Consider the following 140,127-nt stretch of genomic DNA (forward strand, 5'->3'; position numbering starts at 1 on the left):
AGTGGAAATGAAGTGAAAAATTGAATTGAAGTTTGATGAATTGCTTCCACTTCAATTCATGTTTGGGTGTTAGTATAGACGAGTTCAAGTGGCTGGAAAACAGATTCCAGTATTAGTGCCCCTAAATGAAAAATATGATATAAAAAAGAGAATAAGTAATATTTTATAATATACTTAAATAGAACATATACCTAAATATATAATTAACAAAAATAAACGTGGTTACTACACTTATAAGTGATTTAACGTGTAGTATTAGAATATATTAATATCCTAATTAATGAAAAATTATATTACATTACTTAATGATTATAATTTATTATAAATTAAAACAATAATTATGGTTTAATTAATTATAACAAATTGGATAATTAAACCAATTAATGATTACAGTTTATTATAAATTAATATACTAATTACGTGTAACTAAAATAAATTATTTAAAATAAATAAAAAAAGTTAAAAATAACATAAGTGAATATAATAAATAAATAAATTATTTTATAATAACATAAGATATAGTTTAACATTAAAACTCATTATTTTAATAAAAATAAATAAATACATAATAAATAATTAAATATATTAATTTATCAATAACATAATATACATTTTAAATATTATTATTTAATAATATATTAACAAAAAATAAGAACTAATTTAATTAATTGGATAATTAAACCGACGATGTTTAATTTTGCCTAACTTAGGAAAAATTAAATATCGTCTTCATCTTCCTCTGCGGCCATCTTGGCAACGGCGATGGCAGCGGGCAACAGCGATGGCGGTGGGCAACTGCGACGGAGGCGACGCTCCGACGGTGCGCCGAGAGGGAGAAAATAGGGAGGTCGAGAGAGAAGAGATGCCAGGAGGCCGAGGGGCTCTGGCCTCCCGTGCTCTGCGACGGAGGTCGAGAGAGGGAGGAAGGAAGGCCGACGGAAAGAGAGGGAGGCCGAGGGGCTCTGCGATAGAGCCTCCCGTGCTCTGCGACGGAGGTGGGGACAGAGGGAGGACGGCCGACGGGGGTGGGGGCAGAGGGAGGAAAAAAAATCGCGGAGGGGGGAAGAGAGGGAGGCCGAGGCTCTGCGTCTGGAGAGGCTGACGAGAGGGGGGAGGGGAAGAATCAACGCGCATCGCGCGTGGAAAGCTTATGATTTGCAAAATAGGTAGGAAACAGCTTTCCCCCATTTTTGCCTGAGCGAATGAAATGGTGTTATCTCACATTAATTCAAGTCATTCTAAATTAATACCATAAATAGGATGAACTAAGTAATGCGGGGATAATTCATTACATTTCATTGTTGACTAACCCCCCTAATGGATGATTCTTCTTCGTGCCCTTTTGATGCACAATCTTCAATGGACCAGCTTCAATCTGTTCTTGAAACTACTCTAGTTTGAAGTGGATCACGCAACAGGGGAGTGAATGCCACAGGATGACGAGGATCTCATTATTTTCATTCTCACCAGAATCTCAGTCAAATCAGACATGACTCGGATGGAATTCTGGAGCTCAAACCACCTCAGGTTTCGTCAAAGAATCCCGTAGGGATCGAATTTCTTTTTCTTTTTTACTTTTGATGAGTAGATGAAACCAACGAACACAACATGGGCTATCATGAATGTAAGAAAAAAAAGGGCACATTTTGTGGGCTTTATAATTAAACTTCATTGTAGGCCATATTTTAAGCAGATAAGACAACTCACAAAGAGTATGGGGTCTCATCATTTTTGTGGGCTAGAATTACCCTTTTAAGACCCATACTCTGTGGATCACTAAATTTAACTCCTGGTTTAAACACTATTGAACCTTGAGTTCATCTCAGTTAGGCTTAGGCATACCTGATTTTTAATTAAATTAAATGATTTTTTTATCTTGTGTATTTATTATTTGTACGAATTTTGTTTTTTTATCAAAATTTAATGTTATAATGAAGATAATGGTATTTTTGTAAACATATTAAATTAAATGATATTTTATTAATAATATAATTTTTAAAATAAAAATTAGGTGCAAACAAGGTTTGAATATATTTGTACTCTCTTAGGGACTCCTCCCCCTTTCAAACTAAGAATTCCTCTCCCATCATCATAAAAAAGGAACAAACGATACTAAGAGACTGAACTGAACCACGTTTTTGCATCGATAAAGTGTGTTATTTATAAACTATTTACAACAATCCTAAATCGAATGGATAATTACAACAGAAGGATAAATACAACAAAAAATGTATCTCTTAAACCGAAGTTAAGATAAGATAAGATCAGATAATCTCTTTACGCAACAAGCCCTCTCCGATGCTTTGACCAGGGTGACTAGTTTAAGGTAGACAGGGGCCTCCTCGTTCAACAATTGTAATAAGTTTGGACCCATTCTCAAAGAAATTTTTGTTGCCAAAAGGTATGGAGTCCCATAAGACTGCTTCTAATTCTTACTTCACAAAGATGAGTTTATTTTTAAAGTGAGATCAAGTTCTAAAGATGAGGGGAGCTTACATTGTTCTCATCTACAAGCTTCTTCCCACATTTCACTTTAGGCCATTCATATTGAAGACAGGATTTCAGACTTGTACCTTTGATTTGTTGAGAGTTTGCTGTCTTTGATAAGGACCCAAACCGTGTTAAAGTCTTCTTCTCTAGACTTCTTAAGAATCACAACCATATTTTAATCTAAACAAACAACTCTATAACTTAATGCTTTCCACTTGAAAAGCTGCCCTTTATTGTAATAGAACTCTAGTGTTGACTTTGGGAACACTAATAGGTCACCATGAAACGTATAGGCCTTTTAAGCTCCTTGTCACTTGCTATTAAGAACCTTAAACCTAAACCCTAAAAAACCCAAATCGTCAAAACCGACCCTAACCCGATCACTATCCATTTAACCCCATCCCTGTAAACCTGACTTTAATCCGACTCATCCCAGCCCCATCTACGTGGGTTAGAATCAGGTTAGGTTTAGGTCAAATTTGGCAAAACCCGTATTTGATCCAAAATCAAGCGGGTTTTTTTCCACTCCGTCTCCAACCGGTGAAGTGAAATTAGAAACCCAAACTTGGGTTTTCTGGGTCGAATTGGGTCAGGTTTCCTTTTAAACCAGACCCGATACCTACCCTATAGGTGCATCTAAAGTGTTGAACAAGTTTGTTTGTGTCACTTAAGATCAATAATAATTGAACCAAGTCAAATTGGTGAGGATAGAATTAGCTACATATTTAATGAATCACTAATTTCTGAGTGCATTATAGGTTAGCTAACTTAAGAAGAAGGATAGTGAAAATGAAATAAGAGTTGGTGAGGAAAAACAATGTCCCACATTCTTATCAAATTGACTACAATCTTTCTCTATAATTTTTCAAATTTACTCAGATAAATTTTTTTTTTTAAATATATATATATATTAAATTGGCTATTATTAATGAGCATAATTGTACAAAATTTGTATGATATTAGCTATATTTAGGAGAAGGAAAAGAAAGCAATTACATATGATATGGGGCTAGTAAAAGTGACATGGCGTCCCACTCCTTCCCATCTCCTCTATTAAAAGTGACATGGAAATTAAAACGTAAAAAATCGAGTAAATAATAAATGTGCACATGCGCAATTTGAGCGATAATCACCGCGGGTCCGGTCCACACGCTTCGCACGTGTTGACGTCACCTGGTTGTTGCTGCCAATTACACTTCTACCGGATACGAGGGAAATGTAATATAATATAAGGTTTTATAAATAAAAACTGTCCCCCACTCCCCTTTGCTCCACTTCATATCCGTTTGCAGAAGCGGAAACCTTCTTTTCGCCTCTTTCGACAGCGAAACCATGTTGGGGGAAGCAGTGCCGGCGATCTGGGCGTCAGTGTACAGCTGGTTCACACCCACCGTCCTCCTCACTATTGTCATTGGCACCATTGTACTCTCCTCGTCGCTCGGCGGCGGCGGCTCGTCTTCTTCTTCCGCGTCGCATAATAGCACCGGTAATACCCTGGTTCGCACCAGTTCTGTTCTAGATCGCTTCAAATCCTTCAATTTTTACAGGCAGAGGACAGAGGACGTCCACGCTTACGGTTCAGTACTCCAGCCGGAATTCCTCGACCATCAGATCGTCCAACAGAGCCATGAATCATCTTTTCATGGAGAAAATGGTGGGAATGCGCTTGTTCGGACCAGCTCCATCCTTGATCGCTTCAAATCTTTCAATCTGTACCGGCAGAGAACCGAAGACGTCCATACGTACAGCGCGGTCCTCCGGCCGGAATTCCAGACCCATCAAGCTGTCCTGCAAACCCACGAGCTCGCCGTAGAAGAAACTGTCGTGGAGAGCGAAGGAAAGGAAGAAGAAGAAGAGGTAGTAATGAAAGACGCTGAGCATCACCATTACAGCCGGAGTGCTTCAGACACGGCGCCGACTGCCGGAGAGATGCCAACCAAGTTACCTGAGAAGATGAAGAAGTCGGCGAGCACCAAATCGGCGTTCGCCCATTTCAAGGAGGAAGAAGTCACAGGAGTTCGCCGACCAGCGACTACCCGACCGGGAAAAGTCGGCGTTAAAGAAGACGAAGAGGTGGACGCGAAAGCCGATGATTTCATCAACAGGTTCAAGCAGCAGCTCAAGCTACAGCGGCTGGATTCCATTATGAGGTACAAGGACATGCTCAACAGAGAAAAGTAATTCAAACCCCAGGCGCTCGATTGCGAAAAAGCTTCGCCTTTTGCTCCATGACATTAAACTACTCTTTAGAGACGAATTGCGGGTGTACTTTATCAGATTAAAATCGCGTCTTTTAGGGTTTACTGGGGGAAGAAACGAAGAATCTTGAAGAGCTTTCTCTTTTCTAAAGTTTTTTTTTTTTCTTTTTTTTCTAGCTGCTTCAACAGATCCGAGATCTCTAATTCTCTACTTCTTTCACTTCTGTTTCCAAATGGGTCTTATTTTGTTCCTCTGCAATTCTATAAATGCATCGTCTTGGGGCCTTTTGATAAACAGCATCTGGAAACCCGGAAATATTTCATTTTCGGCGAGGAGGGCGTAAGTGAACGCCGTCAGTGTGCAGTGTCTCCACTGAAGCCGACCACGCCGCATTGCTGGCACATGTGCGGGACATCCTGGCCGCCCTACGGCCAGGGCACCTAACTAGCCGCTGATTTAATTTGATCGCACGTGTGGAATTAATTTGTTTGTATAGGCTAGCTGGGGACACGATCATGATTTCGTGAATCCATGATGCATGGAATATGCGGATCCAATTATGAAAATTCTAAAAAAGAATATAAAATGGCCCCAGCAGAATGCTGTCCAATGACATCGCCTGATACCAAATGGTGGGCCTCCCACGTGATTTCCAATACTTCCGATTTAAAGTGCTCTGTCCCGACACGTGCTTTTGATCCGTAGCCTTGAGGATACGGAGGGAAATAAAAGCGTTGTAGGGTTTCTTTTGGTGTTTACAAAGACTTGTCGCTTTGATTTGATTTTGATTAAACACTCAACGGAGGGAAATAAAAGCGTTGTAGGGTTTCTTTTGGTGTTTACAAAGACTTGTCTCTTTGATTTGATTTTGATTAAACACTCAACGGAGGGAAATAAAAGCGTTGTAGGGTTTCTTTTGGTGTTTACAAAGACTTGTCGCTTTGATTTGATTTTGATTAAACACTCAAAAAAAGAGTACGTCGAGGTATGGAAAAAGCCTGGTACTTCCATACATATTTAAGTATGCGTCTGCCGGGAGTCGAACCCGGGTCTATTGCTTGGAAGGCAATTATCCTAACCGTTGGACTACAAACGCTCTGTTGCATTTTCCTTTTCCTATGATTTGTTTTATCACGACCAAAACATACTAAGAACTTGATTTTATCATCCTTTTATTTTCGTATAATAGCACAAATGATTCATTTGTATTGAGGTTATGATACCACTAATATGTGATATAAGAAGCCGCCTTATAAAGGGTATTTATTGAACCAGAGGAGAAACTAAACCACTTATTTAAATTTATAAATGACAAAAACGACAAAAAGAAGCCCGAATAACGCCTTAGAGGCTACGGTTGATTTTGTTGTGGCAGTGGCGCTATCATAGGGCCTATTTTTATCCACTCATCGATGATCTGACTTTCCTCGTTGAATCCCAATATTTTGGGCCCACGTTAATCTAACGGTTACGGTCTTGTAGCCTTGTGAGGAGCGAAAGATCAGAAAGGATCGAAGCGCCACCTCAGGAAATGCCTTGTGAGCCAGCGCGAAAGACGGTTGCGTTGCCACGTGGGCTTGGGCCACTTTCACACGTTTCGCAGCTTATCTGGATCACGTGTGCCTTGCGTGGATTGCACTTACATGTGCGAAAACTGATTTAGTTTGTCTAATCTCTATTGCAAATTGAGTAAGCATAGTTCCATTCATAAAGGAGAAGAATATTAATAGCTACAGGGAGAAATCCTTACGGTCAGACCACATGTGCAGATATCCGTTATGTGATGTATAAATCTGTATATCATTGATAATACATGGGATTTCACAAGTGTAGTAAACCTATTTTTATTTTTATTTAAATCACAAGAATAATCGATATTTAATTGAAGCTGACTATTATACTATTTATTTTTATTTTTTTAAAATATTTAAAACATAATTTTAAATTATAAGATAGAATTACGGGATGGTGAGGGATTTTACTGTCTGGCTCGGTTGATGTCGGGTCCGGCTGGACTTACGGTTTGGTTCGGTTGTCTACTTTATTAGCTGTCACTCTCCTCTTAGGGTTAGGATTCGTCACCTTAAGGGTGCGTACACTGAAGAATCAGTTATGGAAAACAAAAATAAGTCTGGGGTAAAATAGGTATTTTAAAACTATAGATACACCAACTAGCCCTTCCGCTATACTCTCCATCTAGGTCCTTCAACTCCACGGTGTAGATCCGAGGAGTTGGGAAAAAACCCTAGCTCACTCTTACTCTCTCTGTGATCTTCCCTCTCTTCGCAGCTCTCCTAGATCGAAGCTACCTTCAATTTCAGGTGATTCACAGTCTCTGGCCTGTGTTTCTCTTTGTGTATTTTCTCTTATTGCTTCGGTTTTTATGGTGCTTTCTTAATCCGGCCGCCGATGGGCTTTTATTCTCTTTTTATCTCATGTATTTCACTGAACCGTTGCATCGCGTTGATATTTTCCGCCAGGTTTCGTCTTGTTGAAAGTGATACTTATCCGTCGGTTTTTAGGACCGTACTGTTTCGAGATTGAAGATCTAATTGTTGTAATGATTTTGATTCTTGTTTGTTCATGGATTGGGATGTTCTGTGGCTGAATTTTTATGTGTAGTTATGAGTTGCCGTGGTTTTCTGATATCGATATCTGTAAGCTATTGCCGTCTCTTGCTTGGAGCTGCTGTTAGGGTTGCCTGCTTATTTGCATAGCTTGCTGTCTGGAGGGATAGTTAGTTATTCTGGAATTTTGAATATCTTCGCTGGCTAGTTTCATTATAAGTGGCGATTTATGGTTCTTTATTATTTTTATTTTTTATTCAAAGCATGTTCTAATATTTCTTCTACTTGCTTCTTTAGCATGCTTGCGAGTTTTCCTTTCGTTATTTTTCGTGGCGGTTCAATCGGTAGGTGTTAGTATGATTTGTTCGTCCGCATTTCTTTCGTTTCATTGCGAGGACAGTTGGTTTGCTACTATTTTCTTCATTTTCTCTTTAATGAGAAGAGTAATGCTAGATTTCTGTTTCTTGTATCAATAGTCGTCTGTCAATAGCACGTGTATTATAGTAAAATTCAGAGATTCCTGGACTTTTTTGCTGCATTGCATTGTAAAAAAAAAATCACTGTTGCTTATTGTTTTGGTGTATTGCCTGACAAAACTGATAACTTGATTTTCGCTCTTGTGTTATCATTTAGTAAAATTTGCTGCTTCTTCTTCTTCTTCTTCTTTTGAATTAGTGTCTGTTGTTTTGATAATCATTCAATCTAATGATTTGTAGTGTCAAAATTTTATACACAATCGATTTTGTCTTGTTCTTCTTGGTCATTTGATTTAACTTTCTGTCTACATTTAAATAAAAAAAACAAGGGAAGGCTGTATGTTGCTAGTATGGGTTTTGTTTTGACCATGGCATCTGTCTAGCTTAAATAGTACTTATTGATCATTTGATTTGTATACTTTTACAAAAAAAAAATTAACTGGAATCCTATATTTAGTATGGATTTTGTTTTGACTATGGCATTAGTGTAAGTTTAAATATTACTTAGTGTTAGTGTACTGAATCTCTGGAAGGGATTGATATCTCTCTTTTACCATTACAGCATGGCAGGCGTGACTCCAGAAGGATCTCAGTTTGATGCACGTCAATATGATGCTAAAATGAGTGAATTGTAAGATTCCCTGCCCCTGGATTTTTTTTGTTTCAATTTGATTCTGTCTTTCTTTTGGCCCAAAGCATACAAATTTGTCTATGTTTTTCATTTTAACAATGTAAAGAAAAATTGTTGATATTTTATTGTACTGGTTTTATATCTTCATAGTGTTGTTAGTGCTGATGTTTATCATGGTGATGGGTTGTGTAGGCTTACATCTGATGGACAAGATTTCTTCACCTCGTATGATGAGGTCTATGACAGTTTTGATTCCATGGGATTGCAGGAAAATCTTCTTAGAGGAATCTATGCATACGGTTGGTGGACGGTGTACATTCTATGATTATTCTTTTTTGTTTTTTTAAGCAGCAAAAATGTGAATGTGGACCTTGTGATGCTTTTAAAGGTTTTGAGAAGCCCTCTGCTATCCAGCAAAGAGGAATTGTGCCCTTCTGCAAGGGACTTGATGTGATTCAGCAGGCGCAGTCTGGTACAGGGAAAACAGCAACTTTTTGCTCTGGAATTCTTCAGCAGCTCGACTATAGCCTGGTTGAGTGTCAAGCATTGGTTCTTGCACCCACTCGAGAACTTGCACAACAAATTGAGAAAGTCATGCGGGCACTTGGTGACTATCTTGGTGTGAAGGTTCATGCTTGTGTTGGTGGGACCAGTGTCCGTGAAGACCAACGCATTCTCTCAAGTGGAGTTCACGTTGTTGTTGGCACCCCAGGTCGTGTTTTTGATATGTTGCGAAGGCAATCCCTTCGTCCCGACTACATCAAAATGTTTGTGCTGGATGAGGCTGATGAAATGCTCTCAAGGGGTTTTAAGGACCAGGTACATTACATATGCATTTCATAATATCAGCTGTAACTGAACATTGTGTTAGTAACTTGTCTGTGTGGTTCATGAAGTTGATAAAGAAGCCTGTTGAAGCAGAGAATCGTGCATTTTTTGCTGATTAATGCCTGTACATTTATGCTGCATATTTTAATTGCTGACTGTTTACTTACAGAGTTTTTTTACTATATTTCACACGTATCATTTCTTGTTTCTATTAGAAGACTTGCCTTATTCCTATATAATTCATAAAAATATCATGCTCTTTGTTTTGCTACGTTGTGTAGTCTTCTAAGCAGTAAAAAATTTCTGTCTTACTAGTGATTGTATTGTTTCTCTATACTCATATTAGTCTGTCCTCTCACGTGTGACTAGTAAGTTGACTTGTCTTACTATTCCTCAGGTAACTGATTTGCCATTATAAATGTATGTGATGTTGTTTATTTATTTATTCACGGATAACACTCTTTATCAATTATAAGGTGACATCTTTTATCTTGTATACTATTCTGATCTCCATCTAAAACTCTTGCTTTGCAGATTTATGATATTTTCCAGCTTCTCCATTCTAAAGTTCAGGTAGGAGTCTTCTCTGCTACCATGCCACCTGAGGCTCTTGAGATCACCCGGAAGTTCATGAACAAGCCTGTCAGAATTTTGGTGAAGCGAGACGAGCTCACACTTGAGGGTATCAAGCAATTTTATGTAAATGTTGAGAAGGAGGAGTGGAAGTTGGAAACTCTTTGTGACCTTTATGAGACTCTAGCCATTACCCAGAGTGTCATATTCGTGAATACCCGGCGTAAGGTTGATTGGCTCACCGACAAGATGCGCAGCAGGGACCATACGGTCTCAGCCACTCATGGTGATATGGACCAGAACACTAGGGACATCATCATGCGTGAATTCCGATCTGGATCCTCACGTGTTCTGATCACTACAGATCTTCTTGCCCGAGGTATTGATGTGCAGCAGGTCTCCCTTGTGATTAATTATGATCTGCCTACCCAACCAGAGAATTATCTTCACCGTATTGGGCGTAGTGGTCGTTTTGGAAGGAAGGGTGTTGCAATCAACTTTGTGACCCGTGACGACGAGAGGATGCTTTTTGATATCCAGAGGTTCTACAATGTTGTGATTGAGGAGCTGCCGTCAAATGTTGCTGATCTTCTCTAAAGAGGGATTTTTCGTAATTTTTATCCTTGTTTATTGAGGTAAGATGTTTTTAATTGGGTTATATTACTACTATTGTGTCTGTTTTTAGGGGTTTGGGATTTTTATTTGTGGATGTCAAAACTTATATATGACTTAAATGAGTGCGTGTATGGGGTCCAGCACATTTTCAAGATGATGTTCCATTGGTGCTATTCAGATGGAGCATGCATGGGGTCTTGTTGTTGCAAATTTTGTAGCAGCTAGGGTTTTTTTTTTTTTTTTTTTTTTTTTTTTGTATCTTAGTGTTATTGCTTTCTTATAACTTGTTTGGATCCTATTTTTCTGTTTAGTTTGGTTTCTTCTTTTCGTAAATGGCGAGGGGTCATGTAGAAAGAGAAACATGAATTTGGTATTTATGAAGTTGACCGGGAACTCAATTAACAAACGTGCACGTTGGTTCATCTTCTGAATCTTGATCTTTTCAGCGTGGCATGGTTTTCCAATTTATTTTGGTGGAAGCATCTTTTTCATTTTGACTTTGTTTTATTTTTAAACTTAGTCATGCGTAGTCTTGATTTCTGCAGGCCAGTTGCGGTTGAGACAGGTGTAGAAATAATCCATTTAGATTCAGTACCCTTTGTATGTTTTTACGTCGTTTTATTTATCTAATGGATCTCCCTGTTGAGCGCAATGGGCTCAAGTAGGGTGTTCCTCGGCGTATTTACTTCTTATCTCTAGTCATGGATTTCTATCGTCCTCTTGTTCTTCTCTTGGGTTAGTACAAAGATTGTTCCTTCTTCGAAAAGTGCTTTTTGGTTTCTCAAAATTTTCCGTATACCCCGTAAATAACCTCTTGGTTTGAGAAAGGATTATATACTATACTCTTAGGGGGGGAAGCTGCGAAGCCATCCATTCTTAATCTGGTATCTGGGTGGGGAAAGTGTCAGAAGAGCCTGAAACATATTGAAACAGAAATATCTTTTGGATCAGCACTATTCTGATGAATAGTCCAAACAAGGCGTGGGGAGAGGGGAAGTTGGTCCTTTCATGGGTTGGGTTGGGTTGTCTATAGTCTGTTTTGGGTATCTTCTCGTTCGAAAAGCAGGCGCGCTTTTGTGTTGTGTATATTTCGCTTTTAACTGTCTCAATTTGTCTTTTTTTTATTATTATTACTATTATTACTGATTGTTGGGAGCTAAATAGGTTAGTAGTAAAAAAATAGATATAATCAAAATTGTAGGATGTAATAACTCATTTATAATAATAATAATAAATTTACTCACACAGTTTCCTATAAGCCAATATGTGAGCTTTCCAAAAAAATCACTTAATTGCTATTGGGGATTGTAGCTGTAGAGAAAAAATCCATAATATCTTTTAAAAGAGTAGTGATTAGCTATTAGTAATCTCTGTGGTTCTATCTGCATGATGAACGTGGTGATACATGTATTGAGGGAACCGTTTACTCTTAAGATGCGAGTTGCTTTTGTAAAATAAAACAGTAAAAATAAGTCTAAATTTTTTATTTGTTCTTCAAATTGAATTGAATGGCTTAAAATTAGGTTTCTTCCTATTCCATCATCTGTTTTTATCGCTTTTCAGTGATAAATAGAATATAACAACATTGTCATAAACATAATGAAATCAATAGTATGCTTATGAATAATATAACTTTTTTAAAATAAAAATAAAAATTAAGTACAGCCAATGTAATAGGACTTAAATTTAGCTTTCTTTTCTTCTTTGGAAAATAGTTTATAATATGTTGAGATAAGTTGACGTATTTTAGTAATGGATGTTTTATCCTCTTCACCCTGTTGAAAATGAGGATTTAGTTTGTCGTTAAGTACCATTGAAAAGGTATCAGGCTAGATGAACATCTGCATGTTAAGAGAATTTTAGTTTGAATTTAATACCTTCAAAAACGTAAGCGAGAGTATACTAACTCAACAACACCAACAAGTTATATATAAAAATGCATGCAAAAAACCATTCTCATCAAGGAAGAAAAGGGCCAAAGTTTCATATAAAAACCAAGAAGAATTGATAGAATGAAGATAAATCAGATAACATATCAGGTCATGATCGTCAAAGTTCAAAATTGGGAAGATAACTGTAGTATGAGTGTTTTGATAGCATTCTATTCCTCTATACAATGGGCATTCAGACTGCACATGACACCTACTCACCTCTAGAAAAAAAGTATTAAAAATGGGAAAACTAATTGGCATCTAACGTGATCAAGGTGATCCATTTCGTAGGCTTGCCTACAATTTCTTGCTCAAAATCAAGCAACATCTTGGAAGTCATGTAGCGAGCATAGATGAACTCATTCTCTGCAGCTGTTATGGAGTACAGGAAGCTTGAAACATTAGACCGATATTGGCTAGTAGAGGGAGCTATAAAAAGAAAAAAATCCAGAATGTAGCTTTACCTTGTCCACGAGCAGGTCAACTTGTTCTCTGTACATCTCTTTCATGTCAACAATATCAGCTCGGAGTTCTTCCAACTGCAGAAGGAATAATTGATTATTGTTTAGCTGGTTTGTGTTCGGTTTGCAGGTTTCCTAGGAAGCTAATAAAGTGTTAGTCGACTAAAGTTTTGTCCACATGGCAAGCACGAAGAGACTTTAATCATCATCCTTGTTGTTGCCATCAATTACTCATACTATGTAGATAAGACACCTACTAAGAACTCCACTAAAAAACTACTGCAACAGTGATGCTTCAAGGTGCAAGATGATGGACGCAATGGAGAAGCAACATTTGCAAAAGATTATGGCAAACATGAAAATGTTAAGATGGATTTGCAACAACACTAGGAAAGACAAAATGGAACGTGTTAGAGAATGCATACGTTGGAAATGAAAGAGAAGTAACTAAGATTAAAGTTGTTTGAGATAAGTTTCACCATTTTGATGTAGACCTAAGTTTGCACTGACGGAAGGGTTTTATCTTGATAAACTCACAAAAGGTGGAGTGGCGGCCAAATTTGATATTTGTGGAAGAAGCAAAAAAAAAAACCTTGAGGAAGACAACAAATGGTCTTTGACATATGAGAGACACAATAGAGGAAGAGAACTACCAACTTGAACATACATTGTAAACAGCTTTGATGCTGGTGCCGATGACTTAATATAATGTTTGTTTCAAATTTGTAAATCCTTCATGTTACCTCTTCATCACGTTCACCCATAAGTTCTAGTGCTGCAGTGTGTCGTCTTCTCAACGCTTCCAGCTCTGCTTGTATGCTAGGCAGTACTCCAGCCTCAGCCCTCAATTTTTCGCACTGAAAAACAGATTTTAGATGCTCATTTAAGCAGCAAGACAGACCATGGACACTATTCTCAAAAAACCAAGGAAACAGTAGCGGAAGAAACAGACCTCTGCTGTGATCTTAACAAGCTCCTCTGCAAGTGAATCACGAATAGATTCCAAAGACATCTGAAGTGCAGATTGATTCATGCCATTGATTAGAACAAAAAGTGCCTGAAGCTCCAGTTGTCATGGTCACACATTCAACATCAAGTTCACATTGTTTTAGCATTTTAAAACCCCTCACGAGAGGTCGCACTTGATTGAGGCATCTCAGTTTGGCTCAACCAAGTCCGTTTTAGTTTTTAACTGTAGATGCCACGACCTATCGGATATAGAGGCTTATATGCCAGACTACAATCCAGATATCCACTTATATTTCTTAGGAATGTAGCAGTATCTAAGACAATACCACCTTTATGATAAAAAATGGTTAAGAATTTATTAGTCCCCCATACTAGCTACGAATATCGCAACAAATTCTACCTCTCCATTAAGGTTTATCTTCACTTCTATTTCCCAGTGTTTTATAGTAAAATCACGACAGCATCCAAAAAATCTTAAAAAAAGGAACAAACATATAACTTAAGGGTCACTAGGGAATTTGCTTCAACTAGCAAGCCAGATTTTTTGCTTCCTTAAACCTTTCCAATACTAAATATATCAATACATCCAGAGGCATTCAAGATCTTAGGAACAAACAGATTAGTAGCAGGGTGTAAATGACAAAATAGAGAAGATCAGGGAGGCATCCATGGAAAGACAATCTTTGACTACAAGCAAGTCAAAGCTTCTGCTAACCTCGACTTTCTTTGCAAGTCATACATGGAGACATAGGAGATGATCTGAAACTTGGTCTGCTGGCCCAGCCGGCAAAGTAGGCACTTAAAGGTAAATTTTTATGCTGGGAACAAACATAACATTATCTTAAGTTAGCTAGACATAGATCCTTCATGTATCACATAGAATCTCTCCTTTCATGCGCTGCATGATAAGCCACCAACAGATGATCATCTAGCCATTTCTCATTCCCTCTGCTTAGGGGAAGAGACATAGGATCTCTCTTCTATCATGTACAGCATGATAAGACTCAACAAATGATCACCTAGAAATTTCTCATTCACTCTAAATCAAGGGATGAGACATTTGGATATCTTCTTTCACAGCAGCTTCGCTACTTCAACTTATACCATCGTTTGATAGGGTTTTGAAATGCATTGATGTATCCCAGGAATTCAGAGGACCCAAGTAACTTTCTTCCATAGTTCCACATTCTCCACACGGGGGAAAAAAAAAACACTCTCAACTGGCCACTGGTTCAAAAGCATCTAAAGGATTTTCAGAAGAACAAGTTTTGCAGGCAAAAATATCAAGACTGTTAAGTTGTGGAGCCTAGTTAACACCTTATGTTGAGTTGGTCGGGGATTGACCTTCGCAGTAAGGTCATCGTGAGGGTTGGAAGGGGGGCAGCCCCCTCTCAGGGGAGCGAAGGCGGAGCCCCCATCCGATCCATGATATATTGACTGTGTTTCATTAAGGGCAATTTGGGAATTTCACTCTTGTAATGCGTTTGCCCTAGTTTTCTCTTTAAATTGGGGGGCGCCGCTATTAGGATTTGATGATCTTAATCCGAGGAGCATCTCGAGTAGCCCGAGAGGTTAGAGAGAAACACTTGTAAGTGTGCGATTTCTCTTGTAAACTATTTCATCTTCATAGTGGATTACTGCAGCGGCGAAAGACAGGATGTAGTCTCCTCACTTTGAGGCGAACCTGTATAAATCTTGTTGTGTTTTTCCGTGCTTGTTTTTCCCTTATTCCTCGTTTATTATTATTGCTCTCGTTAGTTTGAATTAGGGCATTTAATTCCTAACAAAGACATATGCATGATAGAATTGATAAATACTAACATGAACACAGAATTTGTGGGTCAGGGCTAAATGATTAATTTTAACACCAATAAGGTTCCCAAAAATTGCCTCCTGGTCATTTGGTGCAAGAAAGCTCAATTCTGACAAAAGCTCCCACAGGCACCCTACCTTTCAAAAGAAAAGACCATCATACATCCTACCCAGTTCTAGCATTATATATCCACTTACAGAACAATAATTTAACAGAATGAATATGCAACTGTGCACAAGAGACTGTAATCTAATGAATTCTATAACACCAAGCATGTGACTAATAAATCATTTCTGTGTCATTTTTTTTGTCTGTCTCAGTTTCCTCATGTACCCAACATATATCTCTGGCTCCTGTATCTGAGTGCCCAAATAATACTGATGGTTGAAACCTTAACAAGAAAGCATGCCAAATCCATTCTTAACCGGTCTTGGCTTAGAAAATTGTAACAAACAAAGTTCCTACTGCTAATGGATAGAGAAACACATGATTACTTTCCATCCAATACAACCTTAGATGACGCAGAATTATTACCATGCAAATGGAAAAGAAGAGAAACAAGGCAGAGGAAATGACCCATACCAAGCGAGACGTGTATGATGCAAGTTCACCGTCCTTTTGGCGGAGAGTTGACTCAAATGCATTAGGAGTCATGCTTTTCAGAAAATAAGGAGTCATAGTTGTCTCCCCAGAAAGTCTCCTTTCAGAGAAAACACCATCAGATGAATCTAGGGATGCTTGAAGGAAATAGCTTTCCTCCATGCTGCTGATACTTCCAGCACTATAAAGCTTCCTGATGGATGCATTTCCTGTCATCACATAACATAAAAATCAAAATAATAAACTGAGAGTACTAGATAGATTGCTCAGCAGGAACCAAGTAAACAATATCAGGGTTTACCATTTTCAGTGTATGGGATTTGTTTAGTTGTTGGAGCTGCAGTTTCACGATGAACTGCCCTTTCCAACTCTAGCCTGGCAGCCCTTTCCTGTTCTAACTCCTGTGCATTGACAAGCAATTATAGGCTTTCTTTTGTCATGCACAGAGCAAGGTAAAGTAAGCCACTCTCTCATTCCACATGCTTAGATGAAACTCTACCTGTGCTAGTAGTTCTCTGTGTGTCACTTCCTGTCGTAACTCATGCTTGTGTTTACTCCTGAATTCCTTCAACTCATCTTCTAGCTGTTTGGCTCGAACTTCATGGGTTGCAGCTGCTTCCTGCGTGGCAAGATATTCTTGTCTATTTTCAGATGCTCTTTGCCTTTCCTTCTCAAGAGACCTACTCAATTGAGCCTGTTCTGCTCTAAGACATGAGACCTGAGACATTCTTTTGTTAGTTGTCTTTCCCTTAACGTCACATAGCGCCCAAAATAAGAGCCAATAATAAATAGGGGAACCTGGGCTTCTAGAACAGCATTTCGAGACAAAGTTTGAGACAGGCGCTCATTCATGGATCTCTCTCTTTCTTCAGCAGCCGCAGCTTTGGCCTCTGCCTCCTGTTAGTTGAATATGAAAAGGTTTGAATAGGCAACTACATTTAAAAAAAAAAATAAACCATGGAAAAAAAGAGAAATGAAGCAAAATCATTAAGAACCTGTAACCGTGAATTTAGTGCTCTCTCCACACCAGCCCAGGCTTCTGCTCTTCTAGCAGTAGTTTCCTGACATTTCAGAAAGAAATCATAAGTTACAAAATATTCCCAGAGAAGATCTATAGAGGACTTGAAGTCAGTCATTCCAGAATGTTGCTTTAGAGAAGAATTTGATGAGAGGGAAAACCTGCATCGCTTCAATTTGCCTTAGAAGGGGCCTGGTTGACTCAGGAACTTGACCAATCAACTCCTCACATCGTAGTTCACTTGCCTGATAATGAGCAATATCAACATCAATGAAAATGAAACAACAAAAAAAAGGTAGCAGTGAATGACAGGTGCATGCTCAGTAGTTTTACGTACTTGATAGCGCTTTTGAAGATCATCAACATCTCTCCGAAGCATATCTTCTCTAAAGACTGCCTATAACACTAAAAAGATAAGAAAAACACAAACAAATGCAGTTTACAAAACCTAAGAGAGGTCAAAATGAGTACCTGCTGCTCTGTCCTAGTCAGAGTTTGCCTGAGCTCTTCAAGTGCTTGAACAAGTGTTGCCTCACGTTCCCCAGTCTCTCTTAATCGACCTTCAAGTTCAATTCTGGCTTCATTATTAGCACGTGCCTCTGCAAGAGCTTCTGCCTCCTTAGCTGCATTTATAGCATTGGTATAGAATTCTTTTTGAGTAGCAAGCTCTGCTTGAGTTTTCTCTATGGTTTCTTGAAGCAGCTTTTCTGTTGCTGCCTTGTCTCTTTTTATGCTCTCTACTTTGGTTTCTTCCACCTGGAAGATAATAACAATATTAAGCAAATGAGGAAAGTTCTAATTATGTAAGAGAAGAATAGGAGAAAAAAGAGACACATGAAGAGACGTCAATGGCCATCTTCCAACAAACGTTTCTCCGAATAAAGGAATAAACAGAAAAATGCAACATAAAAATCACTTTTGCAATGTAACTGGTGGACAGGAGAATGGTCCCAAAAGAAGTTTATCAAGAAAAAGACATCACCTATAACTGGTAGTGGAAAACTTTATATTTTTCATTTTGAATGGCAAAAACTTTTTAATAGAAGGAGAATGCTACAAACCATAAAAAAAACTTCATATTGCAGAAAGAGAAAATTATATCACCCAGAATAAGAAATTGACAGTGAGTGCCATCCCTAGCTAGCAAGTCGAGTAGCGAGTTAGCCAAGCAAGGAGTGGGAATCCAATCACTAACAACAGATCAGCTAATTTTGCAAATTCTTCCAAAAGATGCTCAATAACGGCCAAGAAGAAGGCCTATTTCCTGCAAACTCAAAAACTGTGAACTTCATGAAGACAAGAGTCGGTGACCATAAAAAAGTCAAGGGGACACTAAAGATTTGGATTTTTATGGTTCCATCTAGTCAGGCACCAGGAGTTCAATCTACAGCATTCCCAAGTATAGGCCAGGTTTTATCATGACTGGTATGTCACAAATACAAGCAAATTATCTAACGCAGGACTATAAGATGTACCATAAAAGAAAAGTAAAGAGATTCCCCAACTGCGGTTCAGGAATGTATGCTGATCATTTCGGAAGTACCTGAATCTTGGAATTTAATCTCTGCTTTTCCTCCTCAAACTCCCTGATCTAGCAAGTAAAGAAATAAATCAGAGAAGTTTAAAGAGCATCCGGATCATGATCTAATCGATAAAGAGTTAATAACATACTTGAGCCCTTAATTTCCTAATTTGTGATTCCTGAGCAGCTTGCTTTTTAGAAAGCTCTTCACCTGACAAAAGATAGCAGTCTAAGGAGTCCAAACACCACAATACAAGTGAAAAAGAGAAAATCGGAAGTTATGGTCTATACTCTTAAATGTGCAGCAGGCAAACACAATGTAGCATACACATTTGCCAGCCAGTTATTGTTGAAGAACACTAATTACCTATATCTCAAGATATCTGGATAATGTATAGATAAAACCTATATGTTCATAGCTTAACATACCTTAACATATGACTAGATAAATCCCATATCTTTACATATGTATAAATATATTTTAATATATCTGGATAATGTGGATGAATAGTAGTCCAACCTTGTAATATATAGTAACAAGTATCAGATATACTACATGGTCAAGAGAGTAAGATAGGCTAAGATGCAAAAACCCACAAATCCATGTTTAAAAATTAGAAGTTCTCTTTTAATATCAACAATTACTGATGACAATTTCATAATCCAATGACCATGAGTCAAAAACATCTCAATCATTAGTGAAACACTAAGATCTTATCCATGAATCAATCTGAAGTAAAATCAAGGCATGTTGAGACACTTCCATGAACAGAAAAAAAATAAAAAAATGATGCCAACATCATATTAAACAAGGCAACAGAAAGTACAAGAAATTTTCTTCACAGCCCTCTACCTTCAGCCATTACTTGACTGATTATCTCATCTTTTTCCTTCAAAAGAGCAGTTGCATCACTTTTTTTGCTCTGTTCTCTCCGCAATGCATCCCGTTCCTTTGTGAGAGCATACGCCTGAAACCAAAAGTTTCAACATGCAGAAATCAAGGTTCACTCCCACAAGAAAACATTAAAAAACCATCTCAATACAATTGAAAACTTGGGTGACTTTTTAAAAAGAAAATATGCTATTAACCATCGGAGTAACAACAAGAGACAAGATTTTTGGCTGTGGACCCGCCATTGGTTGTACAGACCTGCAATATTCATTTTACATGAGTTTCATTTAGTTTGCAGAATTGGGGAAGTCTGAAGGGAAATGAGATGTCAATATTGAGTCTAAGCAAAGAGGATTGAGCAACCCGGTAAGTTCCACACTCACCAGAAAAAAAAGGCAGAGCTTCTGTTTCAAAAATAGACAACATTTTTTCAAAGTGTTAAAGAGTAATCCCAATGGATTGGTGAATACAAAGATCTTAGGTTTATTAGTTGGGAAATAGGTTTTTTAACTTGGCTAGTCATTTTGGGATGGGCCTTAGACCCAACTTCATATGTTATTAGAGCAGGTGACCTCCACCTAAATTATCCACATATAGAACCATAAAGAAAACCTACACGTGAGGAAGAGTGTTAAAGAGTAGTCTTACATGGATTGGTGAATACAAAGATCTTGGGTTTATCAGTTGAGAATTAGGCTTCCTAACTTGGCTAGTCATTTTGGGATGGGCCTTGGACCGGACTTCACACAATGAAAAGTAACAATGTTTTTTGTTTGTATTTTCAGTTAAAGATTAGAAAGGATCATTCATAATTTGAGACATACAAATCAAAAAATTCTTCAGCCATAAATAGATCTAAAAATCTATATGAGTGTGGCTGTAGTAGGATCCCAAAATGCATTGACGTACAAAGCCACTTTTAAATGTGCATTTACCTTCCTCTCAAGAGATGCTACTCTTTGATGGTATTCCTCCCGCAGTGCATCAGAATCGGATTCTCCAGATTTTCTCTGCAATATGATAATCATCCGAAGTCGGATGTATACACACAAATCTCTATGGTGAAAAATATCAAACTTCACACAACATATGAAAAGTTTAAGATGTACCATGAGCATATCAATATTCACATGCATCCAAGGTCAACTTTATTATATTTGAGGAACATTTTCAATTAAATTGATGTGAGACAAAAAAAAAAAAAAAAGGTTGAATTGAGACCAAAAAAAAGTTGAAGCGAGAAAAAAGAAAAAGTTGAGACATTAAAAAAGAATGAAGCTGACTTGAGAGAAAACGAATTAAATTGAAGTGAGACAAAAGTACAAGAAAGGACTTTCCATGAGTTAACTATTCAACCATCTAATTGTTGGTGCATCAGCTAGGATAAAGATGTAGTAAAAGATAACACTTTGGTGTTCTTTGTATAAAGTAGACTTTACCACATATGGCTGTAAAAACTTTAAAAGCAACATGGCTATACAATCTTTGATTGACAATTTTATTATGAAAACTTACTTACGTGCAACAAAACACTAGGAGTTGCTCACTTGTTCTATGGCTATTGCTCAATTCCGATCTTTGGCACTTTAATCAATCTTTGACTAGATTTTCCAATTGCAGATGGATGCTCCATCACTTCGGATATATCTCAAATCATTTGGCTCCCTTGTGAGAAGTGGGATCCAGTAACACCTTGTTTTGGAGACTCCACTCTTCTCACACCCATATAGCTTTGGGCTTATCTTGTGATTGTTCATTGTTATGACTGTATTTTTTGCATTTCCTTTGTTGGTTGTACTTTTTTGCCCTCTGGCCACCATCTTCTCTCTTTGCAGAGTAAAGTTATCACCGATTGTCAAAGAAGTTAGAGAGAGAGAGACTTAAGCCCTAAATTAACCAATTTTTTTAATTCCCCCCCCCCATTGAAGGGGATTTGTATGTAATCATTAATTGATTTCAGGGAAGAGGATTCCTCCTAGGTGCTTCATGTATATTTAATATAGAGATATTTATAGATTCATGACCATCTCCTAGACTCACATATATTGAAGTGCTAATCACTTCACTTATTATTTCGCTTCGCGTGGAGTTTTTAATCAATACCTTGTTATAGGAAACTCCCTTTCTTTTTGGGAAAACAAGGAGAATACTATTAATCTTTTTTTTTTAAATGAGAATACTATTAATATTAAGAGAGAGCATATAAAAAAGCATAAAAATAAGGAAAAACCAAAATTATATCTAGAAGGAGAAGAGAAGGAAAAAATCAAGACACTAGATCCAAGGTTTAAGAGACTCCAACAACAAGAAAATCTAATGAAACAACTGACCCCGGGGGGCAATGATGCTTGATTAAAATTTACCCGATTAACCGTTCTCCATTGGTTTAGCTTTTGATCCCATGCTTGGGCTTTAGCTCCTTAAGCTATTCGTACTTTATATTGTACCCTATGTTGCAATACTAATGTTCAGTTGATTAATAACGCTATCATTTCAAAAAACAAAAATAGAACGAATTCTGCCAATATGTATTTTGTAAACAATTACCCATTGCTCGAAGAATATAACCTAGCTTTAGAGTAAAACGAGTATTTTCCAACTGAAAGAGAATTTAAAAACCACATTTTCCAAAACCTTTGCTCAATCCACAATTGCCCCTCTTCAAAGAGTTTCCAAACTGAGCAAGCTTCTCAAATCCCAAATCCAAATATAATTTTTTTTGTCTTCCATTGCTATCTCGAGCATATATCTTTAGAGTTTTCATGTGTTTCCATTTTCATATATCTTAATTTTTTTATGTAAGAACTTTCACCTGTTTTGGGCAGAACGGGTAAAGAAACAGATGAAAGGTAAATAGAACAGGTAACAGTATGCCTCTTACCTGTTCCATCCATTACCTATTGCTATCCCTAACCAGACCACACTATCAAATTTGCACTCTGCATACATAACCCATGAAAACTAGGATGAGATGAATAAATCACAAATCTCATCATAATAACTAAGTAAACTTCATGAAGAAGCTTCTCAAGATTTAAACCAGCTAATCACCACAAAAGTGTCTTCCTCCGTGACCAAATGAATGGGGAAATGAACACCATAAATTGTGGTCCATGCAGAAGAGCACAGAGATCCACCTCAGTGGAATCCCATATCTCTAGAGACACAAAATACACTTGAATCACATAACTCCCTTTCAATAGATTAGCCTCCTTTTTTTCTCTTTTATTCTAAGTTGTTGCACTTTCTTTATGTCATTTCCTATTGTATACCCCATTCTCCTTTGGGAGTTTCCTGTACTATCTTATTCTTAGCCCTCATCATCTTCAAGATATGATAAATGGATAATGACCATTTCACTATTTTGGGGCATTTGGGCAGCCTTACATTGCACCATAAAAGGTTTTTTAAGTTATGGGCAAACCAGAACAAGATCACCACCAACTCACGTCTTCTAAAAATGATGAATTAGTTGCAATACATATCTACTGTAAGTAACCCATAAGTAGCAAGCAGACAATGAAGAGCTCATGAATCATCAAACAGAAACTCCACAGCTAAAAATACAATCCATGAGGCATATTGTAAAGCGCAAGCCCATGGGCAAAGAGGTACCAACCTAAATGGTAACCAAACAACAAAACATTGACTATAAGATAAAGAATGACATGCCAAAAAGAGGATAAAATATTTGCAATCAGTTTCATCGATACTATGTTCCTCTGTTAGTTATCACCCTAACAAAAGAAAAGCAGTGAAAAGATATATACCAACCTTCAACTCCTCAATCTTAGATTTTAAGTGCTCATTTTCATTCATCAGCTGTGCAATTTCATCTGCTTTTGACTGCCAAAGAGAAGTTCTAATAAATAAATACAGACAATAGATGATAAATAAATGTCATATTGCTAAAATGTCTTATAATACAAATGGTTTTGCTCATACGTGCCACAAGGAATAGAATATATGAAACTGTTCTGGTTGCCAAGGTTGTCTTGGAAAGCTTTGAATAAATGAAATCATAAACTAAAGTAACCGGGTCTAAGACAAAATACCTGAGCTTGTCTGGCAGCTCCTTGTAATGCAGCTTCCATCATTTTCATTTCCAACTGCAACCTCTCTAATTCAGCTTCTGTATCCACCATATTATGAACACTGTTCCCACTGCTTAAACCCTGCTCTACTTTAACTGTTTCGATATCAATCACCTCGGCATTCCCTTTTATAGGTTCCTTCTGTAATTCATTCTCGATAGCTATAGGTTCAGATGCCATAACTTGAGTCTGCTCTGAGGAAGTGACATCTGATTGACTACCACTCAAAAGTTTAGCAGCATTTTCCTCTACAATAGGAGTTGCATTTGCATCAGAAAATCGTTGTTCAATATTGGCTTCTCTGTTATCTACTGTGTCAACATGCTCAAGAAAACCTTCCTCAGCAAGCTGTTCTACATCAACTTTCAGTTGATCCTGATTTCCATCCATTTCCCCAATAGAGTGTGATTCACTGTGCATAAGAACGCTAGTGTCAGCTTGCTCTGACTTGTTTAAGTCTCTAGGCACTGACTCTCTAAGTTGAGCTTCTTCAATGAATCCCGGATCAGTGCCATCTTTCTCTTGCACTAAGGAATCAGAGTCTCGCTTTTCTAGATCCTCAGCAATGGATGGCTCTGTTCCAACTGTCAGTGAATGTGAATCAGGTTCAGCTTCACCAGGTTCTCTAAGTTTGGCAGATGATGTTTCCACTGTATCAGAATGCAGATCTTCTTCCTGGCTTTTAGGTGCATCAAATTTTTCTTCAGTTGATTGCTGCTCTTGAGCTGACAATGTTAGCTCTGAGGAGGTAACTCCATCAAGTTCCTTCCGAGAAGGTATGTGTTGTGAAGATTCTGCATTTTCTGAATGTTCAACAGAACTTTCACCACCCTTATGACCCATAAAGACCATAACTGGGTCAAAGAGAGCTTTCCGGTCTGATGAGGAAGACCATAGTCCCGAGCCTAGTAGACAAAATGAAAAGAAAGTTTAAACTGATTCACAAAACATACCAAAGGAGACATTTAACTATTTTAAAACTTGATTTAGGAGATAGATGAACTAAAACTGAGAATTTCAGGATAAAACAACCGAGCACTCTATTAGATAACGCCTAACTCAAATAAATGAAATTTGGAAGGGAGAGAGGAAGGAAAAAAGAAGGAAAAAAAAGAAAGAAAAAAAATAGCAGTGTGAGAAAAATATCTAGAACCACATTATACTCAGCCATTCCTGCTACTGCAATGAGCTCCAAGAACTCCATTTGAACTACTTTTTCTCATGCAATTTTGTTAAAGTTAAAAAAATAAGGTAAATAGATACAAATGGGAGACGTTAATTCTTATTTTGTGCCCCACCTATGCCTTTTGTTTTCATAAATCAGCACACCTTCTTAATGCTTGAATGAAAGCTAATACTGCAAAATTGACTGTAGGAGTCAATGACTTGTTTCGTTTAAAACAAATTTTAAATGACGCCTACTTCCAACAATAGAAGCAACGATTACTTACTTTCGCCAGAATCAGATTTCTCCTCTAGCCCAAGAGCGCTATCAAAATTCTTCTCTATGTTCTTCACACTTTCACTGAGCTTGTTCACGGCTCCAGCTAGATCCGGGAAGCCCCCTAGAGAGACCTTCCCTAACCACGCCATGCTCAGTCCAGAAACTCGAAATTAACTCTTTTTAACATGGAAGTTCCCAGCTCAAGCACGTCAGGAACCTGCAAAATAGGAGAAACGTATCAAGGACCAAAAAAAGAAGCCCATCAAGTCTCACTTACTAACGGAATCAATAAAGACATCAAACATGAATAGGAGTAAAGGAACGAAAGTAAAAAATTCAGAACGTAGCATCAAATCCAAATCACGTCTAACATCACACTCAATACAACGTAGAATCTGAATTGGGAAAAAGAGGAAGAGAAGTTCTTCACTCGTAAACCCAGACATCCTTCACTCGCCAACGTGGGGGTAATCAAAATATTCAAGAGAAAAAAAAAGGCATCAAAATCCCACCTGACGAAAGATCGCAACGAAAATTCTCCCAATGTATTAGGAATTCCACAAGATCAAACTCCCTGCTTCCGTGGAGATGGAGATTCTTCGAGGCTAACCCAAAAAAGTTGTCGCAAAGGATACGTGAATAGCGAAGGAATGGTATCCCCGCGAATTACTTAAAGAGTCGTATACACGACGGACGGGGACTCGGCGAGTGTCAAATCCGCAGGCAGATCAGAGACAGAGCTCGGCTCAAATACGACGTGCCTGCCTGCCGTGGCATGAACTGTAAACCAGCATTAGCGGCAGGGGTTCCGTCAATTGTAATCAATATCCTATACCTGTTGCATCGATTATAAAAATCGGAACCATCGGGTCTTAGTGTCAAACCCGAGCCGAATCCTTTTATAAATTGGGTCAGGCGAGTAAATTTGTATTCGCCCAATTCAGGTCAGGTCAAATAAATAAACCAGATTTAGATTGGGTTGTTGGGTGCCCAGTAAGGGGTAGGGTCTACTTCAATTACTTAATAAACGGGTTGAAATCGGGGTTAGACTCTGCTGAGAGCTGAGCTGAAAGCGTGAAACGTGTGAGCGTGTGACAGTGAAATAAAAATATCTCAGTTGTCAGTTTCGCAGCTCCAGCCGCGCTCCGCTAATAGGAGAGTGAGAGAGAGAGTGAGAGGACGGTCGCTGCGGAGAGACATGGGTTCGCGCGAGAGAGAACGAGACCGAGAACATCAGACTCACCAGGTGAGCAGCATGGTGGTCCGTCCGGCCGATAGTGGCGGCGGCGGCGGAGGGACAAGCGATTACGAGCCTGGCGAGGTCAGACGCGTTGATAATCACAATGACAACTCTTTCTACCCCCGTTCAGAAAGGTTCCAAGCTAATCAACCTCTAGGTTCGTTTTCTCACGCACACGAAAGTTTGAGCTTAAACCCTAGCTAGCATCTCCCATTCTATGAAATTGTTTTCGCAGTCCGGGTGTTTCAATCTTGTCGGATACGGAAATTTGTGTCTTTCCATTTCTAAATGGACTTCTATCAATAGATTCACTTGTGAGTGTTATTTTTCACTGACTGGTCTACCCGATATTAAATTGGGAAAAGTCGCAGGTGCGAGTAGTGTATCTGTCCATTCTGGATAAATAATTATCATATTCATAGATTTGTTTGTTTTTTTTTTTTAACCCTGTAAACGCTGAAAGGCTGTTGGAATTGAAAGACAAGGGTAATCATCTAATAACTATCATATTGTCATTATGCGTAGTTCACCTTATTGTAAGTTCATTTTGCAAGATCTTACCAGTATGACTACCGTTTTGATTAATTATTTATAAATAATTTTCCGTTTCATCTTATTTAAGCCATACCCAGTGAAAAAAAAGAGTATTGAACTTTACATGTGATGAGTTGGAATAATACAATAACAAAAGAAGTCGTGGGATCTCATGTGCTGAAACCGAGCAAATCAACTAAAAGAAAAAAATTGATTGGCCTGAAATATCCTTTAACCTTGCTTGGTGTAATAGGAGGTTTTTGAAAGTAAAAATTTTGATGCTATATGGAAAACATGTTTCTAATTTTAGCAAGGGCTCAATTTTTTGTTGTTGCTTCACAAAGCAAATATTTGTTCCTGCAATCTTCGTATTTATCTTATTTCATTATTGCTTTGGGATTTAATTATAAAGACTAGTTTTGACATTTTTCAAGTTATTAGCTAGAGTTAAAGTATAAGGGGCGTCCTTTAGGAAAGGCGTAGGAGTAGTCAGGGAAATTTAATCTATTTTTAGCTAGAAGAATCTTGTAAAGGAGGTGTCCACTCATCTGTGGGTCCTATGGACTTGTAGAAACTTGGAAGGACTATAATACAACACATGTCCAAGGAGGAGGTAGGATTCCCAGTTTTTTTTTGTTATTGACACTCACCACCAAAGCCCTAGCTTATCACTCAAGCAAATCCCACCATAAACAGAGCTAAAAGAGGAACTCGAGCATGAAATTTTGCAACAAGCTGAGGTTCATAACAAATTGGTATTAGAGTAGTAATGGTTATCAGGTTGCTGTTGTCAGATTGAGTTTGACAGGAGTTGGGCGTAGAGTACTGGCTAGTGGATTACAGTTTGTGGTGTTATTTTAGAGTATGTCAGGCATCCTTTGTTCTTTCTCTTTCTCCACATCAAGAAATATCAAACCCCAGTTTCTAGTTGGTGCCTACTTTGTGTTTGACTAAACTCTTGTTTGAAGAAGGATTTGTGGGCTACACAAGAAATGTCATAGGGCGTATTGCACATGCCTATGAGGTGTTCGATAAATCTGAGAGATGTCGGTTCCCAGTACTTGCTTTTTGATGGAGAGAGATTACTCTTCCTTCTTTGATGGATGGGCTTACCTCGTCTTAGATTGCTTTACTGCAAGGTTGTTAGAATTGAAGCTGATTTGATTAAATTTTAAATGGCTAATCAGGCACTTTCAGCAAGGGTACATTGGTGGATTGACCATAAGGAGACAGAAGCAGAAGTTGAATATGATTCTAATGAACTGGGGGTCAAGGACATCTGACTGAGTGGAAAAAGTAAAATGAATGATTTTGACGTCGATGATGCTCCTGACTATAGGCCTTGGGAAATGTAGTTGTGCTTGGGGGAAGCATGCTCGAAGGTCGGCACAACTCAAGTTTCTAAAATTCAAGACTGAGGACAGCTTGACAGATTGAGCCTACAAGGCTTGTTGGATTGGTTCCATCCTAGAATAACTAGCGAATTAGGAGGCTTATTGCTCAACTTTATAATCTAATACAATTTCTTAACATTTCTTAATGTGGGCCTTTTCCCACTCAACTCTCCTTCTTATGTCTGGGCTTATACATAATGGGCTTGAGATGTGAGCATAAACTCCTAACGGAGTGTACGACACACAAACTCTCAACAGAGCGCACAACACATGAACTCTCAACAAAGCGCATGACACACGACCTCCCAATGGAACACAAATTGGGCCTTGACCCACGCAAACATCCTGCTCTTATACCATTATTGGATTGAGCCTGGTTTCAATCCAAAATAACTGGCCAATTAGGAGGCCTATTGCTCCCAATACTATTTCTTAACATTTCTCAATGTGGGAATTTTCCCACTCGACAAGGCTAAACAGTTTTTTGAGTTCCACCAGACCTTAAGAGCACCAAAAAGTGTTATTGGTCTCCTTTCACTTCAAGGGAGATGCTCTACATAGATGTGACCCAATCTTGATTGTGATTTTTACTCCAAGGGAGATGCTTTACCTTGGTATAAGTAATTCTAGATGTTACCCAATCTTGATTGTGATTTTTACTTCAAGGGAGATGCTTGACCTTGGTATAAGTAATTCTAGATGTTACCCAATCTTGATTGGGATTTTGTGCACACATTGTTTGTCCATTTTGGTTTAGAGTACAAAGACTTAAATGCAACTCTAACCAAGTAGTGTTTGATAGTCGGCCTTAGGTCGACAAGACAAAAAAGGGCAACGTTAGGGTGTGTTTGTGGCTTGAAGATAGAGTTGGTCATTGATGTTTGAATTTTCAAGCTTACGATACTGTAGAAGCCATCAAGGTGTTGTGCATGCATAAAGAGCTGCACCAAGTTTTGCATTCATGAGAAGTCAGTTGCAGTTCACTCCTAGTAACAGGTGTAAGCAATTCCAGCTTTACTTGTTTGATGGTGGGGAGGAATCAAAGGAGCAAGAAGAAGCTCTTGAGGAAAATAAAGGTGTGAGAAATTGTCTTACATGCCCTAGTTAGTGTAGTGTTACCACCCACCATGACTTTGGAGGGGACCAACTTAACGTGAAAGGGTAGTGGTGTTGGTGGATTGTGGCAAGCATCACTATTTCATCAGTGGGTTTTTGGTGAAGCTCCTTTACTTGTTTTTATTTTATTTTTTTGTTTTTGTATATCTTGACATGCATAGTAATGTTGGGAGACAGGAGTAGTTGTCTTGTTCATTAAAGGTTAAAATTGGTGATTCAAGGATATAGTGTGATGTCTGATTCGTATTTACTTCCAATTGAAAGGGCTGATGTAGTTTTGGGAATGCATTGGGTTCATACTATTGGTTATGAGATGTGGTACGGTTAATGTTTAATTAAACATACCTGGTTGTGGAGTAATCGATCGGCTCCGTTGCTTGATTTTGAAAGAGAAGAAGAAGAAGAACGGAGAAGAGAGGAAAAGAAACGGGAAGAGAACATGCAGAGGTAACAACAAAGAAAGATTTTTCATTCATTCATCTAATCAATGATTCACGATTCTGTTAAAATCAATTAATAAAAGATTTTAATTTCAAAATTCAAAAACAGATAAAATCCATACTGCTAAAATCTATAACAAACTCGTAAAACCAAGAAAAATAAAAATAAATTATAAAAATCTCTAAAATGAGTAATCACCCAACCACAATGTGGTGGGTCCCGCTGCGGCTTGATGCTTCCGAGTGTACACTCGTGTGATCGGCAGCGTACTGGTGTCCCCACCATTATGTATGATGGTATTTTAGTACCATAGTGACCAATATACTATCACTATGGAGTATGACCTATTTAATCAATACTTGGACTGGGTTAGAAATCAGAATGGTTGGCTGTGTTCTTTCATCTAGGCTACTTGAAGAGTGGTGTCAAGACTTGTGTGGTGTAGCAGCGATTCAAAGGAATGGCTGGTGCATATTCCTCCTAATGTAGGTACTGCTTTGTAGGACTTTGCTGATTTTTTCGCTGCCTCCTAGGCCATTGCATGTCCACAAGATCCCTATTGTTCCAGCAGCTGTGCTAGTTAATTGTCCACCCTTTCCGTTACTCACACAGTAAAAATGCTGTGATTGAGTGCCTAGTGAAAGAGACATTGGCGGAATGGCTCATAAGACTTAATAGCAGACACCTACTTCTTGTTGGTATTGCTCATTAAGGTGAAGGATGGACTTGGCAATCTTGTTGGTTATATGCTACGAAAGATGAAGCAACACCTCACCATGGCACAAAAATCAAATGATTGAACAATATGACTGTGACCATCAACATTAGGAGTTCTAGGTTGGTGATTAGATTTACCTCTAGCTACAAATGTATTGGTAGAGCTTAGTTTTTGTGTGACACAATCAAAAGCTCTTGTACCAATTCTTTTTGTCTTCAAGATACTTGATCGAGTGTAATCTTGCTTATAAGCTTGAGCTATTGGCATAGTCGTTCATTCATCTGGTTTTCCATGTGTCTTAGCTCAAGTGGTGAATTGAAAGTGGAAAGGCACACGTAACTTTGCACATGGTGTTGTAGCCTGATAGGTCAACTCACAACTTGACCCAGTTGACCTGCTTTTGGAGGGTGAGCTGAGTCCACAGGGTTGGACTTGCCTCTAGTCTCAATTTTGGATTTAGGAGAATCAACGATGCTCTGGGGCTGAGTTAGGGTGCGTGCCACCATTATCCAACGTTGAAGGTACATGGCAAGTGCATCCAAATTGAAGTATCAGTTGAGTGTACCTGCCATCAAAAGACATGACTTGGGATATAAAAGATGATTTTTGTCTTTGCTCTCTGGATTTTGAACTTCAATGACAAGGTTTTTGTGTGTGTGAGTTGCGCAGGGAAGGGAGTAATGCTTGTTGTCAGAGGTGGTTCCGGCCCACCTCTTTTGATTAGGTTGGCTTTCCGCACTTAAACGACTAGTCTTTTAGGTTGTATTGGCAAGCCTCTTGACATGGTATCAGAGCCAGGTTCGGCACGTCCTGCCTTCGAATCCTGCGAGAAGCGGTAAGGGGCGGGGTGGGAGTTAGAGGTGGTTCCGGTCCACCTCTCTTGATTAGGTTGGCTTTCCGCACTTAAATGATTAGTCTTTTAGGTTGTATTGGCCAATCCCGCGGGATTCAAAGGCGGGACGTGCCGGACCTGGCTCTGATACCATGTCAAACGCCTAGCCAATAGGACTTCCCAAAAGGTCACCCATCCTAGTACTACTCTCGTCCAAGCTCACTTAACTTCAGAGTTCTGAGTTAGACGCCTAGCCAATACAACCCAAAAGACCGGTCTGTTAGATGCGGAAAACACAACACTTAACCAGAGTGAACGGAACCACTCTGACACCCATTGTTCCCGGGTTCGGGACCGATGCACTCCGGGATTCGAACGCAGAACGTGGTGCCTACCTCTGATACCATGTCAAGAGGTTGGCCAATACAACCTAAAAAACTAGTCGTTTAAGTGCGGAAAACCAACCTAATCAAGAGAGGTGGACCGGAACCACCTCTGACACCCACCCCGCCCCTTACCGCTCCCCTCGGGATTCGAAGGCAGGACGTGCCGGACTTGGCTCCAATACCATGTCAAACGCCTAGCCAATAGGACTTCCCAAAAGGTCACCCATCCTAGTACTACTCTCGTCCAAGCTCGCTTAACTTTAGAGTTCTGAGTTAGACGCCTAACCAATACAACCCAAAAGACTGGTATGTTAGATGCGGAAAGCACAACACTTAACCAAAGTGGACAGAACCACTCTGACACTTGTGACTTAATGTTTATTTTGGTTAAGTATTAATTTGGGATTTAAGATGTAAGGTAGTTACAACATTTTTGAATTATTCGCTAGAGGGCATCCATAGTGGAGTGCAGGGTTGCAATAAACTTGTAAAGAGGGTGTATACTCATGTGTGGGTCTTACTGAGTTGTAGACACTTGCAAGGTGTGTAATGCAATGCATGTCCAAGGGAAGATGAAGGATTGAACCTCAAAAATTGTTGCTCTCTCTCTCTCTCTCTCTATGGTTTTGACACAAACCACCAAAACCCTTCCCTCTCATGCACACAAATCCCAAAATATGAGCTTAAGCATGGAACTTCTCACCAAGCCAAGGTTTGTAACAACCTGATAAGTGTCATCCACTTGATCTGTGGTGTACGCCAGAAGAAATAAGTGTCGTTGACTCTCTTTGATTTAATGATAAATGCATTAGTATGGAAATGAGTAGCATAATAAAGTTTATCTTTCTCGTTTTTGTTTTAAATTTTGTTAAGCAACGGGATGTTATATCAGGTAAGAAGAAACAGTTCGATCCAAATTAATCTGATATTTTTTAATATGAAATGATTTTATTATCTGGTTTTCTTTGAGCACGAAATGCTTCTGGTACTCTACTGATTGTCATGAGTATGCTATCTTTGTTTATCAAATTGAGAGGTAAATGTTGGTTGTTACAGCTTTTGAAGTTGCTTGGTCTGTGGGATCTGGCTTTGTGGAAAGTATCTTGGATCACATGGTATAACCAGAGAATAATGTGTTAGCAGGGGGAGACTGTGGTTGGATATTTATGTATCATGTGTGACATCCTAGAATGTATTTCTCATGAATATGCATTTCTCTCAAGTTCTTGAGCCATGCTGGGATTTTACCTTGTGGAAGATTGAATGCCAGTGGTTGTTGTCTGGGTTTAAAGTCAACACTCTTTTGCTAATTTGCATTTGCTGGTGGATTTGGAACTCATTGACAAACTAGGGGTCTCTATAGGACATTTAAAAAGTACTGGCAAACCACCTGATCTCCAGTAGTTAAAGATAACAGTATAATGTCAACAGAGAATTACTTTGGCATGTGTATTTAAATTAAGCTAACACCAAGGGTCAGGTAATATCTCTTGAAATTTTTTGTTCTGGGGTTATGGGCTATGTGAAGATTTTTGGTAAAATGTCCTTAAGAAGTGTCCATGACTTTTTGCAAGTCTTGGCTCTTAGCCTAAATTATTGATGGGTATTGCCGTTCAATTTAAGGTTGTAAGACCTGTTTGCTGGATTCTGCCGGTTTCATATATTACTGGGAGTTGAGGAGAAGATGAGGCATGGACTTGATAAGAAAATCTCTTTGAGTTACTGTTTCCTATTTGATGAAGTGGTAGGAAGAATAGAAGATGAAGAAAGTTGAAAAATTGTGTTGTCTTTCGTCTGCATGATTGTCAGCTTCTGTTACCTTAAAATCTGTCAGTTAAACGAGTGTTCTTGTGCAAATGAATACAAGGGAAGGTCGTATGTATGAGTTGAAATTATATCTGGGAAAGGAAATCCTTGGCGCTTGACATTGTTTTTGTCTAGACTGCTATACTGGAATTTGGCTTTTCAAAAGCAAACTGAATCAGCTGGCATTATCTCATTCAAAAGAATTGTGGTTCATAGAAATTACTATTGAAGATATGGGGCATATCAGTGGTTTTGGATACCATTCCATAAAAGTGGGTTTGGATTGGATTTTTTTTTTCACCAGATTATTTCAAGAACTGGTCAGTTACTGAGTTGGGTGCATCCAAGTTCATCAGTCTCTCTACCTTCTCCATTGAAGTATTCATGTTTTGGCTTTTGCTTTAGCTTTAAGGTTTTTTGTCAAGATCTGTAAGCAAATGCCATGGGGTCATGGTGTTAGGCTTAAAATTCAGCTTAAATTTAGGAAAGCTGATGAATATCTTGATGGTATTGCTGTTCCTGGAACTCTTTTATTTTGGATGGTAATTTTTGTGACTTGCAGTTGCCAACCGTTTGGTGTGTGAGACAGAGGTGGTGTACTGGGTCTTGTCAACTCTTATGTAAATTATTGTGGTTTCTCTTAGGTTTGGGATTGAGTTATATCTTTTAATAGGTATTGAGGTGAACGTTCAGATAGGCATATTGAGCGACATTTCCTTAGGCAGAAAACACTCTAGACCCTAATAATGTGACAAGAAGGCCAGATAAAACTCTAGCTACTCCCACTGCCTTTATGACTGCCTGATCTCCAGAATCAAGATTGCTGAACGTGCAACAGGTGTATGATCATTGTAGCTCTCTTTGGCTTTCCAAGAAGCCATTGGAAATTCGTCACGTAAGATAATGGAGGTCCACAGTAACTTAATGAATCATATATGATTGGGTTGGTATTTGGAGACCTGTAAGGTATAATACTGTGTATGGGCAGTGGAAAAGTTAAGAAATTTATTTATGTAGACGACACTGAGCTTATATTGTTCTTTCACTCTGCGGAAAAGTTGGTTTCCGCATAAAACTGCTTTGTTTGCAAGTGGTGGAACATTGTTTCATGATGGGATTACTGAACTGTGTGGCCTAGCTGTTTGTAGAATCAATTTTCTATCAGACTTCTTCTGCGCCTGTAACTATCTTCTTTATTGTTTTGTGATGGGTTGGCTTTATGGAGGTAGGCCATGGATAGTCTTATGGAGGGTCTCTATCCTGACCATATGGTCATGAACAATTAGTGGGGCTGAAAAACCAACAACTTTCATGGACACTTTTTCCGCTCTTTCTCTGTATATTAATTTGTTTCTTACTCTTCAGATGGTATTGTTCCTTCCAGGATATGGGATGCGTGCAGGTTCTGTTTCACCTTTCCGTCAAAGGAAGAATGACCAATACTATGGTTCAGATTTTGATCATCCTGGTGGTCCTCGCCGTGGCCGTGGATTCAGGGGTGGAAGGGGCTCTGGACGATTTCGAGAGTTCTCACCACCATATGGTCGAGGAAGGGGTAGTAGGCCATATGGAAGGGGTTTTGATGTGCCTAGTTTTGAACCTGGGCCTTTCAGAGATGAAGGCCTCCCTAGGAACAATCCTAATGTGTCTCCAAGAGAAGGAGATTGGATATGCTCTGATCCAGCGTAAGTTTTGTACATCAAATTTGGCCTCTATGGTAACCTTTTTTCTTTTTTCTATTGAAAAACATTGGTTTCTCATTTTCTTTTTCATTTCTGATTATTTTGTTGTGATTGTTATTGGTAAATATGTGTTAGAAGTTGGTGTTTTGAGTTCTGAACTACTGTAATACTTGTGAAGTCTATTAACATGGGAAAAAAATGAGAGTCTTGAAGTCAGATATGGTGTCTTGAGTTGTGCAACTTGTAAACTTCTAGTTCTGATTGAGGTTTCCGACTGCTATTAATGTTTTCAGGTGTGGAAATCTGAACTTTGCACGGCGATCCCACTGCAACAACTGCAACAAAGTTCGGTATGGACCTGGAAGTGGACCGATTGGAAGTCCCCAGAGGAGATTCCCTGGTCCATCACCCCCTTGTGGGGCTCCACGGATTGGTGGTTCACCCATGGACCGAGGTCCTCGGAGAGACATGAATGGATATGGTTCTTCACCACCTCGTGGGTGGGGAAGAGAATTTGGAATGGGTCCACCACCAGCTAGGCATGGGGGAAGATTTCCAGACAACCATCTCCCCAGAGAGAGACCGGGGTATCATGAAGAAGATGATTTCAGAGAAAGAGGCAAGTTTGACAAGTCAATGCCTCCTGATTGGGGTTCGCCCAGAGAACGAAGGGATGACTTCTTTGACGATAGAAGAGGTTACAGTGGCAGGGGCACCCGAGGTCCAGCCCCTCTATCACCGCCTCTACCACCACCACCTACTGCTCGTGGGAATTGGAACCGTGACATAAGAGAAAGGAGCCGTTCACCGCATAGAGGTCCACTGAAGGATTACCGCCGAGACTCTTACATGGGCAGAGGACGCGATGATCGTCGGGGCATCCGTAGGGAGAGAGTAAACGACTCATTTTGATGGATAAGTTGGGTGCTGGTGTGGTTTCCCACTTTAGAGCGTCAGGCCGTCCTCTATTAATTAGGTCTCTTTTCTTAGGTCTGGCATCTTTTGCTTCGTAGTAGTAACGGCTTTTTTTTTTTTGGTAAAAACTGTATATTTGATTTTGAAATCAATGACCTCTCCATGGATAATTCATGTCCCAGGTAATTTTATGAATGTTTTAACTGGTTCTGAAAGAAGCTATAAGTAAGTATGGTCTGTACCTGTGAAAGCTAGAAAATGTAAGTTTTCTATATAAATTACCTTTGTACATCAGGTTGTTATGGGGTATCAATCTCACTCGCGAACTTGTATGAAATTTAGTATTTATCTTTGATTATTTTTTTTGTGATTATTATTGTTCTTGATAATATTGAATTGAATTAGAGGGTTTAATTCCTAACAGAAACTACTACGGATTTGGTTGATAAATACACCGGCCTAGCATACACTTGCTAGGAAATGAAATGATTTAATCGGTTAGCTCCTTTTCAGCAAATGTTCCTCCATCTAGCACAGCTCTATCAGAACGCAATTCCCGCCTCCGTTTCTCAGGCTGGAGATATACACTAGAGCACTGTCCAAACCAAATCAATCCACACCAAAATCATCCGGAGACGAGATAATATGCCAGACTACATTCTATTGATGAACACCCTCATGGGGCTTTATGAATTAAACAGACTTAAATACAAAATTGATGTGAAGAAAGGAGAAGAAAAATGGAACAGAATGAAGGAAGAGGAAAGGGCGAAGAAAAAATTGGGTCCAATCGCAGATCACTTTGCCCACGACTGGATCAGCAAATTACACTTGCTATAATTGCAGCAATGGCTGCCAGATTGGACATCAGCACAATATTACAGAGATGCACCCAAGATTCAGATACTCTACACCTCTAAGTTTCAACATTTTCTAACTTTGGTTTCAATTGTCCATTCACGACCACGTGTCCAACCTTTTGAGGCAGATTCTTGTTATTAGCCGTCGTCGTCACATTTCCAGCTAGAATCAAACCTGGTCCAGCTGAAGGTACATCTCTTGCAATTCCATTACCAAGAGGTTCTGGATGACTTACAGAGTCAGTTTTTTCAGTCAAAGAAGAATAATTTGCCACTGTTTCAGAAGGAAACAAAATAAAAAATCAGCAATCAGATCATCTGCTCAAGCACAAACAAGAAAATCAACATCAAACTTTATGAACAACGTTTTTCAAAGTCACCAAGCATTCTCTGAACCACACCGCTCTATACAGTTTCAATGGTTTCAATTTGGAAAATAGATATCAAACTCACACGTAGATAGTGCAAACAGGTATAGGACAACTGTTAACATGAGTTAGGGTGACCTGTTTCCCCGCCGATGGACATGAAACATAAAGGAAAAGGGTTGGTTAAATTTCTCAATACAGAAGAAAAGTGTTTCAAAAACAGTGCAACAAACTTTCCAGTTGCATGGATAATATTGTTGATTTCATGCTCCAACTGAAATCAAGCATCACCTGCTCATATTTGCCATGATTTTCAAAATGTTTGTAAGAAGAAGAGAACTTCTGCTAGGTATCTCCTCCTAAATAAAATCAAGATACTAACCTCTCAGAGAGCACAATTTACAATTTCACATCATACTAGTTTACATTACCCAAAAAAAAAAAAAAAACTGATTTAGAGGAAGAGACACCCAAAAGTTATCAATTGGAGAATTCTAAATGGCAGATAACAAATACAACATATGACAACAGGCAAATGTGACCTAATTGAACTCTGACAAGTCTGTAGAAAAGAAGGGTAGAGTGGCCTAGTTCTAAGGTTTCTCTTTGCAGGACCGTCCAGACATTGTGCATGTTGTGCCCAATATTGGAACAGTTGAAATGAACTCAACCAATATCTTAATCAATGTTGCCCCACAATTACTAAAGATTAGACCATAAAGATTGTTTTTTTTCAAACATCATTACAAATTCAAAGATTAGATTAATTAAGATAATTTCTTTAGACATCATAAAAATGAAAAGAAAAACAGAGATTCAGACATTTACGTTTTAAAATGCAACTTTCCGCGGAAGCCAAAAAAGCTAGTCATGTTCAAGAGCATTTTTTTAAAATATCCTGATCAAGGCCATTGATGTCATAAGCCATCAGACCATGAATGAGCTCCATTTCTATCCAGAAGGTATCCCATCAATTCAATCAACCTTTTGTTGAGGAGTCTAACTCCTCATTTGACATGAGACAATGAGCATCATATATGGCATTATAACTGCTAAATATATCTGTGGTTATACCAGCTTTTCTAAGGACCCGGCATGCAAGTCACACCCCTTATACACTTTGAAACGAATGGTTTTAAGAGATTGATCAACCTACCTTTTATTTTGCCACATGTCATGATTTTATGAAGACAATTTCGGAATTCTGTCAAGATACATTTCTCCTGTTCTGCATATATCTCTGTCACCCGCGGGCCATATGGAGTGCCTACATGGATGCCTCGACCACCACTCATGGAACAGGATGGGGAAGCCTGTCCCATAAGCACTGCATCTTTCTCGTCACACATTAATGCAAGTGTTCCAGGGGACATGGGTCTTCCTTTCAGAAAATCAGCACTATCAAAATTCAACTCATCTGTACTTGTCTTGTCAGCCTGATTAGCACTTGACCGGTCATCAACAGCTACTTTCAGAAAATCTGGTTCTTTTGAACTATCATCTCCATCTTGAGTTGAACATGAAATGGGATTTTCTGTAAGATGACACTCTGGCTAATTATCAATCATGCCACTCTTTGCAGGATATGATATCAAGCGAAAAAATAAGAGGTTGTTGCTAGTCACACTTTAGATTAGAATACCAAGGATTCATAGTGTCCATAAAACATGCTTGTTGTCAAATAGAACGAGATTGAGACGTTAACATAACTAAGATAGGTAATTTTGCTTTTTTAAGCAACCAAAGATAGAATTGCATTCGTGGAGGGAAACAAGAATTAAATTAGTTTTCACTATAATTGGAAGATATGAACTTGGAAGCCAAAGCACTGGATGAGGTGTATGAACTGGAAAGATAATTTTTATGTAGTCAACAAAGACCCAAAACAACATAAAAAAGGTCCTCACCAACTCAGTACAAACCCAAAGAGCAAAATATACAAATTATCAAGTATAAATTTATCAGATCATCAAAATCATCAGAGCCCTCTCCCAACTAATTGGTGAATGGCTACAAGAATACACACCCATTCTGCTTTATCCTTAGCTAACTCCATCCCTGGGTTGGGCCTTAAAGTTTTCATCACCACTTCCATGCCAATTCTAGTAATCCTCTACAACTTGCTGCTCCCTCAACCAACATTGACAAAAAAATTCTAACTATCATGTGTTTCTGTTGGTGCAGAAACCTTCTGAATCAACTGACCTATTCTTTATCCAAACAAAAAATAAAAAAGTCGACTGTCCTTTTCTATTTTCTTTAGTATCACTCACACTATGTTCATTTTTAGTTTGTCCTTCCTAGTTTTGTTGCAAATCCACATCAACGTTTTCATCTCATTCTCTATAGAATAGTGCACTACGGCCTTCACCTTTTTAAGCATTTGCCTATACCATAGTACCACAAATGCCAAGTACAAGTCATGCATTTTACAATGAGGAACATTCCCCTTAATGCTACCTTTCTCTTGGATGATTGAGCATAGTTAGTAGAGAGAGTCTCTCAGGAGTGAAAACTTTAATTAGCTAATGTGAAACCTTTATATACCTAGAATTATCTTTATACTTCTTGTTAAATAATAGTCCCATATAGATTAGTGAGTACAAAGATCTTGAGTTTATTAGTTGGAAAAGAGATTTCCTAAGTTGGCTAGTCATTTTGGGATAGGCCTTGGACCCAACTTCACATGGTATCAAAGCAGGTACTCATATGTGGGCTTACATCTAAAACTATCCACTTGTAGAGCCACAAAGAAGGTCTACACCTAAAATTATCCACTTTTAGAGCCACAAAAGAGAGCATACACCCAAATTATCCACTTGCAGAGCCACAAAAAGAAGGACTACACGTGAGGAGGAGTGTTAAGAAATAGTCCCACATGGATTAGTAAGTACAAAGATTTTGAGTTTATTAGTTGGAAATGAGGTTTCTTAAGTTGGCTAGTCATTTTGGGAAGGGCCTTGGACCCAACTTAATACTTCTAATTTCCTATTGATGCCATCTCTCTATTTGTCCTTCCTTAAAATAAAATATCAGCCCGACATTCTAGACCTCATAAGTAATGAGGACTTTTGAAGGTTAGTTCAACATTATACAAATCAGGTTAGCAGTACTGCATGGTAGAACTTGACATCCTTGACCAAAACAAAGGTCCATGTATCAGCCTTTTAAACATCAAGCTAATGTACTTAAATGATCACCAAATTTGAAAAGTATATGCCATATAAAATATGAAAGGAAATGATACATCAATGTTTGAAAAATATACCTGCAACTGCCTTAGCAGCCTCTCCTGCTACTACCACCAAAAGCCTGCACAACTCTTTCACATTCTGAGGTTTTACCACATCAGCTAACAATGACCTTAAAACAAGTACAGGAAAAATTGTAGATCAAATTTGATAAAACGCACATTAGCATCAAGATCAAAAAGGAAATGGAAAAGGAAAAATCAGATTAAATGTTTGAATGATTAAGCACCTATATGGGGGTTTTGAAGATCCCAGCGCAGCAGAATTAGCAACACGAGCCGCAGGAACAGAATTCATGGAAGATGAGGGTGCAGCAGTTTTCAAATGATTCCCCTGACACAACATGAAACCATGAACTCATTGGCAAATAAGCAAACAAATAACTTGCCAATTCATCAACTGAGAAGCTAGAGGGTCCACTTTTGATGGTTAATCTGTTTCCTTGCAGAACATTACTGACAAGTATTAGAGAATTTCCTACTCTTTTCATATTTCTGTTTCTACCACTATTGCGTATGTACCAACTGGTAAAGTGAAACAGCATCTTTAACTTGAGAAGCTAAAGGGAATATATCACCCACAAAAGGTAATGAAGAAAATGATAACCGATTAATGATTCAATCAGGTGCTCATAAAAATTGGGACACCGAAATAGAAAGTAGGGCTGCAAGTTTGAATGGCAGGCACAGTACAGGAATTGACAAATTGTAAGAAAACTATTTATGGAACCTTGCCTCTCATAAGAGCTCTGAGCCAGATTCATTAAAACTTCCTCAAGATCAGCTTAACAAAACTGAATTTTATTCCATTTATAAACATGGAATCATCTAAAATTTAAATTTAAGGTGTATTGGCTTTCAAAAGTTGGGATCCAGATCCAGAACTTCAGACAGGACTAGACCCCAGAAGCTTGCCTAGATATGTTAACTGGGTGATTTGCCCAGTTGAAGCACGTGTAACAAGAACTTGTTGTGAAACACTTCTTTGAACATATGATTTTCTTGATTCATTTTACTTTAAATGATTGAGCTAACTTACTAATACTTTATATGCTTTTATCATTGAGATTTGTGCTTATTTTCCTAGTCAGTTTATTATGCCCCTCTCACAATAAGCCATTACAAGTGTGTGTCTGTGACATTTGCTGCTTCCTATTGTAATGCACCAAATATTTGGTAAAATTTGTATATATATTATATAGTTTTTTTACTTTTTTTGAAATGAGGTGTATAAACTATAAATATTATATAGTTAAGATTAATTTACCTCTTTGACCATTTTTACAGAAACTTTTATGTGTATCTTGAGGTCCCAACATTTTATGAGCAAACCTTGCTTGGATCAGATAGATTCACAAACATGATATGCTCAAGCTGGTTAAACCTTTTTTATCACGTGCAAGCTCATGGCTAACTGTAGATAGCTGATACGAACCAAGGCCAAACACATCAATTTCTAGCTCCCAAAGCTTGACACAAATCCAGCTGAGGACAATTGCAGTCAGTAGTAACTACTAATGGTTAATTTCATTGGCAGAAATGGTCTTCTTCCTATATATACGAAGACAACAATACCTGAGGGAATTGAGCAAGTCTATGTAATGTTGGGTCCTTAACTGCTGCACCGAACAGAATGTCTTGGTTTTTCCTCCTCTTGCTAGCAGGAGGAGATGCATAACCAGATGTTCCAATAGCACCACTAATGGCTGCATTAGCGGCCTGATGTACATAAATAGCATGTCCGTGATCTGGATTGAATAGCGCTCGTCTCTCTTCACTGCCTTCAAAGTTCTTGCAGTCTTGACATTTACAGTTTTCAGAGCAGAGAATGTTGGCCTGGAAGCACTCGCAATACTTTTTGAGGCACCCTGATTTCTTACAGTGACATCCCTTGTTGTGCTTCCCCACCAATGGCAACTCTCCACTTTCCTCCTAGAGTTGTTCAACCAGTTAATATGCATGCCAGATAATAACCAGAAACATAACAGGGAATACAAGAAATTCAGAGACAAATAAAGAATTTTATGTTAAGAATATCAGTAAAAACTAACTGTTTCTTGGCTGTGTCAGGAAAGTAATTAAGCCCATGCAATAACCTGACAGTTGATGATGAATTCTGTCAGAGAAGTTTTCTTATTATAGTCTTAAAGAAAACCTCATGTCTGACCATGTATTACATCATTAATGACTATCAAGCAACTAATTATCTTTGCTACACCATGAGCTTACTTGTTCTCTAGAAAACTTTTATCTTTGCATCAGTTCGGCTGGTCTTTTAGTAGTAATGAGCAGTTTCCAAATGTATGTGATACATAAAAATAAAAACTAAAAAGAAAAACTTGACATACACAATAAACAAAGAAAGAAAAACATTTCTCCTTATCATAAGAATTTTTTTAGTAAATAGTGACACAAAAATAACCTGATTCATTGCCATGTAAAAATTTCATGAGAAACATTTAATTTACATTCATAGAAACCTGAAACAAAAGCACGGAGAGAAATAGCCGACCACTCACTTACACGACACACGAATAGAGTTTTAGTAGTATAAAGTGTAACGTTGTTTGAAGCCAAACATTACTTAGACATTGATTCATTTATTCAGTAAAAAAAAAAGATTTTGTCAGAATAAACAGAGAAGGAAAAGCAATCTGAAAGTCTCACTTCACAGGTTGAGTTCAACAAAAAACTGCTGCCAAAAGTCTTCAACCAAAAAGATGTCTTAAGTTAGTCAGGCCTCTTCATAATCCTATCAAAAGAGGTCATTACATACCACAATGTACCTTAGCAGTTGGTAAACATGAGATCAGAACTGATGCATACTCCAGAATCAAAACAGGATGAACTTAGCAAAGCTGCTATCTGAGCAAACTTCCGCACTAAATGGAAACTATTTTCAATCAGTTCAGACACATACCCTATTATCCCGAGAGGCGTGTGGGCTGCTACCTATCTTTGGCCTGAAGGCATTTGGATTCCGCTCCAGAGTAGCTTCAACAGCTTCCTGCCTAGCACCTTCATTCTCGACATTATTTTGACAGTTTGTACAGTTACATCCATCACAGTAAACACCCGATGCGAAACACTCACAGTACCTTACAGGTGTATGGTTGAGATGAGATTAGATACATATACTAAAGAAAAGCTAGCCTCTTCAATTAGATTACTCATTTAAAAAGAAAAAGAAAAGAGGTACGAGGCAATATAATGCACTATGGTTTAAATAGTTTGTAAAATTTACAACTACATGTGCTTAAATAATGAATGATTAATCCTTATGACCATTGTCCAGTCTCTCCCATCCACATACAGAACAGAGACCAGGCAAAGCTAGAAAATAGACCATTATGGCATCATAGAGATCAGCCCTCAACTACCACTCTATGGACCCATATAAAATGTCCACAAATTATTCCAGTGTTAAGAAGAAAGTGCACAATACAAGGATCAACACACAATATAAAACTGGCAGGTATCTATGAAGATAAAGCAGAAAACTTTCTAAGAGATAATGCATATTGAAACACTTACAACTTCAGGCACCGGGAGTGTTTGCAGTTACACTGCTTTTGTTTCTTTGGAGTATTATCCTTTATATCAAAGGGTGGACGTGATCGAGCTTGAGGGGAATCCGGCTTTCTGCAAAGAGAAATACATTGTTAGATTTGAATTTTCACTTCATACAGAAACAAATTCTCGTCAAGCACTAAACAGCAACAGATATTACCAATTCCAAGAAATTTGTAGAACTAGTTTTGAATCCCACCCAAAGGCAGACAAAACTATTCAAAGATTATAAATTCAAATTTCAAAAAACTCAAACAAGTAGAGGCCTAAGCGGTAAGCATGAACTAAATATAATACTCGTATACCCCAAAAAAAAAAAAAAAAAACAGATGTCTGCACCTCTCTTACATTCTTAAGTTGAGCTTTGGCACTCTTCCACAGGGACAGCCACCAGATTGATCACAAAGGGAAAAAATTTACACTTAGTTCGTCCAGTATTCAAGGAAAAAGTGGAAGATAATAGTATAACTAATTTTAAAAAATGACATTATATAATAATTTTATACGTCATGGCATGAATAAGGGAAACGAAAAATACAGGTCCTGATTCATATAAGGAACTTTATACTCGGCCTCTACGAGTGACTCCCGGTTAACGTCTTCTCTAATTTAAAAGACAAAAAGGAAAAGCAGAAAAGAAAACCACTCAAACAAAATCGTACCTTAAAACTCTTAAAACATCCTATACTTCCCCCCGTCTTTTGAATATTTTACATTACATCAGATGTAAGTCAAGTCACATTCGGTTCAAATAAATCCATTTCTCCGAGTCAAACATAATTAGCTAAAAGCCTCGTATATTGCCATTCAATCCATTGGGAAAAAAAACATCGAAAGGACCAGAAAACGCAGTAAGCTCGCCAAAAAAAAAAAAAAATCATAAAACAGCCAAATGAATTTTGAAACTCACACAATAGTGGACATAGACAACGACGGATGGATAGGAGACGGCTGCAGGAGCGGCGGCTCGGGGACCGACCCCGCCGGTGACACACCGCAGAAAGCCGTGAAATCCAGCTGCCGAGCTAGCTTCTTCGCAGGAAAATCCGCCGCAGAGGCCGAAGCGGAAGCCGCCGATTGAAGCCCTTGCTCCATCAATTCTTAATTCTCCCACCGCCGCCAGGAAACCCGCAAGAGAAGCACACGAATGACCAAAAAAAACTACTTTTAATCAGCGATTCACTCCTAACCCTCTCCTTATTCCCGCATCTGCTTCATCAACACCCAATAATTCGACACATGCCGGATCGGTTTACAAATCGCCGGCGCCACTCCACCGGCCAATGCCACCGGAAAACTTCCAAACCGCTGAACTCTATCCGTACAGAGAGGGAGGGAGAGAGAGATAGAGAGAGAAAGAGAGAGAGCACGATTTTGAAAGTATAAGAGAAAATTGGAAGGCGAGAGACGGTAATACAATACGCCTCTCTCCTCCCTCTCTGGTTTTGAAGTTTTGAATTGAATTCCAATTTTTTGATGGACGGATCAGGGTTTGCGACGAATCCGACGTAGGCGATGGGTTTTTTGGATCGACGGTCAAAATTCATAAACTAAAGGATAGCGCTCTCATGGCCGTCGGATTCGTGACGGATAAATAGAGAATTTTCGTGTTTTGAAGACTTGTTTATTGAAAAAGTTTGCCCGCTAAAGAGAGCATCCCTGTTTGGAAACTAGAGTGCGCTGCATGCGAACGAGTGCCGCAAAAATTCCTCCCTGGACTTTACTTCTCGCAAGTGACACCTGGACGGCGATTTCGAGTTTGAACACACGTCGGATCGGTAGACGGTCAAGATTTTCTCTCTTACATTCATTTTATCATCACTCGTCTCAGGTGAAAACGTACCATATGATTGAAACGAATCTAGCACTCTCATTACTACTGTGAGACGCATCTAAGAAGCCGTTGGTGGCCTTCCCGACGACCCAGCCATTTTTAACCATGGTATGATGACTCAACTTAGATTAGAGTCTTTTGTGTGATTGACTGACCCACCATGAGTTAGAGCTGAGTCTGACCTTTAAAGTTACATTCGATTTCGAGTAAGGTTCCGATTCCAAGTCGGATCTCGATGCATAGACGTAAGACCTTTTACTTCATTTTTTAATTTAATTCTTGAATTTTCATTTCAATTTAAAATATAGAATGAGAATAAATCAGTTTTAAGTCATTTAAATTAAAAATTACCATATTCCTATGCCAGGTACGAATTTAGATCCATTTTCCTTTTCTATAGTCATTTGATTCAAAATTGATAGATAAATAAAAAAAACAGGTGCACTTAGGTCCATATTCCTAAGTTAGGTATAGACTTAATGTTCATTTTTTATACAAATATAAGGAAAAATAATATGAACCCAAACTATATAAGTTAGATACACTCAAATTTCAGCTTAAATTTCAATTTATTCTTATTTTACATTCATTTAATTTCTCATAGATCTAGGATTAATATTTTTATTTTAAATTTTATATTTATATTATTCTTAATGATGAAATATACATGATGGTTTTTCATAAATATTAATAAGTAAATTATTTTATTGTAAATAATGTGATTCTTTTCTAGCAATCAAAATCTCCACCCCACATATTTGCTACTGCCTGCACCAAAAAAATAAAAATAAATAAATTTCTTCGTATTATCAAGGAATTTAGTGTCGGAATTTCAAATTTTAGAAGAAACAAATTAGTTTCTTATTCGGTATTTATCATCCTTAATTGATAATACTTTAGTAAAACCTTTTAATTTATTGGGAAGAAATCAGCCTATAAAGGATGCCATTTGAAAAAATGGTTCGACTTTGTGAACTCTCCGTTTTACGTTTTTTAGTTGATGAGAACAACAAAGATAAAGGCGCCATATTTTCCATTCAATCTACAAAATCAGATAGGGGATATGACTCCCTTATCCTTTCAAATTCTCAAAACAAAAAAATAATTTTATTTTTTCAAGTTTATAATGATTTAGTTGTTCTAGTTATTTCACTAATTATCGACTTTAAAAATAATAGAAATTTATTTTAATTTAAAAAACATTAAAAAATCCAAGACTCACAAGTCCAGGTAATTATTTTTTTAAAGTAATTAAAAACAAGAAGGGTATGGTATTACGATTCAGAAATGGGATCTGATGGGTTCCTAAAATTCCGAGTTGCGATCTGACTCGAGCAGACTTGGGGCGGGTCAGGTCATTGTAGAAGGATTGAATCGGATCCCCTAACCCGACTCACCCATAACGTGGGTGAGAGAGCCAGAGAGGGATTATAAATCAAAATGAGGATGTTATGGTGTGCACATCGTAAAATCAAACTTTCGGAATAGAGAGATTAACAACATTTGCAGGTCAAAAGATGGAGAATCCATGACAGCTCGGGAACACTAGTGGACTGCATCAATGGGAAGGTCAATACGATAGTCGAAAGAAGGCCAGATTGTGTACTCTCCAACTCTTTTGCTCAACGTAGTCCTCCCAGAATTTGGGTTTAGATGTAGTTTTGGTTGACTACGCCCACGGTTAATGCACCAACTGATATTATGATATTTACGTTATCTGAAATCTGGATTCACGAAGCATGTGCTGAAGGATGGATCCATCAAGGAAAGAAGAAGGTGCACGGTTTTAACAGTGCTACTCTACCAACTCCTCTGCGTCGTTTATGGTGGGATGCTTCTGCGAACCCTACCTGCATGGCAAGTGCGACCTGTCACGCTCCCCCCAGCAGTTCGTCCTCACATGCTCCCGTCGCTACGGGGATTCACCGGCTATAACAACCTCCCACTTCAGGTATCGGGAAGGCGCGACTCCCTCTTTGGACTGAAAATGGAAGCCCTTAATGTCGACAAGCTACGTTCCGATTTCATCCAGGTTCTGCGCAGTCGGCGCTCTGGCGACGGTAAACATTAGTCCTGGAGCTCTGACGTGTTTTCTCGTTTGTTTTTCGCAATCTGGACTTGAATTGGATCGCGTATACATTGGTTTATGTAAAGACGAGGAAATTAGTTAAGTAAAAGATATTTGATTGATTTTGTTTGGAGATGTTGGAAATGGTGATGAGCAGTTTTACTGGAGGTTGATGAAGGTGGCGTTAGTAAAATTTGAGCCCTCTTTGAACTAGAGACGTCAAATTTGATTTTTTCTGTCCAACTTTCTCAGAACGGGGGTTGAATTGCTGCTTTTTATGGACTGCAATTGTTCGTTATGCATTTTTTTTTTGTTAATTAGTATATGCAGTTTGTTTATAGTACAATCTTGTTATCCAGTTCAGTGATTGCCTTCTCTTTCTTTTACAGTTCCTCTTTCCGTGGAGCTCACGAAGCCCGTGACAGATCCGATGTATCAGGGTGGATCTTCCTCCCCTGAGGTTTGAATTTGCTGCTAGTGATTTTTAAAGTTTTCCACTATTTTGTGTGTTTGGGATGATGTAGGCCATATTTTAATTTCTTGTTTTTCATGTCGAAGGTAATGGAATCATGCCCGAAAGTGGATATCATAGATTTTAAGGATAGACTTGTAGAGGAGAACCTCTACTTGATTACAGAGGTAAGCTTGCTAGATTAGTATTTTGTCACCATAATAACTAAGGATTATCATTTGTATTAAATATCATGTAATTCCATGTCAAAATCTTCTTGTTTGAAAGGATTTCATTCAACAACCATGGTGGCCCTCCTTTAAAGCTTCTACTGGACTAGGAAGAACCTGATTCAGCTTTGACTTTTTTGGATCAACAATCCTGATTTGAAGTAGACCTTCTTCTGGTTTCCCAAGTCAATTAAAAATGTTTTCATGTGTTCGTGAAAAACTGGACTTTCAATCTTTTTTTTCTTTTTCATTTATTCTGAAGATGGAGTTGACATTTAGTATCACAACTGTAATCGCTAAAACTTGTCTTGGCTTTGGATTAATTCAGCAATTTCTTTCAACATAGAAGTTGGCAAGAAATTCAGTCATCTGTTTTCTCAAAATTCCCTTCGATAAGGCCAGCACTATGTCGCCTTATTCTCACAGTCAAGGATGAGTAATGAATATATGAGTTGCAGTTTGATTGCATGTGACAAGCGTCATTAACAGATCATATGTTTACAATGGTATCTGTTGGATTCCATGCATAAAAATCCTTTGCAAATTGCCTTTATTGGGTATATACCCAGAATCATTCACAAGTGATGATATTTGTCTTGCTCTTCCATAGCCAAGGTAGAAAGACATGTGCCAGTAATATTTTGCTGGAAGATCTTCCTTTTGTTGTACTCTTTGATCTGCTTATGCTCATCCTTCCCTCTTGTAGTACACCCAAAGAAAATAAAATTACTTTAAAAGGCTGTCTATCTTATGTCCAGAATTTGTTTCCATAAATTATTATAATTCTAATCATTGTCCACATATGGTGAAGTAAATTTTAGGTTATTTTGTGTACCACTACGATGACATCCTGTTTTCATTATGTGCCTAATATTGTTTGTAGGGGGGTGAACAGGGGCGCTTGCCTGTGCTTATTTTGAGTATGAAAGACAGCAAGGAACAAAAAAGACCAGCTGTAGTCTTCCTGCACAGCTCTTACAAAGCGAAGGAATGGTTAAGGCCATTACTTGAGGTACCACTCTCTCGATTATTTTGTTATAGCAGATCAAATTTGTTGGTAGCTTTTCTCTCTCCATATTTCACTTATAAGAAGCACTTAGGAACATGTGGTATCCATATATCTCACAGATGTTGTTTCCTCTTCCAGGCATATGCTTCACGAGGATATGTGGCTGTTGCCATTGACTCACGCTATCATGGCGAACGAGCCAGCTCTAAGACCACATATATAGATGTATTGCTTTCAATTATTTTAGAAAAGAATTTTGTTTTTCTACTATATGAATCTATTGTACGGTATTTCCTTTATTATAAAAATTTTGTCTCGGTTTTTTGAGATGATTTGGGTGGCTAAAAATTCGAGTGTCTTGGCTGAGACAGCCCCCAGAAGTGTCTCTTTATATAGGGGGGCATATCATCTCTGTAAGATGTCTGCCACTGGGTTCAATGGGCACACGAGGGAGTTTCTATTGTGAAGGGTCGGGTTCAAGTTTCACGATGGATGTGGGGGTGTAGTGTGCATATATAATTAACACTAAAAAAAAAGTGAGTTACATCAATGAACTCATAGCTTTATCCCAATTGTCTTGGCATGAACTACATGAGTCCTCTTCCTTGATTCTGCTTGGTAAGATCAGGTTCTTAAGTGTTATGATGTTGGTCTGTTACTTTCATCTAAGAAGTACTTTTTTAATTTATTTTTAGTTACTTTTTAATAAGATTAGGTAGGATGTAATACTATAAACTAAGTTTGAAAAATGTAACTGATTCTTTTTTTTAATAAGGCATGTAGCATATAATGTTTTTAGAAGAGTGAATACAAAATTACGAAGAAATACGAGAAAGACAACGAAAAGGAACAAAAAAGAATGAAGTTGCTGTTTGACTTGCTTCCTGAAGAAAATTTGCAAGAGGAACAGCCAAAACTATTAACTTTTTTAATAAGTGATGGTGGTTTGATGAAATTTGGAAAAAACGAAAATAGTGTTCTGATTTTGGAACAGAAAAAACTAGATTTTTTTCTGCAATTTCCTTCCACAGGGATATAAAAGAGATTTTCTTTTTCAGAAACAGCCAAAACTTTCCATTGAGCTGATTCATTGTTTTCGTACATAATTTGTTTTGATGCATGAGTTGGAGTGAAAAAGTGAACGTACTCGCATCTGGATTGTTTTCGTCCAATGAAAAATGGTTTTCTCACAGCTTGATTCTTTGCTGATACTTGCATCTTTGCTCCCACTATTTCATCAACTGGTCTCAGAATCAGGGAGTTATGAATTTTGATCTATTAAAGGGGAGGGGTTATTCTTTTTAAGAATATCATGTTATTCTTTATCAACTAGGGAAAATATCTGATTCTGCTTCTCTTGAAATAGTTCTCTTCTTACTCAGGTACTTGATTGATGTTCTCCAGTCAATCCCAGATCTACTTCAAACAAACTTAACTGCTTTTTTTTACCCATCACCAAGAGTCACTTTTTTGAGACTATAATTTCTGAAGACTTGCTTATTGATTGTCTGATTTTATTCATTTACATGCTCAATGTTGGGTAGACATCCGTAATCATTATTATTGTGGTATTTTATTTGTTTCCATTACTTGATGCAGGCTCTTGTATCTTCCTGGAGAAATGCTGATACTATGCCTTTCATATTTGATACGGTAACACAATGCTTCATATTTATAAGTCCTACAAGGCATGTTTATTTCTTCAGAGAAGCAGCAAGTTGTACTGTAAATAGTCTGACTTTGATTCTGGATTTTTAGGTGTGGGATTTGATAAAGCTTGCTGATTATCTTACACAGAGGGAGGATATTGATTCTTCTAGGATTGGGATCACTGGAGAATCATTAGGAGGTTTGAGGAATTATTGTCTTGTGTTCAATTTTAGTGTAGAAGTAACTTTCAGTCTTACTTTTCATTGATGCTTTTCAGGGATGCATGCATGGTTTGCTGCCTTTGCTGATAGTCGGTATGCAGTAGTTGCCCCTATAATTGGTGTTCAGGTCTGTATCTGGTCTTTGTTGTAGTTTATGTTCTTGCATTTATTCTTTATTCTGAGCAAGAAGAGATTGATACCTGGCAGTTAGCAACTTCATGAACTAGGTCTTCTGTGGCATATTTGAGAAGTTTCTGTTTACTTTTGTTTTTTGTAGGGGTTCCGTTGGGCCATAGACAATGATGAATGGCAGGCTCGAGTTGACAGTATAAAACCTGTCTTTGAAGGTCAGGCTATGTCACTCTAAATTCCTCTGTTTGACATTGACAAATGAGGGGTGGCAGAGTTATTCAACTAACCTGACCCAATAAGATAAATATGGGTCATAGTATTCCAAGTTGCAGTTGGTCGAGAGTGGGAAACCCTACCAGTAAAATGCTGATGTGGAACTAAATCATGTCATTGTGTGGATGAGTTTGTGTAATTTAAGAGGCTTTCTCTGTCTCTGAATAATTTTTTCTCAATCTTCCTTCCCCCTGAAAAACAAGAAAAAAAAACAAGAGTTCCAGGTTTATGTTTCTGGAAATGGACCAGTATTTGGTACTTCTAGGAATTTTTTTTTCTTCATCTTTTCAGCAAAATAAGGGCCTCTTGATTTAAGATGGGAGCTGCTAGGTGCCAAAACTTTCATTTTTGTTTTCACATATATTGAGAAAATAAATTATGTTTGGTGATTGGTTAATTCTGTGAAAATCAACCACTAAACCTTTCTACATTCTAACAGATACCTTTCTACATTGCTTGTGTGTGATATCCTGGTCCTGCTTCATTCTAACTGATGTGACAATAGGTGGAAAATATGACAACATAACTATGAAAGGAATGGCTTTCCTTGTTGGCATGACTAAGCACTTTTTGAGTCTCAAGGTTTTATAGAATAGCTAGACACCTGCAGTTTTGTTCGAAAAAAATTTCTTTTGTCCATAAGGTTGAGTTTGCCAAAAGTGGATTTTTTATTCTGGGAGCAAGTTCCATATTTCGTGTGTTCTAGTTGTTTTATTAATATTACTCCAGATAAGATGTTTAAAGCAAATCCAAGCTCTTCAGTATTCCACTTTGTCATTTGATGGTTAACTGTATGCTTGATTCTAACACTTGAAGTGGATATCCTGAAACCTTTTTATTTGGTGGGTTAGGCAAGTAGATGCCAGCCCATACTTGGATATGGTCACCCTAAATTGACCTTAGTTTGCTCACTGGCAGCCCTAGATTAAATACTTCCTTCAGGAGAGAAGAAATAACCATTGATTTCTCTTTTTCTGTCTTCTTTGTTACAGCAGCACGAATTGATTTTGGCAAAAGTGCTATTGACAAAGACGTGGTGGAAAAGGTTAGCATTGTTGTTTTAGTTGTGCATGATCTGCTGTGTCCTCATTTTTGAACTAGGGGCTTGGTATTATCTCAGTTTTCATTGGAGTTTTCACTCTGATAGCGGAAAATTACAACAAATTCATTTTCTTTAGTATGCCACCTTTATTTTGTACTCGCTAGATATGTTTAAGAATTCTATTCTTTTATTACTATTAATGATGAAGAAATCAAGTTATACTTTCTGCTTAACAGAGGTGGTGACAGAGACCAAAGGCAAGGCCAGAAGATTTGAATTATTGTTGCTAGGAAGGAAACATCGAAATAGTATCGATGGGTTGGAATGTTGAAATTTCATTCTGTCTTAACCAATTTGGCCTTGACTGGCTACTCTTTCATGTTGATGGCATGGCCGTTTCTCAAACAATTGTTCTATTCAAATTCCCGAGTCATCCCTTGATACAAAATCCTGGAATTCGTTCCCTTGTTTTTCCTTAGTGGCTCATTTCAAACCATCCCAGAATCATAGAATCAATTCAAAATTGATTGTCCTAGTTGAAAAGCCAAGATGGCTTCTTTTCTGTTTTCTTTGTTTTCATCATTCTTGGTTTGTTTATTAGGGAAGAACTCGGTACAGTTATAAACAAGCAAGAATTGGAAAGCTTAACCTGTTATATTACCTGGTACCCTTTTGGCACTACTTAAATCCAAAATGGATGATGGGTGTTTCATTACCCAGTTATTTGTGCTATTAGCCACTTGGTAAATGAATCAAGAGCTAAATTGCTTATTTAATAGATGATATATGTAAGAACAAAAATTATTAAAAACTAAAAAGTAATATTAAAATTACAAAAATATCTAATGATGTTATTATAGAGTACGTTGTCTTCAGTGTTCATTACATTAAGTCCTTCATTGTATTATGAAAGGTTCTTTTCTTATAATTACAAAGGGAGGGGGAAATTACAAATCTACCCCTCTATATCCTGATAATTTGGTATTGGGTAAGGAGATGACCTTTACTTGTTCTAGTTCCATGTAATGACCAGTATGTGGGTAGACGGGTAATCTTACTTGAATCCTTATATAAGTAATCTTAGTCCATATCATATATAAATAATGGGTAGACAGAGAACGAGTGACTGGATAAAATTGTTAGCCTCTAGTACTGACTGGGCTGCACAGTTGTTACATGTAAAAATGATGCCCGAGCCCGTTAAAAAGGCTTTCAGCATTTAAAAACTTAAAAAATGCAACTAGCTTGATGTTGTAAAAATATTATATGATTTCTCTTTGTTGCTTTTTGGTATCAATTTTTTTTTGGTGAGTTTGAATTAGAATTTTGTTATATATGGCAACATGAAACAAACTGAAGGCTCAAATTTGTCAACAGTTAAACAAATGATCAAGAGTTCTAATTATTCAGGCAATATATTTTCTAAACCAGTCTGTTATTCAGTTTTTTGTTTTGTATTAGTTTGAGTGAAGTATATAACTCTCCAACATGGCTTGACTGTTCTGCTCTATATGATTCTTTAAACTTCAATCTTTTTGCACTAGTTATATGACATATAACCTGGTATGAATTACCATCTGACATTTGTTCATACTCCGCCAGGTTTGGACTAGGATAGCCCCTGGGCTGGCAGCTGAGTTTGATTCACCTTACACAGTACCTGCAATTGCACCGCGCCCTTTTGTGATAATAAATGGTATATATACTTGGCATTTATTGTCTGGTTTACATCGAGATACTACAGAGAGCGTCATGCTTGTGGAGGAAATTTGCAGTGTCTAATCATCTCTGTGATACCTTGAATTATACAGGTGAAGAAGATCCTCGTTGCCCACTTCCTGGTTTGAACATACCAATATCAAAAGCAGAAAAGGCCTATAAAGATGCTAATTGTTCTGAAAAATTTAAGGTTTGAATCTCCTTATTTTAATAATTATGAACCCTTTTAGTAATTTCTGACCAGTATCTATATGCTTATAGTGAAGGTTGCAAACTACACGATTCTGAATGTTTACTCTTGATGCTGGACAAGTCATTTTTTTTTTGTTTGAAAAGTCTAGGGAAGTCAGCTTTACGCTGAGGAATTTGTGAAATATGAAAAATAAGAAGAAATAGAGGAAGAAAGAAGAGGAAAAAGATAAGTAGCTGGAAGGCGGCTGCATTGAAAGAGCAGCAGCCAATAGGTCCGAGATTGACCCTAATTCTCTTTATAACCTCACTTAAATTAAAAAGATTACAAATAAATATAGCCCCTCTACACTTAACTCCTGTAACTCTCTAATTACACATTAAAATGATACAAAAATTTGACCAAATAGTTCTAACACGAAGACAAGCTAACCTCTATGGCAAGAGGGACACACGTCCATGTGAAATAACTAAAATACCTTTTTGACTTATATTTCAACAGAACTCTTACTCTGTTATTCTTTTAGCAGTCTATTATTCTTTTTTGGTTCAGGTCGTGGCACAACCAGGCATTGGACATCAAATAACATCACTAATGGTGAAAGAAGCAAGTGACTGGTTCGACAGGTTCCTAAAATGAAAGCAGGTAATTTGCTTAGCTGCCCCTCATGCTGTGTGATCCATCAAGAGACTTTTGACATTAGTGGTTGTTGAAGTGACTTGCTTTTCTGTTCGTCCCTGGCTTCGTTGGCAGTCTGTGGTCTCTCAAAGTCTCAAGCGCTGTCTGTGTTGTATCTTTTTCACCGCATTTGTATTTATCTGTCTGTGCTAGCAAATAAGAAAGATAATGTGTCGTATTATCATTGCATGTGCCTGTAGTTAATTTTGTCGATAATCCCAACAGCACGACTGTGTTTATTAACCTGGATATCATTCTGGGATCATATTTGTAAGCATATCAAGCTTGTATAGATAGAATTAGGGCCAAATTAAGGGTAACTTTTAAACAGGATCTTGGTAGACTCGCTCTGTAGAGAAGAATGACAAGTTTTTTAATTAAAAATGTAAGCTTTCGTATATGTTTCATTTCTGGTTGCTTCTACCCCCCCTAAAGCTTTGCAGTAGGGCTGAGTTAGCGTGGAGTTTAAGAGTCTATATGCCTATATCTATTTATATAAATTATGGCAATAGGAGTTGAGTTTTTTTAACAAAACTCAAATAGGAGTTGAGCTTTTTTAACAAAACTCTTATTCGTGATCAGCCAATTAATTAAGGTGAACTACCCCTTTGGTTGTTGTAGAAGATAGGAATACGTTAGAATGTTATTGATATATTTAGTCTATATTTTTTATCTTTTCTTCACTTTTATTCGGGTGAAAGTTATAATTGTAATATTAATACTTTTAACATATACAGATAGAATTTCAAGGGGGAGTGTTTACTAGAAAAGTACCAATAGAGTTAAAGAAAAGAAATGGTAACTGATGGTTCTTATGATTGAATGTTGAAGATGTAAATGCTAAGAGAACATAAGCAAGATGGGGGACAGAGCACCGGATCTTTTCTCTTAAATAATCAATAACACTCTGCAAAAGCAGTACGAGAAAGATAAAAGCCATCTGATGTAAAAACAGAAATTCCATCCAGAAGCTGAACCTTTATTCCCTGTTAACTTGAGCATCTGTCACAGGCGAGACCTTGATCCTTGAGATGTTGAAGTAGCGCTCTGTTACAATATGAAATTGTTAGGAGAGGGTAGAAAAGGCACATCAGATGGCTCCATTTTTTATAAGAGCAGCAGCAACTCCAACGAGTGCAAATACTGGTAAAATAATACTGAATATGAAAGGTGAGGGCTACAAATGTTAGTAATTTGTAATTGGGTTTTGTTTTTGTTTTTATGTAGGGGTATTTTGTGTATAGCAAGGGGTATTTCAGAAGATTAGGATTATTTTTTAAATATTTTGTGCCCACAACATTGTAGCCTGTGGAGAGTTGAAACCCCAAAATTGTTTATTTTTTGTTGCTCTATGTTTGACACCAAAACCCCAATCCAGGTGCTGCCAAATCAACTATATTCTGATCAAGATTCCAGCCTAAGCTGCTCCTAGTAACAACCCATTTTTATTTCGTATGAACCAGAAAGCTCAAAATAGAAATATTACCAAAGACAAGCCTTTCATTGCTCTTTCCTCCAAATATTTAGATGGTTTATAGAAGCTACCATATAAATCTGCCCACTTCTTGAGGCAGGCATATATGTGGCTTGCACCAATCGAGTCTCCCCAGAAGACAAGACCACCTCTGTAAGAAGAACAGACACAGAAGGTCTCAAAATGCAGACCTCTAAGTAGGACAAAGAAATTATTTTCCACTACTCACCGGTATGAAGGGAAGCTCATTCCAAGAATTGATGCAATATCAAGGTCTGATGCTTGAACGACAATTCCTTCATCCATTACTCGGCATGCCTCATTGACAGCTGGAAAGAGTACCATCTCCAGGATTTCTTGATCACTCACAGTTATAGGCTTCAAGTGAAATCACCAGAAAAAGTTTTAGTATCAAACATACCAACAAAATTGCATGAATACAGAACGAGAGAAACCTTTCCACCAGGCATAATGTTAACACGCCTTCTTGACTCCTCAATAATAGATTGTACAGTTGGGTCAGGTTTTGGCTTGCTTCCCTTTTCATACAAGTAGTACCCCCGTCCATTGTTTTTTCCTGAATGATTAGGTGCCACAAAATGTAAATGATAAAGACGGAAAACTCTCAATTTCAATTTGAGAAGCTCAAGCTTGATCCCTACCATTTCGTCCACTTTCTACCATAAGCTGAACAAGTGGGGAGGTAAAGGTTCTACCAGGAAAGGCAGAAGAATACTCCACTCCAACTGCTAAGGCTACTCCATATCCTGCTACATCTTGAAGCCTGCCAGAGGTATCATTCAAAAGATGCAACAGAGTTCGTGTACGCAGATGGATAGTGAGTAGATGTATGAGGAGATAAAAATTTGAAAAAAATGCTTACTGGAAGGGGCCCATGGGCATTCCAAAACTGCTAATTACTCTGTCTATCCGAAACATATCGACACCCAAATGTAACAACAACCCTGCCCCTTGACCATATGGGAAGAAGGTGCGATTAACAGCAAAACCGGTGCAATTTCCGACAACAACAGGGACTTTCTTTATAGCTTTTCCAACTGTCATGAGATCAAGAATAACTTGTGGGGAAGTCTTCCCAGTCCGAACAATTTCCAAAAGAGGCATCACATGAGCAGGACTGTCCATTAAAGAACAGATTAACTACATCAGATACTGAAGTGAAATCTGCCATCATTCATAAAGGAAAAACGATTTAGAATGCCAGGTATTTTAGAGATAATTAAATGAATTTCTCCAGCTATATGAGGATCGTTGTTCCTCAGATAATATTGTTGGTTGAATATCAGCTATTGCTGCTGATAAAAAGACTTGAAAAAAGTAGTAAACAGTGAGGTTATGTGAATGAAAGGAGCTGCCGGCATAGAGAGGACATGTTTTGCATCAATGTCAGCAAGTAACAAAACTAGGTCAAGCCAAAAAGACATTCGACATGCAATAGAAGCAATGCTCATGAAACTGAATTAGTTTTATAGTCTCCTATAAAAAATCCCAAACAAATAATATCAATTACTGCTCTGTTTACAACTTGGAATATGTCATTTACTTTCAGAACTTGTAACTCCGTAAAGATAGATTTTACTTTATGATACTAGTTACAAGACTGTAATTTGGGCCACCTACTTCAGTGGAGAATGATTGAGGCCTTGCATGACTGAAGAACTCAAAATGAAGATTCCATAAGAGATTGTCGAGGTCCCCACCCAGCCACTCACATGTGGCTATATGGACACGTCAGGAAGACCTATATATCAGCTATCTGTGATTAAAGTTACCCAGTCATACATCTCATCTGTAAACATCGGTGGTTTTACCTCTTTACGGCTTTTCTCCTTCATTTATTTCTTTTCCTCTCTTCTTTGTCATTATAGTCTGCTGTTTTTTTTATTTTATTCCATGTTTCTTTGACCTATTTCTTCCTTTTTTCCTCTGTGCCTTTCTTTGTTCTCTTTGGTAGGTGGCTCAGTTCAGGTACTAGTACAAGCGAGCATTTCAATTTGAGTTTTTTCTATCATCTTCTTCACTTGCCCAAATAGCCAGATAAACAATCTGTGAATCCAGTTGCAGGGACAGGGACAAGGCATTTCTGCATCAGTTGACCAATATTACCACAAGAGAACCTACTCTCTTTTTTTTTAAAGCATAAACAGGAGAATCTAACTCTCCAATGTAATTCATGATAAGCCCACAACCAAAATAAAAAACTGAAACTAGAACAAAGGAAGACTATGATTATTGAAAATGTAAGCCCTTACGAATGAATCGATGTAATGGAAGTCCAGAAAATCCATGAAACTAGAACTCAATAGACTTCAACATACACTACCAAAACCTCAGAGAATAACTAGTAAACTAAGAAGTGACCACCTTGGAAATTGAAGAAAATTGGAGAAAGACGACATGCAATTACAACCAGAGTATATGGAACAAGGGTTTAGAGTTTCTGCCCTTCTTGAAAGGAAATTCTTCCTCTTTATGTTAGTTAATTCTTAACTGCCTTCACATTTTCCTTCCTACATTTTTTTTCTTATGCTTGTCCTTTCAACTGGTCTCTGTTTATGTTATACTGAACTCCCTTTCCCAATATCCCTTTTCCACTCTTTCTTTTACTTTTCCTTTAGATCTGCATCTATCTTTCTCATGGTCTTCCGTTTGCTCTAGTTGACTTCTTCCTCTCCTTGTCTTCTTTATGTTGCTTCTTTCAGATGGTTCCCTTTCTTATGATGACTCTTAAGTACAAAACACAATGGCAGAAAATAAATGTGTGACAGGTAGAGGTTGATCAACTTTTTTTTATCTAGTTTATTTTCATATTCTTCTAATTATCTCTTCTCCTCTTGTCCTTCCTCAACCATCCTTTGCCTTTTGACTCTCCTTGGGAAGAAGGAACTTCAGTCCAGGATGGGATAAGGCTGCTGCCTTTACCCTTTTTTGGTATTTCCTGACCTTGATGATAACGTAGTCAAAATGCCAAGATGGCTCTCTTTCCGTCTAAGAGGGGCATCCTTGGCGATCATGTAGCATAGTCTTACTCATGAACCAGCAAGACCAGCTAGCTTTATGTTATGTTCCAAATGCGGATAAATTTTGGTGGTTTGAAAAGCTAAGGAATATTGCATCTCGACTCACATAGTACCAACACAATCAAATTATGTCAAACTTTTGGTTAGATATAAATATTATAATTATGTTTTCTCATTTTTCTCACATGCATATACAAACACAAATAGAACCAAAATCTGACCTAAAAAAGTGAGCTCCCACAATACGATCTTGAGAAGAGGTCTTTTCTCCAACAACGTGAAGATCAATAGTGGATGTATTTGTAGCCAAAATACAGTGAGCAGGGCAGGCTTTTTCAATTTCGCTAAATATTGATTGCTTCAGTGGAATATTCTCGGTAACAGCCTACAAAGAGAAGAAAGCATGAGATAAATTTTGAGGAGAAACCACCCCCAAGTCATAGGCCAACCACAAGTTACTGGATTATCAACCCCATGCTCCAAAGCATACAACTACTGTGGACTTACAACTTGATACCAAGGGCAGAAACCAGGAAGACATGCTGCTCTTAAAGCAGATCTAGAGACAATTCTTGACTTCAAGGACCATGCATAGTTCAATACTTATAGACAAGTTATCATAGGTTTGACATATTTGGCAATACTTTGTTAAACACCAAATATTTCAATCGAGTACATTCACAACAATGCCAGTAAAACGAATATAAAATATTACAATAGTAATCTTACATAAAACATTCTTTAACTAAAAAAAAAAAGTAAAGACTAACCTCTATGACCATATCCACATATTTAAACTCAGAATAATCCAATACACCTTTAAGAAGGGAGAAGGCCTTGTCTGCCTTATCTTGTGTCAGCTTCCTCTTCGTTACCAAGCTTCTAAGATTTGCTGGCAGATGAGGCAAATTAAATAATGTAAAACCAAATGAATAATAATAGTGACCCATGTGGATTTCTCAATACATGATAATAACTTGTCTGAAGTTACAAATACTTTACTTTTGTCCTGAAACAAAGACCTTTCAGCCACATTGTGCATTCTGGTGACAGTGTCAAGAAAAGTGGCATCTTCAACAAACTTTAAGATTATCAATTCTTGCCTAAGAGGTAAACTACCCAGCAAGAGACACGTACCGTACTTGTGTACTAAATCTCCACTAACAGTTGAACTATGGCCAGCACTATTCAGAAACCATGAAAGAGAAAAGACAACAATGGTAGAAGTTCTTTGAATCACAACACTAGCAAAAATAAGCACCTGAAATCATTTTCATTCCTCTCTCCAAGTAATTAGAGTTTACTTCCTTAAGAATAACAAAAATGTTGCTCAAAATAAGCGCTGTAGCTATGCCTGAGCCCATCAGACCTCCACCAATAACAGCAGCTTTTTTAATGTGCCTTGGCCTGAGCGCAACATCAGTAACCTTAGGTACCTATATAAACCAAAAACAGAATTTTTTTTGTGCTCAAACACAACTGCATACATATGTTTAGCATGGAAAATTTAAGTCTATCAAGTTTATGTCTGCTATGACAGGTTTCCACATGCTTATAGTTGCTAGCATGATATTAATGTAGCATTCATATTGGCATACGAATAGGTAAGAAGCTTTCACACGTCTGTCATATCTAATGAGTAGGTCCAAAACACTAGAAAGATGACATCAATTAATACCTTTGATGTTGCATGCTGTGCTAAGAAGACATGAACAAGACCTTTTGAAGTGGGTGATAGTACCAACTCATTGAATAGCTTTTCTTCCTGTTGCAGAAACTCTGATTTAGTATATATTATATTGCAGTTAGTATCAGAAACATCTGACTTACATAAATAAGGATTCTCTTAGAAAATATTCATAGCTTCCTGGCATATTTAGAAGGTAATGGGACTCATGACTACTCACCAACTGATAATTAATTTAAAGTTAATAAAACACATGTAACACATGCACCATAACTGAACAAAGGAAAGCAAGAAAAGCTGCAGGAAAGATCAGTGTACTTTCAAAACACCAGCATATCCTCCAAAAGCAATGCCCTCCTCGACTGCATCAAGGCATGCCTGGTGCTGTGGCATATTAGGTGCAGTCTGTCTTGCCCCATCTCTTGCGGCATTAAGTATCTGTCGAGCTTCAGGAAGGGAACCAAGTTTGTCAGTTCTGAGAAGTGAAGAGAGCCAAGGTTTACACCTCTCAGCAATATCTAGAGCCCAACATTTAGAGAATCTCAGCAATTCCTCCGAAGACACCACAGCATCAATTAGCCCAAGCTCTTTCCCTTCACTGGACATGATCAACTTTGATAACTGCGCAAAGTTTATTAGTTCACAATGTCTAAGCATGTATAGGCACAATTTTGGAAGGTGACTAAATAGTAAGTCAAATGGACTTAAACACTACGTTGATGTCATTAGGTTAGTAAAGAACATGTATCATAACTCAGAATGAGTTAAACTGACAGTGCGTTTTCCTGTACAGTAGAACACATGTCTGCAATCATATATATTTTTTGTGCATGAACAGTGAACTTTCATGTGCTTAAAGTAGGGGTTTAAGTGTTCATATTTTCTTGATACAGATATGATGAAATGTGTCCATGAAAAGGATCTTTAATGATAAATTTATGGAATAACTGAATGAGACAGAAAAACAATCAGTTACTTAGAGTTAACTTTTTATGTTTTTTTCCTTAAAATATGATAATCGAAGTATTGTCATCCTTATATGTAAAAATCAAGATTTGGGCGAAGGAAGAGGAAAAAATTGAGAGAAAAAGGAAAAAGGAGAAGAAGAAATTTCTGAAGAGCCTAAAAGACTTCCTTGGGAACTGTGCACAAATTCTCAGACTTCTTAAATAGGTGTTTTGAGTTACAAATTATAAAAATACCCCTCTACACTTAATAACCTTAATTTCCTTATATCTCCCTAAATACACATCCTATGTACATGAAAATTTAACCACTGATATAATTTAACGTGCAGAACAAGATTACATAAAGAAAATTAACCAGAATACCCCTGGGTGTATTTTCTAAAATTATACATTTCGTTTTAAGTAATCCCTATATATGCCTAAATTCAAGGTATTTGAGTGCATATCAACCATTAAGAAATTTGATTCCCCTAATCTGTATCTGAAAGAAGATTTTTTGAGTGCATAGATTAAAAAAAGAATACATACCAACATCATTTCAACAGCCTTTGAGATTCCTACAAGCCTTGGAAGTCGTTGTGTTCCTGCAAAATGACCAAGTACTTCTTAATGAAAACTGTTAGAATACGGGTATAGGGGTATTTTTTTCATTTCATAATCTCATATGGATCTCATAAAGTTACAGCAAGCTATAATAAATATCAGGACTTTATATTTCAAGTTTCATTTAATTCTGACATGTATTTCTGGAGTTATTAAGTATTTTTATAATAAAGGGCAGAATGGTCCTTTCATGTAAAACTCACTTAAGTGAATGGGATAAGAGAGAGGGCTCGACTTTTTGAGCCCTCATTCAATGCAGCTCTTCAAAGCTGCTTCTTTGTCTTTCTATTTTCCTCCTTTATTCCTCTTTAATCCTCTCAATATTGTAGTTTTACAAGAAAAATGTTGGATTTAGAGTCACTAGCACACACAACTACATGTAGACACAGACTGAGCAAGCGAACGAGAGAAAGAGAATGTGTGCCTCCAAATCCAGGAATAACTCCAAGTGTCAGTTCTGGCAAGCCAAGCTGAGTTTCTCGTGTGGCAATACGTGCATGACATGCCTGAAAAGTATAATGAGGCAGAAAGATAAGTATTAAAGAGTTATCGTTAAGAGAAATGTTGAATTAAATGAACATAGAACAAACCATTGCTAACTCTAGGCCACCACCAACTGCAAATCCTTGAACAGCAGCAACAGAAGGCTTTGTGGCATCTATGAATATGACATTCATGTCAGAAGCACTGGACTGAACTTTGTAGAGCATGACTATTGAATTGACGTAACAAGTATTCTATTATTTTTTCTGAAAAATAATGAGAGATCTTCAATGTAACATGAAGATCTCCACAGGTAAGACCTTCAATTGTGTTAACCATGAATTCTACAGATACACTTGGTAGAAGTGAGAGATCTCCTGCCACAGGGAAAAAACACAGATAAGTTGCCATTATGAGGTTTGGAGTGAAATATTTATTTAAAAAAAAAAATGAAATAAATTTCTGTGAAGTTTAGTAATATCATAATCCATGCTTGATGATACCAGTCTTGTGGACTTGCTGAAAAACATTGATGTCAAATCCGCCAGAAAACTTGCCTCCATCACCTTTTGGCAGTGATAGCAACATAGAGTTAGAATTTACTAGGGAAAGTCAATCAGAAAATCAAATAACTTATGATAAGATTAGAAGAACAGGGACACAAAAGAAGTCTGCAACCAACAACAAGAGTGATCAGAATAACAGAAAGTTTGAACGAAAGAAAGAAAAATAGAATTTTAATTAAAAAAGGTAAAAAAAATTATCAAATAATCATTCCAATCCAGAGGGCATCAGGTATACCCAAACATTTTCCGCAAATTTCTCACACTTCAAACTGAAAGTCTTCAGGGTCATTCGAACTACAGTGATCCAGGGTCAAAAGCAACTCACCCGTAGTTCATTAAATTATGCTCTTCAACACTGCTATTTATAAAACACAATTCTTAATTACATCAATAAATTTCTCAAAGAAAAAAAGAAAAAAAATCCAGACGAGTAATAATACCGACAGCAACAACAACAATTATAACAATAAGAATAATAGTAAGTAAAATAGTAATCTCTCTTTAAAATCAAGTAAAATAGTAACAAGTAATGCTGTTCATTAGGACTAATTAGTTTATTGAAGCTTAAATTTTAGCTGTCTGGTGCTTATATTATAAAAGCTTTATTAAGACCAATACAACATTACAAACCTCTACATATATATCCAGAGCACTATAAATTAACAACAAACCAAGTACGACTATAGCTTTGACGTCATCTCTTCTCATCGCTTCATTATACTTCTCCTTGAGTCCAGCAATAACTGCAGGCAGAAGACATGAGAAATTAAAAAAATGAAAAAAAGAAAAGAACGAGCACATGCTAGAACAGAGTGGTATCAGCAAAACCACTTTAAAACCCCTAAAACTACGAAATTCGACATGCAAACATATCCAAAAACACTCAGAAAGTTCCTTAAAACTGAAATCAAATAGAAAAAACCAGCAAAGGAAAACTACAACTTTCGCTGATTGCTAGGATGCCACCTAGAACACGCAAGTTCTTCAAATTCCAGCAACTGAAACAAAAAACAGCAGTTCAGGAAAAAGAAAAGAGCGGAGCTTACCAAACGGAGCTAACGCATTAACAGGAGCATAAGAGATCTTGATGACAGCGACTCCATCGCTTCCGACGTCAATCGAAACCGGCGCTCTTGCCATGAGTGGAGACGGACAGAAACGGGGAAAGTAACGTAAATTGTCTCAAACAAGGTGACTGACAAGAACGAGCAGAAGGACAGCGAAGATATAGACGCAGTGAGACTGAATTTGATCTTCCGACGATTTGATAATTCGACACGATCGGGTCTTTGTTTTATACGCGAAGACGACGAGAGGGACGTCGTTTATAATTCTCTGCAATAAATACCGTGACAAAAAAACTGATATATCGGGTTCAACAGTACAGCGGAGACGTAAGTGAGTGAGTGGGTCCCACAATACTGGCGAGCGGCGACGAATTTTTTTTTTTCTAATAAAAGAGAAAACCAGAATAAGAAAGGCTGGCGCCTGGCGGGTGGATAAATAGAGTCTCCTCTTTCAGCTTACGAGGCGGAAGAAGTTAAACTCACCAACGACTCACGTGTCGAAACGGGACATAGAGGTCCATTTCAATTACTACATGTGTTGGGTTGTTCACGTGATTGTTACTTTTCTCCATTTGCTTATTATGGAATAGATGAGTTAGCTCTAAATATTTGGATTTTTATAATTAATTATTATGTGTATATATTTCATCACCGTGAAATAGAAAGTTAAGAAGTGGTCTGGACCAGTATAGAGACTCAAAGATAAGTATGCAACAAAAAATTTATATTCATCACGGTCTAAATCACTTGATATCTCTCTGCTTAATCGAAAATAAAGGACAAAAGGGTTTTGAATTCACACCAAATGATATCTGCACAACTACAATGCCACTGTTGCAAATAGACAAGGTTAAAAGCCTTTAGCTTTATGGAGAGAACCTTCAATGTCCAAAAACTGACTTTACATTGATTAGATAATTTTCATTTTCTTGATAGGTTCAGATTGAACCTTGCTCAATCTAGATTAAAAGGTTTACTAGAACTAAAATCTAAGTTAATGTCTCAGAGAGATTGTATTGTAATCGTGTATTTGGACATACACATGGCTTCAAAGATAACCGAATTTTTTTCTTTTGTAAATTCCAAACTAATAAAGCTGATATTAGTAAAATTACTCAAACATGAGTTTTTGAGTAATTAAATGTAGAATTTAACATTGATTAATCACAATGCACAAGTTAAAGAGGATTTGGTCTTTGCCTCTCCAAAGATAGATTCACAAACAGATTATCATTCAATTGATAGATATGCAGTCAAACACTAACCCAACAATAAAATAGGTCTCCGTAACCAATATCACCCTTTCTTTGGCATCGCTGCAAGCCTAGTATACATCTTTGCCATGGACTGATATCCTCTCAAGTCACCTGATCGCAGAAGATTGCCTATGGAAGAAAAATTCATGTCAATATAATGTTCAATGAATGAAAGAAAAAAAAAAAAGGAATTAGGGCTCGACCTGTTATTGATGCAAAGCTTAAATACTAGCCAACAGGGGATGGTGGTACAAGTGGAAATTTCTCCAACCTGGCTGGAGATATTTACAAAGTGAAACGGAATATTACAAATTACCTGAATCACAGTTAAGGGGACTATCTGGTTCGGGGTGGGCCATCAACGCAATTATGGCCCTGCAGACAGATTGAAGTGTCCACGCGGGACTCCACGCATTCTTCAAGATGTCTAAGCAAATCTCTCCTGTCTGGATTACACAGTGATAGATCTATTATTTGCAGCCAATTTCAAGGATTCAAACACTAGATATTTTTAGAAGATACATTATCCAAGGTTATCACATCACCAACAACGAAGAATAGCAACGAAAGAAGGCATAACAATGAAAATAACAAGAAAAAGAATAATAAATCAGGTAAAAACTATGTTCTCAGTTAGTCAATAGGCATATATCATAAAGTCCCACCAACACTTCAGCAGTGGCCTAGTTCTGCAACAGGAGCGCATACCCATGGCAAGCAACCATAATAAGGCATCCATCATTTGGTTTGCTACAGAAAGGATAGGATCGTCAACCTGTTCCCTCTTTTTTGCCTCACTTGTTTAAGAAAACCTATATATTTCATAAATAACTCACTCATTCTGAACAAATGATTCAAAGGGCCTTTACTGTTGCACTTAAAAGATTTAGGTGCTCCAATAATTCACGACTCTTTAACAAGTAATAGAAAGAAGATTACAGCTTGCATCCATCAGGACAAGGTTCACAGATCACTCTAAAGTAGAAAAAGCACAAAAGAACAGCAAGAAAGTGAGCTTGCATCATCAAATTCAAGACAATAAGAGATGTACAACTTTCTCTTTGAATTCGTACAAATTTCCTAGAGAGCACAAATTGATCACCAGTAGGATAGCTTCTTCCTAAGTCAGTTTAGCAGTCAGTCTGAGGAGAAGCAGTTTGATGCAACTGGACAAACTCCTCAGATTGTTTTTACCATAATCCCATTCCTGGGACAACTCAACCATTAGTTTGCCAAAATTAAGTCTTGGTGGCCACCGGATACATGCACAGAAGCAAAAACACAAGCATACTGCTTTCCAAGAAATACCTAGAAAGAAATAGGCAATGCTTAGTCCACTTTGGGAAATGCTTTCTATCATGTAGTAGACATATCCATTTTAAAACAATCCAGTAGATTTACAGAGGTGTAATATTACTATTCATAGATATTGCTGAGATTATGCCAAGTGGGGTTATTGTTAGCCTTAGAATGAACTAGGTCACACCAACTTGACATGGAATATTCTGCTTCCCCACATGTTAGTGAATATCTTAGATAATGTCAACTTGATACTGACTGAGGTTAAATCCTATTATTTGGGTCCCACTTTAAAGCTTATGACCCACATAAAGGTGGCTCATAGTTTACTTGCAAAGCAGTTGCAAGTTCATAAGTAAACACAGATAGCCTAAAATCCAAACAAATAGCCACAACAACAACCAAGTATTCTATAGAACAACAGGGCTAGAGAAAAAAGACAGCAAAAATAATACATGTGGAAGAAGAAGAAAAATTAGGATAGAAATTATTTTTAATATAGCAAAGTGACTCTTCTCACTTTATTGACAATAGCAGAGTAGAAAGTGCAGAAAAAAGGGATCCATATCCTACCTTCCCTCTTTTACCCTTTCCTTTCTTTTTTGAGAGAATAGTGGTTTTCATTATTCTCATTATTATCCCAGGAATTTATTTTTATAACTATTATCAGTAACACTTTAATAGAAGTATCCACACATATAGACACTTGTAAGAAGTGTGCAAGACATTTCTACATAAGTAGCAAAGTCAATATGCATTAACACATGAAGCATACATTTGAAGAGTCCAATAGATCCTGGTATAGCAACTCAAGATAATGATCTTGCAAAGGATATTGATCTTAAGTATGCCAAAACATCCCAAAATAAGTTTAAAAAAAAACATACAAATTTATTTATATATTGATTTAATTTATATTCTTTTTTTCTTCTTGATTCAGTCTGTGCAAAGGCAATTATTTGTAAAACTGTTGAGTTTTTTGGTTGAGTCCATCCCAAAATGACTAACCACTTAGTAGGCCTATTGCTCAACCTTATAACTCATTAACTTTTCTTCTCTTTTTCCCACTCAACACTCCCCTTCACGTCCAGGCTTGAACATAACGGGCCTAAGACGTAGGAACAAGCCCTCTAATGGGACACATAGACTCTTTCATGGAGCCCAAAATACACAAATTCCTACTTTATAGAGCCACAACACAAAGATAACTTAGTCTACACACACAACCTGTTTTGATACCATTTTGAGTTTTTGGGTTAAGCCTGGTTCCATCTCAAAATGACTAGCCACTTAGGAAGCCTATTACTCAACTTTATGACCCATTAACCTTTTCTTTTTTCTTTTTCAATGTGGGACTTTTTCCAAATCAACAAAAACACCAAAAACTGACGTCATCTCCCTCAACTTAGCATACTTGTCATGTAACAGATAAGAACTGATACCTTAAAATGAACATTCGGATGAAATATCTTGGTCAAAAACCTCACTTGAGGAGGTAACAAAGGATATTGCTCTGGAATAGAAAATGCTAGCTGAAACACACCACCCTCATAAGGGGTTTCTGAAGGTCCCTGCAACAGAACAACAAACATCAAATAGAGAACCTAATGACAGAAGGATATGGATTACCGGAAGTGTATAATGTGGTGCTTACCTTGATAAGAGCAGTCCACTTAAAAATATTTGAATCATCACAGACCAATTGAATATCTGAGTCAACTGCCTTTTCTCGCTGGACCTCTTTATATTCCTTAAACAACCTTGCCCTTGATGCCTGTATACGTATAAGAGGAGTTTCAAAGCCTATTCTTGATTCAGCATTTGATAGAATATTGCAAAACCACGGATCCCTTACAGATTAAAAATCTAACGTTCAATCATTCCCAAAAGCACCATTGAAAGGAGCCATATTAACAATAAACACAATATTCTCATGCCTCTTCATTGGTTGGCCTGATTTAAAGCAAATTAAAGTAAAACCTTGTCCCCTGCTTCCAGAGGACCTACAAGTGGATACCCAACTTTTAATACTATCTCTCACAACTAAACAGTTCTAAAGTCATGATGTGTATTCCATGCAACAGCTGAGTAAGTGCTTTATCACAAATTTATATGGGCGGTATGACTCACGTGTCAAAGTGGTTGCATTAAAAATATCACAATCTTTTGTAAGGCAGAAATAGGCTGGCTGCATATGCTCTTTATAAGCAAAGGAGTAGTGAAGAAAAGTAACAAATAAAGAATTAGTTAGCTGACCTGCATAGTGACTGAAAGCAATCTCTTCTATATAATCTAATTGCAGAGCTTGATCTACAAAAAGACATTTTTCATATGTGTTAGCTGGAGAAGAACTGCTCATAAAAGAATACTAAAGGAATGAAGTGGACCAGTTTTTTGCTGTTGCGGTCCATTGCTGTTGATTTAAAAATGTTTCAGCCACTAAATTACAGCTGATAAAATTGATCTTAAAAAAGAAGCAATAAACTAGGACCAAGGACATATTCAAATAGCAAAGCATTTTCATCCTTCACATACAAACAAGGTTTCCTCTCTGTGTCTACAATAAAGAAATGCCCATAAAATCATGTCAAAAAACAACAACATCTATCCAAACAGGAAAACCTGAAGACAATCACCTACTAATCATTGTTCTCATCATCCTCGAGCAGTCAAGAGTGTACTTGATTGAAAATCATTGACGAGAAAGCTTACAGAGAAGGGAGAAGTAGAGAAGTAAAATAAGAAATCAATCGATATAGTCGCCGTATCTTCGTACCATGAGCAGTTGCAGTGAAATTGACTGTAGATCATCGTGGAGAAAGTTTCCCAGAGATGGGATAAGCCAAAAAGGAGAATAAGAAAGATGGAGGCGAAGTTAAAAAAGGCCCCACTGTCACCCCACTAGATTGGGCAAGAAATCATTCCTCTCAAAACAATAAGAAAAAACTTGGAAAAGAAGAGAAAAGAGCTTTGGAACGAAAAGACACTTCTTTACACGAAAAATGAAGATGATTTGGACAAATTGACAACGTCTAGTTATAGACAAAATAAGGATAAGCAACCATTTCACTTATCCTCCATGTACCCAAAAGAATCTTGCTACCTATGCAAGAGGATTGCCCCTTAATCAAATTTTAAATAAAGCACTATCTTACATTCCCCGAAACCATTTGGACTTATCCAAATTCGAATTTCAAATTGTTCAACCAGCCTCTTGCTACTACTGGCCCAGCTACTCACTCACGCACGCATTAGTTGCTTTGGCACAGGCGCCTTCACACCTATGCACCTTGCCTGCACACGCCTCCACAACCTCGTGCCTGGCCTGCATCGGCATATGCAGGCCTAAAAATAGCTAGTGTATGCCCGCCCACTTGCACCTCAAGTGTTGTTGCAGCTGCTATACCCATGCCTGTGCCACCAAGCCCTGCCAAGTCGTCTACTATTGCTGACTATGGTAGGTTATTTTTCTCAATTGGGGTTTATATAATACTTTAGCAACCTCACTTTGGTTCTGCTAGTTGTGCTGGTGTTGGCACTGATCGTGCTGTGTCTACCTGCATATCAGGCTCCCCTGTAACAACATAGACGTTCCTGTAACGTTGCCCCTTCAATAGGCTGCAATATCCTCCTCAAACAGTCAGACTTCTGCATCATGTTGCCAAAAGGATTCATCTTTTTGGCCAAGCCCCATTATTTCACTAGGAATTCCATGTAAAGCAGCATACCCATTTTTCGCACCTCCCAATCAGCTATAATGTAGTCCACCTTATGAGGACAAGTGGTGGACACATCGATAGGCGTTTGCAGTCTGACAACGTGAGAAGGGTCAAAAGTGTCTTCGTTACATGGCTTCATATTACTTACACGGGATACGTTGTAAATCCATAAGAAGATTGGCAACTACAATATGTAGGCAGTGTTCTCCACCAATACAATGATAGGAAAAAGGTCCTTCATACTTCTTAGTTAGGCCTTTGTTCCTTGTCTGCAGCAAACAAAATTGCTCAAATCACATCTTGATAAGCACACAGTCTCCAACCTTGAACTCCCTCAGTTGCCTTTCTTATCTATATACTTCTTCATGCTACTTGTAGCTTTATTCAAGAAAGCATGTGTCAAGTCAATGTGTTCTTTCTATCTTTTGGCTAGCTGCAAGACGACTGAGCTCATCAATAAGGCAATAAGCACTTCCGACAAGGCAAATGAGCACTTCTCTCTTTTGAGGTAGAGAGGATTTGTTCTTAGCACCTCGAACACCTTCACAAGTGATGTAAGTGCTCCTTCATATTCTTACTATACAGCACAATGTCGTCCAAATATACGACTACAAACGAATCTAAAAAAGACTGGAACGTCTATTCATTAAGGTACAATATCTTGCTGGTACATTTGTCAAGCCAAATGGCATGACTAGGAACTCAAAAGAACCATATCTCTTTTCGCAATTCGCACCTAATAGTTTGCTAAAAACACAAGCATCCCAAAGCTGATCGAACAAGTCCACAATGAATTAAATGGGTGCTTGTTCTTCACTATAACCTTGTTTAATGCCTGATAGTCAATGCACAACCTCATGTTGTCGTCCTTCTTTCTCTAGAACAACATTGATGCACTAATAGAGCTTTAAAGGGCTGGATGAATTTTGCTTCAAGTAACTCCCCGAGCTGCTTTTGAAGTTTTTCCAACTCCTTTGGGGCCATGCAATATGGAGTCGTGGCTGGTGGTTTGGCACCTGGCTCGAACTCGATTATATGATTTACCTCCAAGGTAATCCCTTTGGACATTCTTCTGGCATCAAAGTCTCAAAACTCCAATAGGACATTCTCCACTTCAACGTGACCATCGATCCGTTGTACATCTCCTGCCAAAGATACAAGAAAAGTAGACTCCACACGCCTAAAACCCTTCTTAAGCTAAAAGCTGAAAACATAACAACTTTCCCCTTTACATTATTCCCAACACCGAAAATCATACATAGACCATGTTCATCAATATCCCTACCATCCCCAAGTAGGGTATTACAAATGCTTTACATGTACAAAGAAAATTCATCCCCCAAATCACATTAAAATCATCCATAGAAACTAAGGCAAAGTTTATAACACTTACCCATTTTCTGATGACGATACTAGTGTGTTTTGCAACTCCAAACACAGCCTTAGCTTCAAAATTGAAGGCTTTTATTTAACTATCATCACGTTTTCACCTTAAACACAACCATCTCACCTTTTCCTTCAAACAGAAATTATGCGTAGGTCCTGTATCTATCATCGCCTTCATCTTGCTGCCATTTAGCAACACATCAAGATATACTAACTCGTAACTGTGTAGTAGATTACGCCAGGTGTGCTTAGACCGAATTTAGTAGCATCGTCGAGCCCAGCCTTGGCTCCCCACTTGACTGCTATGTCTTCTTTGGCAGTGTTTAATAGTTTTCAGTTAATGGCTTTACCTTTTTTCGATTGATTATTCTTCTCTTCACTCTTCGAATTCCTCTCTTCATTCTTGGAATTCCAATTCCGATGAAACTTCTTTTTGAGGTTCACCTTAAGATCTTTACTATCAGCTTTAGTGGACTTCCTAGCGCTTTTATGAAACCTCCTCTCAAAGTCTGCTAACTTTTCTATCGTGGCCAAGGCTGCCGCAAGTGTCTTCAACTCTTGTTCGGCCCAAGGACAAAGATTTGCCAAGAAAAAAAAAACTGATTCATCGATCATGTTGGTCAAATAATTAAAGGACTAGATGACTCACGGATCGTACCCTTTTGACTCTATACTCGCAACTCATTCCTTTCTTGGTAGTTGACATCTTCAAAAAAGAAATAGCACTTCAACTCATGCTTGAAATCTCCCCAAGGCCCCACCAAACTCTCTCCCTCTTCAGCACACTAACCCTAACCTATATTTCTGTTTTCATTCCTGATTCCTTCTTTGGTGTTTTTTGCTATGCTAACTAACTTGCCGGGTTGCACAGTTTAGCAATTTAACTGCATGACTCAGCCAAGTCAACCGGGCTTCAATCTCTCACCGGGTTTACCAAATAGAAGACCCGGACAGGAGACCGGTTCCAATTGAACCCAATTCAATGGGTCAATCTGTCCGAGTTTTATAATGCGGATGAGAACACGAAGTAAAATACAGCTTGACCGGATTATATGTGAAGTATTCTTATCTAGTTAAGGCATCCAAAATCAAAGCTTAGAAACAAGCAATGATACGGGAATCCAAATGGTGGAAGAGCAGATGAAAAATATCCCAACAATAAGAAGAGAGTATCCAAAACTCTGGAAAACGATAAATGGAAACTGGTTAGTGGAACTAGGATGCTTTTAAAAAAAAACGGCAACCAACAACATTTACTTGACATAAAGCAGAAAGAAACAAAATATTCCAATCTACGACATGCTTTCCAGAGAATGCAATCAAAAACACAAATGAACAAAGAAGACGATAAGCCCTACGGCTCCTATAAAGAAAATTCTTCCCGCATCACAAAAAAAATTGACAGCAGCACGTTAACAGGATACTGGATGAGATCGATACAGTTCGCACCAATTTTGTTGAGGTGATTTACTTAGAACAGTTTGCCCTATTACTATTCAAGATTCTACGAATGCAAAGGGGTCGATCGAATCAATTTCAACCCAGTTTTTCATGTGAAATTTCTGTGAGGGTGAGAGAGAACCTGGAAAGGCCTCGTAACCGCGATGTACTTGCTCGGTGAGAGAGGTGATGATGCCCTTTCTTGGCGAATTTACTTCCAATTTGTTTTTTTCAATGTTCAAGCTCTTAGTTAGACGATGAAATGAGTCGCTACCCGAAGGCAAAAAGTAAAATGTAACCGGCAACAAAAAGATATTTCAATTATTAAACCAAAAAATTTGGACCAGGTTACAGAAAATGACATGACTACCCCTCATCGTCGGCGGTGATCTCTGAAAAGCAAAAATATTCCCTCCTTGGACATGAAATACGTGACTGGATACCAAAATGCCAAAAGCAGCTAGAATCAGCATTATAATATTCTAACTAATGTGTGAATAATTATAAATTATTTTTTTAATAATATTTATTATATAATATAATTAATAAAAAAAATTACCATCAGCCTCAAGCTTGTTTTTTAAGTTTTCTCAATTAGTTTTGTGCTCTTTCTTATATTGAGATAAAAACTTTACAAAAGCGACTTTGGATTTGTGGACTCAAATATACAAAAATTAAAAAAACCGCTGAAAAATAAAAGTTGGGTGTATATAAATCAACTGAGGTATATTTACACAAGATGAAATATATTTGTCACATATTAAGTATGTACTAAATAAAAATATATATTATACATACGCTTATAAGATATACATCGTGGAATTAGTGATATTGAATCTCTCGACATCCCCATGCAAACCTATTGAATGTTGCAATTTTGCACGTTTATGCTATTGCATAGATTCAAACCCTAATACAATGTTGTTGGTACAAGAAGATGTGAAACCGGGCCAGAAATGGGGTTAACAAGAGGACCTTCTTTGACATATGTCCAAATAATTCATACTCAATTTCAAATATACGAAAAGTAGAAAATATTATTAATTATTATTCAATTATTTCCTCTTACAAAATTGTCTCTTAATTTTGTATTTTATTATACTGTTTATTTTTCTGATTTTTTTTATTTATTTGTTCTATCTTTACTTTATACAATCTAATTATAATTCTGTTTTTATTTTAAGTTTTTTCATTTTTTGATTTTTTATATTTTACTTTTAATTATTCACTTTTTTATAAAATTATATGATGACTATTTCATTTTGTGCTTAACTAATTTATGTGTTAAGTACTTTATTAATGATTTTTAAAGTAAATAATTTTATATTTTTATTATACTATTTATTTTTTCTGATCTCTGTTTATTTATTTATTTCATTTTTACTTTATACAATTTAATTATGATTCTATTTTTTTAGGTTTTTATTTTTAATTTTTATATTTTACTTTTAATTATTCACTTTTTTTATAAAATTATGTGATAACTATTTCATTTTTTGCTTGACTAATTTATGTGTTAAGTACTTTATTAATGATTTTTTTTTGTTTTACGTTTCCCGCTTTAATTTTTATGACTTAATAATTTAAATTATTATTTTAAAGTTGCTTTTATTTATATTTTTGTTAAATTCTAATTTATTTAATTTATTTATGTTATTCCTATTAGATAGTTTCTTTTCACTTTTTATTTTTTGCCACTCCTTTTTAATTCTAATTTACCGAAATTGTTCTATACATTTCTTTATTTTTTCTTTCCATTTATTAAACGATAAACGGGTAATTGGATGAAAGTACCTGAATGCCTAATCAGATAAAAATTTTCTATTATGTTATCATTTTATTTAATAAACATAAAAAATCAGGTAAATTTGGTAAATTTTAACACCTCTATTATGAGTTGTGTGCACTTTCACAAAAGTTTTAAGTAATTACATAATAACTATAAAAGAGCGGTCGGATCATCCGAATAGTTTCGGTATTCCGCTTCCATTACCGGCAACAGTCGGTTTCCCTGTGATGCGATTCTCTCACACCGGAGTCAATCGACTCATTTCGCATCGTGCAAAAACCCCTAAACCGGGCCTTAAACCTCTGAAACCGAAAACCTGCTGTAGCCTCCACAATGGCGAGTTCGGCCTCTATTCTTGCCAGGGCCTCTGCTCGTGCTCATTCTCTCTTTTGCAGGTCTGGAAGCAACAAAATGCTGACGCCTGAAGGTTCACTCTGCCGTTCCTCATCTAAGTCGCAAATTAAACTATCTGAAAACAAGATATCTCGCATCTCCAGGTCTAATTCTCGGAGGTTTAACTATCATATCTCTGCTTGCTTTTGGACCTCCCGTGATTATGTGTTTCTTAAAATTTGTTGCTTTTCTCAGATTACCTTCCGAGGTGAGGTGTTTGGTGTCAATGATGCCATTGCACAGTGCAATTGCTTCTGCTCGGCTGAATTCGATCCTTTCTGCCGAATCTCAGAGCTGGGGAATGATTCCTCAAGGTGACGACCCCCTTTTTTTTCAAAAAAAATATTATTTTTTCTTTTAGTCATTTCTAGATACTGTTATTGTCGGGCTCTAAGAACCTTAATATCCTTTCGATCTCTTATCAAAATATTTGTGCCACGAATTTGCATTTCTTTATTGTGCAGTTTTCAGCTTGTAGTACATTCCCTCACCTGATTATGCAACCAGTTTGTGTCTTTTTTTTTATAAGTGGTTGGAGGGAATTTTATTGCGGTAAAAGAATGTAAAATGGCACCTCGAAAGGATGGGGCTAACCATTGAGTTACGAGCAGTAGCAGCTAAAATTTGTAACAGAAGGTCTTTACAGAACTAAAAGAAACAAAACATCAGCCTCCAACCGATGAATGGCTCTAGTTTGAAGATCATTTTATTTCTCACTTAAGCAACTTAATGACATTTAATAAATAGCACTCATATCTCTCTATCTCACTAGTTACACATCAGAGTAACATGTAATCAGATCCATAGACTCCTACAAATAACTCAATATCAATGTCACTTCTACAGACTCATACAATGTATGTCAAATGATCAAAATACCCTTCCAATTGGAGCATGTATATGTAAAAGTCCAGCTTGCTACAAAATATCCTAAACTCGTGCTTACTTAAGGCATTGGTGATTATGCCACCAAGTTGGTTGCCTGATCAAACATAGGGAGTGACAACTTATTTCTTCATCACAACATCTCAAATAAAATGACAATTAGCTTCTGTAGAATTATTTTGCTTGGAACACAGAATTACTTGCAATGAAGATAGCAATCTGATTATCACAATATATCATCATGGACTTTGTAATAGGTAATTTTAATTCCTGTAGAACAGATCACTTACCGTGTGAGCCATTACTTTATATTCGGCTTCTGCACTGGAACGGGGCACTACATTTTACTTCTTGCTATTCCAATTAACCAAGATTTCACTAACAAATGCACTATATCTAGTGGTAGACTTTCTGTCCAGCTTTGATCATGCATACTCTGCGTCTAGAAAAACCACTATCTGTAAATAACTGTCTTGCTAAAAAAAAAAATCATTTTCTTGATGTTCCTTTTAAATATTTCAAGATTCTTTGAGGTGCTTCCAAGTGAACTTTATGTGAACACTTCATGAATTGACTCACCACGCGTACAACAAATGATACATTAGGATTGTAGCATAAATCAACTTCCCAACCAACCTTTGGTATATTGCTTTTGTCATGAAGATCATTACTTCCATTGGTGTCTGTACAAGTTGAGCTCCTAGTAAACAATGCTCTTGTAATATATCTGTAACGTACTTCATTTAGGTTAAGATGATCCCTACCTTACTCCGAGCAACTTCTATCCTAAGGAAGTACTTGAACGAACCCAAATATTTTGGCCAAATGCTCCTTGACTTCTGCAATTCCCATTTTGTCTCTCCCTAATAAAGTTATATCATCTACATACATAGTTAACACCACAACTCTAGAGGATCTTTTCATGACAAATAGTGAGTGATTATAGTGGCTTCTAGAAAAGCCAAAAAAAAAGACATTACTACCTTGTTAAACTTGTCAAGCCACGCCCTAGGACTTTGCTTGAGTACTTGCCTTTCTTAATTTGCTCACCTTTCCAGTCTCCTCATAAACAATTTTTTTTTTTTAAAACTAGAAGGTTGTTCCATATAAACTTCTTCTTCGAGGTTGCTATATAAAAGGACATTTTTTTATGTCCATCTAAAACAAGGGTCATCCTTGATTCACTGCGGTAGACAAGAATCCTAACCAAGGTAAATCTGGTTAGCAGAGAGAAGGTTTCAAACACATTTTCTCCAGAAGTCTGAGTATACCCGTTAGCCACTAGTCGTGCTTTTTCCCTGTCGATAGCATCATCTACTCTATATTTCACACTGTATACCTAGTGACACCCACAACTACAACATTAGGAGGTGGATCACATAATGCCCATGTACCTTGGTCATCTAAGACATCCGTCTTGACATCTATAGCTTACTTCTATTGGGGAGATACTAGGGCTTCTTGCATTGAAAAAGGAATAGTGGAGGTGGACAAAGATAGAACAAACTTTTTTAATTGACCAAATAGGAAATCAAATGAAACAAAATGGGAAATAGGATGTTTGGTTGACATACGAACTCCTTTTCGAAGATTAATGGGAAGATCTAAATCGCTTATCTTAAGAGTTGCAGATGTGGAAGATTTTGACAAAGGAGGTGGGGAGAGAACCTTTGTTGGGGTCTTGGAAGGCTTGCAACGTTGATAGACCTTGTAGTGGCTTTGGTGTTGCGGTGTTGGGTATGTCGTTACGAGCATCCTCCACAAGATTAGGAGCAGTAATACTTGTATCAATGAGGGATGGAGTAGACAACTTGTCTAACCTAGAAAAGAATAGAACATCTTCAAAAAAATGTCGTATTAATAGATACAAATATCTTTCTAGTAGAAGGATAATAATATTTATCTCTTATGTGTACAAAAATAACCAAGAAACACACATTTAACAGCTCGAGAAGACAATTTATCAACAAAGGAACAAAAAACGTGTACACAACATGCACATCCAAAAGTACAAGGGTAGAAAGAAAACAATTCAGCATTAGTTTCAGTACTTGAGAGGGCATCACCCCCCCCCAGTATAGGCAATATCATCTTGTGTATTAGAAAACATGCAATAAACACGGTTTTGTTGAGGAGTGAATACACATGAAGATTGATGAATAATACCATGAGTTTGACAAGAGGAATCAAATTTACGATTAACAACTTCAAGCCCATTATTAGTATGAAAAATGCACAGAGAAGCATCAACTTGTGTTTTTATTTTATAATAAAAATTCAGAAATACATTGAAAACTTCATGTTTCTCCTATAGTTGATGCACACAAGTAGGACGACTAAAATCATCAAAAAAGAAATAAAGTACTTATAACCAAACTACTAGAAATTGAACATGATCCCCATACATTTGAGTATACTATCTCAAAAAGACTACCACTCTTGGTTTGACTCAATGGGGACGGAGTATGACGATGCTTCTCAAGTTGACATGATTCATACTGAAATGATAAACTATATGGTAAGTTTGAAAATAACTGAATCAACTTTATTGGAGAAGGATCTTCTAACTATAGATGCCACTGGAAGGGTGAGTTTGCTGCATGAAAAACTGAATGGGTCTATTGGGGTGAACCTTCGAAGTGATAAAATCATTCTCTCTCATGCCTTCAACAAATCATCCTCCTCATCTGGAGGTCCTGAAACACACAATGAGTAGGATTAAATGTTGTTAAGCAGTTCATGAATTTGGTAATTTGACTGATCGACGGAAGATTAATAGAAAACTTTGAAATAAATAACATTGATTCTAATAACACGAGCTGGATTTTACGTATTCCATTGACTAGAGAAACCAAACCATTAACAAGAGTAACTTGTTTGAAGGAAGAGGATTAGTTAAGCTTTGTTAAAAGAGAAGACATACTTGACATGTGTGACAATGCACCATGCCTCAATAACCCATGAGGAAACAAGATTCAATCATACCTTGATATTTCATACGCCTGAGAGCAGTTGACCAGGGGCCAGTTTTGGAGAATATATGAGCTGTGAAATAGTGGGTTTTTTTACAGGTGCTGTCATAAGAGAGAAAGGTAGATGGTTTTTTTTTAAGATATTTTTTTACTTTTTTTTTATATGGCTCTGAATATTCTTATTATTCCTTTCATTCCAAATGCACGATGGGACTGATGAAGATGACTTGCCAGAGAATCTTTCCCAAAGGAAGGGGTGGGGGGGCGTTGATAAGAGAGCACTGTGTGATCAGGTCTGCGAAATTGTTTGGGAGATATGTGCTCATTTGAATAGTTGAAGTATGTTATACCAGATCTGAAAGGCAGCAGGGCATTGCTAGAAAATATGGTCCATTGTCTCTTCTTCCTCATTACATAGCCTGTATTTAATGGCCAGACTCCACTACCCCCATGCTTGTGGCCTTTATTTGGGTCTTAGAAACATGAAAACTCTTGGTTCAATCATGGATCATACAACCGCTTCAAATTGATAGGCTGACTTTTTAAGTTATAATAGGAAACAAAGATAGAAGTTTTTTTTTTCCTTAAAAAAAGAACTAAGAAAGAAAGGAAAGCTTTCTCTAATTGTTGTTATGACTATGATGATAAATTCCTATTTGGACAATACCTCTGGTTTAGCCTGGGTCTTCCCTTTGCTGAATAAGTTGAGTTGGATATGTTCTCCAAGTGTTACCTTGTGTTCACTTGGACCAAGTCCATATGAAGTGTCGCTTACAGTCAAAATATGGGACCAATTTTTTGGCCCAGTGATGTCGATGTGGGTGAAAATACACCCTAAAGACCAAATTTGCACTTCAACTAGACTCTAACCTAGAAAGAATTGTTGTAATTCTGTCCACCTTTGCCGAATCAAAAGTCATTATTGGTTGGTGTCCCACCCTCGCTGAATCCCCTTGGAGGCATTGGCTCGTCTTTCATGAAATAATTGACATTGTATCCTTATTTCTTGTGAATGATCTCATATCCCAAGATCAGCAAATGATGTCGCTGACTCTCTTGCCAAACAAGGATCCTCCCTGCAATCTCTTGTTGTTAGGGGAGTGATCCTTTAGCTTGCCTGTGTAATCTCTTGTTTGCTGGAATAAAATCTCAATTCATTAAAAAAAAAAAAAAAACTCACAGAACACTAATTCTAAAAGCCTGAAGATTAAGTAGGGAAGGATGGAGCATTAGATGATATAGAAAACTTGTATATGATTTCATGCCTATGCCATAAAAAACTGCTGCACCAAACAGAGCAGAGAAGTCAGCTTCATCTGCATGTGTGATATGTTGTTTGCACTTAGAGACTGTTGATTCTACTGTGTTAAGCATTACTCTGTTGATGAAGTACAACATCTTATTTTTGTCTGAGCTTTTTATTTCAATTTATCTTAGTTTTCTGTAGTTTTGATGTAGAGAAGCAAGTCGAAGAGCACTTGAATACACTTGATAGATCCAAGCTAGTTAAGAAGAAGAAAACACGAGGCCCAAAACCTTATGGCTTAGAGCATTATTTTTCAGTGATTTTTTGTTATTTTCGTTTTAGGTTTTAGGACATTTTCTCCCTTCAGAATCTATAACCAATAGGGTTATTTTGGTCTCTTTGAAGATGTTTGCCTTAGGTATCAATTTAGGGTTTCAATGGGCATCAATTGGTGAAAGAAATAAGAATTTTAGCAGCCACCTTGGCTCTTGCCTCTTTTCTCATTGTGCCTTCTAGGGTTTCAGCAAAGAAACCCTCTATTTCTCGACTAATTTCTGTATCAAGTGACTGTAATAGGCTGAGTTTTCTCTCCTTTATTGACAAAGGTATACATCTCTCCAATTTCCTTAGCTTCTTCTATAAATTTATGTGTGAGAAGAAGGAAACAAACCTCTCCTATACAACTTTTGGGCTGATTTTTCATTCCAATGAGAGCAAGGACAATTTTGTTCCCATCTGTATGAAACACAATAATGTTATCCTTCCATTTATTTGTAACATGATAATCCTATTTCCATGCTATCCCAAGATTAAATGACTACTATCCATATAAAGAACATCAAACAATAATTCATTCAAGTAGACATTTCCACTGGAAAAAGAAACCTTTTATTGCTTGGTAATCTTTTGTTAGTGTCCATCTTTATATAGGGATCTGACTAAGGCAACATATGTAAGCCAAGCTTGTTTTATTCCACCTTTGCTATAATATTTTCTTTGCAACCACTGTTGGCCACTTGATTACACATTGATCCTTTTACCGTGCATTTAGTTGAAACATTTTGTGGTGTTGTGAATTTGGTTGAAGTTGTAGTTGTTTGGTTGTATATAGGAGTCTTTTATCTACTTCAAAGCTTCTTCTTTCATCAACATAAGCCGATTGTGCATCACCAAGTTCATCAGCCACATATTCACCATCATCACCCAAATTATCTATAAGCTGATCTTGCTGTTCATCATTTTACTGCCTAATAACTTTTATCCCTCTAACCTGAGGTTGGGTGCAAGTTTTAGATCAATCCCTTTCTCGTCACATCGGTAACATGTATTACCTCAAGGGTTTGCAGAAGGATTTGGCTGCTAATTTTGCTGTTGTATTTGCTCACTTTGTTGTCCTTGGGACTGAGAAATCCTCCTTTGATAGGCTTGTGTGATGGGTGGACCTTGCCTTAGGCTGAAAGCATAAGCTTGCTTGCTAGTCTCCCTTGATAACTTCTTTGTCCTTGTTTTGATTTGCTTCAAAATTAGAAGAATACCCCGTATAGGATCTCCTAGCTGATTGACCTTTATATAAGAAAATTTCTCAAAATGTGTTTCAGCCTTTGTAGCCAATTGAATAGCTTCATTTATGTTCCATACATCTTGCCTAGATACTTCCTCTTGTAAAATAGGTTTTACAATAAACCCTCCAATAAACCTAGAAGCCTTTTATAAATCAGTTTAAGTCGGATCATTTCAAACTGAGTTCTAAAAGAACTCTTATGGTATATTCTCAAACAATCATGTGCTTTGTCGGCAGTTTTGGTATTGCTGAAAAAGAATTAATCATAATCCTGTGGAAGAAATTGTGATTATAGAAGCAGCTTCGTTCATGGCCAAAATCTTATTGGAGCCTTCTCTGACCTTGCATGTGTCATCTGAAGTTGTTCCCACCTTGCTGATGCTCCTCCTTTCAACTTATAGGTTACTAATTTGGCCTTTTTTATGATCTGGTGTTTTCACATCATAAGAAGAATCTTTCAACTTCAAGTAGTCAATCCAAGAAATCTTCAATAAATGAAGTTGGCCCTGAAGGAAGGGAGGTTAATCTTCATTTTGAAGTCGTTATGAGCATTACGAGGTCATCCTCAAGTACATCCATGGTCTGCCCTTCCAATATCTTCTTCTTCTTCACTGGATTGATCTAGGTTGGAAGTTGCAGGATTTGTTGGTTCATTAGTCTCTCTCTCCTTTTAATCGGGTGTTCTCTCTCTTAGACTACCTGATCACGAGCCCCGTCTTTGATAGGAATAGTTCCAGACTGGATTTGCAAGCATGTCATTGCTTCAGCCATTTGATGCATGGAGGTTTGCAGACGGTAGACAGTTCCCAAGATTGCTCCTAATGTATGCTTCTTATCTTGTGAACCAACACCTCCTTCACACTGATCAACAGGCATTCAAGTGAAAATTCTGCTCTGATACCATTTGTCGCAGTGAATAGTCGAGAAATTGAGGGCATCCTTAGTTGAAATCCTAAAGGGTACAAAGAGAAAAGAGGCAAGAGGCAAGGGCGAAGATGGCTGCCAGAATTCTTATTTCTTTCACCAATTGATACCCATTACAACCCTAAATTGATACTTCAGGCAAAACATATTCAAAGAAACCAAAATGATCCTATTGGTTATATAACTTATGAAGGGGGAAAATGTCCTAAACCCTTAAATACTAAAATAACAGAAATATTGATGAAAAATAAATACTCTAATCAATAAGGGCTTGGGCTTCATTTCTTCTTCTTCTCATATTTCTTGGATGTATCAAGTTTATTTTACTCTTTGGCTTGCTTCTCTACATCAAGGTTTCTTTCCTCTTATTTTGCAGATTATTTCTGTCTACCTTTTCTTTCATTTTAGCCATATCATTTGCACAAAAGAGGGTAGTTAGTTACTTTATAAAAAAAAAAAAAAAAACAAAAAAAACAAAAGAGGGTAGTTAGTTGACAGATGCAATAAGTGACTTTGAATTTCCCACCTTGGAAATGTTGTAGTGAGAATGAATACAGGTTTAAAATTTTTTGGATCATGCTCTGTAAGGTGTGGGTCCAGATGTCCTTCTACCTGCTTTTCTTTGTGCTTTATGTTTGGTCAAGTAGTGATCACAGCAATTGGTTCTCTTGCTTCCACAAATTAATTGATTGTCGAGTATAGAGAATAGAAACATCTCAACATAATGGTGGTCGAGGGGTGTGTCTCATGAACCAGGTCAACAGAAGCAAACGTGTTTTCTGTAGTTCTTCCGATCGTTAACTGGATTAATCAGCAAAGATGACAGTGCTAGTTTATGGAGAAGTCATTTTTTTTTAAATCATCATAGAGGGAATCTACTCTAGTCCCTACTCAGCTTCCCTAGGATTATCTGTAAAGATCTTGACAATCTTGCTAGAATTAAATCTCGATAACGAGGGCAGAAATCTTGGTCAATTCAACACAGTAACTGAAAATAAAATTTCTGTGAAAGGATAGCAGGCATTGGAGTCATTTATGCATCGATGAGGATTAAAATGCTGGATACCAATGCCAAGAGCAGTACATATAGCAGAATTTGGACAGAATACTTCGAATGTGATGTATAATGCATGCTAATGTTCTTTAGAATTTGGCAAGAATACTTTGAATGTGATTTATAATGCATGCTAATGTTTTTTTTTTTACTTGAGATGACCATTAAGACAAGGTTTATGTCAAGAAGGGACAGTCTCATCCTATTGTCAAGTGAAAATCAAACTATGTGAGCATCAGTGTAAATTATAATTTCGTGTAATCTAATGAATCTTTTGATCGGTTGGTGGATGTTCTTGTCGTCAAACATGATATTCTAAACTACTCACTAGGAGTTATCCTTTTTGCAGGCCTCTCAATGCCTTTATGATGGTCAGCTGTTGCTTTGTCGCTAGTGATTTTCTCTTCTGACAAATGTTCTTTTCAGCGAGGAATGCCTCTCTCATGTAACTGATCATCTCTTGTTTATTGTTCAAGGCCCAAAGAAACTGATCATCTGACTAGTTTATGGTTTTTTAAGAGAAAAAAAACGGTTCTAAAACCAAATAAACTCCTCCGATGGCTGCTTGTTCATTATTCAGTTTATGGATAATTTGATTATGTGATTCGTGGTTACTCATGTTACGTCCTTAGGCCTGGCTTCGAGTACGTTTGAGTCAAATCATGATACTACCAGAAGTAGAACACATATGCTTGCAACAAATCTTTGAACCCACTTTTCTTTTGTAAAAAAAAAAAAGAAGATTTTATTTTAAATGTTTGTAGCTTTCAAAAAATTATGTTTTTCTGGAATCGCTACCTGAAGACGATGCTTGCTTCCTAGATGTCATGCTGGATTTTTTCTTAATTTTTTCTAATTTTTTGAGTAATTATTTTAAATTAAGTTCTAATTTTGTGCTTGACACTAGTTGGATAGGCCCATTCAAGGATAAATACTTACATTACCTAGAATTAATCTCTGCATCTCTTAAGGACATTCACTTTAAATTTTCCTAAATTCTATGGACACTTAGGTTGTGTTTAGAATACAGAAAGTGGAGAGAAAAGAAAAGGAGAAAGTGTAAGAGAAAATAAAATGAAATAAAATAGATTTTTTTTCTTGTTTGGATGTCCATGGAAAACAAGAGAAAAAATGGATGCCCATAGAAAATGAAAGAGAAAATATAAGAGAAGTGTAATTTTTGTTGTTAGGATACATATGAAAAATGAAAAAGAAAAAAAAAGAATAGTAATATTTTAAAATTTTGATGATAAAAAATTTCTCTCCGAACTTCCATCATTTTGTAATAGAAAATTTATTAACTAAAGAGAAAGTGATTCTTTTTTTTTTTTTTTTTTCTTTCAATGATTTTCTATTGCCAAACACCAGAAAATAACTTTCTCCTGTTTTTCTTTTCTTTAGGTTCCAAATAGACCTCAAAGAGTGATTCTCTCCTGGCAAACAGCAGAAAATGTCTTTTTCTTCCCTTTTTCTTTTCTATGGGTTCCAGGACTCACTTAAGGACAATATTTTCACTACATAAAATTGTCTTTTCAACAATATATTTATTGAAACAGCATAGCATTCAATCCATTAGGGATAGGTGTGCTTGAGTTACTAATAGTTAATCAACACTGGAGAAAGAAAGCAAATAATATTTCACAAAGGGTTGAAAATTATAGAGTAAAAATAAATGGCATAATGTTATCATCATGATCGATCCCCATTTCATGTTCTGTAAGAAGGTTTAGTACTTGAGCTGATAAAAAATTTGCTTAACCTTGACGAAGTTAGTGAAATATTCCTTTATCAGATTTTAGTCGATTCTCTTTTGTTGAAAATAACCGGGAACCGGCTATAATTCCAATCCAAGGTATTGCAGTTTTGTCACTAGTTTACAACCAACGGCCAAATGAAGTTTCTGCTTGAAGCTTGTTCAGTAGTCCGCTAGTGAGCTGATAATCATTGCAAATTTACAGAACAAAAAAGAAAAAAAATTCTCCTTAATCCCTTACCTCTTGATCTTCTGGTCTTACTGGCCCAGAAAATCAGCAATTGACATGAGAACAGTTAACAGTGAATACTGGGGATTTCTGCACATTTTACTCTGAGAATATGGAATTTGTTAAGCCGGGTTTGTTTGGTTTTGACTTTGCAAAGTCAACAAGATCTCCAAACAGCTTATCCTCTGGCTTTGCTGGCTTCTTAGGTTCAACATAAGAAGTAGGGTAATAGGAATTGGCATTGTACCTGCTATCATCTTGCACAGAAAGGCCGTACATCTTCTGCTCCGGGAACAGAATCGTCGGTTGCTGGCCATATGAATACCCTGCAAACGGCCCACTTTGCATTGTCCGAGGATACATTCCAACCAGAGGCCCCCGCTGCCCATCCTGAATTGACTGCGAATACATGCTTCCTGAGCTCACTGGTTGACCACTATGCATCTGCTGAGGATACATGCCAACCACTTGGACGCTTTGAATTGATGTGGTATACAGCCCCATAGTCTGGCCACCAGGCATGGATTGAGAATATAAGGGCACTGGGCCAGTATGTATTGGTTGAGGAAACGTGCCTGCATAGGCCATCTGCTGGATGTTCTGCATGGTCTGCAGAGGATGCATGCCAGGCTGTTGACTTGTATGAGAAGATTGCGTATACATGCCTCCTACGTTCATCGACTCAGTACTCTGGATAGGCTGTTGGGAGAACATGCTGCCTGAAGGAGATTGACCACCTTGTCCTGCTGAGTACAAGCCAGGCTGCGTCTGTTGGTTGTTATCTGTTTGTGTTTCCCATGGTGGCGGTGGCAAGGATCCATCATTTGCCACACCTAAACAGAAGAAGAAACAAATGTTAACTTAGTTATTATAGTAATTTATAGTTCATAGTTCTACAAAATGATAACTTCTTAGTTCCTACAACACTTTCCCAACAAATTATAACAAATTATGCAAAGTACAAAGAGCAGGAGAAAGTCCACATACCATAAGTGCCCAACATCTGCTGCTGTGTTGGACTAGAGCTTTCAACCACTTGACCATTCCAAGCAGTAATGTTTGAAGCATGATTGTTATATTGACCACCTTGGCCATAAGAAACCTGCTCAAATTGGTGCAGATGTCCTGGGTTTGGGAGGTTCCCATTTGAATAAAGACCAGGTTGTGGAGGAATCGACTGTTGAACTGATGAAGCAGCAGCTGCATTGACTGATGAAGGGCTCAAAGAGTTGGAAGTACTGGTATTGTTATTCTGAGGAAATATGTCTGAAAGCAGTATCATGTCCAGTTGAGAGGCAGGAGCAGTATTTGTGGTTGGTTCATTCACAGGAACAAGGGCCAGAGCATTCTCATTAGCAGTTGCTGGCGGACTGAGATCACCACTGAGAAGGTCCATATTAGGGTCCACTTTCACCAAAGAGGTTGAGGTGCCATTTGATGCAGTTGGAGGTGCTGGAAGCAATAACTGCTGATGAGGGGATTGACTTGCTCCAGCTGTGCTTGTACTTGAAGTAGACCTGTTTGTACAAAAAAAATAATAACGTATCTTTGTTAATGAACTGGAGAGAAAAACACACATAAAGGTGAGATGGCCTAATGGCCATTTCGCTAAACTTTAAAACTATTTCAAAAAAAATAAAAAAACTAGAGAAAAGCTTTGTCGAGAAAGCTGCCAAGAATAATTTGGTGTCCATTACAAACTTTAGTTAAATGAAGTACGGACAACATGAAGACACCAGACAAGTATCTGGACGTGTGTTTGTTGTCCCTGCAACTGCTACTGTGACATACATACACACACAAGTGAATGTAACAAAAAATATCCACAGAAACATTGGAATTCCACCCATTCACAGTGCCAAATGGAGGTTGGCAGTTCTATCACTTGTTAGAAAATGAGACTAGGGGTATTTTTGGTATTTCCACTCATATGATAGATGCTTCTAGTGGTCTGATTGTGGTACAGGAAGTTAGTCCATGAGTCTGGTCTATTTTCTGTTCATTTTATGCCTTTAAATGTATTGTATTATGTGTTCTCGTACTCAGAGGCATTTTAACCATTTTGTTCATTTTTACTTAAGTGATGTAAATTAGGTTAGGAGTCGAATTCTCCCCCAACCAAGAGCAGCTTCTCACACTGCTTTTCTTTGCTCCTTTTCTCCTTTCTTTCCTTTTCTCCCCTCTTTTCTCTTGCATCCAAATCTCAAACTTCACATCACTAAATCCACCAAATAATGTTTCTGGCAGTAACAAATGGCTACAAATCATGAATTAACACTTAGTATGTATGCTGGATGTAGAAGGCAGGAGGTAGCTGAACACATTCTGAACAAATTTCCAAGCAGAAATTATGTCACATATTAAGTCCAGTAGCTATCACGATCCATGATTGGCTATAAATCTTGGTAAACCTTTTTGGTTGAAAACATTCACAGAAACACTAGGAGAAGTTAAAAAGATTAGTCGGGCTAGATTTACTACACTGCAGAGTCCTTTGAAATTTAATTATCCAGGATGCAACTCAAGAGCATAGTGATCTTCGACTCGCCTTTACGCTCACACAGAATACCTTCCATACACTTTCAAATTCCAAGGCTAACAGCCTAAAACATATGTTTTCACAGTACTATCTACTACACACATTACAACAGACACCACCTGCAGCTGAACACATTCCGAACAGATTTTCAAGCAGATATGGTTTCAAATCTAGTCCAGTTGCCATCATGATCCATGATCAGCCATAATCTTGGTAAACCTTTTGGGAATTTGGACATTGAAAATATTCTTAGAAACACTTAAGGAAAATTAAAAGATCAGTCAGGCTTGGTTTACAACACCACAATATCCTTCTAATTTTAAATATCCAGGACACAACCCAAGAGCATTTTGATCTTGGACCCGTATTAACAATCACACAGAATACTGTCCACTATATCACTTTCTAATTGATAGATTAACATATTTTTTGCCATTGCTCTCTACTATAAACATAACAACAAACACCAACTATACCACTTTCCTGCCATCTTTCCACAGTTTAGTTATGTTAGATCCCTAATCAACAACTTAGTAATGTTAGATATCCAAGAGACCGATCTTGGCAAATTGATGCACTGGAGCTGAACCTTCTCACATTGACAATAAGAAAGGATTTACATGTGGTAAGGATGCCAACTGTACTGGATAGTCAAACATGGAGCCTTCAGAAACTTGGCCACACCCATAGATCATATTATTTAAACATTTGACTTAGGTCCAGCTATCTAAACAGTAAAGAGAGATTCTGTCACATGTATGACTGGCAAATTGTCTATCCTGAAATGCCAAAAGGTTATACAATACAATAACTAGGATTGAGATAAATTTATTAACTTTCCAACTACAAAAAGAGAGAACATTCTACATGATATTAAGGAGAATACAAAAATAATGTTGAATGTAGATGCCCTGGAAAAAAGTTCAGATTACCTCTGATCTGCCTTTCTGTTGTTGTCAGCATCACCAACATCTACTAGCGATTCAAAAGATTTGCCTTTTTCCACACGGATAGCTGCACCAGAAGCAATTGCATCATGCTTGGCCAGCACTCTCTGCAAGTCATCATTTAGGGCCAATCCTTGACAAAGCAGCTCCTCATCCCTGGAAAAAATTTATCAAAGCTAGTAGGCATTACACATATTTCAGCATCCATAGTTGACACTTCGGAACCAACAAAGAGAAGAAAACCAAAAGCCAGTATATTTTTTTTGAAATATTGCGATAGTTTTATCAAAATAAAAAGAAAGTTACAAGCATGACATTACAACAGAATTGCTTGCAGTATAGGACCATAAGTCCCAGTACATTAATTCACTGGCATATTGACAGGTAAATCTAAAACAATAGGTGTGAATAAGGTGTCTAGTTAGATAACTATCAGATTCTCGAGCACCCAGTATCAATTCAGAGGACCATACATACAACCATCATAAGGTTATTCGAAAGTATGAAGCAGCCTTACCCAGTTGTATTCACAAGCTGCACTACTTTCTGCTTGTAAGTCCGACATTGTTCAACCAGGTCGACAATAACTTCTTGCTTCAGACCCTGAAAACCAGTAGAACAATGATTCAGCATTTGCGTTAAAGTTCTGATTGCCAAAAAAGATTAGCTCAGAGTAAACTACACATTCCAATAAAACATAGTGTGGACCTGATTTTAAACTGATAAGAACTCAAGAAAGAAATCAAGTTTCTATTTGGTAGAACATGCTCAATGAGATCCTTTTTCCAAGTTTTACTTCACACTGGTTTGTGTCTTAAGTGGCTAGTTGGTTCCGAGCTGGGTAATGGGTAATGGGTAACAGTGTAAGCTTAAGGCTTGACTTATTACATTTCATCAGCTCCATCATATTGGCCGAATAACTAAGTTTTAAATGGGACAAACAGCAAATCTAGGGCCACATCTAAACAAGAAAACTTACAAAAATAATCCCCTCTCCTCTTGGGCAACTGATTCTGGAAAATGGCAGATTAGCATAATGACTCGGTAATTAACATTTGTTTTCAGAATTAAATATTCATGGTTGACGTTGGTTGGATAATTAACTTTCCTCTGTTTCAGTTTAAAATGGGTCATTGTATCAAAGGTGTGACAATGGCTGAAACCTGTTTCTCTCCCATGCCAGACCAAGACCAAATTACATTTGCCTTCACTCTCTTTCTTATTTAGTTCTCTGTCTATCAGCCTCCATCAAATATGCTAAAAGAATCAAACTAAATTAGATCTTTATCACTCAGTTGAGCATTTTGATTTCAGTTAGACAAATTGAATTTATTTCTACTTCAACTTGAATTGAAAGAAAAAAATAGAAGACCATAGGGATGGCGCTGGCACTCTCAACAAATTCCAGTGATCTCACCATTAATCTTTTTAAATGCCAGTGTTTGGAAAAAGAAGAAAAAAATCTATATGCCAATATACAAGAAGAAGAAAGCATAAGACCCAGGAGGATATCCCTGAAGAGGTATCCCATTGAGACCCATGGCCACAACCTCCAGCTTGTCACCCTTTCTCCTGCCTCTTCTGCTGCCCTCAAAGTGCCGTTTGTCAAGGAGGATATCATCAATGTCATCTCCCCTATTCCATCAGACAACCCCTGGACCAGATGGTTACTGTTAAAGAATAGTCCCACATGAATTAGTGAGTACAAAGATCTTGAGTTTATTAGTTGGGAAAAAGGTTTCCTAAGTTGGCTAGTCATTTTGGGATAAAGCCTTGGACCCAACTTAACATGGTATCAGAGCAGGTACTCATATGTGGGCCTATACCTTGCAAAATTCTGTAAAAGGGGGCTAAGATTTTCTCCAGCAAGACATTCTCCACCTGTTTAAAAATTTCTATCGCAATGGGCTAGCTGGCAGAATGATGAGAGCTTTCTTCATTGTGCTCGTATCCAAATAAGGTGTGGATTGCCTAGATGATTTCCATCCAATTAGCTTTATTTTGAGTTCATTTAAATTTAATGCTGAAGTCTTAGATAGGTTACTTGAGGTCCCCTCTTAATTAGGTTAAGGTCCTCCCGTAGAGAATATAGGTTAAGTAAGGTGTTCCCCATACAAATCTTTATGTTTTTCTCTCTGCTCCTGAGTCTCTCTCCACTTTTTTTACGAGAATGGCCACTGTCATTCGTAAGTTGGACATAGAGAAGGCCTTTGACAGGGTAAATTAGTCCATGCTTAAGCATACCCTACTTAAGATGGGCTTCAAGTACTGCTAGAGAATGACAATAAGAAGTTTTACTTCATCAACACTTTCTCATTGTTTTTTAATGGCTTCGCTCACGATAACTTTAAGAAATCAAGAGAGCTATGTCAAGGAGATCCTTTGTCATTTCTACTCTTCATGGTCTAGTGAGAAGCCCTTGCCACTCTTTTTTATTCAGCTAAAAGAAACAGTTGGATCTCTCCTCCCTCTTCCACAAACTTTTTGTCAAGCACACCAATTATTCAATTTGTGGAGGAATTTGAAAATTTTCCAATCACTAGTGTCGAGACTCTCATTTCAGTTTATGAAGTAATTTCTGATAAGTGATTGAATTTGTCCAAGTCTTCATCATTTGGCATCAATATCAATTCTTAACTTGAGCATGCAATGATTAATGTTTTGGGATGTTGCAAGGGCACCCTTCCTATCTCTTATCTTAGTCTGCCTCTTTTTAATAGAAGACCAAACAAGACCTTATGCCAACATTGATCACTCGAGGGTGCCATCTTACTAGTTGACAATGGCAATTTTTTTTCTTTGGTCGGAAGAGACAGTTACTGAGCGCTTTGACCCCTTAGCTTCTGTTCTTTTTCTCTCCTAGTGTAATTGGATGAACTCCCCTTTGTATTCTCCTCCTTTGGGAGCTTCTTCTTTGTAAATCCCATTTCTCATCTTAATAAAAACATAAAAAATAAAAAAATAAAAAGGTTCAGAACCGCCTCCTGGGGGCAAAAATCAGTTCAAGTTTGATGAATACTATCATCCGCTCCTTGCTCTTTTTACAGCACTCGACTCCATTTGCAACATCACTGACAGGATTGCAGGGACTTGGACAGATGTTATGAGAAAAGCTAATTTTTTTATTAGCTCTCCTGTTAGGGAAGGGGTTCTCTATCAATGACCTGTTGATGAGACTCTCTTCCCCTCATAATTGATTACCTTTGTTATGAAGTATGATTTTGATTGTATTGGTTATGTATTTCTATGTTCCTTTTCTTTACCATTTTTTTTTGCACTTTTAACCCTTCAGGATGTCTTAACACGATTTTTCAATTTCACTAAAAAGAGGTTTTATGATAATGATCTAAACATGATAAGTTTTTGAGAGCTGATTCAAGGATTTTTCAGTTTTCAGTTCTAGTTCCGGAAATAAAAAATCTTAAATTCTGAGAAAGCAAGCTACTCAGGAAATACATTATTTGTAAACCCTAAACCCCATATAAACATGAGCCCAAAGGCCCAAGCCACAAATGATCAACTAATAAGGTGGTCCTGAAAATTTTTAAGAGGTTTTTTTTATAACCCTGCTCATTTTCCAGGAGAAGGCATGCATATATTCTATAGATTATAAGTGCCAAAAGAATTGGGAGTTTGTAAGTTTTAAAGAGACTATGCAAGTACCTCTCTGTTCCCAGGATCCAAAGCATTTAGCATCTCCGCTAGCACGTCTGTAATACCCCGGGCATTCTGAATTTGTGCAAGGCTGAACAAGGCAACATAAAGTAAAAAAGGAGCTCAAGATGGAAATGCAATATTAGACATCAACAACATTGGTTGCACACAACCAAACACACAAATGGCACCAGCTACTTCCAGATGATCAGAGAAACTGAATTCCTCATGATTTCACCAATAAAGTAAAAAGAAGCTGATTAGAGGAGCTGGAATGAGAGACATATTATGGAATGACTATTTAAATTTTAGAAGACAACAAATTGAAGTACCTCAAGTTTGGAAGATCAGATTCAGGTGCTTCTTGCCGATCATTATGTATATTCGGTGGATAAGAAGCAAGAGGCTGTGACTGCGGAGGTGTAAATACAGGTGCTGGCCTATCAGGTCTCTGAGCGAATACTGCACCAGCACGCTGTGGTACAAAAATTAATTATTTGCTAAGACTTCAAACAACACAAAACTTTTCTTATTATCTACAGAAATGCGGACTCAATCAATTCACAATGTGAGATGAATAGTTGCACCAAAATGACAAAGTAATTTGGAGCAGAGACAAGGCACAACTGTTTATTCAAATATTCTACACAAACATTGTGAAACCTCTCCCCAGAATTTGCAACTTAAATCCAAATGAAAGTCATCACATATCCACATGAAAATGCCCCGCAAAAGGTGACTCCACACATGAAGAATGTTGACCATATGCTTTAAAAGACTTGAGCAAGACCGTAGAACCTGCTCTGTCAAAAAATATTATGTACAGAAGATCTTACAAACATCATAACTATCTTACCAACAGCTCCTGATAAGCAGCATAGTATTGTGGATATCTTGCCCTTGCACCACCAAAAGTCTCTTGCCATGTATCTATTAGGACCAATACTTTCTCCTTGACATGAAAATCAGGCTGCTTTCATACAAAAAGCAAGATTACAAAAATGGTGAGTTACAAATGCAAGAAAGATCTATTGGTGCTAAGCAAATTACCTTCTTTTTGACAATTTTCACCATCTCAAGTAGAACATCTTTCTCAGCGACATGCAAATGAACTATGTCTCCACAATTCTTTATGATTGTTTCCAGCAGCTGGAAATGGTTGCACAGAATAAGTCACAAATTGAGTAATTGCATCATGATATAATTAATATGGCTTCACAATCTTCAAACATTAGATGCTATCCACCCTTACAAAAAGAGGAACTGATACTTTAGGAGGCAACCATTAATGAAAAGAATAGTTAAACAGAATATTGTAAAGATTGGGTGTCCTCCACAATGGATATCATCAAATACTTCACACCCTAGACACAGGGCATCTAAACTTATCAAGAGCTCAAGGACTGCCCATTAGGCAGTATCCCAATCATAGAGAAGCTGAACAACTGGCATATTTCATTGGTCAATGAAAATCCAGATCTACTAGCATCTTTTGTCTTCTGTAGTTATTGGCTTTTAAATTCCTGACTTTTCCTTTTCTTAAGTAATCATAAGTTCCAAAATCAGACAAACAACAATAAGATCCTGAAGTAATCAACCAGAAGCCATTTCACCACTGAGAAACATTTTAGCTTCTGCATACACATGTTTGATATTCTAAATAACAAGTTAATAATTTCAGCAAAAAACATTGTAAAGTCATCAACTTCAATAGGAGAGATCCAAGGCATTTATATATCAACCTAGTTCGTCATGCTGGCCATAAAATTAGTCAGCAACACATTAAGATATGCATCAAATTTAGATGTTAAATTTTTCACAATATCAATTTGTTTACATTTTCTCCATTAAAAAAAAAAAACTTACTTAAAAAATTTGTAAAAAAATCTAAAAAATAATATTAATCACATTAGATATATTGACCACTAACTTCTCAGCTACTATTCTTCCAAAGATGCACAAACTTTGAATCATCTTTCCTCAAATCCAACAAACAGAGACATTATACAATTGCAACTGAATATGTTTCTACAACTTTTCAATAATGATAAAAAGGATAAACAAAGCAACATTAAGTACATTCCTTTTGCACCGCATGGCTTGAACTGATTCAGAAAGGTAAAAATACTCGAATTCATATCACCTGTTTCTTGATAAAGAAACAACTGTATTAGCTCAGACTGACATCTGCCTCAACTTAGAGCAAGATTGGGTTTGCCCCCTAGATAGAACCTCCAACTTGACACAGAGAAGCAAACAGTAGGCGCATACGATTCAATTATATAACAATTTAGTTATCTGAAAATCATGGAAAACACCGGTAGGAGACTCATTTATATTCTTGTGCAAACATACCAAACAATCTTAAGAAGATGATCAACTGGACAGCTGATAATTGCATCATATTCCTCACAGAAACCACATAAGAACAATGAAGCATCTGGCTTCATGCACTATAGAAAATTTTGGACCATCAAATATGTCCTTTATATATAATTCTTACCAAGGACTAATGCTTGTCTTTCGTTAGTGGTTTGCGATCCCATTCTCGTTCAGTTTTGTACAAAACAATACAGTAACATAGTTTCAATTTTCTGCACTTTAAGTTCATCATATAAGAATAACATTATTCCTGCAGCTCAAGGATTTTTTTTTCTTCTGAAATGTGCAGTCTATAATCTTTCTTGCTGCTTAATGGCTCCCAAAGTTTTCCTGGTAACAGAAAAAAATTTCAGGAAAACTAAAATAGTGATATGAGAATAACAATTGTTTCCTGCTCCTATGTAAAACTTATATTCTGACAAGTAAAGTTTCTCAAGAGGCACTGCTATCAAGTCAGGGTTATCTGGGTCATGCATTAGTGAATGGAAATGCAAAAGCATCTGACATGATGTTGGTATTACTGGGTTGACTGAATAGTTAACTAAAGATCTAGGTAAATCAATCAGTTTTCACATGACTCTTCTGGAAGCATTACTTCCAAAAAGCCTTTTTAAATTGTGAATTTTCTGAAAATGAACTATTTCAAGGCTTCCACTCTGAGTGAAACAGAATAACATAACAAATAAGCAGCAAAAAAACTTGACATATATTAAATTGCTATAATAAAAAGCAGTAAATGACTTGATTCTCCTCTTAGCACTTCTTCTGTATAACAACGATATCAGGAACTCATTAAGAAGACTCCCTAAGGAGATGGTACACAAGGAAGAAGTACAAGAAAAAGGGCAAGAAAATAAATAAATCATCAAAGAGGGAGAGAATTGCCAACAGCAAATTGTTGCCAAGTGGCACCCTCCCTCGCCAAAACATCCATTCGAACTCTAGGGAAGTGAAACCAAGTTAAACTAAGCATACTACAAATGTCCACTCATCAATTTCATATCTAGATTAGGTAATGAAAAGATCAAGGACCAAGACTGCTGGTTAATAACAACAATTATACATGCTAGTGAAACTACAAATAATAGTGCTTACCGTAAGAGCGAGAAGCTGTATCTTTGGATTCTTATGCCCAATCCTCTTTTTAAGGCCTTTCACAACATCCTTAGCTTGTCTAATTAATCAAACCAAAAAAGAGTGATAATGTCAGCATTCCTCAAAACACATGCAAGACAGTATCACTGTGAAACAATAACATTACCCAGTAGATTACAAGCATCATGAGTTGGCAGCAATGACATAATTTTCAACTAATATAGCAAAAGCAGATACACCATTTTGAACTCAAAATTTTGTGTGGAGCTTCTTCTGTGCCTGATATGGCAGAATCAAGCACAACAAAGCTGCAGGCTTTTGCATTATTGCAGAAATGGGACAAATCAAACATGAGACCGTAATTTAGAGGAACATTGCAGGACAAGAATTGGAAACCCGATAATGGAACTGGCTTCTCTCACTTGTCACTTGACTTGCCTAGTGCAAGACAACATCCAGAATAACATTTTCAAATATCAAGACCTCATCCCTAACATGTCTAAGCATTTGTGTACAGACCACCAGTACCATATCAGCTGTCCAGTTATAAAATATACTGTCTACAGATAGACATTTCGCTTATCTCTAAACCTAACGTGCAGCCAGCAGGATCACCTATCTGCCCAACCAAGAAATACAAATAATTGTGGTGGCTAATAATTTCAACCACAATGCATTGGACAACAGAAGAAGGATTTCTATATCCATCAGTCCAGCCATACAGACCTATAGTGTAATGTTGACTTTCCTTATTTTCAGCATCCACACGGAATGTGATGATAGTTTACTCTTTGTCTGAATTTCTTTGTATTTTTTTAATGGGTTCTCTAGAATTCATTTGAGGAAGGAATTTTCGGCATAAGGGCCTTACATAAAGACAGAATTTTAGTCCATGCCTGCAGGTCATCAGAACCCATTAAAACCATAACAGAACTCCAGCATGTGGTCAGTTTTTAATTTATGATGCACAAGCTTACTGTTGGAGCATGGGTGACTGGTATTGACAATAGTCAAGCATCTACCCCATGTAAAACTTTTGCTATATTAGTCTACTAGACCACCCAATTCAAAAGGATTTCACCTTTTAAGACTCCTATTAAACCACGATAACATAGAAGTCCTATCAAAGAAAAATGACGAAGATTTAGCTTACGAACTAGCGCTTTTATTGAATGAAACAATGCGTCACAAGCATTTGCCCAATTAAACTGCTGTTCAGTTTCATTGTTCTAAGTAATGCATCTCCAATTAAAACACATGCATTTTGATTCAGAAAGTGAGACAGACCTCCTACACACGTCACTTAATTTGGATATGTCTGGTGTAATGACCATTCCAAGCCATAAATAGCACCTATCCTCATCTTCTCACATATTACATGTACCTCTTATCCAAATTACTATATCCATTTTAAGCTATATTTTTTTCCCAGGGAATTGAATCCGTATTCACAAAAATTTCTCCCCATCTAAAGAGTGAACACGGAAAAGAAAAGAACTTCCTCCTATCCAATTCCTTACCAAGAAATATTTTTTTGATAATATTACTTCACCAGGTGGTTACATGAGCATGTTCTCAAGAGAATTCAAGGAGTCTTGAATAAAAGAGTGAGGGGGGAAAGGACATCAGACTTAACTGGAACTTAGCAGCTCACCTCTCAGAGAGGGAGGACATCAGACTTAACAGGAACTTAGTGGCTCATCTCTCAGAGTTAAACAAAAGTCTGTGGTAGTATGGTCTCCTCCTATGCCTGGTTGTATCAAACTCAACTTGGACGGCTGCTCAGTTGGGAACCGTGGTCAAACAGCGTTTAATTGTGTGTTTCACAGACATGATCTCTTACAAAGGTCCATTGGGCATCACTGATACTACAAGTTCTGAGGTTCATGCCCTTCTTCATGGGCTTCAAGTTTATAGTGCAAGATCCAAGAGCCATTATTTGTGAAAGGGGACTCAAAATCAGTGACTTCATGTTGCTCAGTCGAGATTTTGTCATGTTTTCCATGTTGTACCCAATTGGATTCATGTAAATCATTCACTAAATCATCTAGTGATGCTTTAGCCGAGAAAGGGGCAATACTCCACTCCCTTATTGTTAGGTCTCCCTCTTCCTAGCTTGTTTATCTTATGGACTTAATGAAATTCATCATTAAAAAAAAAAAAAAAAGTTGACCACTAACAAAAAAAACACATTTATTCAAAACAAAAAAAAGACAATGAATTGCATGACAGACAAAATTTGAGGTGGAATACCAGTTAAACACAGAAAACCAACTTGGAAAGAAAGTCCAAAATACAATTGCACGATAGCTTTGATACAGAGATTCCACATTTGAAGTCAAGAGAAAAGAGAGCATTTAAAACATATCATCCACATGGAGTGATATAAGCTACTCAAACTTTCAGTAGAACAGATATATCATTTACAAGAAGGAAAAATAAAGGTGGAAGCAAAGCTGAACCAAATACTGTAAAAAAAAATTTATTAATGAACAAAGATTCTATAGGATGAGGAAGTGTCTAAGAGAAGAAATTATTTTTTACAAGGAATCCAAATGGCAATTGCCTAGCTATAGTTTTTCAGTGATTAAGGACAGGAAACCCCTTTCCATCTTAGCCATAAATCTTAGTAGTAAATGTATTTAACTTTTTCTATCTGCTCTGACTGATCAATCAGCGGCAAGGTTGTCTTCAGTGCAAAAACTACTAAATTTAATTTTCTTCTGATGGTCCTACATCACGGAAATGCATCAGAGTAAGTAGCTAGGGCCAGCTTATTCGACACTCAATTTATCTCATTGTAAGTGGCTAATGGACATCTGAATTCTATGCCTATAGACATCAGACATCCACCCTATCCAAATCATCTTCATAGGCAATCACGAACAGGTTGAACGAAAAACTCATATTTTGAACATATAAATGAAGAATAAACCAAGCCAAAGAAAGCAGCAGAGCAATTTATCCGGCTGATTCATAAATGGGTTGCAACTACATTGTTGGGAGGGAGCCTAAGAGAGAATTGATCTGCCAACGCATCATGTGCGCACCAAACCTTGGGATTCAAAAAGAGAAGCAACGGTGCGTGAACTAATTCAATAAAAAACAAAAAATAAAGAAAGGAGAAAGTACCCGGGATCATGATTCAATATATCACAGATCTCGAGGTTCATTGCCCAATCCGGACCGATCAGCATATCGCTAGTTGCTCTCTCCACCAATGAATTCACCATGTTCCTCCAACAAACCGTAACACACAAGGTGTCACGTACTTCGGGAGCAAAATTTTTCCAGCAGGATCGGAAAGAGAAAAATCGAGCAACAGTAATCTCCTCTTCTCAAATACCGCCGATCCAAGACGATAGAAAACCCCAAAGCAACTTACACCAAAACGATCCACAAACCTAGCTTGGACAAGATCAGAAGCAATCACTAACAAAATAAAACTTTCCCGGTGCGAGACCTGCGTAATCCGGGGAGTCTCAGCAGAAGAATCAATGGCTATGAACGGCGAGCGAAAGAGAGAAGAAAACAAACAAGGGAATTTAGGTAAAAAAAGCTCGGACCGATTGACGACAAGTAAATCAGGTTTTATTTCTTATTTTTCTTTCGCTGTATTTTTTTAAAAATTTGATTTTTCACGAAAATCCTTTCCTCGGGAAGACCAGAAATGAAATTTCTCCCTAATGCTCCAACCGAACTCGTACCGCCAGTTTCTTGCGTAGCTGATTATTTTAAATGCGGCATTTAGCCAGTCTTGTTCGGCCGCGTGTCAGATCGTAACACACGTGGTGACTATTTCTCTCTCATTTGATTGTTTTGGTTTGTTGTTTTGTTTAGCGTAGTAACCCAATAAAATCTGGAATGGTAAAAGGGGCAAAGTTGACCAAGAGAAATTAGAAATAGTTAATTTCGATTTAACAGCCTTAACCCCTCTTGTTTATTGTGATTTAGCCGCCGCGCTGAGCCCTTCGCCCAAGGGCGCGGTCGGCCTCGGTCCAGCTTTTGTGGACCTTGGGTCGTAGGTTCAAACATGAAACTAGTCTTTGATGGTACGGAAGGAGTTGTAGTTAGAAATAATTAAAATAGGTGGCCACTACTAGTGTCCACTCTTCGTATCATGCATCTACATGATCTTCATCTTCAAAATAAAAATAAAGTTACATAATCGATGTGAAGACTTGTACCAATTGCTTTGGAAAGGGTGTAGAAAAGAACAAGGTCGTATCCTTCATTAGCGTACGGTAAAGAGATCATATGTTTTGGTTACCATTGTGTGTCCAATTAGTTCAATAATTAAACAAATTTGTTTCATTTGGCATAATGTAAGGTGAGGAGCGGTGCAAATAATAGGGGAGATATTATTTTATATTGTTTGGCAGTAGATAATCATCGAGAAAAAATTAAATAAAAGGGAAAGTTAATTCCTCTTTTAGTTAACAAATTTCTCTTAAGAAATGATAGAATTTAGGGGGGAAATGGAACATCAATTTTTTAAAAATATTACTATTTTTTTACGTGTCCAAATAAAAGAAACTAAAATTCTCTTCCATTTTTTCTCTTGTTTTTTATGGGTATCCAAATAAGAAAAAAAAAAGAAAATTCTTTTTATTTTTATTTTATTTTTTCTTCATTTTCTATGTTCCAAACACAGCCTAAGGGTCTGGTTTAAACCCTTCAAAAGAAAAGAAAAAAGGAGAAAGAAAACAATTTTATGCTGTTTGTCACCAAAGAATCATGGAGAGGAAATAAGATGAGAGAAAATATAGTTTTTCTCTTAGTTGTAATATTTTTCATATTAAAATGATGAAATTCCAAGAGAAAAAAAAATAAGGGATTTTTTTTTATTATTTATCACTCTACAGCAAAAAATCACTTTATTTTCCATTTTCTTTGTGCATCCAAACAAGATAAATCACATTTTTCTTTTGTTTTATCTCTTATTTTTCATGGGCATCCGAACAAAAGGAAAACAAACCTTTTTTTTTTCTCTTTCTCTTTCTTTTTTATAGGTTCCAAACATATCCTAAGGTTGTGTTCGGAGCACAACAAATGGAGAGAAAATAAAAGAAAAGAGGTTTATTTTCTCTTGTTTGAATGCCCATAGAAAACGAGAGAGAAAGTGAAAGAAAAATATAGTTTTTTTTATTTGTATACAAGAGAAAAAAATTAGCAACATTTAAAATTTTTCATGATTAAGATTTTCTCTCGAGTTTCCATTTCTTTTATTTTATCCCAAATTCTATATTTTTTGAAATAAAATTTATTAATTAAGATTTTTTTTCTTATTTAATTTTCTCTACCAAACAATAGAAAATAACTTTTTTTCCCTTTCTTCGATGCCATATGAACTCATCATATTTTTTAAAAAAATTGATTTCTTTCTCCTCCAATATGCATCAAGGAGGAAGCAGCGACATAAATTTATAGTATATTTAGAATTTAATTAATTTTGTATATAATTTTATTTTTATATATCTTAAATATTACTTATTTAGTTGCAATTTATAAATACTCTTCTTCTTATTACGTGAATATTATTAATTGTGTTTATTATTTTATTATTTTTTCATTCTTTATCGATGGTCGTATTTATTTTATTTAATGACGTTTAAATCTTGTATTTTAATTATAGTTGTGAAATTGGGAATTACTGAAAGGTTCCGGTCAGGTTGCGCCGAGTCCGTCCACTGGCAGCCCGGGCCGAATCCGTTAGAATCGGTTGATCCTTGGCAAGCAGTAAAGACTTGAGATCGGACGAAGCGTGCAAGTGCCGGAATCGGGAATTCCAAAAACTGTTCACCAGATCTCGTACGGCGTGCCAGGCGCAAAGCTTTCTTCGGATTTCATAGACGCGTAACCGTAAGGAATAAGGATCTCCTTCTAGAAATTGAATTCTGCCGCTAGGGGTGGAGTAAGCAGGAATCTTCTCCTTTTGTCTTCAGGTAGCTAGGGTTTCACTGTCTGATTTCCATGTCTCGGAAATCGGGAATTGGGATTGAGCTGATTGTTGGACGAACCTGAAAACCCTAGATATTATTCGGACGTTTCTAACCATGGCTATCATTAGCGATGCGCTGAGACAGGCTTTCATGCCGAAACGCGAGTACGGGAGTCTCCGTGAGGAGGAAAAAGCTTGGGGCCGTCTTCAGAGGCCTTTCATGATTGGAGTGGTGGCGATTCTGTGGCTTGCGATTCTCCTGTCGGCGTTTATCAGTTTACGGATCGTTTTTCCGGTTGATGGGGTGAACCGGCCTTTGTGCCAGGACAGGCGAATCCAAGCTCTAACGATGAATTCGAGCAGGGATTCTGATATATTTCCTAGAGCGTTTTATCTGACGGAGAAAGAAACGGCAGATTATTATTGGATGGTTGTGTTTATTCCGTCGGCGCTTGTGTTCTTCGTTTCATTTGTTTACCTTGTGGCTGGTGAGTTTAAACTTTTCTTTTCCTTAAAGTTTAGCACGGTGAATAATTGTCTTTTAGGTTGTATTTTCTCTCTTGGTTGGTTGTAGATTTTGTATGTAATAGTGTGAGATGTGTGAACTTATAAAGCACCTGACATAAGAGACAACGGAGAAGGCCGAACTAGTCATGGGACTAGCAAATAATGGCGGTAGTATGGTTGTGGAGGATTCTTGTATCAACACTCAACATAGTCACGAAGTGGGTATGTAAACTCAACGAAGTTAGGAAAAAGGCTACGTCGAAGAAGAATTGGATTCTGGGGGATATGGCATACCTACACAGGGAGTTGGGATTTAAGAGAGGCAGAGTTGTTGATACTTAAGCATGCATTGTTGGTTATCTTGCAATTTGAGAGGCAGACGTTTTGATCTAGCCATATCATATCCCAGACAAAAGAAAAGCATATCGCGAACTCCAACATAGTACAAAATTGGCTCATTTTACTGGGACATGGCTAGAAAAGGTGATAGAAGGACAAAAGTGAGATGAGGGAATGAAAGATAAAAGAATGACAAGAAAGAGAGAATCAATATTTAGTGATATAGTTATGTAAAAGCAGTAAGAGTTCTTAATCAATGAAGAGAGCATTATGTGAATAAACATAGGTGCTCTTGTGGGGTGGTGGACTTTTTAGTGATATTGAAGGCTCATATTTGATAAGCAAGACATTTCTTCAAGAACAATTGCTAAAGCCCATTCTTAGGATAAACCCAAAGTGTTGAAGTTAAGTCTAGGTCCAGCTCAAAATGACTAGTTGAAATATGTAAGCATTTTCTCGACTAATAATATAAATTTTTTTCACAAATTTAACCTTGTGCAGGTGTGTGCTCAGGTCTAGGCACAAACAAATGCACCACGGGTGTAAATTGTGGACCACATAAACAGGGCACAAACTAAACAATGCTTGAATTAAGCTTTCAAGTATAGAAGCCTTGTTTTCATGGCATGTTAATGTCGAGTCCAGGCTCATCCAGAAATGATTAGCCAAATTTAGGCTAAACTGTGTTATTATTGCCCTTAACATAGAGCAAGCAAAGAGAATCTTGAATATGGTTAAAAATATGAGGAACATTAAAAGAAAGAAGAGAAGGATAATAACAGAGTGTGGAGTTTCAGTCTCCTAAACCCTCTGCAATTGAAATAAGTGGAATGCTCCAACATCAATATGTTAATTAATGCAATGAGTTATTCTTGGTTCGTTTTCTTTTCTCTGATGAATGAAATCTCATGCTCCATGAAAAGTCATTTTACATAACACACCATGTTAAACATCAAATTGCCTTTGACACTTGATGAAATACGAAGACAATGTTTCTTTTTTTATAAAAAAGACACTGCAAAATAGAATGACTGATGTGTAGTTAGGGATTAGAAATAACATTCAGAAAAAAAGCTAAGGCATAAGAATTGTAGAATAATCAGGAAAGGATAATTAGGATAAGTTTATTTGAAAGGATAATTATGAAAAATCTTTTGGTTCTATCAGTACAATGTCTTGTGGCTTGGTCATAATAAATATTGGATTCAGCATCTATAATAGTTTGTGCCGCCACAGGTATTGCTGTTGCATATTCTGCTCCAAGTCGCCATGGATGCTTAAGTGTGGTGGAAAATAATTACTGTGCTTCTAAGCGAGGTAAGACTTTATGAATTTTATGTAATTCAGTACTGAGGATGATTAAAATTTTCTTGATTGACTTGTTTATGATGCTTTTGGAAGTCATGGAGGTTTTTTAGTAGTTAGAAGCTTAGTCTTGATGAGTTAGTTTCATAATTTGGTATTTTATTTTTTGAAATTCTGCCAACTGTCTTTTTTCTTTTCCCTGTATCATCAAGATTTCTTATCTAGTTATTTATTTTTATTTAAGTCTTTTCCTTTTTACGACAACTCATTTTATTTGGGATTCTGTATCTTTTTCTTTTCTTTTTCCTCAATTTTGTATCTTTTTAAGTTTTAGTTGTGTGCTTAAAAGTCTTCTCATGATGCATGAAGGTGGAAACTTGTTCAGCAGGTGACACCATCTATATGTTCATGATGAATTCATTCTGCTTGGATTTTCTAGATATTAATGACTCATCCTTATGTTATTTAGATTAAACTGCAATATAGCATGGTAGAAAGTTTATAAATAATCTATCCATTTCATGCAACTGGTACAGATCATCACCATCAATCCTCGTCTGGGCTAAGTCGGGTTATCTACAGTAAAACCTGCCCTTCATTATGATTTATCATTTTCCACTCTACTCATGAGTTTTTCTTTCCCCTCTAATTCTTCTCATTTTTCTTTTGCAAATTTTCCTTGTTACTTTTGGGCCTTTTCTGCTTTTTGTCTGTGCATCAGCTGGCATAGATAACATATTTTATTGTTTTTAGCTTCTGGTTTAATACTTCTTGGTGAAGTGGAGGTCTGTATGTCAAAGTAGAATGTTGTTCTGGACGCTAAACTCATTAGAATGTTGTTTTTTGAGAGGGGCGTGGCACGATTCGAACTCGCGACCTGACGCACCTAATGTAAACAGAATACCACTAGACCAAACGGCCTTAGGTAATTGCTGCTAAATACATGCAATCTGATGACATTGGTTCCTTTCTGACTATATAACTCTTTCTGTAAGAGTACTTCATTGGTAGCTTCTAGATCTACATATATGGTGGCAATTCTACAAAATTTTGGCTTGATCTCTAGGCTGGAGAAAACACAAAAGTAGTTACTTTTCCCTCCATATTGTAGAGTTGGCAGAAGCCCTCTAATTACTCTCCAAATGTCCATCACTTTTTGTCTGAAGAAGCTCTGGAAGCTAGTTGCTGTTCTTTCAACTTGATAGCACCTACATCAGAGGAGCTGGGGATGACCTTACATTTTGGAAGAGATGCTCCTTTAAGACTTGATGTGGTGCATTGTTATGGGCATCTCTCAATTGCCCTCATTAATGGTCTGGACCGGGCAATCAGACCTGTGGCTGTATTGCTGGGGCCATTTTGGTGCTGTCTAAAGGCACAGACTTGGTGTGGTGCATTGTTATGGGTAGGATGTACACCATTCACTAGCTTAACCAGAGAAAGCGGTTCATGAAAATTGATTGTGAATCTCAGCTGGGGGGGATCAGATTGTTTGCTCTCTCTTAGATAATGGCTCTTTCAGATCTAGGGTACTTTGTTTGCAAATATGGTTTTGAATAATCTGTGTCTCTCACCTACTCTCACCTCCTTAACTATTCACCTTTGTGACACTCCTTTTTTGTAATCTGTGTTTGTTGTATGACACAGCAGAGCCTAGTCTGTATTTTGATAGTCCATTTCTTTCTTTTGTGTAAGATTCGTTCTTTATTTCCTTCATTATTCTCCCAAGAAAGTGGAGTCACAGTTTTTTTTTTTTGAAAAGGTGATGATATGATTGAAAGCAAAAAGAAAAACAACAAGAGATTGGAGGGAGGTTCTTAATTTAGCACAAGAATCAACAACAGAATTCGTGGGACGGGGAACATGAGACCAAATACAAGAATAAAACATATAATCTCAGAAATATCTAAAAAAATATCCCAATGCCTCCACAGGGTCCGAGGGGGTAAAGCACCAGCCAATCACAACTTTTGAGTCTCCTTTAATGATGAGGGGCTTACTAAATCGGTCCCAGAAGAGAATAAGGCCATGAAGGAGACCAGAAAGCTTTGTAGTTGTGGAGTCAGTCACACCAAGAGGTCCGGAGTAGGATAGAAGAGTCGTCCCATCTGCAATATGAAACACACCACTGTAACCCGCAAGCCCATGGCATCCAATGGCACTTCCATCAAAATTGAGCTTGGGGGGGTTGCTGCCATCCTACTTGCATAGGGGCTTTACAAGGGCCAGTCATCATATCAATCACATGCCAGTTAGTGCAGATAGGGCCGCGGCCGCTGCTTGAAAAATCTAAGCAATTGATATTATGTTACAAACATCCGCACTAGGCACACACCCACTTACACCCACACATACATATACGTGCATACACAAACCTGCACTAGGTACACACCCCTACACACATATATACGAACGTACATACACAAACCACCATGCTCACATAAACACACATAAGTAGAGGAGGCTGGACTCATGTCAAGCCAACATTGGTTGCACCTACCTTTTCCCTTCTTAGAGAAGTCACCCTACTTAAAAAAGTCATTTACCTCATTATATTCTACACACACACATACAAAGGACTTCTGTATATATATATATATATATATATATATATATATAGGGAAAAAGGGTTATGAACCAAAGTCCATTTAAGCTAGGTGCTCCCAATTTTTAATTTTGCAAATTTTGTTTGGATTACTTAAAACTTGATTTCTTCTTATTTCATATGTTTTATCTCAAGCATTTACTACTGGTATTCATTTGATATTTTTCTTATTTCTATCAAATTTTAATGATAAAATAGTAATAAAGGGATTGCTGTAAATACAATTAAAAAAATGACATTTTTGTAAATAGTACAACTTTCTGAGAAGAAAACGTTGGGTGCAGCCACCAGTGTGTGTGACACATACACACACGCAAAGCCATTTGGGCTGATCCAATACGAAAAACCATTTGGTGTGAAATGGCTGAGATTCTTTTTTAGAGATAAACAAGCGAAATAGTCTCATACAGTATTTGTGCAGTATTTTTACAAGACTGAAGACAATTTTAGAACCCTGACCACCTCTGTCATTTTGTTTTAAATTCTCTTTCAATATGATCTTTTTCTTGTGTGTTGTAATGAGGGAAAACAAAAATGAGGTGGATTGTCATGTTTTTTCTTACTTATTGATATAAATTCAATATTATTTTTTGCAGGAGGAGTCCGTTGCCTGTCAATACTAAATATCGTCTTTGCTATCATCTTTGGTCTCCTTGCATTGTTCTTAGGTCCAACTCTTCTCACACTGGGGAATAACTGCTCTGCACCCTTGTTTTGGTGCTATGAAATTGCCTCATGGGGGTTGGTCATTTTGTACAGTGGAACTGCATTCTTCTTGAGAAGGAAACCTGTTGTGATCCTTGATGAGGGTGACTATGCTGCCCGGAATCTTGGGCTGGAGATGTTGGAAAGTGCACAAGAAGTGAATCCACAGATGGAGAGACGAGTGCATGAAGGCTTCAAGGCATGGATGGGTTCTTCTCTTCTTTCGTCGGATGAAGAAGATGGTCCTGAGAATTTTATTGAGGCTCAACCGATTCAGACCATCTCCAGCAGGCAAAGAGGTTGAATGTTTGTCAATATTCTTCATTCTTGACAAACATTCTCCATTCATTATTTGTTGAAGCACGGGACAATGGAAAGTTAGTTGAGTTCTTCAAATCACGGCTTAAGAGATCTACCCTGAACATTCCCACTCCATCATCTGATCAGAGACGCTAATTGGAATGAATTCGTGCATGTAGACTCAGTGCGCTTATAAAAAGTTCTTGCCAGGAAATTCCTAGTCACTGAAACCAGAAATTTGGTCCCCAAGATGAATCATGTACATGTAAGCATACACCTCCAACTTGGTATTCCCAGCTTGTGTACTCAAATTTGCTGATGATTCACCTCTTTTCAGGTCTTTTTGGTTACTCGTTCCACTGATAACAGATTTTGGTCAGGTTGCATTTGACTTGCATGTGTTTGGTTAGAAGTGTAAGCCCCCATATCAGCATATTAGATTTGATCCATTTGGAAAGGAAAATGTTGAGTTCTTGAGTTTGTTCGTAGGAAGTCACAATTCTGTGATTTTTATTCTTTTATGGAAAATGCTTCTCGAACACGTATGCCTACTGCTCATTATTTTGTAATTCGTGCGTGGTCACCGCAAGGCAACTTGCTCCTAGTTTCTTGTAAATTTTTTGTTGAATATTTACATTTAAGCATTCTTTAGTCTTAGCTTAAAGGGTGGACGAGTACGCCGAAGATGGTTTAAACTGAAAGAAATGTTACTAGAATTCAATCTTCTCGAAAATCTCTGAATGGACCTCAAACCCAGGGAAACTGTGTATTAATGAACTTTCAGGGGACGACGCAGCAGAAGTCGCTGACAAAATGCCAGTGCCTGAATCATGTGAGAACTAATACAAAAAATATTCCATCTCTGCTGATAACTGAGCGTTCTTTGTTTGTTGCGACTCCTTGCGAAGGAGATGATTCATCATGGTCGGTTTGTCATTTCTATCACAGAATACTTTGGGGGTTTAATCCTGGATTCGATTCCACAGGTAAAAGTGGCCGCTCGCCGCACTCCGTACGCTTCTCCTCTTTTCTTCTCTTTTCCTCGTTCTACGCCAATTCAACACGACGGAAGAGAAAAACAAAAACAAAAAACTGTAATTCACATGGTACGTCTGCTGCACTGTATTGCATGTGAGTGAGAGAGAACCGCGCGCGGGCTGGCATTCCTTCTTCTCCAAGCCGTCGTTGCAACTAATGGCCTTCAACTGCTTGCTTGTGTGTTTTCTGTTGCAATCATGATAGCAATATCGTGGGTGGAATGCCTTTATCAACCAGAGTATCAGATCACAGACCCAAGGTGGGCCTCTCCTACCCTTTCTTTTGGCAGAATTCCCGTACATTGCTATTTGCTATCCCGGAGCATGTGAGATATCAGGCAATCACAAAGAGACAAACCTATGAGAACGGAAAAGACGTTCACGAGTCTCTGAAGAGGGAACACTTTGTCATCTTCTCTCTACCCTTTTCTTTTTCTTTTTTTATCTTCATTCAAAATGTTCCTGATAAAAGCTCGTACAAGAAAGAAAGAGGGAGAGTTCGCTCCTCTTCGAGTCTTCATTCTACCCTTCTCCACCGACAATGGAGGACTCAATAAAGCCTTCTTCACCTGAAGACTCAGAGACGGGATCCATTGACGTCGAACGTTTCGATACATCTCTCCGGGTTAGTGGTCATCTCTATTTTACCTCAACTTAAGAGGGTTTTTTTTTTTTTTTTCTTTTTCAAAAAGCTTTTCCCCCTCATTTTCGGCTTTCTTAATGGATTGCAGGAACTCAGAGACTTACGTTATCAGCTCCATTTTGCAGCGGATTACTGTGAACAGACATTTTCCAAATCCACCGAGAGGAAAACGTGTGTATTTTTCGACCCTAAACTAGCCAGAGACAAATCTTTATAGATAATAAAAATATCTCCATTTTTGTAGGGTGATTGAAGATACGAAGGAGTACATATGCAGAGCGATGGTCACAGTAGTTGATCATCTGGGGAATGTTTCGGCAAATATGGAGTGCCTTCTTAGTGGGTCTGCTCAAGTTTTGCAGACTGAATTTCGTCTTCATTGTTTAAACCAGGTTCGGAATTTTCCTTTAAAACTTTCACCTCAGGGTTACAGAACACTTTTACTGAACTTCGATAACTTTCTTGGGTTGGTTTGAGTTCAGAAACTCCTCACGTGTCGACAGTACACTGAGAAGCTGGACGTGGGTTCGAGTGCGCTGTTCCCAAGATATCACAGGCGTTACACTGCACCCTGTAACCTTTCTCCATTAGAGAATTCGACCGACGCTTTGAGGTCTTAACAAATCCCTTCTCCTCGTTTTCCTGGTCTTGGCCTTTATCCCCCAATTAGAGACAATTATATCAGGAAAGAAGTGTGTTATCTTTCTACTGCCTTTCTTTATTGGAGACAGCTGAAGTAAATTGATTAGTATCTTCCCCACCTAGAAATCAGGTGAAGTATATATGCTTCACATTCTGTTTAATACTTACTGTTTTCAGGGAAGTTGTCGTGGATTCAGTAGCTGTTTCCGAGTCCCAGAATGGGCTGAACCACCTCAAAGACGGCAAAGTCCTGGATGTTGCGCAGACAATTCAAATTCCTCTTGTTAAAAGCCTTCGCTCAATTTCAGGTGAAGCTAAAAAGTTCTGATAGAGAAGACTGTTATGAACTTATTTCTCATATCCTTGCTTCCGTTAATACGGTGAATTGTCTCATCGAAACAGGATGCGATCTTTCCACAGCTTTGCCTGCTTGTGATGGGCCATCCATACTATCAAAGCCTCGGACTCCGTCGTTCGGATCTTGGCCGCAGGTTGGAAAAATTAGTTGCAAATAATGGGAATTGCAGTGAATTTTCTGTTATGCTCATGGCTGTGAGTGCTGTTGCGTTCTCTACTTTGCAGGATGCGCGGAAACATGGGCTAGATTACGAGCAGACTAGAAAAGTCATAGAGGGCACCCATCAAATCGTGTCCAAGGAGCGGACGAGTAAAGTGGCTCCAAGAAGAAACTTCAAGGTGTTCCTTCGGAGGAGCAAGAGAGGAACAGGAGGGAGCCAACTGGTTTGATCTGCTGAAAATGGAGAAGCTCCCTGGATCATCATCATCTTTTTTCTTCAAGTCAAAGAAATCGTATGTTTTTTTGCATTTCAACTCTTTTCCTTTTCCCCTGAAAAGAATGTTAATGTTGGGATAAAATGGATTTCACTTGCATTATGATTCGATGTGTAAATATTGTTTTATTCCCGGCTTCATTATGATTCTACTTTAAAAAAGAAATTCAAGAAAAAAACTGCACAAATCGATTAGTGAATTTTACTAAATTATCCATTTTAAAATAAATATTAACAAAAATAACCAAATTCCCAATTTAATATAAAAATATCCAACTTTAATTGGTCAACTACACGTATATAGTTCACGACTATAAGTCAACTTTGACCCATTATGTAATGCCACATTATCACACTACATCAGCACCCACGTCATCACATTGCTATGTCATAAGACATGTGTATGATACATCATCGAGGCACCACCTCATCATCACTCCATGTCATCGTATATTTTCTCTTGATTTTCTTTCATTATCGATTTAAACTTTTTTCTAATTTTAAAAATATTAATTTCTGGTTTTAAAAATCTTACACATTTCATTCCCTTTTATTTAATACAATAAAAATATAATTTTTTTACTAATTATTTAACAAAAAATTTTCTAATGCACTCAATACTTTACGATTTAAGATATTATTTAATTTCATACAATATTTTGCAAAAAAATTATTTAGTTTTTAATAATCTTATTGGTATATATTTTATTACCTTGTTTTATAAAATAAAAAAATATAAAAATTATATATTAATTAATTAAAAATCATATTTTTATCTATTTAACACCTTTTATTATTGATGTGGAGTGTTGACACGGTTGTGATGACGTGTTATGATAACATGTCATGCATGTTGCTGATGTGGCATTCTAGCGTGGCACCTCATAAAGAGGCAAAAGTTGCCTGTCGGCAAATTATAATTTAAAATATTAAATTCTTTTATAATACTTCATTAAAAATCTCTAATTTTACATTGAATAAAAAGAGGTATAATCATGCAGTCAAATCAAACTTAAATTCTTTACTTTTAGGACGCGTCCAGATACGGCCCATTTGGACTTTTGTTGGATATGGGCTAATTGTTTGGTTTTCGCCTGGCTGGGTTCTACGTTTTTTAAGAAGGAGGAGGAAAATCTCTGGTCAAGGATTGCGGAGAACCTCTTTTAGCATAGATATACAAGAAGAAGAGGGGGAAAGGAGGTGAGGGTGCGGGTACTTGAATGTAACAGGTTCGCAAACCGTTCAAGTTTGGCTCAAAAAAAGTTTGACTCAGTTGAGTTTTTACTTGAGTTTGGTTTGAGTTCAAACTTGAAATAAGGCTCATTAAGTATAACAAGCCAAGTTTCAGTTTTTCCAAGTTTGGCTAGTTAGCTTGTGAACCGATTCGTTAGTATAATTTTTTTTTATGAAAATATCCTTTACTTTAGTTTCTTTTGTCAATTCCCTCTTTAGTTGGTCGATAGTTGCTTTTAGGGGGGGTTAGTCCACAATGAAGTGGAATGAATTCTCCCCACATTACCTTGTTCATCTCGTGTATGGCGTTAGTGCAGAAATTAATTAATTGAAGTAAGATTACATCACTTCATTCTCTGAGGCAAAAATCGCAGAAAACTGATTCAGCCCGATTTTTTGAATCAATCACTTGAATCGCGCGACACGTTGCTTCTTCCCCTCCTCGAAAGGAAAAAATTATTCTCATTTGACTTTCTCCTCTCCCTTTCCCTCGGCCTTCGTCTCCCGACAAATTTTTTTGCCCCATCTTCTTCCTCTCGTCTTCGCTCTCTCTGTTCTCTCTGCTTTTTCTGCTTTCTCTCGTTGTCGCTCTCATCAATTTTCTCTCGTCATCGCTCAATTTTTTTTTGCCCCATCTTCTTCTTCTCTTTTTGTGTCTCTCGGCCTCACTCTTCCTTCTCCCTCTCTCACTCCCTCTTTCTTTTCCCTCTCGGCCTCCCTCTTTTCTCACTCTCGGCCTCCCTCTCCCTTCTCATTCTCACTCTTCTCTTTCCTCCCTCCCCCCCTCCCCTGATTTCTTTCGATTTAACCTATTCCGGTTTCAATATCCTTCGATTTCCTTCGATTTTTGACATTTAGGTGTCGATTTCTTCGATTGGGCTTAGATTTCCCCATTCGTCGGTGGTTTTTCCCAAATTTCATACGGTAAGCCGAAACCCTAATATTTTTTTCATCTAATTTAATTTTGTATTTGATTTAATTTTAATTTATGTGCGTAATTTATCTTGATTGTGGCCATTAGTGGGATTTAGGGTTAGGGTTTATGGGATTTATTAGTATGCTCCATTACAAAGTTTTGGACATCTATGTGATAGCTTGAAGTTCATTGATATTAAGTTCATCACAATATTCTTTTTATTTATTTTTGTATTTTTGTATTTTTATAGTTTTAAATGTAGGTTAAAGCTCAAACATGGCTCGAGCTCGAGCTCAAACTCAGTTAAAATTTTTGGGCTGAAACTCGATTCCAATTTTAGGTTCGAGGCTAACCTCAAACTCAAATTTGAGTTCGAAATATTTAAATCAAGCCAAACTCGAATATATGCAAGTTTGAGCTTGGCTCAGCTCGATGCCAGCCCTACTTGAATGGGTAGGTTCCCTTCTTTGCCTCCTAAATAGATAAAGCTCGAATTCAACATGAACTTCAACTTCAAATTTATTTGAATCATGTATATGAACTTCAATTTCAAATTTGGTGTTAGTGTGGATGAGTTCATGTGCACTGGAAAACAGTTTTCAATGTTAGTGCCCCAAAATGAGAAAAATACAAAAAACAAGAGAATGAGTAACTTGTAATAATATACTTAAATAAAACATAATACCTAAACCCCAAATTAGGTAAAACAAACATGATTACTACACTAATAAGTAATTTAATGTATAATTAAAATATATTATTATAATAGTTAATTAAATTAGATATTATATTATTCAATGATTAAAGTTTATTGTATATTAATACAGTAATTACGTGAGCCAATTAGCTGTGCCCATGATTAATTATAAAAAAAATAAAGTTAAAAATAACATAACGAATGTAATAAATTAAGTTATTAATTTATTAATTTCATAAGATATACTTTAACATAAAAAAGAATGATTAAACAAAAAGTTCACCACTCTCCAAAAAAATAATAAGAACAAAAAAAACATAAATGATGATAAGAATAGCAAAAAAAAAGAGTAAAAGTCAATATGTTTTTTCAAATAAAATATCTTTTTTTTTTTTCTGAAGAAGAATAAGAAGAAAGTGAGAATGTTGTTAAGGATGAGGAAAACCCCAGAGAGCGAAAACAATACACCACATATCCAAATTGGTGGAATAATATAAAGAGATAGGCTTAAAAAATGTGATAAAAAAATAAATAAAAATTTAGTTCAAAAGTAAACTAAGAATGCTTGAATTCTGTTAAAGTTAAGTCCAAATTCATCCCAAAATAATTATGTTTTCTGTGTGTTGGAGGTCGTTTTCAACCTCCAACCACGCGTAGAGGGGGTTCGATGGCAGCTACCGTCGACCCCTATCTGACGTCAGACGTCGGCCCCCCGTTGGAGTCACTGGCTCACCCCACGCCAGCCAGACTTCGGTCCCCCGTTGGGCGCCATCGCTTGTCTCCGGCCTTCGTCTCTCGTCGCATGCCGAGAGAGAGAGAGAGAGAGAGAGAGAGAGAGAGAGAGAGAGAGAGAGAGAGAGAGAGAGAGAGAGAGAGAGAGAGAGAGAGAGAGAGAGAGAGAGAGAGAGAGAGAGAGAGAGAGAGAGAGAGAGAGAGAGAGAGAGAGAGAGAGAGAGAGAGAGAGAGAGAGAGAGAGAGAGAGAGAGAGAGAGAGAGAGAGAGAGAGAGAGAGAGAGAGAGAGAGATGGACACGAAGAAGGCGAGAGGGACAACATCCTTACTCCTGCCCAACACCATGAAATCTATAATTCAAAGAAGGTTATAAAAACGGAAGCAGGCCAAACCTACTTAGGTGAGGATGATGCCGTTTATACCTTGATTTCATGTATTGTCCACCATTTTATTGGCAATTTGATATCCACTACTGATAAGGGACGTGAGGTTTTGCAAAATCTTAGATGTAAAACACTTAGCCCTTTTAGATGGTATAAAGATGTTTTCCTCACAAAGGTTATGCAACGAACCGATGCCAATAATGAATATTGGAAAGCTAAATTCATTGATGGTTTACCAACCCTTTTTGCAAGTAAAGTCCGCAAAAGGTTAGGTAACGAGGTAGGAATCATTAACTACCAACAATATACATATGGTCTCCTTACCAGTGCTATCATCCAAGAATGACTGACCTTATGTAATGATTTAAAACTTCAAGCTCAGCTTAAGCAACAAAATCTTACGGGCAAGCGAGAGCTTGGTGAATTCTGTGACCAATTTGCCTGTGGCACAGAACCACCACCTTCCCATCAAAGGAAGGGAAAAGGGATGGCCTCTCATTCTAAGAGACCAGAACCCTACTCACACCAGAGTAGGAGATATCCCAAAAGACAGTCTCATAAACAGACTCGTCCCGAACCTAGGAGACCTCCTCCTCGACAGAGGCATCCTCCTAGAAGAAATCAACCAGAAAAAAAGAAAATTGTCTGTTATAAATGTGGTAAATTAGGCCACTATTCAAATAAATGCAAAACAAAAGAGAAATTGAACCAACTCCAGATAGATGAAGGATTAAGAATCCAGTTGGCTAAAATTCTCTTAAATTCTGATTCTGGAGAAGATATTGATTATGCCTCATCCAGTCCATCAGAAGAAGATCCAGATTGCAGTTGTTCACACCTACAATCTGTGGCTCAAATGCATCAAATTAATGTTCTTACTTCCATGCAACGCAGCATGCTGGATAATATTGATCAAGAGGAAGATCCTCAAACCAAGAGATATTTAATTAAAGAATATCTTGATCAAATTCAAAGTACTTCAAAGAGTGCTCCCAGCCAAGGAGTAAAACCTTATTCTTTGAAGGAAATTCTTAGTCGTTTTGAAGACATAATATCTTCAAAACAAAATGTCACCATCTCCTCATTACAAGGAGAAATTAAAGAAATCAAGCAAGAATTAAAAGAATTAAAATCTTTATATAAAAAGCTTGAACAAAAATGTGAACAAAAACATTTGCCGCCAGAAAAGACATCTGAAGCTTCTTTTCTGAACCAAATTACCAAAGTCATCCATCAGAGATGGCATACGGTTATTAATTTAGTTATTGATCAGAACTTTGTCATTCCTAAACTGACAGCTCTGATTGATAGTGGAGCAGATTTAAACTGCATCCAAGAAGGGTTAATTCCAACCCAATATTTTGAGAAAACTACTCAAACTTTGGCAAATGCCAATGGAGACAAAATGAAGATAAAATATAAATTAAATAATGCCTCCATCTGCACTAATAATCAGGGCATTACAACTGACTTTTTATTAGTCAAGAATATGACTCAACAAGTCATATTAGGAACTCCTTTTTTGGAAACAATAATGCCAATAAAAGGCATTGATAACCATGGAATTCATGGTCAGGTTAATAATAAACCTATTTATTTCTCTTTCAAATCTCCTCCTCAAATTAGTTTTATAAATGAGATTTCGGAATTGAGAAATGTAAAAGAACATCATCTTAGTTTCCTGCATAAAGAAATTCAATTTTTAACCATTGAACATCAGTTGGAAACTCTAGATATCAAAGAGAAAATTAGTTCTCTTCAGAAATTTTTATCCCAAGAAATTTGTAGTGAAATTCCTACAGCTTTTTGGGATCGACATAAATATATTGTGTCTTTACCCTATATTGATGGATTCAATGAAAGAACCATTCCGACAAAAGCAAGACCTAGTCAAATGAAACATGCTTTGCTAGATCTATGCAAAAAGGAAATCCAAAATCTATTGGATAAGAAATTGATTCGAAAATCATACTCCCCATGGAGTTGTACTGCTTTTTATGTCAATAAAAATGCAGAAAAGGAACGAGGTGTTCCAAGATTAGTGGTTAATTATAAACCACTCAATGACTGTTTGCGATGGATTCGCTATCCTATCCCAAACAAGAAAGATTTATTAGACATATTATTTTCTGCTAAAATCTTTTCCAAATTTGATTTGAAATCTGGATATTGGCAAATTCAAATTAATGAAAAGGATAAATATAAAACTGTATTCACTGTCCCTTTTGGTCACTTTGAATGGAATGTTATGCCTTTCGGTTTGAAAAATGCTCCATCTGAATTTCAAAATATCATGAATGATATCTTTGCTCCTTATTCTGAATTTACTATTGTTTATATTGATGATATTCTTTTCTATTCAGAATCTCTTGATGCTCATTTTAAGCATTTACATGTTTTCAAATCAGTCATTAGAAAACATGGGTTGGTGATATCGGCAAAATGAAACTGTTTCAGACCTCTGTTAGATTTTTAGGTCACAATATTCACAAGGGAAAAATAGTTCCCATTGATCGAAGCATTGAGTTTGCCTCTAAGTTCCCGGATGAACTACTGGAGAAAACTCAACTTCAGAGATTTCTAGGAAGTCTCAATTATATTGCAGATTATTATCCTCATCTTGCACAAGATTCTGCAATATTGCATAAAAGACTCAGAAAGAATCCTGAGCCTTGGACTACCAACCATACCCAGGCAGTCCAACTAATTAAGAGTAAGGTTAAACAACTTCCTTGTCTTAACCTCACTAATCCTTCTTATCCGAAGGTGGTAGAGACTGATGCTTCCCATATAGGCTATGGTGGCATCTTAAAACAAAGAAATCCCTCTGGTAAAGAAGAACTTGTTCGATTTACCTCTGGAAATTGGCATGATGCACAGCTTAATTATTCCACTGTTAAACAAGAAATATTGGCAATAATTAAGTGCATTCATAAATTTCAGGATGATTTATTAAATCAAAAATTCCTTTTAAGAGTTGATTGTTCAGCAGCCAAATCGATTCTTAAGAAGGATGTGAAGAATCTTACTTCCAAACAGATCTTTGCCAGATGGCAGGCGGAATTAAGCGCCTTTGATTTTGATATAGAACATATCAAAGGAGAATTGAACTCCTTACCTGATTTTCTAACCCGTGAATTTCTCCAGGGTCAAAATCATGTATAACCCCGCAAGGGGCAATCCACTCCCAATGAGAGGACGTGGTATTCAACAATCAAGAGGCCGAGGCCGAAAGAATCCAGAAAGAGGAAATTCCTCAGACAAGAAGGGCAAAGCCCCAGTGTCGTATAAAGAGACACTTGAAGTAGAACCAGAGTATATTACTCTTCCGGATACGGAAATCATTCTACTCCTCAATAAAGAGGATCTTGAGGGTACATTGGATTCCTGGGAGATGTTACAGAAATGGCTTGGAGAAGTCTACTGTCCCATCCGTGCAGGAAAACGATGGTATTCCTTTGAATCTATTTTGGTTCATCTGAATTCTATATCAGTGCATCATACACTGACAAATGTGGCTAAATGGGATAGCCCAAGAGCGTACAGTAAATGTACAATACAAAGATTCATGCATCCCTCAACATGGGGAAAATTTGATTTGGCTAAAGCAGCTAATCTTCCTAATGATAAGGAATTTAATTATTGGGATTATATGGATTCTTGGTATAATACCTTTTATTACCAAAATCCTTCCCATAGGCATTCCTGGTTTTTCCAATGGGAAAAGAATGTCTTTCAGAGGTCATTACCTCTACCCAGTTGGGTATTTGCATGGTGAATCAAATTTGGGCCACCCATTTCAATATTACCTGAGCCCATTAAGGCTTGTTTTAATAAATGGACTCAATCCAGTCCTGAGCTTAAAGCTCTGGGTTATGAAAAACCCCCAAAGAATTGGGACAGTCTTATCTTCTTTATGGTATTCTCTCTACCATGGATTTGGAGATGGGATTGTACTACAGGCTTTAATGATAAAAGCCTACCAGTATTATTACGAACTTTTCATGTTCGACGGTGAAAAAATTTCCCCAATATTGATACCAAAGTTGCAGAAATTAAATCTGCTATCATACAGAATGAAAACAATCTTGGATTGCATCGCATCCCGGAAGCCCATTATGACTCCGACAATTTATTTGCAAGTTTTAAAACTCAATTAAAGAGTTTGATTCCGAATATATCGGAAAAGGATATTATGCAAAAATTATTAGAATCAATGAAGGATTCTATGGTTACCCAGTGCAATGAAGGCACTTCTTCTCACCACCCAGCAGATGACAACATGTCCGTGTCTGAACCTTCTGCTGCTGAAGATGATGAAGATATTGATTATAATAGCACTGAGCAAGATGATAATGCTCAAGACTCTTTACCGGATAGCCAACCACCTGATGAGGATCCGGAAGAATATATTAATCTCATGTTGCAAGCATTCAAGGCAACATCTAAAAATAAATAATTTTGCAGGATATGACTTTGACAGATAAATCTATTCCAGATTCGTCGGCCAAGTCCGTCCAAAAGCTACAGAGGAAATCTTATCCTCCGGCCCACAGTTGGCCTATTTGTCACATCAATCAAGGCTCCTACAGTATATTTGGTCGGCCATATTCCATAAAGTCTCACACATGGGATGCCGCTAGTAGCCGCCTGCATCGGATAAGAGTTAAGGCTCTTCAACAACAAAAGATGCTTTGGGACTAAGCCCATCAAATGTCACTTTCCAATATCAATCATAGAGATAAAGAAGATAAAGAAGATGATCAAGATGATGACTCATCCAAGAATCTCAATTATAGAGATAATGACTCACCACCTCAATCATAGAGGTTACTTTTTGTATTAGTGGTGGATTTCAAATATGTTCAAATCCACAGTAGTTCACTCCTTCTATATAAGGAGTTAGTTTCGGTAGACAAGGCATTACTTGAAAAAACCTTCCCCTTTGTCTTCAAGGTTGCCTAATCGTGTGCTTTTCTTATTTGGAGTCTATTGTAAGTACTTTTATGATATTGTGAATAAATTAGTAGTGATTTAAAGTTATTCTCTGCCTGTTTCTCCTTTTACTTGCCTTCTGTCAATCTTCCTTCTTCCCGCTGTAATTGGTATTAGAGCCATGGAAGGCTAAACCTTGAATATCCAGGTATGAAGTGAACTATTTATAAATTTTTTATATTTTAATCATCAGGAGAGTTAACTTAGTTCGTAATGTTATAATGGTTTCCTATTCATTGTCGTTCTTGTTATGATATGGGACGTCACCCAAGTCGCGTTGAGGTATGCCCGTGTTGCCGTTGCCGTGGGTAGGCGTAGGCGTTGAATGGCCGCTATACTCTTAAATCGTTGACAGACGGGTATCTGATCAAGAAGATGATGAACAGGAAAATAATTATGATATTAGGAATCAAAGTTTGCTTTGTTCATGATTCTCATATAATAAGTTTATAATATGTTTACTTCATACTAGGATATTCCCCCTTCTGGTTCTCTTTTACCACTCTTAGCTGTAGCTGTAGTATAATTTAGTTTAATTTAATTGTGTTTTTATTTGGTTTTTAATTTGTCAAAATATGGCATCCAGTAGTAGGAGTACTGGATCAGTTAAGAATGCATCTCTGGTTGAGTATAAAGTTCAACAACAATTGAATGATTGGACAATCCCGTCCATTAAACCTACATCAATATACAAGAAAGGAACTTTCACCCTTTCGAGTACCATGAGAATTAAAACCATGGAACAAACAATTAATCTTGAAAATCAAGATTCAACTCTAAAATTATTAGAGTTAACAGATCTCAATAAGTATCTTGCAGATACTGAGAAAAAATATATGCATATTGGATGCATACAAATTGCGTTCAAACCCTTGACCTTATTAGGGATGAACACATGTATGCAGGCCATACTTCGAGATGGTCGCTGTTTGGATTGGAAACCCTCATTAATGGGTATAGTGGAAACAAGTCTCAGTAGGGGACCTGTCTACTTTAATGTCCATCCAAACCTTACCCTATCATTAACAGATAGGAATTTGTTAGAATCTATCCAATTGAGGATTCTAACACAGGGATACAATTTTATTCCTGGAACTGAAACCATTGCTGTAATAGCAAGGATTCATTTCAAAATTATGAATACTTTAGTCCCTAAGGTATTACACTTACCAGATCAAGGTAAGACTGTTTTGATCGAAACCGATCTTATGAGTGCCAATGTTGCCACTCCAAGGATGATCAATTGGGAGGAAATTTATTTCCCAGCCAACTGGACTATTCCACAGGCTGTTCCTCCACGACTCCTGATTAATCAGGATATTGATCATGTCATCCAATCAACCAATGGCGATGTGGTAATCAATTTCAAAGACAAGACTCCATACCTAGTCTCTTTACCACCCACGTCATCCCGATATTCGGATGTAGGTCCATCTACGCGCCTACAGGAATTGGATGAAAAACAATCCATAAAGGATGATTCCTCATTAAAAGGAATCCACTTATCAGACACCCAGATACCTCATGGGGTCTACCGAGAAAGGGAGCAAGACAGAACGTCTCCCACTCCCAGTGAAATGACTGGTTTTACTCTGTGATTATGATTTTTACACCTTACCAGAGTAACCCAGAACCGCCACCTTTTGTGGTGGACCGAGCAACCATCAAAGCTGAATTCTTTCACCCCAATAATCTAGCTTTCAAAAATTGGTTTTTTGACACCTATGGGGACGCAGAACGCATGCAATTATCAAATGACTTTTATCTTTATTTGGAAACAAATAAGGTTATCATGTCTTTTTTAGATTGGTTCATGCAAACCAGACTAAAGCAAGCGGAGAAACGACCCTTAGTTTCTTCTCCCAATACTCCCACTCTTTCTACCTTAACGAAAGAATGACATCTTATGTCTGGCATAAATATACGATCAGTACACCCTCCGACTGATCCAATTCGACTTGAATTTGCAAGTCCTTCAGGCAAAAGTCTTGAATTTGTCGAAGCAGTTGCTTTTGTCAATCCTGAGGTTACCCTTAACCCTATGGGACAAATCAGAAGACAAAACAACTTTACGAATTTAAATCTCCAAACGATAGGCAATCAACTGACTCGAATTGAAGATTTATTGGACAAGGATGTCCCCGAGAAAGTTTGTCAAAATCTTTATGACTTATCTTCTCGAAAATTACCTTTGTTGATGGTTGGGAAACCCCTCATCAAACCACCAGTTCCCATAAGGAACTTCAAATTAGATAACAATTCAGAAGTTATTGAAGAATTGTTAAACAGGCTTGGCAAATTGAATCTCTCTGAAGATCAAATCAAGCAAGCCCAAACAAAGCCAGAAACATCGGCTAATGTGGTAAGTCAACATATCCAAAAACATTTACCCATTCTTCATGTTTTGGAAGTTGACCAATCACAGGATGAAGAATCTCAAGAAGGTTCTTTATCACAAAATAATTCTGAAGATTTAACTCCTTCAGCATACTCTGATTCTGATATAGGTCAAACTCCAGATCTTCATGAATTGGGTTTAACCAATATCACTCAGACTGAAGAAATTCTTCAGGAAATGATTAAGGACCAGCCGAGTATCCACAAATTAAATTATAATAAGAAATCTACTCGGGCATGGGATCTAAATCGCAAAATCTATTACCATAGGCCTACACCTCAGGACGTATTGTATGAAGAGAATTGCTATATAGATCAAAAACAATATGATGGCAGATCCATATATGAATGGAATATAGATGCAATGTCTGAATATCAGATATTAGAACATTGTAGAAGAATGCTTATGTATGCTACTATTTGTAGACAACATAAGAATTCAGATCAAGGAATAGCAGAAATGATAACTGCTGGATTTTCTGGACACTTAAAAGGTTGGTGGGACAACATCCTTACTCCTGCCCAACACCATGAAATCTATAATTCAAAGAAGGTTATAAAAACGGAAGCAGGCCAAGCCTACTTAGGTGAGGATGATGCCGTTTATACCTTGATTTCATGTATTGTCCACCATTTTATTGGCAATTTGATGTCCACTACTGATAAGGGACGTGAGGTTTTGCAAAATCTTAGATGTAAAACACTTAGCCATTTTAGATGGTATAAAGATGTTTTCCTCACAAAGGTTATGCAACGAACCGATGCCAATAATGAATATTGGAAAGCTAAATTCATTGATGGTTTACCAACCCTTTTTGCAAGTAAAGTCCGCAAAAGGTTAGGTAACGAGGTAGGAATCATTAACTACCAACAATATACATATGGTCTCCTTACCAGTGCTATCATCCAAGAAGGACTGACCTTATGTAATGATTTAAAACTTCAAGCTCAGCTTAAACAACAAAATCTTACGGGCAAGCGAGAGCTTGGTGAATTCTGTGACCAATTTGCCTGTGGCACAGAACCACCACCTTCCCATCAAAGGAAGGGAAAAGGGATGGCCTCTCATTCTAAGAGACCAGAACCCTACTCACACCAGAGTAGGAGATATCCCAAAAGACAGTCTCATAAACAGACTCGTCCCGAACCTAGGAGACCTCCTCCTCGACAGAGGCATCCTCCTAGAAGAAATCAACCAGACAAAAAGAAAATTGTCTGTTATAAATGTGGTAAATTAGGCCACTATTCAAATCGATGCAAAACAAAAGAGAAATTGAACCAACTCCAGATAGATGAAGGATTAAGAATCCAGTTGGCTAAAATTCTCTTAAATTCTGATTCAGGAGAAGATATTGATTATGCCTCATCCAGTCCATCAGAAGAAGATCCAGATTGCAGTTGTTCACACCTACAATCTGTGGTTCAAATGCATCAAATTAATGTTCTTACTTCCATGCAACGCAGCATGCTGGAGAATATTGATCAAGAGGAAGATCCTCAAACCAAGAGATATTTAATTAAAGAATATCTTGATCAAATTCAAAGTACTTCAAAGAGTGCTCCCAGCCAAGGAGTAAAACCTTATTCTTTGAAGGAAATTCTTAGTCGTTCTGAAGACATAATATCTTCAAAACAAAATGTCACCATCTCCTCATTACAAGGAGAAATTAAAGAAATCAAGCAAGAATTAAAAGAATTAAAATCTTTATATAAAAAGCTTGAACAAAAATGTGAACAAAAACATTTGCCGCCAGAAAAGACATCTGAAGCTTCTTTTCTGAACCAAATTACCAAAGTCATCCATCAGAGATGGCATACGGTTATTAATTTAGTTATTGATCAGAACTTTGTCATTCCTAAACTGACAGCTCTGATTGATAGTGGAGCAGATTTAAACTGCATCCAAGAAGGGTTAATTCCAACCCAATATTTTGAGAAAACTACTCAAACTTTGGCAAATGCCAATGGAGACAAAATGAAGATAAAATATAAATTAAATAATGCCTCCATCTGCACTAATAATCAGTGCATTACAACTGACTTTTTATTAGTCAAGAATATGACTCAACAAGTCATATTAGGAACTCCTTTTTTGGAAACAATAATGCCAGTAAAAGGCATTGATAACCATGGAATTCATGGTCAGGTTAATAATAAACCTATTTATTTCTCTTTCAAATCTCCTCCTCAAATTAGTTTTATAAATGAGATTTCAGAATTGAGAAATGTAAAAGAACATCATCTTAGTTTCCTGCATAAAGAAATTCAATTTTTAATCATTGAACATCAGTTGGAAACTCTAGATATCAAAGAGAAAATTAGTTCTCTTCAGAAATTTTTATCCCAAGAAATTTGTAGTGAAATTCCTACAGCTTTTTGGGATCGACATAATATATTGTGTCTTTACCCTATATTGATGGATTCAATGAAAGAACCATTCCGACAAAAGCAAGACCTAGTCAAATGAAACATGCTTTGCTAGATCTATGCAAAAAGGAAATCCAAAATCTATTGGATAAGAAATTGATTCGAAAATCATACTCCCCATGGAGTTGTACTGCTTTTTATGTCAATAAAAATGCAGAAAAGGAACGAGGTGTTCCAAGATTAGTGGTTAATTATAAACCACTCAATGACTGTTTGCGATGGATTCGCTATCCTATCCCAAACAAGAAAGATTTATTAGACATATTATTTTCTGCTAAAATCTTTTCCAAATTTGATTTGAAATCTGGATATTGGCAAATTCAAATTAATGAAAAGGATAAATATAAAACTGCATTCACTGTCCCTTTTGGTCACTTTGAATGGAATGTTATGCCTTTCGGTTTGAAAAATGCTCCATCTGAATTTCAAAATATCATGAATGATATCTTTGCTCCTTATTCTGAATTTACTATTGTTTATATTGATGATATTCTTTTCTATTCAGAATCTCTTGATGCTCATTTTAAGCATTTACATGTTTTCAAATCAGTCATTAGAAAACATGGGTTGGTGATATCGGCAAAATGAAACTGTTTCAGACCTCTGTTAGATTTTTAGGTCACAATATTCACAAGGGAAAAATAGTTCCCATTGATCGAAGCATTGAGTTTGCCTCTAAGTTCCCGGATGAACTACTGGAGAAAACTCAACTTCAGAGATTTCTAGGAAGTCTCAATTATATTGCAGATTATTATCCTCATCTTGCACAAGATTCTGCAATATTGCATAAAAGACTCAGAAAGAATCCTGAGCCTTGGACTACCAACCATACCCAGGCAGTCCAACTAATTAAGAGTAAGGTTAAACAACTTCCTTGTCTTAACCTCACTAATCCTTCTTATCCGAAGGTGGTAGAGACTGATGCTTCCCATATAGGCTATGGTGGCATCTTAAAACAAAGAAATCCCTCTGGTAAAGAAGAACTTGTTCGATTTACCTCTGGAAATTGGCATGATGCACAGCTTAATTATTCCACTGTTAAACAAGAAATATTGGCAATAATTAAGTGCATTCATAAATTTCAGGATGATTTATTAAATCAAAAATTCCTTTTAAGAGTTGATTGTTCAGCAGCCAAATCGATTCTTAAGAAGGATGTGAAGAATCTTACTTCCAAACAGATCTTTGCCAGATGGCAGGCGGAATTAAGCACCTTTGATTTTGATATAGAACATATCAAAGGAGAATTGAACTCCTTACCTGATTTTCTAACCCGTGAATTTCTCCAGGGTCAAAATCATGTATAACCCCGCAAGGGGCAATCCACTCCCAATGAGAGGACGTGGTATTCAACAATCAAGAGGCCGAGGCCGAAAGAATCCAGAAAGAGGAAATTCCTCAGACAAGAAGGGCAAAGCCCCAGTGTCGTATAAAGAGACACTTGAAGTAGAACCAGAGTATATTACTCTTCCGGATACGGAAATCATTCTACTCCTCAATAAAGAGGATCTTGAGGGTACATTGGATTCCTGGGAGATGTTACAGAAATGGCTTGGAGAAGCCTACTGTCCCATCCGTGCAGGAAAACGATGGTATTCCTTTGAATCTATTTTGGTTCATCTGAATTCTATATCAGTGCATCATACACTGACAAATGTGGCTAAATGGGATAGCCCAAGAGCGTACAGTAAATGTACAATACAAAGATTCATGCATCCCTCAACATGGGGAAAATTTGATTTGGCTAAAGCAGCTAATCTTCCTAATGATAAGGAATTTAATTATTGGGATTATATGGATTCTTGGTATAATACCTTTTATTACCAAAATCCTTCCCATAGGCATTCCTGGTTTTTCCAATGGGAAAAGAATGTCTTTCAGAGGTCATTACCTCTACCCAGTTGGGTATTTGCATGGTGAATCAAATTTGGGCCACCCATTTCAATATTACCTGAGCCCATTAAGGCTTGTTTTAATAAATGGACTCAATCCAGTCCTGAGCTTAAAGCTCTGGGTTATGAAAAACCCCCAAAGAATTGGGACAGTCTTATCTTCTTTATGGTATTTTCTCTACCATGGATTTGGAGATGGGATTGTACTACAGGCTTTAATGATAAAAGCCTACCAGTATTATTACGAACTTTTCATGTTCGACGGTGAAAAAATTTCCCCAATATTGATACCAAAGTTGCAGAAATTAAATCTGCTATCATACAGAATGAAAACAATCTTGGATTGCATCGCATCCCGGAAGTCCATTATGACTCCGACAATTTATTTGCAAGTTTTAAAACTCAATTAAAGAGTTTGATTCCGAATATATCGGAAAAGGATATTATGCAAAAATTATTAGAATCAATGAAGGATTCTATGGTTACCCAGTGCAATGAAGGCACTTCTTCTCACCACCCAGCAGATGACAACATGTCCGTGTCTGAACCTTCTGCTGCTGAAGATGATGAAGATATTGATTATAATAGCACTGAGCAAGATGATAATGCTCAAGACTCTTTACCGGATAGCCAACCACCTGATGAGGATCCGGAAGAATATATTAATCTCATGTTGCAAGCATTCAAGGCAACATCTAAAAATAAATAATTTTGCAGGATATGACTATGACAGATAAATCTATTCCAGATTCGTCGGCCAAGTCCGTCCAAAAGCTACAGAGGAAATCTTATCCTCCGGCCCACAGTTGGCCTATTTGTCACATCAATCAAGGCTCCTACAGTATATTTGGTCGGCCATATTCCATAAAGTCTCATACATGGGATGTCGCCAGTAGCCGCCTGCATCGGATAAGAGTTAAGGCTCTTCAACAACAAAAGATGCTTTGGGACTAAGCCCATCAAATGTCACTTTCCAATATCAATCATAGAGATATAGAAGATAAAGAAGATGATCAAGATGATGACTCATCCAAGAATCTCAATTATAGAGATAATGACTCACCACCTCAATCATAGAGGTTACTTTTTGTATTAGTGGTGGATTTCAAATATGTTCAAATCGACATTAGTTCACTCCTTCTATATAAGGAGTTAGTTTCGGTAGACAAGGCATCACTTGAAAAAACCTTCCTTTTTGTCTTCAAGGTTGCCTAATCGTGTGCTTTTCTTATTTGGAGTCTATTGTAAGTACTTTTATGATATTGTGAATAAATTAGTAGTGATTTAAAGTTATTCTCTGCCTGTTTCTCCTTTTACTTGCCTTCTGTCAATCTTCCTTCTTCCCGCTGTACTTACAAATTTGTCAGTGTATGATGCACTGATATAGAGAATAACTCCTTCATGCAAATGGGGGAGAGAGAGAGAGAGAGAGAGAGAGAGAGAGAGAGAAGCAAGAGGGAGATGGAGACGAAGAAGGCGAGAGGGAGAAGGAAGCAGGAGAGAAAAAAAAATTCAAGAGGAAGAGACGCGTCCTGATGGCTTCAATTGAATGATTCAAAAAAATGGGTGGATTCCTAATTCCATTGTTTAAGCTTGTAGAGGTTTCATCCCAATAACCTATGTCATTCAGATGAAGCTATCACTGGTGCCCACTAATGACTTCATTAAATGACCTAAGTAATATCTCAAAAGCGGGGTTTTGTGTAAGAATTTCTAACCAGAAACTTTGAAGTTAATAAAAATATAACCAGATTGTGCCTTGAAGCTAAGAGATTCTTTATCCTCTGCTGTATTTGTGCCTTGAAGCTAAGAGATTCTTTATCCTCTGCTGTATTCGAAATTTGATTGCATTTATGTATAACCTGAACCCAAAAATTAAACTCGCCTCATTACCTTTTCTTATTTTATTGAAAATCAAAAAAAGGCAAATGGTCATTACAAGCCATAGATAAGGATTCTTCAAACTACCTCTTTGCTCACTCTCGATTGGATTTTCCACATGATCTTCGCCTCGTTTCTTAACTGCACTGACGCCTTCCAAACCTTTTGTCGGCAAACCTACTACAAATAAAACATATCTTTATGTCTTTATTTTAATTTCTTTTTTGTTTTCTGAGTTCTTTATTGGATTGATAGAGATAAAAGAGCAGGAAAATGTGTTTCGCTTTCTAAAACGAAAAAAAATCTCTTTGAAAAATATGATATTCTATTACTGTCAATCACAATCTTCTCTTTGGAAAATGTTTTTCTCTTCCTAAAGATTGAATTCTATTTCATGTAGAGGGCTTTTTCAGAAGTCCAGAAAGATCTTTGTAGTTACTCGAGTGACATAAGATTGAAAATCTCAAAGGGCAATCTCTGAATCCACTGCCGACTTTGTTTGGGTTAGGTAAGTGTCAAGGTCGAAGCTTCAACCTCCACATTCAGGCACCCCTTCAAAGCAAAAAACAGAGAATTCATGGAGTCAACATCATCAAGGCAGAACAACCAAACTTTTGTTCATTAGGAAAATCGATATCATTAGTAATAGCTTAAGCTCTCTACAAATTTCATTACTAAGAATGGATAAAGAGGGAGACGTGGAACCCATACTTCTTTTTGATTGTTTCACGTCCACAAGCAATGGCATCCATTAATGAGTTCTCTGGAGCTGTCTTCTCTCTGTCTCGCCTGTGTATGCGTATTCATCATATCTTCATTCTTCCCCCTCTTTTGTATATCTTTACATATCTGTGTCAACTTACTTCCAGCTTCGTAAGCTCATGAGCTTATCTGCCGTTCACCAACTACCAATCTCTAGAACAGTGAGGTTCTCTACAACTCTGAGGTCTGTGTCATGACTTGTCCACTGCCAGCAATTCTACATTAGTTGCCAGGAAGTACTGTCTGCAATTCTACATTAATTGCCACGAAGTATTGTCTACTACACAAGTTCTGATTCCTACCTTGGTAAGTTCGGTTTTGGTTTTTCTGGAGTGCAAACGATCGATACGGGAACGTGTCGGGTACCTCAAAATTCGATACATATCAGTCCATAAATAGTTTCTTGAGCCATGGGTTTCCGAAAAAAAAAAAGAAAAATCTAGAAAATTGAGATCATTACTTGACTACAAGCTCAGTTCTATGTCATTTCAAAGAGACTAACAAGAGTGATAGGTTTGAAATTTTTGTTGTTTGCTTTCTCTAATATGAACAGCTATTCTGAAAATCTTTGATTTCGAATTATTTAACAGAAGACTGAAATACAATCAACGGCGTCAAGCTGTAGATCCTGACTCTCCACTGCCATGTTCTTGAGACATAATTAGACGACACTAAATAGGAAATTTAATGTACTTAAGGAACAAGAAAACATATAATCTATCCCTATCGTGACATGAAGTTGTGGAAAGAAGTCTCTGGTAGTACATTGTTGAGTTAGTCCGATTGCTACCTCTTATCTACCATTCCATGGCTTCCCAATTCACTACAGAGAATCAGCCGTTTGTTTACTCTGTGATGACTTGCATGGAAAATGGAGCGACTGACATGAGATGCTTAAGAAAATTAGTCTCTTATAAGTGTTGTTTTCCAGAGATGGGGTTCCTTTTTGTTTGTTTTTTTGTTTCTTTTTGTTTCTGTTTTTCTTTCAGGAAACTCCAGGGACAGATTCACAAAGCATACTTACAGTCACTGGTTTTTTACCAGAAAGTGGTCGATTTCTGGTTTTTGCAAGCTTAAGAGTCCTTTCGCATGGCAAGTCCTGATCCCAGTGAAATAGGATCATTGACGTAGTTGTCAATCTTATGGCCTGCTAGAATGAGTAATATTGAACAAATGGAGGAGATTGGACATTTAAGCACATATAACTTCTTCTTTAGTTTATTTATCTCGTTGAATTCTTTGTCAACAGTCTCAATCTTGGCCAGGCTCGATTGTCATCTTTGCTGACACCCTCACAACAGTGACTTCACAGTTCTTTTACCTTGTGAGCTAATGGTTTATTCAGTGTTGCCCCTACAAAATGGAATGTGGGATACAGTTTTATAAGTTGGGTCTTACATTTTGTCACCTTAAAGAAAGAAAATTTACAAGTTGACTAGCTAGGCAGAAGACATTGTACATGAGATGATCATTAAATAAGTGGTTACTTATTTCATCACCCCTAATATGATTCTAGTAAGTCGTAATAATGATGATTACGATAAACTTGTCTTTGATAAGGTGTCGATGAAGCTGGACATTAATCCATGTGGCAGCTTGCAAGCTAGGAAGATTAACAAGTTGCATAAACATTATGTTATTGGTGTAAAGATGGCGGAGTAGAAGCTACCAGATATCTCTCGACGCTGATCAATTTCCTTACAACTATCTTGATTATCTAGATGAGTTTGTTAGGTATGTACCTAACTCCTACATTTGTATTTTGACTCTTACTCCATATCAAGTTAATCAGTAATTTGAGATAATTAATATTGTTAAATCATCCATATAGAATAATCTTTGAGTTATATGATTTTTCAACACTCAATAACTCCATGTTTGCAGGGTGAATGCAGAAAAGATAAATTGAGACAAAAAAAAAAATTCTTTGGTTTGAAAGGATTATGAGGAGACATTGACAAACTCTATTCAGTCCAAGTCTTAATCAAAATTCTCCCTTATCTGAGAAAATTTAAGTAACCATGGAAGAATTCAGAAGAAGCTTCTATGTACAAGAACGAGCCTTCAACCACCAAGAGAGGAGCACAACATTATTATGTTCATGCTTCTTTATGTAGGTTGAGGTTGTGTACATTATCAATCTCAATCATGAGCCAAAAGTCACAAATGGTTATGAATTGAAACGATAAAAGAATCGCATTGTTGTTTCACTACGGAGTAGAGGGATTTGCATTTGATGAAGGAAAGAATAATTCTCATCCCAAATGAAACCACCCAGTAGCTTTCTGCTTATGGTCTGTTTGGAACCCTTAGAAAAGAAGAGAAAATAAAATAAAATAAAAATTTGATTATTATTATTCCAAAAAATTGTTAGTTAAAAAGAGATGATGATCAATAAAGAAGCGGTTACTTATTCCATCACCCCGAATAGGATTCTAGTAAGTTGCAATAATGATGATAATGATGATTACGAAATACTTGTCTTTGATAAGGTGTCGATGAAGCTATTTTAACAAGGACATTAATCCATGTTGCAACTTACATGCTGGGAAGATTAACAAGTTGCATAAACATTATGTTATTGGTGTAAAGATGGTGGAGTAGAAGCTACTAGATATCTCTCGACGCTGATCGATTTCCTTACAACTATCTTGATTATCTAGATGAGTTTGTTAGGTATGTACCTAACTCCTACATTTGTATTTCGACTCTTACTCCATATCAGCAGTCAATCAATAATTTGAGATAATTAATACTATTAAATCATCCATAGAGAATAATCTTTGCTCATAAATCTTAAATCCCAAAAAATCCATGGGCATAGATAATGATTTGAAGTCTTTGATAATAGTATACTTTCTTTGACCAAGGATAGTCTAGTCTGCTAACCCTAATGGTGACTCTATGTTTCTTGGATTCATGGTGGTCACTGCAAGAGTTATATGATTTTTCAACACTCAATAACTCCATGGGAATGTAGAAAAGATAGATTGAGAAAAAAAACCCCTTTGGTTTGAGAGGATTACGAGGAGACTTTGACAAACTCTACCCAGTTCAAGTCTTTATCAAAATTCTCCCTTATATGAGAAAATTTAAGCAACTATGGAAGAATTCATAAGAAGCTTCTACGCACAACAACAAATCTTCAACCACCAAGAAAGGAACACAGGGAATTGTTACATTCATGCTTCTTTATGTAGCTTGAGGTTGTGTACATTATCAATCTTAATCATGAGCCAAAAGTTACAAATGGCTATGAAATGAAATGATAAAATAATCGCATTGATGTTTCACTAGGGAGTAGAGGGATTTGCAATTGACGAGGGAAAGAATAATTCTCATCCCAATGAAACCGCCTAATACCTTTCTCCTTAGGGTTTATTTGGAACCTCTAAGAAAAAAAAGAATTTGATCATTATTATTCCAAAAATATTTATTGAAAATGAGGAAATGACTAAATTCTTATTTTTTCAAACTATTTTTTGAATAATAATGATCAAATTCTTGTTTTTTTTTCTTTCCCATGGGGTTCCAAACAGACCCTTCATTTCTCATAAGGGAGTTTAGTGAGACTGTTCTTGTCAAAACTAAATGGGAGGAATAGGGTTTGCTTCCCTTGTCTTAGTGTAAGTATGAATCAACACCCTCCTTGGGAGAAAGGGTTTTTATGGGCTTCTTACAGGAAAAGAATCTCACTCGAGGAAATGATTTTCTCCTGGTTGCCCTACGCTGAAGCCGATCCTAGCCATTCTTTTTAACTGGAAAAACGGTCAAGCCAGCTTCGTGGAGTCTGCCAGCATACGTGAGCCTTTCCTTGTATCTAACCTTCAACACCTACCAGCTTCAATGTGACTCTCTCTCCTCTCTCTCTTTCTCTCTCTTTCTCTCTCTTTTTCTCGTCCTAGAATTCCATCTGTTTGTTTTATTATCATTAAATTCATTCATCTCTCTCTATCTGAAGTTTTTCGTCCTCCATTAAAATAGCTCGCTGGCCAAAAGCTTCCATGACGATGGAAATCGATATGACGAACCCTCCTTCTCGCACCAAAGATTTCTTTGCGTCACCTGCTCTTTCTCTCTCCCTTGTAAGAACTAACACCCAGTGGCTGGTGCTTGATTTTTTTGGCCATCATATCTTTAGGAAATAATTCTCTCTTTTCTGATATTTTCTGCTTCCTTCAGGCGGGTGTCTTTCGAGGAGCAGCGGCTGCGGCCTCTGAGGTGGAGGAAGGAGATGAGGATAGCGTTGGAGGAAGCCGGGAAGATGCTGTCGAGATTAGTAGTGAGAACACGGGACCGACACGGTCGGAGGAAGAGGCGGAGGCTGAAGAAATGCAGGACGATGATGGTGCCGAAAAAGGAAAGAATAAGAAGAGAAAGAAGTATCACAGGCATACCGCACAACAGATCAGAGAAATGGAAGCGTCAGTTCTCTCTCTTTTTCTCTCTTCAAAAATCAATAAAACAGAAGTAACCATTAGTGCGAATATCAAATATCATTCTAATTTATCGGCTTTATTCAGACTAATTAAACGTAAAAAGGAACTAAGGTTGTAAACTTAATTAATGTTAATTCGAATTTATTTTGTTCTATAGTAAGGAATCAATATCTTATGCGAATTATCACCTCTTGCACGGCCTCCAGTGATTATATGAAAGCACTCTGAGGGCTTTTAACTCTCTTTCTTATTTTTTTTTCTTCTGAATCATTTCTGCAAAATTTGGAAACATTAAATCATATGGTCAGGAACATTTATCACAAATACTTGCAGACTGTTCAAAGAGTCTCCACACCCAGATGAGAAGCAGAGACAACAATTAAGCAAACAACTGGGTCTTGCTCCCAGGCAAATCAAGTTTTGGTTTCAAAATCGCCGAACCCAGATCAAGGTTCTCTCAGAAATTCAATCTCTCTCTCTCTCTCTCTCTTTAAGTAGATGGATGAGTGCATCTATATGGATTTGATCTAATAACTGAAATATTACGACGGGATGAAAATTCGTGTCGTTTTGCCAGGCAATCCAAGAACGCCATGAGAATTCACTGCTGAAGACGGAGATAGAGAAACTCCGAGATGAAAACATAAGCTTAAGGGAGACGATCAAGAATGCTCGTTGCCCTAATTGTGACTTTGCTTCAAACAGCGGAGATGCAGCAGTTACAACTGAAGAGCAACAATTAAGAATTGAGAACGCGAGACTCAAAGTTGAGGTTGGTCATTAATTTGAAGACTCTTAAATGATTTTATCGGAAAACACAATGGTTTTTGCTTTTACCTTTACCTTGTTTTATGTTCATGAATTAGCACGAACAATTGGATTAGATTAACAAATGACCTTTTGACTGGTAGATAGAAAAATTAAGGGCAGCCGTAGGAAAATTTCCTGGTGGAACTGCATCTCCTACCTCTTCATTCTCAGCGGGAAACGATCAAGAGAATCATAGTTCCTTGGGTTACTACACCGGACTGTTTGGGCTGGAGAAATCGAGAATTTTGGAGGTCTGTAACATCGCTTTGGAAGTGCTGAAGAAGATGGCGACTTTAGGTGAACCTTTATGGTTCAGAAGTGTTGAGACTGATCGTGAAATACTGAATTACGATGAGTACATACGTGAATTCTCCCAAGAGAATTTGAGTCATGGACTTCCTCGACGTTCGGTTGAAGCTTCAAGGGACACGGCGGAAGTGTTTGTGGACCTCCCTAGGTTGGTCCAGACCTTCATGGACATGGTATATATTTCTTCCTTCTCTGATGATTAACTGAACCTATTTTTGCTTTCTTGTTAATTTCTCGATTTAATGAACTTTGTGGGCTCTTTTTTTTTGCCTCACTCTCATTTTGCATAGAAACAATGGAAGGAAATGTTCCCTTTCATGATATCCAAAGCGGCAACAGTAGATGTTATCAGCAATGGAGAAGGTGACAGCAGAAACGGTGCCATACAACTTGTAAGCAATTACAGCTTGCTCATTTTCACGGGCGATGGCGTCAAGTTCTTCCAATTAACAGTACCTTAAAGCCTTATCTACTCTGATCTCTTGTTTATTTGGTGTGATTAATTAGATGTTTGCCGAGGTTCAGATGCTCACTCCCATGGTGGCCACTAGGGAGGTGTACTTTATCAGATACAGCAAGCAATTGAGCGCTGATGCTTGGGCCATTGTCGATGTCTCCATTGACAAACTCGAAGAAAACATAGATGCCTCCTTGGAAAAATGCCGCAAACGCCCTTCTGGCTGTATCATTCATGATAAATGCAATGGCCACTGCAAGGTACATTACTTTCTCATGAATGCATCTTCTCCATTTTAAATCTGATATTGGTTAAACATGGTTTCTGGTTTCTGATTTCAGGTAATCTGGGTAGAGCATGTGGAATGCCAGAGGAGCACAGTCCACACGCTGTACAGATCAATTGTTAACAGCGGCATGGCCTTCGGAGCCAAGCACTGGTTAGCCACACTGCAACTGCAATGCGAGAGGCTCGTCTTCTTCATGGCCACCAATGTGCCCACTAAGGATTCTGTAGGTGAGTTTCATCTTCCCAGTTTCGTTCACTTCTTGCTGCTTTCTCAGGTTAGTTATTAGCTAGTTTTGGCACTTGAATGAGGATAAAATCAGGAGTGACGACATTGGCCGGAAGAAGAAGCACATTGAAGCTAGCACAACGAATGACATCAAGCTTCTGCCGATCTGTGGGCGCATCCAGCTACCACACATGGACGAAACTTTCCACCAAGGACGGGGATGGCATAAGGGTGGCATCAAGGAAGAACTTGAATGATCCTGGGGAGCCTGTTGGGCTTATTCTCTGTGCAGTTTCTTCAGTTTGGTTGCCTGTTGCACCCAATCTCTTGTTTGATTTTTTGAAAGACGAAACTAGGAGAAATGAGGTAAACTTGATCCCAAACCCATGCTAGATTAATGGGGTTATTCACATCTAATTTTCTTTTTTTTGTTTCCTGCTTGTGGAAGCAATTTTCTTCTTCTTCTTTGTTCATTTCTGTTTCAATAACGAATTAATTACTTCTGCAACTTTTAAATACAATTCAAACTTTCCTTTAAACCTTTTAAGATATCTGCTTTAACAGCATCCTTGGATTAACTGCAGTGGGACATCATGTACTCCGGGGATCCATCCCTCTCCATAGCAAACTTAGTCAAGAGTCAAGATAGAGGGAATGCTGTTACTGTCTACGTATACTCTCTCTCTCTCTCTCTCTGTCTCTCTTCTCTCTTCATTACAATCTCAAGAAGCTGTTCTGCTGCAAAACAAAAACAAAGATTTAACAAATCACATCCCTCGTTGTGAAATGCAGGCAGCCAAATCAAGCGAGAGTAGCAGCATGTGGGTCATCCAAGACACTTGCACCAACGCTTTCGAGTCACTTGTGATCTTTGCTCCAGTGAATACCAACACCATGCAGTCCGTCATCACAGGCTGCGATTCCAGCAGCGTCGCCATACTACCATCGGGGTTTTCGATTCTTCCAGATGGTCTTGAGACGCGGCCATTGGTGATCACCTCCAGGTCTGATGAGAGGACAACAGAAGAAGGGTCCCTGCTTACGGTTGCGTTTCAAGTTCTAGCAAGTGCCTCGCCTGCTGCTAAGTTAACAATGGAGTCGGTGGAGACTGTTAATACTCTTATCGCATCTACTCTTCAGAAGATCAAAACGAGCTTACAGTGTGAGGATGGGTATTAATGAAACCTTCTTGTCTTTGTACAAAATATTTACAGATATTAAGTGTAGAGTCTTTCCATTGGACTGGAAAAAACCTTATATTTCTAAATGTACTAGAGCTTAATTAATGCTTGCTGCTACACTATTTTTACCACTTTAAAAATCTTGTTGGAGAAAGTAGAGGTTTTAGATGTAGATCTTACAAACGGTGGTCATTTGTCGGACCATGTTGTTCATCGACTCCTTGTAGACAATCACTTCTTCGGTAGTGATAGTGGAACCTGCAGGTTCAATTCATTTCTATTCAGGTTTTTGATTGAGAGCCTTAGATTTGAAGAACCACACACTCCAACAGATCCTGTTTCATTATCTTGATCATATTTGGTCTATAATCTGTACCCAAATGTTAATAAAGAAGCATTAATGAGCAGAAAATTGGGTTTAGGGTTTAGGGATTAGGGTTTAGGGGTTCTTCTCTTCTAGAGAGGGAAGAGGGAGAGAGGGAGGGTGGAGGTGATGTATCATAAAATATGAATACTTGACACAAAAAAAATCAATTGGGGTTAATTTGATGAAACAAAAAAATAATAATAGAGCATTAAAAACAAAGAATCCTCTTGGGTCTTGTGAATGTGACTCATTCACCTATGTGCATGAATATCAGTTACATCAACTAATAAGAGTCCTTTTAAGGTGACCAAGAGGAAAACCCCCCATCCCATCGAAATCGATCGAAATCGGGTCCATTGAACCCAAGTGTGCTCACCCATATTTTTAGGCTCTCACCTTTTCTATTTAAGAAAAATAATATATGCTCAATGTAGATCATTATTTTGCTAACATGTAGAAATTGCATTGGTAAATAATTACCTTTCTATTTCATTTTATCTACTCAAAAGATTGTTTGGACATGTATAAGGTGTCACTAGGGATTTTTAAGGGTAGAGTATCTTCATGTTTGTGAACATAAACCAATGGGCCATCAAAGAACTAATTAACTTGATAATACAAGGGAATATATGATACATAAAAGGAAAAAAAGAGTATGGACCTAAGTTGGTATAAAATTAGAGGCACCCAATTTTCATTTTTCATCAAATTTGGATTGAATGATTAATTTTTTTTTATCTTCATTTATTTACTATTCTATGTATTTGTATTGGGTT

General features: G+C 37.3%; 13 protein-coding genes and 1 non-coding gene across 20 annotated transcripts; 8 read left to right on the plus strand and 6 right to left on the minus strand.

Moving 5' to 3' along the window:
- Nucleotides 1–3,765: 3,765 nt before the first annotated feature.
- LOC137950192 (pathogen-associated molecular patterns-induced protein A70-like) lies at nt 3,766–4,908 on the plus strand. Its single transcript, XM_068796579.1, has one exon. It carries the CDS (start codon nt 3,823–3,825, stop codon nt 4,669–4,671), a length of 849 nt encoding a protein of 282 aa, XP_068652680.1. The 5' UTR covers nt 3,766–3,822; the 3' UTR covers nt 4,672–4,908.
- An 805-nt stretch (nt 4,909–5,713) lies between these two features.
- On the minus strand, nt 5,714–5,785 carry TRNAG-UCC (transfer RNA glycine (anticodon UCC)). The gene has a single exon. It is a non-coding gene; the product is annotated as a tRNA-Gly (tRNA).
- A 1,108-nt stretch (nt 5,786–6,893) lies between these two features.
- Nucleotides 6,894–10,531, plus strand: LOC137949648 (eukaryotic initiation factor 4A-14-like). Its single transcript, XM_068795764.1, has 5 exons — nt 6,894–7,010; nt 8,295–8,363; nt 8,556–8,662; nt 8,752–9,182; nt 9,726–10,531. The coding sequence occupies exons 2-5, from the start codon at nt 8,296–8,298 to the stop codon at nt 10,359–10,361; spliced, it is 1,242 nt and encodes a 413-aa protein (XP_068651865.1). The 5' UTR covers nt 6,894–7,010; nt 8,295; the 3' UTR covers nt 10,362–10,531.
- A 1,796-nt stretch (nt 10,532–12,327) lies between these two features.
- Nucleotides 12,328–25,895, minus strand: LOC137950150 (golgin candidate 5-like). Its single transcript, XM_068796534.1, has 20 exons — nt 25,636–25,895; nt 25,131–25,340; nt 23,641–24,584; nt 23,360–23,431; nt 20,521–20,595; nt 19,547–19,661; nt 18,843–18,904; nt 18,715–18,762; nt 17,643–17,927; nt 17,509–17,568; nt 17,333–17,416; nt 17,149–17,214; nt 16,952–17,050; nt 16,653–16,871; nt 16,455–16,554; nt 16,136–16,362; nt 13,724–13,783; nt 13,515–13,628; nt 12,775–12,849; nt 12,328–12,682 (listed from the first exon to the last, which is right to left on the minus strand). Exons 2-20 carry the CDS (start codon nt 25,270–25,272, stop codon nt 12,647–12,649), a joined length of 2,883 nt encoding a protein of 960 aa, XP_068652635.1. The 5' UTR covers nt 25,273–25,340; nt 25,636–25,895; the 3' UTR covers nt 12,328–12,646.
- A 379-nt stretch (nt 25,896–26,274) lies between these two features.
- On the plus strand, nt 26,275–36,487 carry LOC137950542 (transcription initiation factor TFIID subunit 15b-like). The gene is made up of 3 exons (XM_068797074.1): nt 26,275–26,520; nt 34,975–35,275; nt 35,566–36,487. Exons 1-3 carry the CDS (start codon nt 26,322–26,324, stop codon nt 36,182–36,184), a joined length of 1,119 nt encoding a protein of 372 aa, XP_068653175.1. The 5' UTR covers nt 26,275–26,321; the 3' UTR covers nt 36,185–36,487.
- A 353-nt stretch (nt 36,488–36,840) lies between these two features.
- Nucleotides 36,841–45,616, minus strand: LOC137950455 (protein tesmin/TSO1-like CXC 5). 3 transcript variants are annotated; one of them, XM_068796929.1, is made up of 8 exons: nt 45,146–45,616; nt 44,200–44,307; nt 43,586–43,763; nt 42,241–42,597; nt 40,896–40,999; nt 40,684–40,778; nt 38,572–38,949; nt 36,841–37,270 (listed from the first exon to the last, which is right to left on the minus strand). In XM_068796929.1, exons 1-8 carry the CDS (start codon nt 45,328–45,330, stop codon nt 37,104–37,106), a joined length of 1,572 nt encoding a protein of 523 aa, XP_068653030.1. In that variant the 5' UTR covers nt 45,331–45,616; the 3' UTR covers nt 36,841–37,103. The 3 variants fall into 3 exon arrangements, with proteins under 3 accessions (XP_068653030.1, XP_068653029.1, XP_068653031.1); XM_068796928.1 differs by having other exon boundaries at nt 36,841–37,321; XM_068796930.1 differs by lacking the exon at nt 36,841–37,270 and adding an exon at nt 37,374–37,553.
- A 1,931-nt stretch (nt 45,617–47,547) lies between these two features.
- On the plus strand, nt 47,548–56,132 carry LOC137950456 (uncharacterized). 3 transcript variants are annotated; one of them, XM_068796931.1, is made up of 14 exons: nt 47,548–48,129; nt 48,527–48,597; nt 48,696–48,776; nt 49,702–49,830; nt 49,966–50,052; nt 51,427–51,480; nt 51,586–51,676; nt 51,755–51,825; nt 51,976–52,045; nt 53,096–53,148; nt 54,748–54,841; nt 54,957–55,054; nt 55,607–55,699; nt 55,808–56,132. In XM_068796931.1, exons 1-13 carry the CDS (start codon nt 47,901–47,903, stop codon nt 55,691–55,693), a joined length of 1,215 nt encoding a protein of 404 aa, XP_068653032.1. In that variant the 5' UTR covers nt 47,548–47,900; the 3' UTR covers nt 55,694–55,699; nt 55,808–56,132. The 3 variants fall into 3 exon arrangements, with proteins under 3 accessions (XP_068653032.1, XP_068653033.1, XP_068653034.1); XM_068796933.1 differs by having other exon boundaries at nt 47,567–47,671; nt 47,808–48,129; nt 55,607–56,132; XM_068796932.1 differs by having other exon boundaries at nt 53,099–53,148; nt 55,607–56,132.
- Nucleotides 56,133–56,583: 451 nt separating this feature from the next.
- On the minus strand, nt 56,584–65,832 carry LOC137950454 (peroxisomal fatty acid beta-oxidation multifunctional protein-like). Its single transcript, XM_068796927.1, has 18 exons — nt 65,601–65,832; nt 65,226–65,297; nt 64,492–64,554; nt 64,309–64,365; nt 64,096–64,163; nt 63,930–64,011; nt 63,431–63,486; nt 62,253–62,555; nt 61,926–62,012; nt 61,509–61,683; nt 61,018–61,139; nt 60,469–60,632; nt 58,090–58,344; nt 57,869–57,990; nt 57,662–57,783; nt 57,436–57,584; nt 57,219–57,357; nt 56,584–56,779 (listed from the first exon to the last, which is right to left on the minus strand). The coding sequence occupies exons 1-18, from the start codon at nt 65,692–65,694 to the stop codon at nt 56,738–56,740; spliced, it is 2,172 nt and encodes a 723-aa protein (XP_068653028.1). The 5' UTR covers nt 65,695–65,832; the 3' UTR covers nt 56,584–56,737.
- An 844-nt stretch (nt 65,833–66,676) lies between these two features.
- Nucleotides 66,677–74,996, minus strand: LOC137950444 (protein PEROXIN-4). The gene is made up of 6 exons (XM_068796908.1): nt 74,864–74,996; nt 70,433–70,486; nt 69,831–69,950; nt 69,619–69,747; nt 67,194–67,323; nt 66,677–67,006 (listed from the first exon to the last, which is right to left on the minus strand). The coding sequence occupies exons 2-6, from the start codon at nt 70,436–70,438 to the stop codon at nt 66,918–66,920; spliced, it is 474 nt and encodes a 157-aa protein (XP_068653009.1). The 5' UTR covers nt 70,439–70,486; nt 74,864–74,996; the 3' UTR covers nt 66,677–66,917.
- Nucleotides 74,997–76,792: 1,796 nt separating this feature from the next.
- On the plus strand, nt 76,793–86,153 carry LOC137950821 (uncharacterized). The gene is made up of 3 exons (XM_068797446.1): nt 76,793–77,007; nt 77,099–77,217; nt 85,895–86,153. The coding sequence occupies exons 1-3, from the start codon at nt 76,844–76,846 to the stop codon at nt 85,912–85,914; spliced, it is 303 nt and encodes a 100-aa protein (XP_068653547.1). The 5' UTR covers nt 76,793–76,843; the 3' UTR covers nt 85,915–86,153.
- A 931-nt stretch (nt 86,154–87,084) lies between these two features.
- Nucleotides 87,085–101,839, minus strand: LOC137950530 (TOM1-like protein 9). 2 transcript variants are annotated; one of them, XM_068797057.1, is made up of 10 exons: nt 101,277–101,839; nt 98,145–98,223; nt 95,718–95,816; nt 95,524–95,637; nt 95,000–95,142; nt 94,677–94,758; nt 91,531–91,616; nt 90,999–91,169; nt 88,515–89,044; nt 87,085–88,360 (listed from the first exon to the last, which is right to left on the minus strand). In XM_068797057.1, exons 1-10 carry the CDS (start codon nt 101,375–101,377, stop codon nt 87,627–87,629), a joined length of 2,139 nt encoding a protein of 712 aa, XP_068653158.1. In that variant the 5' UTR covers nt 101,378–101,839; the 3' UTR covers nt 87,085–87,626. The 2 variants fall into 2 exon arrangements, with proteins under 2 accessions (XP_068653158.1, XP_068653159.1); XM_068797058.1 differs by lacking the exons at nt 98,145–98,223; nt 101,277–101,839 and adding an exon at nt 97,171–97,384.
- A 2,067-nt stretch (nt 101,840–103,906) lies between these two features.
- On the plus strand, nt 103,907–110,413 carry LOC137950489 (uncharacterized). Of its 2 annotated transcripts, XM_068796974.1 has the most exons (4): nt 103,907–104,573; nt 106,168–106,248; nt 107,087–107,161; nt 109,438–110,413. In XM_068796974.1, the coding sequence occupies exons 1-4, from the start codon at nt 104,201–104,203 to the stop codon at nt 109,848–109,850; spliced, it is 942 nt and encodes a 313-aa protein (XP_068653075.1). In that variant the 5' UTR covers nt 103,907–104,200; the 3' UTR covers nt 109,851–110,413. The 2 variants fall into 2 exon arrangements, with proteins under 2 accessions (XP_068653075.1, XP_068653076.1); XM_068796975.1 differs by lacking the exon at nt 107,087–107,161.
- A 934-nt stretch (nt 110,414–111,347) lies between these two features.
- LOC137950506 (probable protein ABIL5) lies at nt 111,348–113,089 on the plus strand. The gene is made up of 7 exons (XM_068797007.1): nt 111,348–111,508; nt 111,615–111,697; nt 111,771–111,918; nt 112,009–112,139; nt 112,346–112,476; nt 112,571–112,659; nt 112,751–113,089. The coding sequence occupies exons 1-7, from the start codon at nt 111,425–111,427 to the stop codon at nt 112,913–112,915; spliced, it is 831 nt and encodes a 276-aa protein (XP_068653108.1). The 5' UTR covers nt 111,348–111,424; the 3' UTR covers nt 112,916–113,089.
- A 22,189-nt stretch (nt 113,090–135,278) lies between these two features.
- On the plus strand, nt 135,279–139,190 carry LOC137950129 (homeobox-leucine zipper protein GLABRA 2). Its single transcript, XM_068796509.1, has 11 exons — nt 135,279–135,359; nt 135,457–135,698; nt 136,047–136,164; nt 136,291–136,485; nt 136,625–137,005; nt 137,123–137,224; nt 137,340–137,549; nt 137,631–137,805; nt 137,898–138,169; nt 138,388–138,474; nt 138,596–139,190. The coding sequence occupies exons 1-11, from the start codon at nt 135,279–135,281 to the stop codon at nt 138,980–138,982; spliced, it is 2,250 nt and encodes a 749-aa protein (XP_068652610.1). The 3' UTR covers nt 138,983–139,190.
- The last annotated feature ends 937 nt before the right edge of the window (nt 139,191–140,127 follow it).

Source organism: Aristolochia californica, unplaced genomic scaffold, assembly GCF_029961685.1.
Source record: "Aristolochia californica isolate CCGP_79_NKW_82.1479 unplaced genomic scaffold, dmAriCali1.0.hap1 SCAF_14, whole genome shotgun sequence".
Classification (NCBI taxonomy): domain Eukaryota; kingdom Viridiplantae; phylum Streptophyta; class Magnoliopsida; order Piperales; family Aristolochiaceae; genus Aristolochia; species Aristolochia californica.

What these genes read in the sequence shown, in the direction of transcription:
- LOC137950192 (XM_068796579.1), top strand. Translation starts at nt 3,823, where the DNA reads ATGTTGGGGGAAGCAGTGCCGGCGATCTGGGCGTCAGTGTACAGCTGG.
- LOC137949648 (XM_068795764.1), top strand. Translation starts at nt 8,296, where the DNA reads ATGGCAGGCGTGACTCCAGAAGGATCTCAGTTTGATGCACGTCAATAT. An exon ending in TAGAGGAATCTATGCATACG is followed by an intron (nt 8,663 to 8,751) that starts GTTGGTGGACGG and finishes ATGCTTTTAAAG; the next exon opens with GTTTTGAGAAGCCCTCTGCT. An exon ending in CAAGGGGTTTTAAGGACCAG is followed by an intron (nt 9,183 to 9,725) that starts GTACATTACATA and finishes CTTGCTTTGCAG; the next exon opens with ATTTATGATATTTTCCAGCT.
- LOC137950150 (XM_068796534.1), bottom strand. Translation starts at nt 25,272, where the DNA reads ATGGCGTGGTTAGGGAAGGTCTCTCTAGGGGGCTTCCCGGATCTAGCT. An exon ending in GATTAAATTCCAAGATTCAG is followed by an intron (nt 17,928 to 18,714) that starts GTACTTCCGAAA and finishes ATTATCTTCCAG; the next exon opens with GTGGAAGAAACCAAAGTAGA. An exon ending in GGCAAATTGAAGCGATGCAG is followed by an intron (nt 17,215 to 17,332) that starts GTTTTCCCTCTC and finishes CTGAAATGTCAG; the next exon opens with GAAACTACTGCTAGAAGAGC.
- LOC137950542 (XM_068797074.1), top strand. Translation starts at nt 26,322, where the DNA reads ATGGGTTCGCGCGAGAGAGAACGAGACCGAGAACATCAGACTCACCAG. An exon ending in CCAAGCTAATCAACCTCTAG is followed by an intron (nt 26,521 to 34,974) that starts GTTCGTTTTCTC and finishes TGTTCCTTCCAG; the next exon opens with GATATGGGATGCGTGCAGGT. An exon ending in TGGATATGCTCTGATCCAGC is followed by an intron (nt 35,276 to 35,565) that starts GTAAGTTTTGTA and finishes TAATGTTTTCAG; the next exon opens with GTGTGGAAATCTGAACTTTG.
- LOC137950455 (XM_068796928.1), bottom strand. Translation starts at nt 45,330, where the DNA reads ATGGAGCAAGGGCTTCAATCGGCGGCTTCCGCTTCGGCCTCTGCGGCG. An exon ending in ACGCCTCTCGGGATAATAGG is followed by an intron (nt 42,598 to 43,585) that starts GTATGTGTCTGA and finishes GAACAACTCTAG; the next exon opens with GAGGAAAGTGGAGAGTTGCC. An exon ending in GACATGTGGCAAAATAAAAG is followed by an intron (nt 37,322 to 38,571) that starts GTAGGTTGATCA and finishes CTTCTGAAACAG; the next exon opens with TGGCAAATTATTCTTCTTTG.
- LOC137950456 (XM_068796931.1), top strand. Translation starts at nt 47,901, where the DNA reads ATGCTTCTGCGAACCCTACCTGCATGGCAAGTGCGACCTGTCACGCTC. An exon ending in GTGGATCTTCCTCCCCTGAG is followed by an intron (nt 48,598 to 48,695) that starts GTTTGAATTTGC and finishes TTCATGTCGAAG; the next exon opens with GTAATGGAATCATGCCCGAA. An exon ending in TGCCTTTCATATTTGATACG is followed by an intron (nt 51,481 to 51,585) that starts GTAACACAATGC and finishes CTGGATTTTTAG; the next exon opens with GTGTGGGATTTGATAAAGCT.
- LOC137950454 (XM_068796927.1), bottom strand. Translation starts at nt 65,694, where the DNA reads ATGGCAAGAGCGCCGGTTTCGATTGACGTCGGAAGCGATGGAGTCGCT. An exon ending in TCAGCAAGTCCACAAGACTG is followed by an intron (nt 64,366 to 64,491) that starts GTATCATCAAGC and finishes TCCCTGTGGCAG; the next exon opens with GAGATCTCTCACTTCTACCA. An exon ending in AGGAATGAAAATGATTTCAG is followed by an intron (nt 61,140 to 61,508) that starts GTGCTTATTTTT and finishes CTCATCTGCCAG; the next exon opens with CAAATCTTAGAAGCTTGGTA.
- LOC137950444 (XM_068796908.1), bottom strand. An exon ending in AGTGGACTGCTCTTATCAAG is followed by an intron (nt 69,748 to 69,830) that starts GTAAGCACCACA and finishes GTTCTGTTGCAG; the next exon opens with GGACCTTCAGAAACCCCTTA. An exon ending in ATCCGAATGTTCATTTTAAG is followed by an intron (nt 67,324 to 69,618) that starts GTATCAGTTCTT and finishes TGTGTAATCCAG; the next exon opens with ACAGGAGAGATTTGCTTAGA.
- LOC137950821 (XM_068797446.1), top strand. Translation starts at nt 76,844, where the DNA reads ATGGCGAGTTCGGCCTCTATTCTTGCCAGGGCCTCTGCTCGTGCTCAT. An exon ending in AAGATATCTCGCATCTCCAG is followed by an intron (nt 77,008 to 77,098) that starts GTCTAATTCTCG and finishes TGCTTTTCTCAG; the next exon opens with ATTACCTTCCGAGGTGAGGT. An exon ending in CTGGGGAATGATTCCTCAAG is followed by an intron (nt 77,218 to 85,894) that starts GTGACGACCCCC and finishes TCCTTTTTGCAG; the next exon opens with GCCTCTCAATGCCTTTATGA.
- LOC137950530 (XM_068797057.1), bottom strand. Translation starts at nt 101,377, where the DNA reads ATGGTGAATTCATTGGTGGAGAGAGCAACTAGCGATATGCTGATCGGT. An exon ending in TGAAAATTGTCAAAAAGAAG is followed by an intron (nt 95,638 to 95,717) that starts GTAATTTGCTTA and finishes GTATGAAAGCAG; the next exon opens with CCTGATTTTCATGTCAAGGA. An exon ending in CTGCTTATCAGGAGCTGTTG is followed by an intron (nt 95,143 to 95,523) that starts GTAAGATAGTTA and finishes TTTGTACCACAG; the next exon opens with CGTGCTGGTGCAGTATTCGC.
- LOC137950489 (XM_068796974.1), top strand. Translation starts at nt 104,201, where the DNA reads ATGGCTATCATTAGCGATGCGCTGAGACAGGCTTTCATGCCGAAACGC. An exon ending in ATTTGTTTACCTTGTGGCTG is followed by an intron (nt 104,574 to 106,167) that starts GTGAGTTTAAAC and finishes GTGCCGCCACAG; the next exon opens with GTATTGCTGTTGCATATTCT. An exon ending in TTACTGTGCTTCTAAGCGAG is followed by an intron (nt 106,249 to 107,086) that starts GTAAGACTTTAT and finishes GTTTTTTGAGAG; the next exon opens with GGGCGTGGCACGATTCGAAC.
- LOC137950506 (XM_068797007.1), top strand. Translation starts at nt 111,425, where the DNA reads ATGGAGGACTCAATAAAGCCTTCTTCACCTGAAGACTCAGAGACGGGA. An exon ending in AAATCCACCGAGAGGAAAAC is followed by an intron (nt 111,698 to 111,770) that starts GTGTGTATTTTT and finishes CCATTTTTGTAG; the next exon opens with GGTGATTGAAGATACGAAGG. An exon ending in CGTTCGGATCTTGGCCGCAG is followed by an intron (nt 112,660 to 112,750) that starts GTTGGAAAAATT and finishes TCTACTTTGCAG; the next exon opens with GATGCGCGGAAACATGGGCT.
- LOC137950129 (XM_068796509.1), top strand. Translation starts at nt 135,279, where the DNA reads ATGACGATGGAAATCGATATGACGAACCCTCCTTCTCGCACCAAAGAT. An exon ending in AATGCAATGGCCACTGCAAG is followed by an intron (nt 137,550 to 137,630) that starts GTACATTACTTT and finishes TTCTGATTTCAG; the next exon opens with GTAATCTGGGTAGAGCATGT. An exon ending in GGAATGCTGTTACTGTCTAC is followed by an intron (nt 138,475 to 138,595) that starts GTATACTCTCTC and finishes TGTGAAATGCAG; the next exon opens with GCAGCCAAATCAAGCGAGAG.